At 48.6% G+C, this 139841-nt stretch overlaps 1 protein-coding gene across 1 annotated transcript; it reads right to left on the reverse strand.

Moving 5' to 3' along the window:
* Positions 1 to 7549: 7549 nt before the first annotated feature.
* On the reverse strand, positions 7550 to 99115 carry PARD6G (par-6 family cell polarity regulator gamma). Its single transcript, XM_042910484.1, has 3 exons — positions 98968 to 99115; positions 73185 to 73407; positions 7550 to 10273 (listed from the first exon to the last, which is right to left on the reverse strand). Exons 1-3 carry the CDS (start codon positions 99037 to 99039, stop codon positions 9477 to 9479), a joined length of 1092 nt encoding a protein of 363 aa, XP_042766418.1. The 5' UTR covers positions 99040 to 99115; the 3' UTR covers positions 7550 to 9476.
* Between the last annotated feature and the right edge of the window lie 40726 nt (positions 99116 to 139841).

The raw sequence follows: 139841 nt of genomic DNA on the forward strand, positions 1-139841 counted from the left end.
CTGGGTAGAGTAATCTTGATTGGAAGTTCTTGATTGGAAGCGTTTTGAATGTTTTGTGTTACTCCCTTTTGACCTACAGAGTTTCTGCTACAAAATCTGCTGAGTCTTGTGGGCATTCCCTTGTACCGAACAAGTTGTTTTACTTGCTGCTTTGAAGATTCTCTTTAACTTTTGACATTTTAAGTATAATGCATCTCAGTGGGTCTCTTTGGGTTCATCTTATTTGGAACTCTCTAGGCTCTCTTGGATCTGGATGTGCTTCTTTCCCCAGTTAGGAAAGCTTTCAGTCACTATTTCTTCAAATAATTTTCTGCCCCTTTCTCTCTCTCTTCTCCTTCTGGGAGTCCTATCATGTGGGTGTTAGTCCATTTGATGTTGTCCTATAACCCCTTAAGCTATCTTTACCTTTTTTTTTTTTTTTCATTCTTTTTTCTTTTTGCTGCTCTGATTGGGTGAGTTCCACTGCCCTGTACTTGAGTTCATCAATTCTTTCTTTGCTTCATTTAGTCTATTGTTGAACCCCTCTAATGTATTTTTTGTGTTTATTTATTTATTTTGAGAGAGAGAGGGAGAGAGAGAGAGGGAGAGAGAGAGAGAGAATGAGCATGAGTAGGGGAGAGGCATACAGAGAAGGAGAGAGAGAATCCCAAGCAAGCTTGGTGCTATTAGTGTGGAGCCTGATGCGGGCTTGATCTCATGAATTGTGAGATCATGACCTGAGCTGAAATCAAGAGTCAGACGCTTAACCAACTGAGCCACCCAAATACCCCACCTCTAATGTATTTTTAAGTTCAGTTATTGTATTCTTCATCCAGTGACTTCTGTTTGGTACTTATATTTTCTGTCTCTTTATTGAACTTCTCACTGTATTCATCCATGCTTCTCTCAAGTTTGGAGAGCATCTTTGTGACCATTACTTTGAATTCTTCATGAGGTAAACTACTTATCTCCATTTCACTGAGGTTATTTTCTGAGGTTTTATGTTGTTCTTTTGTTTGGAATATATTCCTCTGTTTCCTCATTTTGCTTGTTTCTCTCTTTGTGTTTCTATGGATTAGCTGAAACAGCCATCTTTTCCAGTTTTGAAGGAATCGTCTTGTGTAGATGAACCTTACTGCTTAAACTTACTGTAGCTCTTGGTTGTCTCTCAAACTTTTGTGATCGTCCAAGCAGCCCATTTTAATAGCTCCCAGTTGTTGAGTGTGCAAGGCCTGTTAGTGTCCCAGTGGGTGGAGTCTCAGTCAGCATGTAGATTCAGGCTGATTGGAAGCTATACACTCAGGTAGCAGATTTTAAAGTATGCAAATATATACAGTCCTGAGGGACCACGAGCATAAGCCCTTTTGGCCACAGAACAGGTGATCTGGAGGTCCCCAGGCCTGTGTTCCCTGAGAGCATCTCTGTAGCTTCTAGATGTGTGCCAACTCTGAAGCTTGCCCATGAGGCTGAAGTTCCAGGACAAGCAAATAGGCCTCTTTTACAGGGAGACTAGGGATGTGTTCCAGTCTGCGGTGCCATGGGGGTGGCAGCCTACCAAGAACTAGCTGCCTTTTATAGTCCCATGGGACCCAGGAACGCAAGCCTCCTGGCCACCAGAGTCATTCAAGGAGGTGTTCTGGGGTGGCAGCCACAAAGACTAGGACACCCGATGTGAGAACTAGGGCACCAGGCATGTGTAAGAGCTCCCCTCTGAGGGATGCTGGCAGCCTGGAGCATGGCAGAGGGATGAAGGTAAAACCACCTTCCAAGGGCTCTGGAAGGCTTTCCAGTCAAGCCTTAGATGTGTGTTTAATCAGAAGCCTGCTCCTCGGGCTGCAGCATCGGTGACAGCTTACAGCCCTCTTTCTCCAAAGAACTGAACTCCTGGCTCTGTTGTCTCTTGCTCTAGCCTGGGAGTGGTGGCTGTTTGAGAACTCTTTCTGCACTGGTTACAGGTCTAGGGGACCCATGAGCACAAAGCCCCACTACTTAGCACAAAGCCAGGTGATGTAGAGGTGGTCCCTGGCAGCAAGTGCAAAACTTGGGGTGCCAGAAAGGTGTAAGCTCATTCCCGGGAGACCCCAGTGAGGGAGAGAGGTAGAGGGGGAGCAAAAGGGTGGTGTCCCCTGGCCTGTGCTCTCTGAGAGCACCTCCATGGCCTCTAGGTGTGTGCCACGCTGGTCTGCCACTTTCTCAGAGATGGACGTATGTTTCAGGCTGCTGTCTGTGTGGTGACCTCAGGACAGTATTCTGCCAACAAGTGTCTCTCTGATTGTTACAGTCCCGTGGGACCCAAGAACACAAGCCCCCTGGCCTCCAGAACCAGAATTTTGAGGGGTGTTCCTTGGCTGCAGCTGCAAAAACCGGGGCACCAGATGCCTGTAAAAGCTTTCTGTGGGAGATACTGTTATTGTGGAGAGTGGAAGAGGGAGAGCATAAAAATGGTGCCCGCCAGGGCAGGGCCTCTGTCCTTGGGAAATATGCCAACAGGCCGGGCTCCTGGGGCCGATGCTTTAAGATTAGTCAATGGACCTCTGACATAAAGTCACTTTTCAAACAGCTGCTTCTGCACTGGCCCTGGGTGGGGAGTCTATGCAAGCCTTTTAAGAGGTATTTCTCAGGCTGCTACAGCCCTCTGGGTCTCCCGGTTACCTGCTCCATTGCTTTTCAAAGCCGGATGTTTTGAGGGCTTGTTCCTCAGGTGCAGGTCTTAAAAGTTGGGGTGTCTGATGTGGGGTAGAACCCTTTGCTGCTCCGGGAGAAGGTCTGGGTTTGTGAGTTCCCTCCCGATTGTGGGTTGCTGTGCCGGGGGTGGATTTACAGGGAAACCAAGTCTTAGCCTCTGCCACCCACCATGATGTGGCTCTTTTCTTGTTTCTGGATATGCAGCAGCTGCTCAGCTGGTTGTCAGAGGAGAGGAACCTGGTCCATATGTAGCTGTGGGTCTGGTGTGTCCATGGGAGGGCCGAGTCAGAATCTGGGTTTTGATGGCTGTACTGGGGCAGGAGATGTCCTTGTTTGTAGGACGTTGTCACTGACAGTCCTGGGGCATGCCTTTGGTAGCACACTCAGCTCTTTTTGCTGTACTTGTAACTTTTCTGTGAGATTCTTGGTGTTTTTTTTGAAACTCCGAGGGTATTCATACCCTTTGATACAGTGATTTCATTTCTAGCAATCTGTCCTAGGGAAGTAATCAGAAACCTAAGCTAAGATTTATGTATATAGCTCCCGTACTTTTTTGTAATATGAACTGTAAATAACCCGGTATCTATCAGGAAAATGGCCAACTTAATTTAGATAGATTTCCTATTTTGCAGCAAGTAAAAATACTGTTTTGGAACAATTTATTGCCGTAGGAAAATTCTTGTGCTATGTTACCTGAGAAAGATGCACATCGCTGGGCAGTATCTCAAGTATTTATCCAGCATCTCTTGAGTTATAGCTGATGACTGCCATGGAAGCACTGAAACATCAACACCGTTTGCTGGGATTCCTGTGGGTAGTTTTCTTCTTTATACACATGCTATTTTTCAGAATTTCCAGAATGAGCATATATAATTTTCATAATCAGAACAAAAAGTTTAAAAAAACCAGCACATAATCCCACGGTCTCTCGGGAAACTTTCAGAGGCTTCAAAGGAGTCAGGACACTCGGGGTCCTTTGAGCACGTGGCAGTCCCAGGGCGGGGTCCCAGGTTTATCTCTGTTACCCTCATTTGCTCCGTTTACCTTTTAATTTTTTTAAGTGAGAGAATTTATATATTTTTTGACTTCAGAATGGATTGCTTGCATTTTTCTGAAAAGCTCAAGAAGTCAGAAAGGAACCGTGTGCCACCTCATTCCCAGACAACTGGTTTTGGCTCATAGTATGTGTGCTTTTGTGTGTCCACGCCGGACATTCTGTTTCTGTGCTGACCCGCGTAGGTGTCCTCGCAGCTGTCTTTCCACAGCGGGTGTGTTTCTGTGACTCACACTTTCTGGAGCGCTTTGGGGATGGTTCTGCTCGGTCCACTTGAAGACAGGGGCACAAGAGGAGGCTCTGAGGGTAGAGACTTTGGTTCGGTATATGAAGATAGCTGGTGTGAACCTTCCGTAAAAGCTTCAGAGGTCTCGTGGCATTCCCGGGCTCCCGCCCGAACGCCTAAAGAGGTGCCGGGAAAGTCAGGTGCAGGGGGACTGTGTCTACGGCACTACGTCCGTGCCACTCGGGTGCAGTGCAGGAGCATGAACTTGGCCACATGCGACTGAGTGCCTGGACTTAGCACGAACGAGGGCATGTTTCCCACTTTCCTTGGAGGTGTTATGAGGGTCCGTGTAGGGCCACATGGTCAACTAGGGACTTGTGGCAGTGCACAGCATTATGAATAAAAATTAAGCATCTGTAGAGAGGAAAAAACAACCGCAGCTTGAAAGCAAAGGTCACCATCCTGGGATGACAGACATTTGCTCCCTCCGGCAGTGCTGGCTGCACAGTCCCTCCCTCCCCTGGCAGATTAGCTTGAGGTCAAGAGGGTTCAGGTCAAGAAATAATGTGTTCACTTTCAAAGCTCTCTGGGGAAGGGTTTGGAAGATGGCACTTGTTTCCTGGGCTAGAGAGACCAACGTTGAATCATTTTGTTTTGTATTAACATAATGAGTTTATTCCATTCCTTGGAAACCTGGTTCAGTAATGAAAAGTTCTCAATCCCCAAAAGTGCTCTTTTTATGAAGATAAAGGAGAAGAAAACAAGGTGAGGAAAGGAAAAAGAACTTGCATGTTGACGGGGGTGTCTTCAGGGATAAGGAGCACCCAGGAATCCAACATGAGAGGCAGGAAGAGCAGGCACACAGGTATGGCACCAGAGAGTGGTGGGGAATGGACGGTGACGCACAGGAAGTGGTTCTGCACGTCAGGAAGTATGTGTGCAGGTTACCTGGTGTTACATGAGGGTCTCAGCGCCAGCATGTACCAGAGGAAGATCCTGATGCTTGTTGGATGGGCCTTGGTCCTTAAGGTCATTTGCTTTGAGGCACATCCTATCACTCTCTGGGCAGTAATTTTTTGGGGTATTAGCCAGTGGTTCTCAAGGTGTGACTCCTGGACTGGCAGGTTCCACATTACCTGGGAACTTGTTAGAAATGAAAAATTCCAAGCCCTACCCACAGATCTCCTGAATTCAGGCCTCTGTGGCCGGGGTGGGGGGTGGGGGGTGGGCAGTCAACTCTGGCTGATTCTGACACACCACTGCAATCGATGCCTGAGATGTGGGAGAGCCTTCCAGCCTGCGTCAGATGGGAAGTCCTTAAGTTTACACCACGTACCTTATCTTCCTACAAGCTGGAAATCAGCTAAGCAGGTTCATATTTGCAATAGGAACAATACATATTAAATTTTTTTCAAGTTTTTATTTAAATTGCAGTTACGATAGAGTGTAATATTAGTTTCAGGTGTAGAATTTAGGGATTCATATTAAATATTTTTGTGTTTTGAGGAACTGGCTGCTAGTTCAGCCTTATTATGTACTTTTAAGTTGAACTTTCAGAGCACTGTGACTGATGTTTAGTGTTGCTGCGAAACCTCAGCACACGAATTCCTGTTATGAGTACGTTTTCTCCAGCAGAATAGCCTGGTACCACCCATCCTCGTGCCTATTTCTTTTCATGCGAGGACTACCAGGGATGTTCCCACCATATTTGGCTCATACTTGCATCAGCGCTTTCGTTCATTCATTCGTTTATATATTTTTAAAGGACAATCTCCATTTTACTTTTTTCCAGAGACAGTTTTTCTTCAGTCTTAAGGACTTAGCTCCTGACACAGGCTTTGGTGGGGGTCCTGGGGCAGCACCTGAGGGCCTGAATCAGGGTGGGGGAGTTCTGTCCTCGGTGCCTCAGGAGCTCCCAGGTCCCTTGCCATGAATGGCAAGCTCACAATGTAACGTAGTTTCACATGCGCTCGGAACCATGCAGGCGTCGAAGACTCACTTCCAAAATGTCCCTGGTGGCGGTGGCCTCTACTGTGTTCCAAGTAATGAACTTTTTTTTTTTAAATGTTTATTTATTTTGAGAGAGGGCATGCGCAGAGCCAGGGAGGGACAGAGAGATGCGGGGGTGCGGGGAGAGAATCCCAAGCAGGCTCTGCACTGTCAGGGTGGAGCCCCATGTGGGGCTTGATCTCAAAGTGTGAGATCATGACCTGAACTGAAACCAAGAGTCGGGCGCCTAAGGACTGAGCCACCCAGGCGCCCCTGAGTAATTAACTTCTTAATGGCTTTGTCCCGGGCCTGCGACGGGCACAGCTGGAGCAGCGGATATGCTACGTGCAGCCGTGGCCCTTTCTGCCACGACTGTTACTCCTTTCCTTGGTCATCTTGGAGACGAGGGCCCGAGAGATGCATCAGAACTTCTAAAAACATTTGACGGAGACGTGAGAATAACTTATGGCCTTCTGTTGGAAGACTTACCTCAGATTTTAGCTAAACTGGATTTAAAAAAAATTTTTAATGTTTATTTTTGAGAGAACAAGCACGCATAAGCAGGGGAGGGGCAGAAGGAGACCCTGAATCTGAAGCAGGCTCCAAGGCTCTGAGCTGTCAGCACAGAGCCCAACGTTGGGCTCAAACCCACGGGAGCTGCGAGATTGTGACCTGAGCCCAAGTCAGATGCTTAAGCGACTGAGCCACCCGGGCGCCCCTGGATTTTTTGACTATCAGCATTTTTCAACTTGCCATGACACCCACTCCCCATGTGTGATCACTTTGTATAATACTGCAAAATGCTACATAAGCTCTGATTCACTGGACAGTCTCATACCTGCTGAAAGGCTGACTCTTCTGAGCACCATATGCCCTGGGCTTGGTGTGGATGATCGGTCAGGCAGATGTGCACCAGCCGCACAGCCAGGCGTGTGCACCCGCCTCTCCACCTCCGTGACCAGCTTAGCCCCGTCTCTTCTGACTGTGGGGGTGACCGTCCAGAGTTTCCTCAACTATGAACTGGGACAGGGTTGCCACAGCTCCGTGTCATTGAAAGGGTTATGTTGATGAACGCTTGCAGAGAGCACGTTTCTTCCGGGAATTCTCGGTGCCCGCTGCTGTCACCATGATATCTGTGATGGCTGAGTGCGTAGATCACGTTCCTATGCACGATGCTTAGCAATGTCAGAATGAAGGAGCATTAATGGCAATTTTGCAAACCTGGGTATATTTAAGAAACGCTGTATAGTAAGCATTTGGAAAATCTTTTTTTCAAAAGGACTTAAAAAGAAGTTTCTAGACCCAAAACACATCTGTCTCCCATCAACTACAACTTGGTTATCTGCAATGACCTACAACCTGCTTGAGCTTCAGCCCATTTTGTCATCTGTAAAAGGGATAATGTTACTCGCCTCATGGAACATGTATGAAGATTAATGGAACATGGAACATGTACAGATTCATGGAACATGTATGAAGATTAAGTGAAAAAATATGGCACAAGATATGCACTGGGTACATACTGGAGGTGCTCCATTCTGAGGTAAGCATCTCTCTGCACGGCATTAACTGGTCGTTTCTCCAATATTTAGAACACAAGTGAAAAGTATCATTAATTGCAGAGAAAAAGTTTTTATTCTTTGATATATAAAACCAACAAAACTTTAATGTGTAATACAACATAGTTTTTTTTTTTTTTTTTTTTTTTGTTTAAGAAGAAAATGGCAGAAGTAAAGATCTGGGTACAAAAATACACTCAAGCAGCTGTTCCAAGAAATTCAGAACTCCTAATATTATAAACAACAGCATACAAATCTCGGAGTGGTAGGTTTTTTCTTCTTTCCCTAAAAAATTATTCACATTTGCTTAATTTAAAACATGTTAAGAAATATAACTTTCCTTCTTGGTGACAGACCAGTTACTCAACAAGATATTAAAAAACCAGCAATAACTCAGCAAAAGAACATTTCATTTGTGATAGTAACTAGCATTAGACTTTTGGTTCTATAATACTTATCGTAGTAAAAAAAACCCACTTCTGACTGCTTGGATGCCAGAAAAGATGCTCATACAGCTCACTGGAGCCCATAAATTTGGATGTATTTGGACTCTCACCCTCTACCTCAACGGGAGAGCATCTCTGGTCTTCCCTGTGCTTAGGAACACAACCAACAGTGATCCTGGCACACAAATAACAAAATCAAACATAGCTGCAGGAAACCACAACTGCTCAATAAAAGCTATTTCTGCCTAATAAATAGTTTCCAAAGGAAAAATTATTTGCTTTTACACTTAATGAAGAAAAATGAAGATGTTGAGATACTGTTTTCAATCTGTTAGCAGCCTGACATCCATGAAGTCAGGACAGTTCTGTGGCTGACCAGCAGGGGGTGCTGGACCACAGGAGAAGCAGCTGTATACTCTCCCAAGAAAGGCATCCTAAAAAAATATTTTTACTTGTATTTATATGAAAGCTTTATTTGGTCAAAGTTTAGTTCTCAGAGTATAAGTGTAACATTTTCTCCTCCACATTGGATTCAAACAAAATACACTTCATATAATATTGGATCAAACATGAATAAACCTATAAAATTACTAAATATATAAATATTGCTGGAAGATCAAAGGGAAGTGATAATGAATTTACTCTGTGTTAAAAATCAGTAAGTTCCACGTGACTTGTGAATTTAAAACAAAGATAACAGAAACTACACATCCAAATGGCTGTGAGCTTTCAGAGGCCTGCCAGGGGTGTGTGGTGGGCTTATCCATCATTTCCACTGAAAATATTTCAAAACTTGACCTCAGACTCAAACCCCAGGAAAAGACTAGTTTTTATCTCAGAGTTAATGGTGGCTTTTGGTCACGGAAGTATTGCCGAGACTTACCTTCCAGTACCTTCCAACCCCGCAGGGCTAAGTTCGCCCCGCCCAGAGGCTGAGCCCCCGCAGGTGCCGTGATCCATGTGAGCTTTTCCCTGGGATGTGTGGGGGTCCGGCACCCGCTTGGCTGTCTGAAATTCAGTGTCACTGGTCATACCTGTTACAGGCTTGGGCGCATTGACTCTTCGAAGCCAGGCTCTGGCTGCCACCTTCCTCCCTCATTCCTGCCGGTGAGCAGAGTCTGCAGGGCAGCCGGGGCGCGCACTCACAACAGTGCTGACGTCACAGGTTGTTTTTGCACAGGTCACATTAAAGACACGAATCTATGTTTCAAAAGGAATTTTAAAGCTTCATTTATAAAAGTATTTTCAAAACGAAGTATTTTCTGCACCTGGTCAGACCCTCTCTGCCACGTTATTTACGAAAGTGCTGGGACCTGCCCCCGGCTGAGCACTGACTGCACGCGTGTGCATTTTCTGTTCCGTGGAGAAGTCTATAAAAATAGTATCTGTATTTTCTATCCGTCAGCTGGAACACACGCGGGGTGTGGGCCAAGAGGGTGGGATAAATAAAAACAACAAGGGGCCCGAAGCGCACAGTGCCTGTCCCCACTCGCACCCGGGACCCGCGGTTACCAGCGCCTCCAGGGGGCGCGGCGGCCCTACAGCGTCACGGCCGGGCCGTGCTCCTCCACGGCGCCAGGGGGCAGCGGCAGGGCCAGGCTGTGGCGAGGGTCCGCGCGCAGGGAGCTGAGCAGCCTGTGCGCCGGGCCCGCGCCGTTGACCCGCGCCTGGCTGCCCGGGGGCGGCGGCCTGGGCGCGGGCCGCGGCTCCAGCACGCCCTCGAGCACCACGTCGGGCTCGTCGTCGCTGTCCGCGTCGTCGGGCTGCAGGTGCAGCAGCGCGGGCGCGGCGGGCAGGCTGTGGCGGCTGGCCGCGCTGTCCGAGGAGCGGCCCGAGCTGCCCGACGCGCGGCTGCCGCGCACCACGTTGTTCCTCTGGTTGGCCGGCTTGACCGTGACGATGAGGTTGTGGCTGTTGGCGATCATCATGTCCGTGACCTGGTCCAGCGTCTTCCCGGCCACCTCGATGCCGTTCACCTCCAGGACCTCGTCGTCCACGGCCAGCAGCCCGGTGCTCTCGGCCAGGCCGCCGGGCACCATGCGCGAGATGAAGATGCCCGGCACCTTCTCCAGGCCCTGCGGGGCCACGCGCACGCTCGTGCCGTCGCGGATGTAGAAGCCCAGCGGCTTCTGGCAGCCGTGCCTGTACAGCCTCACGCGGCGGTGCGTCTCGGGCAGGATGTCCACGTCGATGATGGAGGACACGGGGCGGAAGTCGTGCGGCAGGCCGATGTGCAGGTGTGCGCGCCGGCGGGGGCCGTCCTCGCGCAGCGCCAGCGCCTTCCTCCGGCGGGATAGAGAGCCACCGGCCCCGAAGCTGCAGTGCTCGGCCTCCTCTGAAACAGCCGAGGGGGTGGCGGTCAGGATGGGGGGAGGTACTGGTCAGGACAGGGGGCGGCACCGGGAGGGGGAGGCGGTCAGGACGGGGGTGGGGGAAGGGGGGCACCGGGAGGGGGAGGCGGTCAGGAGGGGGGCGAGGCATCGGAGGGGGAGGCACCGGAGAGCACGGCGACGCCTGAGGGCTGGGGCTGCCCGTGGGGTCTGGCTCTCTGCCGCTTACCTGTGGGCTGCTCCTCGGATGTGCCCCGGGACCCCACAGAACTCTGAGGCAGTGGGCACCACCATCACATCACATCTTTCAGCTAATTCCCTACAAGTCTCGCCCAAATGTGTAGCACTTCACTTTTCTGGAAAGTCTCAACCTCTAGGATGATACTCTGGAGTAACTTTCAGAGCCCACAGCCATCTGGCATCAGTTGGGCTGGCCATATAGTTAAGTCCAATCGCGTCCCTACAGTTAGCTCTCTGGAACTCTCCAAAACCACCCCCACACAACCAACATGACTGCAAGGTGAAGAGGCAGGAATGAGACTACAATAAAGAGAATTAACAATGGATGGAAGGCTTAAAAGTGCCTGATTACATTCTGGGAAGACGGCAGAGCAGGGGCCCCGGGAATCTCTCCCCCCCAGATGACAACAGCAGGGGCGGAACCTGTGTGATGGGGCTGCTTTGGAACTGTGGACTCTGCCCGAGGCCTGCCACGTGTCCGGGAGAAGTAGTCGATTTTGGTCCATTCCAGCTCGCAGCACAGCAGCACCTGCCCGTCCCGCGCCCCAGCCATGTGGCAGGCAGCCGGGCACGTGTTTCTGGAGCAGCCCGCAGAAGCCAGGTGGACGAAAAGGACCCTGTCCCCCAAACGCCAGGAGGCCACGCTCTGACCACACAGGTGCGGACTCAGAGGCTGGCGGCCATTGCTGTCACCCCTCCAGCTCCAGCTCGAGTGACTTCAAGGGGATAAGTGCCCTCCTATCCCCCTTTTGTTTTCCACTTTTCCCCTTTTGGGAGCCACACGTTAAAGACTAGGACATTGAAAAACAGCTGCCTATTTGGGGGAAATTAGGAAGTGATGGTACATGTCCAAGGAAAGGCTCAGGAAAGACCGGGGAAGACATTAAATGGACACCTCAGGCTGACCCCCGGCACAGAGCCTGCAACCATGAAAAGAACGATGACAACAAAACAGCAAACCCTGGGGAAGGGGGAGAATCTGATTTCCAGAGTAATCCCATCATGAGATTCGAATGTCCAGCGCTCAGCAAATCACAAGGCACACAAAGAAACAGGGGACTTCGGCCCATTGAAAGGAAAAAGATAATTCAACAGAATCTGTCCCTAAAAAGGACCCGGTGTCAGATCTACTGGAGAGACTTTAACACAATTGCCTTGAGACCATGGGGAAGATGGTGGAATAGGAGGATTCTGAGCTCACCTCCTCCCACAGACACACTGAATACACCCAGGCATCCCCTACATATAATGCAACTCAATCTGAGAACAACCTGAAGCTAGTACAGTGGCTCTTCCACAGCCAAGGACAGAAAGAAAAAGCCACACCAAGAAGGACAGGAGGGGCAAAGACTGAGTCAGGAAACAAACCCCTGGCACGTGAGAAGGGAATCACAGAGGCAGAGAGGATATCACACTCCCTGAGGAGTAAGGGGATCAAGCCCAATGGGCACCCGTGGTCCCGGGAACCTGCACCAGGAAGATGGGTCCCCATAATATCTAGCCTTAAAAATCAGCAAGGCTTAACCCTGGAAGCTTTGAAAACCAGTAAAGCCTAATTCCAGGAGAGTGACAAAGAAATCAACGAGGAAATAAAAAAAATTTCCTGGAGACAAATGAAAATGGAAACACAATAGTTTTTTTAGGATGCAGCAAAAACAGTTCTAAGAGGGAAGTTTATAGCAATATAGGCCTACCTCAAGAAACAAAAAAAGTCTCAAACAATCTGACCTTACACCTGAAAAAGACTATAATAAGAATAAAGCCCAAAGTTAGCACAAGGAAGGAAATAAAAAAGACCAGGGCAAAAATAAATAGAGACCAAAACACAATATAAACGACCAATGAAACGAAGAGCTGTTCTTTGATAAGGTAAGCAAAACTGATAAACCTTTAGCCAGACTCATCAAGAAAAAAAGAACTCAAGTAAATAAAATTATAAATGAGAGAATTTAAAACTGACATCACAGAAATCCAAAGGATTATAAGAAATTACCATGAAAAATTATACACCAACAAATTGGACAACCTAGAAGCAATAGATAAATTCCTAGAAACATACAATCTTCCAAGACTGAATCAGGAAGAAATAGAAAATCTGAACAGATTACTAGTAACAAAATTGAATTGGTAATCAGAAAACTCTGGCACAGGTGAATTCTACCAAATATTTTATATTTAATTTAATATTTTATCTTATTATTTTATGTTAGAGAGAAAGACAGTATGAGCAAGGAAGAGGGGAGAGAGAAAATCCCAGGCTCCAAGCTGAGCATGGAGCCCAATGTGGGGCTCGATCCCATGACCCTGGGACCATGACGTGAGACAAGATCCAGAGGTGGAAGCTCAACCGATTGAGCCACCTGGGCACCCCTCCACTAAACATTTAAAGAAGAGTTAATGCCTGTGCTTCTCAAGCTATTTCAAAAAATAGAAGAGGAAGGAAAATTTTAGAATTCATTCTTCAAGGCCAGCATTACCATGACACCAAAACCAAGGACACTCCAAAAAAAGAAAACGAGGCCAATGTCTCTGATGAACATAGATGTGAAAATCCTCAACAACATATTAGCAAACCAAATTCAATGCTACATTAGAAGGATCAGGTGGGATATATTTCAGGGATGCATGGAAGGTTCAATATCTGCAAATCAATCAGTGTGATGACCACATTAACAAAATGTGATCATCTTAATGGATGAAGAAAAAGCATTTGACAAAATTCAACATCTGCTTATGATAAAAACTCTCAACAAAGTGGGTGTAGAGGAAACATACCTCAACATAATAAAGGCCATGTATGATAACCTATAGCTTACATCATAGTCAATAGTGAAACGCTGGCATCTTTTCCCCTGAGATCAGAAACAAGTCAATGATGTTTACTCACCAGTTTTATTCAAAATGGTATTAGAAGTTGCAGGTGGAACAGTCAGACAAGAGAAACAAACAAGGGACATCCAAACTGGGAAGGAAGAAGTAAAACTGTCACTACTTGCAGATGATAAGATTACATATAGAAAACCCTAAAGACTCCACCAAAAAACTATTAGAATAAATGAATTCAGTAAAGTTGTAAGATACAAAATCAATATACAGAAATCTATTGTGTATAATAACTAATAACACACTAGCAGAAAGGAAAATTAAGAAAACAATCCCATTTACAATTGCAACAAAAATAATAAAACACCTAGGAATAAACCTAACCAAGGAAGTGAAAGATCTATGAACTGAAAACTCTAAGACACTTACAAAAGAAATTGAAGAAGACACAAGTAAATGGAAAGATATTCCATGCTCACTGACTGGAAGAATTAATATTGTTAAAATGTCCATATTACCTAAAGCAATCTACAGATTCACTGAAATCCCTATCAAAATGCCAATGGCATTTTTCACAGAAATAGAACAAACAACCCTAAAATTTGTATGGAACCACAAAAGACCCCAAACAGCCAAAGCAATCTTGAGAAACAACAAAGCTGGAGGTATCATGCTCCCTGATTTCAAACTAGATTACAAAGCTGTAGTAAACAAAACTGTACGGTATTGACATAAGAACAGACAATAGACCGGGGCACCTGGGTGGCTCAGTCGGTCCAGCGTCCAACTCTTGATTTCAGCTCGGGTCCTGATCTCATGGTTCGTGAGATTGAGCCCCACATTGGGTTCTTCTCTGACAGAGCAGAGCCTGCTTGGGATATTTATTTCTCTCTCTCTCTCTCTCTCTCTCTCTCTCTCTCTCTCTCTCTCTCTCTCCCCTCTGTCCCTCCTCCGCTCACACTTTCTCTCTCTCTCAAATAAGTAAACATTAAAAAAATTAAAAAGTGGGGTGCCTGGGTGGCTCAGTTGGATAGGCATCTGACTTCGGCTCAGGTCATGATCTCATGGTTCGTGGGTTTGAGCCCCACCTCGGGCTCTGTGCTGACAGCTCAGAGCCTGGATCCTGCTTCGGATTCTGTGTCTCCCTCTCTCTCTCTCTCTGCCCCCGTCTCTCAAAAAGAAATAAACATTAAAAAATTAAAAAAAAATTAAAAAGAATAGATGACAGGCCAATAGAACAGCATAGACAGCCTAGAAATAAACTCACACATATATGGTCAATTAACTTATGACAAAAGAGACAAGAATATACACTGGGGGAAGGACACTCTTGAATAAATAGGCCATGAAAACTGGACAACCATATGGAAAAGAATGAAACTAGACTATTATCTTATACCATATACAAAAATTAGCAAAAACAGTAATTTGAAAAGATATAGGCACTCATATGTTTATTGCAGCATTGATTACAATAGCCAAGATATGGAAGCAACCCAAGTGTCCACTGTTGGATAAAGAAGATGTGGTACATACATGTACAATATACGTACATATATATGTACATATATGTACATTATTCAACCATAAAGAGTGAAGTCTTGCCATTTGTAACAATGTGGATGGACCTTGACTGCATTATGCTAAGTGAAATTGTGTCAGAGAGACACAAATATTGGATGATTTCACTTGCGTGCAGAATCTAAAAAAACAAAATAAACAAATAAAAATAACAACAGCAAAACCAGAAACAGACTCCTAAATACAGAGAAAAAACTGGTGGCTGCCAGAGGGAGGAGGGTTAGGGGACAGAATGAAACAGGTGAAGCGGATAAGAGGTACAAACCTCCAGTTGTAAAATAAGTCAGTGATGAAAAGTACAGCATAGGGAATATAGTCAATAATACTGGTAACTTTTTTGGTAACAGATGGTAATTACACTTACTGTAGTGACCATTTAATAATGTATATAATTGTTGAACCACTACCATACACCTGAAAATATTACAATGCAACTTACTAAAATTAGAAAAAAAAAACCAGCCTTAAAAATGCTCAAGAAACTAAAGGAAGATTTGGAGGAAGTAAGAAGATGATATATCAACAAAATGGAAATATTGATAGAGAGGCAGAAAACCTAAAATGTTACCAAATAGAAATTCTGCAGCTGAAGAGTATAATAATCAAAATGAAAAAAAAATCATTGTCAGCTATGAATAGGCAGAAGGAATCAGTGAACTTGAATATAAGACAATGAAAGTTAGCATGTCTAAGGAACAGAAAGAAAAAATGCTTGAAGAATAGTGAATAGAGCCTAAAGAAACTTTGGGACACCATTTAGGGAACCAACACATGCATCATGGGAGTCTTGGAAGAAGAGAACGTGGCCCAGGGAACAGCTGAAGAAATAATGCCTGAAAACTTCCACATTTGATGAAATGCATGAATATAAACATCTAATAAACGCAATGAACTCTAAGATGAACTCAAACAGACCCACATGTAGACACATTATAATCCACTTTATAAAGACAGAGAGACTCTTGAAAGCAGCAAGAAATGAGTCACCAGGGACCCTTATCAGATTATCAGTCTATCATTAACATTTCTCATCAGGAACTGGAGGCCAGGAGGCAGGGGGCTGATACATTCAAAGTACTAGAAGAAAATAACTGTCAATCAAGAATCCTATATCCAGCAAACTGTCTTTGCAAAGTGAGGGAGAAATTCACACTCCCAGATATATGAAAGCTGAGAAAGTTTGTATCACTAGACCTGCCTGGCAAGACATGTTCAAGGGAGTCTTTCAGGTGAAGTGAAGGACAACTAGACAGTAACTTGAAGCTGTGTGAGAAATAAAGATCTGAATGAAGGTAAATACAAGGACTATTATAAAAGCTAGCATTATAACAATATATAACTTGTATAATAGACTATTATCACAATAGTCTGTAGGTGCTCTTTTTGTTTCTACATGATTTAAGAAACTAATATATTTAAAGGATAAGAAATATTTGCCTAAAAGCTGGTATTATTGTAACTTTGGTTTGTAACGTCAAATTTTGTCGTCTACACAACATAGACGACTTACGTGTTTACAAGGATTATCAGTTTGTGTTTTTGGGCACGCATGTGTAATGTAATTTCGTGACACCAACAACAGAGCATTGTGTTTGGAGCTGCCGTGCTGTTACCGAACGTCTGCTTCTATCAGTTACATTAGATCCTTCGGAAGTTAGCTGTAACCACCAAGAAAATTACTATAGAATTGACACAAAGGACATTAAGAAGGGATTTAAACATTTCACTACAAAAAAATTAACACAAAAGAAGAGAGGAATGCAAGCCATGAGGGACAAAAAAAGCTAAGGGGCATATAGAAAACCAAGAGCACAGGGACAGAAGTAAGTCCCTTCTTATCAGCAGTTCCTTTATATGCAAATGAATTAGGCCCTCAAATGAAAACGCAGGCTGGCAGAATAAATAAAAACACATGATCCAACAATATGCTGTCTTGACAAGAGACTCTCTTGTGACCCAGTGACACAAACAGGAAAGTGAAAGGAAAACGTTTCCATGAAAAAGCAGGCGTGGTTCTACTAATATCAGACAAAACAGACTTTAAATAAAAAAGGTTACACAAGGGGCGCCTGGGTGGCTCAGTCGGTTAAGCGTCCGACTTCGGCTCAGGTCCGTGAGTTCGAGCCCCGCGTCCGGCTCTGTGCTGACCGCGCAGAGCCTGGAGCCTGTTTCAGATTCTGTGTCTCCCTCTCTCTCTGACCCTCCCCCGTTCATGCTCTGTCTCTCTCTGTCTCAAAAATAAATAAACATTAAAAAAAAAAAGTTACACAAGACAAAGGATATTACATATTAATAAAGGGATCAATAGAGCAAGAAGATATAACAATTACAAACATTTACACACCTAGTAACAGACCATCAAAAGATAGGCAGCAAAGCCTGACACAACTGAAGGTGGAAACAGTTCTAAGATAACAGCTGGTGACTCCAATACCCCTCTCATAATAAGGGACACAAAAACCAGACAAGATAAGTGGGCAGAGGACATAACACAATAAGCCAACTAGACCTGAGAGATACATACAGAACATTCCACCCAACAAGAAGACGATACTTGATTTCCTCAAGTGCACCTGGGACATTTTCCAAAATAGACCAAATGTTAAGCCACAAATTAAGTTTCAATAGATTTTAAAAGATAGATATCATACAAAGTATCTTCCCTGACCACAGCATGAGGAGGCAGAAATCAGTAACATAAAGAAAACTAGAAAATTCACTACAAAGTAAAAACTAAACAACACTTTGTAACAACCAATGGCTCAAAGAACAAATCACAGGGAAATGAGAAAATACTTAGGGATGAATGAAAACAAAAACACAACCAAAACTCAAGGAATGTAGCAAAGGCAATCCTGAGAAAGAAATTTATACCTATAAATGCTTATGTTAATATCAGGAAAGATCTCAAATCAACAACCTAACTTTACAACTTAAAGCACTAGAAAAATAAGAACAAATTACGCTCAAAGCAGAAGGAAGGAAATAATAATGATTAGAGATATTATGCAGTACAGGATATAAAAACAATAGAGAAAATCAATGACAGAAAAGGTTAGTTCTTCAAAAAGACCAATAATATTGACAAAACGTTAAATGGACTAAGAAAAAGAGAAGACTTGGGGCGCCTGGGTGGCTCAGTCAGTTAAGCATCCAACTTTAGCTCAAATCATGACCTTGCCAAAGGTTTGAGCTCTGCATAAGGGCTCTGTGCTGACAGCTTGGAGCCTGGAGGCTGCGTTAGGTTCTGTGTCTCCCTCACTCTCTGCCCCTCTCCCACTTGCACACGCACGTGTGCACGCTCTCTCTCTCTCTCTCTCTCTCTCTCTCTCTCAAAAATAAACTTAAAAAAAGACTAATTACTAAAATCAGAAATTAAAGTGGGGACACCGCTACCATTTCTACAGAAATGAAATAGATTTTAAGAAAGTACTAGGAGGAATTGCATGCCAACAAGTTGGGTCACCTAGATGGACAAACTTCTAGAATCATAAAACCTACCAAGGCTGAATCATGAAGAAATACAAAATCGGAATAGATCTATAAATAGTAAGGAGATTGAATCAGTGATCAATGCTCTCTCAACAAAGAACAGTCCTGGACCTGATGGCTTTACTGATGAATTCTGCCAAACATTAAAGAGGAAATAATACCAATCTTTCTCCAACTTTTCCAAAAATTTGAAGAAGAGAGAATAGTTCCAAACTAATTCTAAGGCTAGCATTACCCTGATACCAAAGCCAGACAAAGCACAATGGAAAAAAGCCCACAGACCAATATTCCTTATGCTCACTGATGCAAAAATACTCAACAAAATACTTGCAAACAAAGTGTAGCAGTATATTAAGAGGATTATACACCATGACAAGTGGGATTCTCCCCTGGAATGCAAGGGTGAGTCAACATACAAAAATCAATGTGACGTGCCATATCAACAAAACGAAGGGAAAGACACATGATCATCTTGATGCAGAAAAAGCATTTGACAAAATACAACACCCTTTCATTATAAAAACACTCAGCAAAATAGGACTAAAAGCAAACCGCCTCCACGTAAGAAAATCTACATATGAAAAAATCATAGCAAACATAATACTCAATGGTGGAAAAAAAAAGCTTGTCCTCTAAGAGCAGGAAGAAGGCATAGACTGCTGCTTCCATGACTTCTGTTCAACACAGTAGCTGTTCAACACTAGCCAGAGCAGTTAGGCAAGAAAAAGAAATAAAACACATTCAAATTGGAAAGGAAGAAGTAAAACCATCTCTCTTTGCAGATGATCTGATCTTAAATGTGGAAAATGCTAAAGACTCCATGAAAAAGCTGTTAGCTCCAATAAGCTAATTCTGCAAAGTAGCAGGATACAAATCAAGACACAAAAGAGCATCTTCCATAAACGAGCAGTGAATGATCTGAAAAGGAGATTACAAACACAATCCCATTTGACAGCCTCAAAAAGAATAAAATACTTAGGAATTAGCTTAGCCAAGGAGGTGAAGCCTTGTACAATGAAAACTACAGAACACTGCTGAAAGAAATTAAGACATAAATAAACGGGCGAGGGGGCGCCTGGGTGGCTCAGTCGGTTGGGCGTCTGACTCTTGATTTCAGCTCAGGTCATTATCTCAGGATCACGGGATCAAGTCCCATGTCAGGCTCTCTGCTGAGCATGGAGCCTGCTTAAGATTCTCTTTCTCTCCCTCTGCCCCTCTCCCCTCCTCAAAAATATTTTTAAAAAGACCTAAATAAATGGAAACACATCCCATAATCATGGACTGGGAGACTTATTGTTAAATGTCAATATTACCCTAAGTGCTCTATAGATGCATTGGAATTCTTATTAAAACCGAATGGCTTTTTTTTTTTTCAGAAACATTAAAACCCATTCTAAAATTCATATTGAATCTCAAGAAATCCCAAACAGCCAAAATAATCCTGAAAATGAAGAACAAGACTGGAAGAGTTACACTTCCTGATTTTAAAACTAACCACAGAGCTATAGTAATCAAAAAAGTGTAGCACTGGGATAAAGACAGACCAATGGAATAGAATAGAGAGACCGTAAGTAAGCCCCCCAGATACGGTCAGTGGAGAAAGAAGTGTCTTCTCAACAAACGGGGCTGGGAAAACTGGATAGCCACACGCAAAAGAATGCAGCTGGACGCCTACTTAATGCCATACACAAAAATTAACTAAAAAAAGGATCAAAGACCTCAATGTAAGGCCTCGCACTATAAAATTTAGGAGAAAACACAGGAGAAAAGCTTCATAATACCTGATGATTTATTGGATTTGACACCAAAGGCAGAGGCAACAGAAGAAAAAAGTCAAACTGGACTTCATGCCAATTTTAAAAACTTTGTGCATCACAAGTGTGGACAACAGTGAAAAAAAGGTAACCCACAGAATGGGAGACAGTGTTTGCAAATTGTGTATCTTATCGGGATTAATATTCAGAATATAGAAAACTAAAACTCAGTAACAAGGTCCCAATTCAGAAATGGGAAGAGTTCACAATATATGCAAATATCAAACAACCTCTGCATACCTAGCATATCACTCTATACACCAGCTGCACACCTGAACGGCTACAATGTGAAATGCTGACTCTGCCTCACTTTCCAAAATCCAGTTGTGGTAATGGCAACAACAACAACAACAGGCAAAGGACTCGGACACATACTCTCCAAAGAAGACACACAAACGTTCACAGAACACAGAAAGATGTTGAACGTCACTAATAGAGAAATGTTCATAGCACCCTTATTTAATAGCCCCAAAGCAGAAGCAACCCAAAATGTGGTTTATCCACACAGGGGAATATCATTCAGCATTTAAAAGGAAGGCAGTCCCGACGCCTGTGGGACATGAGCCACACGGAGAACATGATGCTCGGGGGTGTGAGCCAGCCACAAGAAGACAAATCCTGCGTCGTCCCACTCACGTGAAGTCCTTAGCAGAGTCACAGTCACACAGAAAGCAGGGTGGTGGCACTGGAGCAGGGGGAGTTGGTGTTGAATGCGGATTGCGCTTCAGTTTTGCGAGCTGACAGAGCAGACGCACGGTAGTGACGGGGACACCGAGTCCTACACCAAAAAATCGTTAAGATGGCAAATTTTATGAGCATTTTACCACAATAAAAAACGGGAACAAAATCCAAAAATTTATTCTAGGTGGCAGCATTTGCACGTTCCCTTCTTTGCCTTCAAAGGCAGCATTCCAGCCTGGTCACCAGGTGTCACCTGGGTAGGCTGAGGGTGGGAGCAGCCAGTGACCATCACTCCCTTTCATCGTCCGCGGTATGGATGTTCATGGTTGCACATGGCCAGGGACAGACGTGCGCTGTATTATACGAAAACACGAAAACAATCCGTGCTGGGAAGGGGAAGCCCTGGGCCTGCTAGTGAGTGAGATGTGTGCTCTGGCTGCCCTGGCTCCAGGGGCACCCTCACGGGAGCGCCCCTCTGTAGTGCAGGGCTTCCCCCACCGGCCAAGGTCATGCCTTTGTGTTCCCACCGCCAACCTGGGGTGGGGGGTGCTCCAGGTGCCAGGAACTTTCCTGGGGACAGGAAGCTGGCCACAAGGACTCCTTGAACTCCTGTTGAGTTCCTAAAAATGTTCTATGTATTTCCTCTTTTGCACTTGTAAATTAAAAAAAATTTTTTTAACATTTATTCATTTATGAGAGACAGCTGGAGCAGGGTAGGGTCAGAGAGAGAGGGAGACACAGAATTGAAGCAGGATCCAGGATCCAGGCTCCGAGCTGTCAGCACAGAGCCCAACATGGGGCTCGAACTCAAGAGCTGTGAGATCATGACCCCAGCCGAAGTCGGACGCTTACCTGCCTGAGCCCCCCAGTCACCCCTCTCTTGCACTTCTAAATCAGAGACTCCGTTCCTTTCCTAGCTTAATCAGAAATGAGCACCCAGGAATGAAGTGTTTGCCAACCAGCAGTGTAACTGAAGATGTGTTTAGTACTCGGTAGAGAAACGGAGTCATTCTGCCTTATTTTTGGTTAGTAGATGACAGGACGAGACAAGCAGGGAGTGCGGGAGGCAGCGCCTTAAGTAGGAAGAGGCTGTTCCTTCGGACAGTCCTGCAGGTGTTTGCGGAGGTGGAGGAAGCCTCGGGCACGGCCGTGCACCCTCCACACTCCTTCCTGGTGTCCCAGGGGCCTCAGGTGAAGTCAGGACGCTCGGGCCCGCGACGTGGCCCGGGTGCGTGGGATGCTCTACCCTACACGGGCCGTGGTGGCACGTGACTGAGGCCAAACACATTCGTTCATCAACCAGGGAGACCCTGTCAGGAGCTTGACTTAAAGTAACATTTTCAAAAGTTGAAAGCAGAGGAAGGAAACAGGCAGGTGGCCTTTGGGAGCCCTGAAGGAAGCGTCTCCTCTCATCAGAATGACATCGTCTTGTTGTTCTTTCCTCTCTTTTCGATAAACACACACTTGCACGCACACATCCAGCCTCTGCGGCTCCCCAAGGAAAGTGCTTCTGGGACCAGATGAAAGGGGTTGGCGGAGCAGTTGGCCCCACGCGTGTGTCCGTGTTTCCCGCGCCTGATCCCAGGGAGTCGGCTGCATCTCGGACATCTTCACACCTGCCCGAGGCCCCTGCAGCGGTGGCAGTGAGAACACTCACGGGCACCCACGAGACAGTCTGCGTGTCAACACTGGCCCTTCCTCATTCGCGGGACCGAAGACTGATTGATTAGACGGAGATGAGCGCCAGGAAGCGCGAGTGGGAGCGCTGGGGGGAGACAGGAGGACAGTGGTCCACAGCCGTCGTGGGAGCCGCTGGCAGAGCACCTGTGAGTGCCCATCGCCACTCTCTCTCCATTTCGTAACTCCAAAACGTGCAATTCTTCTCTTAGCTCCAGGAGCCCCTGCCCAGGTGTGAGCCTATCAGTCACTCGATCACACCTCAGCGAGTTCTTGTCATTTCTTATCCGCAGGATATCGCAAGGATCCCAGGATTTTTGAGAAAAGGCAACTTTTAAAATTGTGTTTGTGACACCTGAATACGTCCCGCACTCCTCTGCAGACGTGACCACCGCTTGTCTGTGCTTTTGCGATTTCATCGAAATGGATCTTGCGATTCTCACCCGCGGCTGCTTTTGTTCCCTTATCGTGCGGAAGGGTTCCTGCTTCCCGCTGCTGCTGGAGGCTCGGAACCTCCCGTGCCAGCAAGTGCTCCCTGAAGTCCTTCCAGGGTCAGGAGCCCCTGCCCTGAGGAAACCAGGGACTGGTAGGAGAGAGACACAGACGGCACTTGGGATAAAACTGTTTGGGAGACGCCTTGGGCAGAGCACCGGCCGGGCATCCTCTGGCGTAGCAGGGTGGGACGGTGAGTCTGCCGCTGGGAGGGAGCCGTGTCTGCGGGCCCACGGGGTGCGAAGCTGCCGCTGGGATGCGGCCCAGCGTCGGGGACGGAGTGGGCCCCCCAGACGAAAAGCTGAACCCCAACAAAGGCATCTGCTCCTATGAGCAGCTCCCCCTCAGGGTAGGCCGACTCCAGGTGGAGCCCACACCGGAAACGGCAGTTCCCTGGACCGGGGCCTTGGAGTGTCTCCATGGGTAACAGATCCGAACACTGTCCTGAGGGCATCGTTCCCGACAAACCCCTGTGGCAGGTCCTGGCTGCAGGTGGCCATGGCCCACACCCCTTCCTGAAGGTGGGCCCCTCCCGAGGCTGTTTATTCAGGGAGGGGTGGGACAGGGCTGGGTGCTCCGGAGGCCAAGCCCTCAACTGGACACTGGCCAGCCTGATGTGGGGGGAGGTGGGAACCAGGCCAGTTCTGGGCCACACATGCGTCTCCCTGTGTGAAGGACTTACGCACAAACATGGGGGGGGGGGTGGGAAGGTGGGGGCCGAGTGGGAGGACAGACGTGGCCCGAGTCCCTCTCTGTTCACACCACTGGCCCACAGACCTAGAGCTGCAGCAGACCCCCCCCCCCCTTCCCCCCAAGCTGGCTTGTCTTCAAGCCTCAGTTTACCCGACTCTAATGGCACATTCCCTCTCGCAGGCCTGGACGTGGCTCAGCCTCTGTGTCACCAGGGCCGGGCCCACGGGTGAGCAGGCACTCTGGGCGTGTGCACGACTGACCAGACTGAGGCTCCAGGGTAAGCCCAGACATTTGGGGACAGAGGAGGAGGATGAAACGGGGCCACGAAGGCAGACGAGGCCTCCAGACAGCAGCAGAAGCAGGTGTATAGACTTCTGCTCCTAGAAGATGGGGGTGCGTCTCCCACCCTCCTGCTGAGTCCAACCGAAACCCTGGGCTCGGCACTCGATAGCCACGTGAGGAGACACTGAGGGACAAGAAGGCAGACGGGGCGGGGCGCAGGGAGGCTTGAGCCCCAGCTGTTCTGTGCTGTTCCTTTCAGATATCCCAACCGTCCCAGATGAGAACCAACATGAGCCAGAAAGGGGCAGCTTGAAAGAGAAGCTTTTGGACCCTGACCGCCCCACCCCATCCAAACACAACAGACAAACGCAGCCACAATACGAGGGGCCTGGATATCTGGCCTGTGCCCGAGTGCTAAGGTGGACAGTCCCCTGGGGTCAGTGGAGCCCACGCCCTCCAGCCAGTAGTAAGGAGCTGCACGTGGGTACCGATGTGCGTGGCAGGCAGGCTAAAAGTCAGAGTGCACACGAACGCGGAGCGCGACCACGTGCGTGAGATAAAGAAGAATCGGGCCGCGGGGTAGAACGGCCGCCCAATGACAAAATGGTGACCCCTGAGACACTCTCGCGCATACGCAGCACCACGGAGCAGCAGCGCGTGTGAGCCAACCTCTGCGCGTGGAACCAACCGGGTGGGATCCACACACGGTCCGCAGAACAGGAGACCCCATGGCACCGTGACCGGCAGGGCCCAGGTGGCATTTCCAGAACAGCCACCCACAGCAGAGCACACGCTCTGTTCAAGTGCCCACGGGACGCACGTGGGACAGACCACCTTCTGCCACCGCAGGCCTCAACGTGTGCTCACAGCCTGAAATCCTGCCGTGTGTCTTCTGATGGTGTTTCTGGTGCCTGAGGTCAAAGTAGAGATTGGTACAGAGAACCCAGGAAAACCTCCAAACACTCGGAGGTAACACCCTTCTAAATAATCTCCAAGGGACAAAACCAACCCCGACCAGGGTGAAAATAAAGCACAGTCCAGGACAGCACTTGGGGTGGGGTGGGATGGGGTGCCGGGTGCGCCTCGGTCAGTCCTCTGGGCCCCATGCCTTGCAGCCCAGGACAGACAGAAAGAAGGAAATAATCCAGACAGGAAGGGAGTCCATGAAGCTGGAACAACAGAGAAAAATCAATGAAATTAAGAGCATGGTCTTCCTGTCACAGCCTGCTGGGGACTCAGTCATCCTGTGGCCCTCCCCCACCAGGTCCTGGGCCCACCCCCAGCGGCGCCTGGCCCTTCTCCACTGAGTCTTGGTCCGTGGCTCTTCTCTCCCGGGTCCCGGGCCCCTGGCACCTCACGTGTCCCCATCTGTGCTCCGGGCCTGTCGGGGCTCTGCGGATCATCTCCGGTTCTCCGTGGCCCAGCCTGCTAAGCATGTCTTCCCGCTTTGCTGGGGCTTCTCCTCCCCATCTGTCTTACGTGCTCACCGGGCCATCTCCACGCCCCCATGCCAAGTCTAAGCGACGGTCAACACATGTTCTCTCTTCCTTGGACTTGAAATCTGTCAAACTTCAAGGGGCATCCCCTCCGTGATATTCTCTCTTCTTGTCTAAAGGGCTACTTGGCTTGTAGCTTTCATGTTTAAGTGCTTTTTGTAGGGTCCATATTGTTCTCCACGAGCATCCTGCCTGAGCACGGGTCCACAGTGAGGGCATGAACCCACTGGGTCCTGGGGTGCTAGATGCTAACAGAGGAGCCTCATTTACCCAGCTGACAACAATGTGAAGTACAGTACCGGCCAACTTCTCATCTTAACGAATATGCTTTTTCTAATGGTGTTGAATCGCCAACCTCTGTGAAGCGGCCAGAAAGCATTATCATCTATCACTTCCACTTATTTCCTGAGTGACAAAGCTACCACTTTGTCACCATCTGGACTCGTAAACAAACGCCGACTCTTCCCGTGTGCTCCTCCTCGGAAACGAAGCCGGTCCTGCCAACAGTGCTCCCCATACCGCACCACCCGGCCCCCGCAGCCATACGGTCGGGCTGGCACTGGTCATTAACTACCGTGTTCCCGCTATCAGCTGCACCCACCCCAAACAACACGCGCCCGGCAGTGCCGGCTGGGAAACCCCGCTTCATCCTGCCAATGAGGTGGTGCGGTCTGGGGGGAGTGGTGTGTGTCGGGTGCCGCCGACCCGACCCCCCTCCACAGCCTGCGGGGCAGCGGGAAGACTCTTGGTGGAAAGGTCTGGACTTAGGTTTGTTTAAAAAAAATTTCTTTTAACATTTATTTATTTTTGAGAGCCGGAGAGAGATAGAGAATGAACAGGGGAGGGTGAGAGAGAGAGGGAGACACAGAATCCGAAGCAGCTCCAGGCTCTGAGCTGTCAGCACAGAGCCCGACACGGGGCTCGAACCCCTGAACCCTGAGATCATGACCTGGGCTGAAGTTGGACACCCAACCGACTGAGCCACCCATGTGCCCATGGACTTAGTTTTTTTTGAGATGGGCAGAAACTGGCAGGAAGGCTAGGGAGCAGTGTGGTCTCAGCACAGGTGAATTATTAGTGTGTTTAAGGTTTTGATCTGTGCTGGTGTTCTCAGTCAATTCACTAGAGTTGTTCTTTCTACCAATTCATGTACCGAAATACCAGCTATTTTTCAAATTTACATGACTCGGGGCGCCTGGCTGGCTCTGTCGGTTGAGAGTCCGACTTCGGCTCAGGTCGTGATCTCACACGCCCTCCGTGAGTTCGAGCCCCGCGTCGGGCTCTGTGCTGACAGCTCAGAGCCTGGAGCCCGCTTTTGATTCTGTGTCTCCCTCTCTCTCTGCCCCTCCCCTGCTCACGCTCTGTCTCTCTCTCAAAAGTAAATAAAAATGTGTAAAACAACAACAACAACAAAAAATCTACATGACTACAAGTCAGAAAGTTGTTCTAATAAAAGCCAGCCCATACTTCCAAATAATGCAAATTTTTCGTTCGAAACACTATCCGTTCCTGCAAAAAGCGTATCAGTGTGAAGGTGGTGGTTTCTGGGTTCCTTAATCACCTGACTTTTTTTGTGCACAATTTTGGTCTTCACACTTTTCCTTGAACAACATATAGTACATTGTTGTGTTTCAACATGAAGATTGTTAATCTGTTTTAAATGATAGGATATTCTATCTGTACCAGATAAGTATTTGAAACTGAACACTGGTATTAATTATCAAATTGAATGCATGTACTTACACATACCTCTCCCCCATTTGAATCTAAAGACCAACAAGTTTCTATGGTAAACAATTACTCACAACCTCCCTGTCCGGGGCGCGACCCTGGAACCACCCTTCCATCATGAGGGTTTTAATTAGTTGCCAGATAAGGAAACACAACTTCTCAGGGGCAGTTTCTTATTTGACAACAAAATAATGTTTTCGGTTTTTTGTTAAATGTCTTCAGTAGAGATTACACAAGTGGCCCTTTTCAGCCAATTCTTGCTTCTTACAGCCACCACACATGTGCCGATTTACAAAATGCATCTCTGTCCTCAGTGACCTCTGGAGGAGCAGGGCTGTGCAGGCCCGGACCATGGGCACAAGGCTTGAAAATCCACAGCCAGAAGGACCTGACCAGTCTGTGGCCAGAGTGGGTCCTCGGGATTTGCTCTCTTCATCACAGATCCAGAGGGGCTGACTTGGGTCCTTTCTCGACACCAGTCCTTTCTTTAGGGACCCCACAACACCAGGGCCTCTAACATCTGGCCCCCATCATGCTGGCAAGACTCAACATCCAACACTGACCCTAACCCTGAATGTTCAGCTACCCTTGTTTATTTAGCAGCACCTTCAAGCAAGTTTTAGCAAATCTAAAGGTGGCCTGAAGTGTCGACACACTGGATGCTTATTGCTTTTCAGCAGAAGCTGGGCAGTTGAAACAAAGGAAGTAAACTGCTACCACTAGGGGCCTCTGAGGCCTCATGGGGTGTCAGGGAGCAGAGGACCTCCCCCGTTCTGGGTTTTCCTCTGTGGTTCCATCCCAGGAACGCCTCATCCACTGGGAAACTCACGTGTAGGCATAACATGTGGGCAGCGAGCATAGGCTCAGAGACCTGACAGGTGCTCCTCGGGGAGGTGGGACAGGATCCCAAGAGGGGCTTCTACAATGGGCAGCAGCCACGATGGTACCCAGAGAATCTGGCAGGTGCGGCCTCCCACCCTTGCACACGCCGCTCAGCCCAGGAACAGACTGACAGGATGTGTGTGTGTGCATGGGGGGTATGGGTGTATAGAGAGAGGTTTATTATACACCGGCTCACACAGAAATCCCACGGTCTGCATCCGTAAGCTGGGGGCCCTGGAGAGCCAATGGTGGACCAAGCCCCAAAGCCCGAGAACCAGAGCACTGCTGTCCCGGGGCAGGAGAAGGTGCAAAAAGAGAATCTGCCTTCTTCCACCTTCCTGTTCTAGTCAGGTCCCCAACGGACTGGGGACTGGATGAGGGCCATCGACACTGGAGAGGGTGGTCTGCTGTACTCCGTCTTCCAGAAACGCCCTGGCAAACACACCCAGAAAGATGTTTTACGAGCTGCCGGTATCTGTGGCCAGTCGGGCTGACACATAGTCAGACATAGTGTCTGTCATCACAAGGCTCCCTGGGCTCAGAGGCTCCTGCCTTCTTCCTCAGGGTGCGGCTGGGACTTGTAGCTGGAGGTGAGGACGACCAGAACGTGGCCCAGGATGAGGGTGTTCAGGGCATTTTCGAGGAACTGCTTTGTAAATGGGCGGACGAAGTGTTTTCCAGTGACCCCGGACTTGTGCAAGTCTCACCCTGAGGTTTGGGGTGCAGCCCCACAGCCCTTGGGAGGCTGATGCCCTTGGATCATTGGCTGATTCCGAATAACAAGGAAACTGATGAGCTAAGGAATACCAGAGATGAAGGAGTCTCTGGGCATTGGTCAAAGAGTGGGTGGTTCGAACGTGGAAAAGTGCAGATGGCCTCGTGAGGAAGAGGGAGAGCGAGCGTGGGATTCCTGGGGAGTGGGCCGGCCACGGCTTTGCTCCAAACCCCTATCCCAGCAGCCACGGGCCCAGGGCAGGTACGGCTAGAAACCTTTCTTCCACTTTCCGACGAGCCACGGCATAGGCAGCAAAGCACACAGCTCCCTCCGTGTCCGGGAAGGACGTGTCCCCGGGCGCCCCCACCTCTGCATCCAGCTCCACACAGCACTCGGATGTTCCCTGTCGCTTGTACGGATAAACCATCGCATATGCACTTTATTAGTCAAAAACTCTCAACTATCTTAAAGACAAAATTTGTTACAAAGAATATCCCATTCCTAAGATTCCAAGTCTGGTTCCTAAAATAACTTTTACAAGACAAAAATTGTCACAGCTTCTTTGTATCGAGTACTATGTTAAATCTCATATTTTCTCCAAAGTGAACAACTAAGGGGGGGTGGGACACAGATTCGGGCAAAAGTCCACCTCCCCCCTCCTATTACACATTTTTACTCAAATTAAGTTATATGTTTTTTCTCTGCTTCTATTTTCAGAGATCTCCAACAGAAGGGGAAGGAGGTGCTGGCCTCGCTTCCCTGAGGATGCCAGAGCACAAAAGTGGGCGCAGGCGTCTTGCCTCCCCACCGCCGTCTCTCTCCCTCTGCCCAGGTCCAGTTAGACGGGTTCTGTCGGGAAGACGGCACTAAAAACTTGGCAAGGGGCAGGTTTTTACCAGCCTCCCCAGCCTCCCTCCGGGTGAGAAGGCCGGATCAGAGTCAGGAACTGTTTTAGCCCATGTCAGACACATATATGACCGTGGGGACAACTCTGTGAGAAAATGCTTCTTAGAATCCTCTCTAGTTTGAAAATGTACGACGTCACAGCTTTTTAGGGCCCGATGCAGATGAAGGTGGGTGATGGGCACGGGGGGGGGGGGGGGGGGGCTTCCTACCGGGGACCGACTCCCGGAAGGCACACCCAGCAGGCGAGCCCTCCAGGCCAGGCCAAGAGAGTCAAGCACAATCCCAGAAACATGCAAGGCCGACAGGACCCCTGTGACCTAATGGCACCACTGGGACACAAGCTGGAGCCGCTGGGCTAATGGCCGACCTCTGGGCAGGAGCTTCACCCTCTGCATACAGTTGTCGAAGAATTCTGATGAAACAATTAGAAATATTCTTGTTTTAACCGGCAGACTAGCAGACTATTTCTTAATTTGCTGTTGCTATTACAGAAAGATCATGACAAAAATAGCTGTTACTAAGGTAGCACTACACCATGGCTCCTTCACTTCTGCGGACCCCTGGGGCCGTGACAAGGGGGACGCAGGTGGGATTAGGGCCAGGCCTAGTGGGCAGCACCTGACGAGGTGGTGTCCTCAGACCAGCGTGTTACAGGTGGGGGTCCTCTCCCACTCGACCACAGAGTGTTCTGACGTGGTGCTAGGTGAGGGACGGACCCTCGTGGGGAGGAGGGGGAAGTGAGGGGCAGGGGTGGAGTCCCTTAGAGCAATGAGAGCAGAAGAGAAAGGCCAAGGAATGCAGAACGGTACAACCAGCTGTGGAAGACGGTGTGCCTGTTTCTAAAGAAACGAAACATTCTCACCACACAATCCAGCAAACACACTCTTTGGTTTTATCTAAATAACTGAAAACTTGTTTCCACACAAAATCCTGCACAAGGATATGTATAGCAGCTTCATCTGAACTGCCAAAACTTGGAAGCAACCATGATGTCCTGCAGAGGGGGATGGATTAATAAGCTGTGGTTCATGTAGACAATATTGTTCAGCACCGAAAGGAAACACAGTAGCAAGCCATGAACAGACGCGGATGAGCCTTGAATGCACATCACTAAGTGGAAGAAGCCAGTCTGGATGATTCCGGCCATCGGACACTCTGGAAAAGGCAGAACCGTGGAGACAGGAGACGACGACCAGGGGCTGAGCGGCTGGGGGAGGGAGGGACGAACAGGCAGAGCACAGGGTTCCAGGGCAGCAAGACTCCTCTGGCTGTAGGGTTACGTTGGATACGTGACATTGTGCGTTTGGGAAACCCCACAGAACAGCACTGAGAGCGAACCCTACTGGAAATTAGGGGCTTTGGTTAAAGATGGTTTCAGCTCATCAACCCTAACAAATGCACCACATTAATACGAGATGTTCTGGTAGGAAAAACAGTGTGTGGGGGGTGGGGGTATATGGGAATTTGCGCTATTTTCTGCTCAAGTTTCCTGTGAACCTAAAACTGCTCTGAAAAAATGAAGTCTATCAATTTTTAAAACATCTGAAAACATAAAAGGCTAAAAATCATTCTAGGACTCAGACACAAAGCAAACCATTCCCTTGGTGTAACCAACCGTTTTCTTTAAAATAAACTATGCATTAATAATTAAATGCTGCAGACCAGCTACAGGAAGTGCCTGGAAGTCTCTACAAGGTGTGGGTGTCACTCTCGCAGCCCCTAGACAGTTATCCCTGGCCAGCTGGGCTGGTGGGCACCCCAACACAAGAGCCGGGAAGCAGCAGGGCTGTGTCGGGGCTCTCAGCCTCGGGCATCCGTCAGGACACCCTGGTTTGCTCTGGAGCCAGGGGGTGGTCACTCCCGCACTAGCACCTGCCCGCTCTGTGCCCACAGCCTCTGTCTGCCTCACAGAGCCCACAGCCTGCATCGAGGCCAGAGAAGCCAGCAGTCGGCAGCAATTGTCAATCAATGTACGACCAGGGGTGGGAAAGGGTCCAGACTTTCCACTCACCAGGAGCGGCCCTGGTGTGACGAGGGAGAGTCCACAGCCGACGCAGCACTGAGAAACCGAAAACACTTCTTCTGTAAACTGGGGCGAAGTTTAAGACCTGTCTTCCTGTTTTAAAAAATGTTTGTTTGTTTTGAGAGAGAGGATAAGAGCGAGCGAGTGGGGAAGGGGCAGAGAGAGGGAGAGAGGATCCCAAGCAGGCTTTGCAGTCAGCAGAGAGCCTCATGCGGGGCTCAAACTCATGAACCATGAGATCATGACTTGAGCCGAGATCAAGAGTCGGGCGCTCAACCGAATGGGTCACCCAGGCGCCCCTTCCTTCTAAAACAAGGCACAGCAGCCCTCCAGGATACAGGAGGGGAGGGGACGGACAGATCTAGAAGTCACCACATGTTCTGCCTGTCTCCTGTCCTGCAACGGAACCACTTTTGGAGCTGGCTCCCCTTTTAGAGCCAGTCTGGGCCCCCAGAGGCCACCAGGGCCCCATGTCCCTATAGCCCCAAGGAGCACGGATGCCTGCCACCTGTGCGTCTCACCTGGATGAGGAGCCAAAGGGACAAAGCACAAGACGCAGTTTGTCGGCCTGAAAAAGAGGCAAGACCCTCTTCTCACCCCATGCCTGTGGTTTCCCTGACCTGGGACGGACCTGGCTGGGACATTGGCAAGCCGGCCAGCACTAGGCTCCCGGAGCCCAGACCCTCCCCCACGAAGGGGAGAAGCTGCAAACACAGTCTCTTCTGCGGGGCCTCCGTCCCTGGTGCCCTGGAAAGTTCCCAGCTGCCCCCTGCCACTCCCTGTTTCCTGCTGCCCAGCACTTGGGACACACCGCACGCCTCTTCTACCTGATGGCCGGGGGGTGACGCCCAAGGAAAGCGCCTTGCTCCCCTCACCCGTCACACTGAGCAGCTACCTTGGGGCCAAGGAAGGAGCTGCCTCGAGCCCCCCCACATGGTGCAGCTGTCTGCCAGAGGCCCTCAGTAAATACTTCTGCAAGCACAGAACCCGTACACCCTTCCTCACCAGCATCAGTCCTGAAGCACCTTTGGGCATGCTTCAATATTTATGGCATAATTTGCAAAGACAGGAGCTAACAGGAAAGTCAAAGCTTGACATTTACAAAACAGAGTAACCGCTTATTGAATTAATGTGATCAAATGCATGAGCTTTTAACTGTAAAATAGTTGCCATTGACTCCCGGCCACCCATCTGCTCAGCTCACAGCTACTTTGGAGTCTGCAGGAGGCACACTGGCTAAGTGGTACCTGCTCTCAGGAGCTCACGGTCCCACACGCAGTTCCTGGCCCAGTCAACTCCAGGACTAGAAGTGTCTACAGGGACAGACAGGCCACAGCAGCGGTGCGACGGGGGACAGCCCCTGGGGAAGCAGACCAGGAGGGCAGACCGGCCCAGGGGCCAGCCGGACAGCTTCCTAGCTTCAGCTTCCCCCCATTCGACGACAGGCCACAGCAGCGGTGCGACGGGGGACAGCCCCTGGGGAAGCAGACCAGGAGGGCAGACCGGCCCAGGGGCCAGCCGGACAGCTTCCTAGCTTCAGCTTCCCCCCCACTCGCCGGGACGTCAGGGCCTGTCTACTTGCCCACCAGCTCCGGGCGATGGCAGAGCAGCGGCCACGGCTCCTGGTGCGTTCCTACCTGGGAACACGCACACCCGTGGCACACGGTCTCCTGTCGGTCATCGGGACGGGGCAGCGGGTAAGGGGGAAAGTGAATGTTGTCAGTCTTGCTGCTTATCTGGCAAAAATAAAACAAAGCTCTACCCAACCAGCACGTGTGTCCCAGGCAGCCTCGGTTATTCTGGAACCAGGAACACCGACAATCTGTATCAAGGACAGAACAGGGAAGAGGGGTTTTGTTTGGTGGCCTCGGAGCCGGGCTCCCCTTCACTTTAGGAGAGAGGGCTTCGTGCCCCCGAGATGGTGGAAGGTGCCTGGGCCACCCCACAGGAGGGACACGTGGCCCCCAAGAGCCCAAAGGCGGGGCCGGTGCGTCAGCACCAAGACTGGCCTCCGCGTGGCTGTGCTCCCTTTGCGGGGCTGGCGTCCGAGGGCCTGGGAGCGGTCGATGCAGCAGGTGCTCTGGGGTGGGACTCACATGCCTGTCTGTGCGCCGCCCCCACAGCCCGCTGACCCCGTGCAGCTGGAGTGTGAACTACCCATCACAGCCCCCTCCCCCATGTAGAAGACACCTCCTCGGGGCAGCCGCACAGGTCACACCCGGGGCTCCAGCCCCAGAGTGCGAAGCATTCTTGTCGCAAAGGGCACCTGTGTCCCGTACGGCTGCTCTTTTGCTGGTGGCTGTGCTTTAATCAATGCCTTTTCTTCTCATTTCAGAAATAATACACGCTCACTGCTGTATTTTCTAATACACACTATACTGCTGTATAGTGTGATGCTTTTCCCATTAATGCCATGGTTTGGAAACATTTGGTCGGTAAATATTCTGCTTCGAGACACTTTTAAAAACTCCGAAAGATTCCGCTGTATAAATTTGCTTGAATTTATTTAACCCAACCTTTGAGGTCTTACAAACAAGAGTCAGGTGGCTGTGCACATTGCTGATCGTTTTTGTTTTTAATGTTTGTTTATATTTGAGAGAGACAGAGAGCATGTGCGCAAGCGGGGGAGGGGCAGAGACAGAGGGAGGGAGACACAGAATCTGAAGCAGCTCCAGGCTCTGAGCTGTCAGCCCAACGCGGGGCTCGGACTCACGAAACACGACATCATGACCCGAGCCCAAGTCTCACTCTTAACCCACTGAGCCGCCCAGGTGCCCCTCTGATCTTTTCGTTAAGGCGAATTCCCAGAACCAGATTTGCCAGGTCAGACAGTGAGCACATCTAAGGGCTCTCGGTGCGAGTGTAACAGGAGGTCCAGGCTGTCCCTCCAACTGGAAAGCGTGCCCTGCCCTGTACATCCCCAGGCAACCAGGCTCTCCCAGTGACAGCACAAATGCACAAATGTGAGAAAACACCACCTACGCTACGTTTGATTTGCAACGATGGTAGTGGCCTTGTGCACATGCTTGCTCTACTCTGCAAAGAGGCAGCCGCAGTGATGCCTGACAGATGCTGTGGACACGCAGGGGCTGGCCAGGGTGAGGGCTGCGGGGTGTCCATGGGGTGCTCCACGCATACGCTCAGGCAGATGCAGAAACCATGGCTTCTCCTTCAGAACCAGAAGACGAGCTTCGCCCACCTGCCTCACTGCCGCAGACTGCGCTTCTCATCCCAGGAGTTGAGCGTCTCTTTCTCTCCCTCAACTTTAAGGCATCATGAAGAGAAGAGCCACCGATCAGCCCAATTTGATATCAGGATCACAAGATGAGCCACTGAGTCTGTCCCACCTCGGTCATCTAGGAGAGTCACCTGGGGACAAAACCCTACAGGAAGTGCTGCAAGGAAGTGGCTGCTGGCTTCAGGGTGAAGGAAATCTAGAAATGAAAAAGAGAAAGGAGGGAGCGTGGAGGGGGAGGGGAAAGAGGGGGAAGGGGAAGAAGAGAGGGAAGGAGGGGAGGGGGAGGGGACAGGAGGGAGACTGAGGGGAGAGCAGGGGAGAGTGAAGGGGACAGCAGGGGAGGGGACAGAGTAGTTTCACCGCGTAAAAATGCCTCCTCCAGTCCCAGCTTGTCCAAGGGTCGTTAAGACCGAGAAGCTCTCGCTTCCATAATTGGACAGACACACAGAACACTCTGGAGGAACCACACTACTGGATCGGAAACAGGTCAGAACAAGAGTTTACTCTTAAAGATACCGGAAATGTCAACATTTTAAACGTCTGCCACCTAGGTTGCAAAACCAACTGTGCCACGTGTTACAAAGGCGTCCACGGCTTCGGAGGCATCAGGTGGTCCCCGAGCCCACCTTCGTGCTGCCCCGCACCGCAGCTCGGGACAGAGGGGGGTGCTCCTGGGACCACAGGTCTCGCTGTCAGAGGCTCCGCCTGGCCCACCAGCTGACTCCCTCCCCACACTCTCCTTCCTCCTCCCCACTTGCTGGGAGCACCAGAGGTGCAGGCGGGAGGGCACCTGGGAGCATGCATTTATGTGCTCCAACATCTGTCCTGGCGTTGCGGTTGCTTCTGTCGGGGCTGGTCCCACGTTCAAAGCAAGTTTAATAAGCGTTTTTACAAAAGGACTCCAGGCGAATGCACAGTAAGAAGACTGGCAGAGTCTACTGGACTCTGCTGTCAAGCAGCTCAGAGGACGCAGGGGACGTGTGGCTTCGGCAGCTGTAAACTGCAGGGCTGGGTGGTCACAGGTCAGCCTGTCTTCCTCCTCCTTGCTGGGGGCTCCCTGCAGACCTCTCAACCCACTCCTCAGTCAAGGGCTTGGGCGTCCCATGGCTTAGGCCGATCAGGGCCCCTCCTGTAGCTGTGGTCCCAGGACCCCTTTCCAGAGCAACTGAGATGATCTCTGAAGGCAAACGCGCGTTTCGGTCCTTTACAGGCACGATATCACACTACCAACACAAAGGGCTCCCACCCCGAGGCGCCTGCGGTTCTTGGCTGCACACTCACAGGGTTCTGTGCGGACACTCAGCACCCGTCAAAGTTCATCTACTAATGACCCTATCAGGGAAAGACCTGGAAGTTCCAGGTCACCGAGGACCACCTGTGGGACGAGGGCAGGCGGACCCACACTGAGGACAGGGCGGACGGTGCTGGCCCTGGCAGGGCCCCGGCAGATGCTGTCAGGAGGCTCTGAGGGAGAGGCCGGGAAGAGGCCGGGGCCTGAGGTCACCCACAGAGCTCCCTGGAGGCGGGGCCCCCCTCTCGGTGAGCTGCAATGTCCCATGGCAGGGAGGGTGCCTCTGTCCCTGAACAGTGGTCCCTGATCTAGAGTTGGCTTTTGGGGACTCTCACTTCTCAAGTTACAGGATCTGTTTCTGAGTAGCACAGTGGTATCTTCTAAACTTGGTTGTTGTCACTTTTCTTTTTTTTTTTTTTCCTCTTTCTCTCTCTCTCTCTCCTCCGTCCCTCCCTTCCTTCCTTCTTGCCTCCCTCCCCCTAGGCCTGCTGGACTGCCTGTCCTGCCTCCCTGGCACCTTCCAGATAGGCTCTCTGTGGTCCTGTCAGCACATCTCGCCCCAGGGACTGGTTCTGGGTCGACAAAGGAGCACTGGGTGCTCGGCGGGGCTTGGTCCTGAGCAATCACCTTCTCTAGCACCAGGGCACACCCCTCAGCCTAGGAGGGGGTGGTGCTGGGCAGGCAGGGCAGGCGACTGACCAGATTGGGAGCCTCGCCGTCCCCCAACCCAGCAGCCTCAGGGCAGCTGACCCCCTCCCCAGAAGTCGGCAGAGAGCAAGCGAGTGCTTATGATAATCGTATCTGTGGATCCGCTCTTCTGTGTAAACTGTGTCATTAGAAATCTTCAGTTCTTTATTATTAGCAGTGACAATGTGCTCGAGACCCACCTCGCGGTGGGCGGAGCCCTGCATCCTCCATCCGCTAGTGCGCGGCAGGGTAGGAGGATGCCCAGGTCAGGAGTGGCCCTGGCAGGTGGGCTGAGACACACCTGTCTGCCCAGAGAAGCTGAAAGAACCTGACGACAGGTGGGGATGCAGGTGTGCCCTTCAGGCACTCAGGGCTGAGGGGGAGGGAGGCTGATCCTGCTGTCACAAGACCCAAACCCACCACCGAGATGGCCAGTCCTGAGCCCTCCTTCCGCTCACTTTAGAACACATTTTTTCCAAAATAAACTCTCCTCACGTGAGATTTCAGAGAGGCTAGAAACTGACAACAAGCTTTTCTTTTGACGAAAAACACAATGCTAGTTTTCACCTAGGTAGTATTTTCGGTAACATTTAAAGAACATTTTATTTCTACCACTACAGGAAGAAAGGAAGCCTAGGGCATAAAATTCCTCACTTACTTTGGGGTCCTGTTTCTGGAATGTTCCCCCCACCCTCCAAGCCCAAGGCAAGGAGATACAGGGAAGGGAGTAGCAGAAGAGGGTTTAAACTTCCTTGGAGAGCATTTAAGAAGCCTCTTGTTTGAGTTAGGGCTGTTACTTCCCTCTACTAAAAGAATTAACTCAAATGACCCATATTCACTATGGGAAAAGATGGAAGCAAATATAAATTTAAAAATCTATAGAGCTGTACCCCCTCTACTGGGTCTTCACTGTCAGTACTTTACTATGTTTTCTTCTCACACCTGGAATCCCCTGGGGAAGACCTGCCACACCCCTTGCCCCAGTCATGGGGGGGGGGGAGGTCAGCATGGGGCACCAAGTGCTCCAGGACACAGGCACCTGTCCAGCTGTTTACTTGGTGTCACCGGCCCGTGTGCAGCATTCCTGTGCATTTGCCTTGAAGTTTCATTTTATCGAGATACAATTCATACAACATAAAATTCACCATTTACACTACTTTAAAGTGTTCAATCCAGTGGTTTTTAGAATATTAACAATGTTGTGGGACCATCATAACTATCTAATTCCAAAGCATGTCCATCATACCCCAAAGAAACGCACATCCGGGGCCCTCCTCCCTCTATCCTTAACAAGTACTATTCTCCTTTCTGTGTCGGTCGAGTGTTCTGAGTGTCCACGCAAGTGGACTCACGCAACACGTGGCCTTTTGTGTCTGACTTCGTTGACTCTGCGTGGTGTTCCCAAGGTTCATCCACATTGCAGTGGGCGCCAGTGTTTCACTTCTTTTCATGGTTGATCATCTATCCTGTGGTACGGACGGACCACATTTGGTTTATCCTTGTATCCCTGGCAGACACTTGGGTTGTTCCTACTTCTTGGCTGTTGTGAATAATGCTGCTGTGGACACGGGTGTCCAAGTTTCCGCGTGGACGTGTTCATTTCTCTTGGTGTATCCCTAGGAGTGGAATCGCTGGGCCAGACGGTAGCTCTATGTCCAGCTTTCTGAAAACCCCCAAACTGTTCTCCACATTCTCCACAATGGCTGCACCATTTTATATTCCCACCAACCAGCACCGTCTAAAGATTTTGCCACATCTGTTTTTATCCATCTTTCACCTTTTCCTGTGCTCACTGGCCACTTGTGTGTCGTCTCTGGAGACAAGTGCGTCCAGATGCTTTGCCCACTTTCATCTGGGCTGTCTTTTTATTATCATTATTTTTTATTTTTACTTTTTTTAAAACGTTTACTTATTTTTGAGAGAGAGAGAGACAGACAGAGAGCGAGAGGGGGAAGGCAGAGAGAGAGAGAGAGGGAGACACAGAATCCGAAGTGGCTCCAGGCTCCGAGCTGTCAGCACAGACACGGGGCTCGAACTCATGAACCTCGAGATCATGACCTGAGCCGAAGTCAGACACTCAACCGACTGGGCCATCCAGGTGCCCTGTGCTGTCTTTTTATACTGATGTGAGTGTTCTTTCGATATTCTAGATAGAAGTCTCTGAAAAATGACTTGAAAATACCTTCCTTCTATTCTGTTGGTTCTTTTCATTTTCTTGATAGTATCTTTTGACACAAAAGCTTAAAATTCTGATGAAGTCCAGTTTATCTGTCTTTTCTTTTGTTGTTTTTGGTGTCATATTTAGGAAACCATCACCTCATCCAAAGTCATGTCCCTGTTTGACCCCAAGGTCATTTCTTTTTTTTTTTTAATTAAAAAAAATTTTTTTTAACGTTTATTTATTTTTGAGAGAGAGACAGAGCATGAACAGGGGAGGAGCAGAGAGAGAGGGAGACACAGAATCTGAAACAGGCTCCAGGCTCTGAGCTGTCAGCACAGAGCCCGACGCGGGGCTCAAACTCACGGACCATGAGATCATGACCTGAGCCCAAGTCGGACGCTTAACCGACCAAGCCACCCAGGCGCCCCCCCCAAGGTCATTTCTAAGTAAGGCTGCTGTGGCCCAGGTTCAAAAAAACAGGAACACAAATAACGCCCTGCGCTTGGGGTCTGGTCTGTGAGCTCTGTCTGTCTGTCCTGGAAAGGACGTCCGACCCCAAATGCCAGGCGTGTACAGAAGTCGTCTGGAACCAGCATGATGTAAAAACGAACAAACCCACTATGCAGTGTGGAAAGTTCTGAGTTAAGGGATTAAGTACAGACGAGTACAGCTACGAGTTTCCCCAAATTCACATGAGTGTGATGTGTGCTAGGAAATGCGTCGTTCTGGGTTGCTGGAAAAGCCTATCGTGGAGGAGAATGCGAGACGCAGGCCAAGACAACAAGAACTGGTCCCTGACCCGCCTGCAAAAGGGGGAGAGAGCACAAACCAACGTTCGTTCTTTTCCGTTAGAAGTTTCCTCAAACAACAGATCTTTCTGGAAAGCACCTCAAAGTACAAATAAAGTTAGTTCTGAAATACCTTGCCACGGCTTTTGGACTTTCAAAGCACACCATGAAGGATGCTGGGGCTCCTGTGTCCTCAGTCCTGGGCAGCTCCCAACACTCTGCTGATTTCAGGGTCCCAGTTACTGATGTGAACACTGAGGTCAGTGATAAGTGTGTCCCTGAACCTGATCTTCTTAGTTTTGTGGTTTCAGGACACAGGAAGAAGCCCGGCCCACGGTCCAGCCCTGTCGGCCCAGGGTGAGTTATCTGCCATTCCTGAGCCGGTGCCCACATCTCCCAGGGATCCTGAGCACGAAACACAAAGAGGCCTGCTGGAAGTTCACCACCTGACCCGTCCTCCGACCTGCTGCGGCTGTGCAGCCGTGCTATGGGGCCCAGCCCTCAAGCCCGGCATCCCTGAGGTCCATAGACTAGGGGCAGACGCAGTGGGCCAGACAGCCACTCCCAGGGGACTTTCCTGAGGCCCCGAGAAGCCAAGTTGGCTGAGAATACCCCTTCCTGGAAGCGGGGCCCAGACAAGAGCTTCCCACCCGTCTCCTCCTTGGTCCTCTGGCCCTCGGGGCCAATGACAGCTTCCTTCAACAGCGCCAAGTAATGGGGCCACCCAGGTGCTCCCGTGGCTGCACCACGTGGGACGCAGAGGAAGACCTGGGGGCACTGCTCCTCTGCTGAAGTGAAGGTGTCACTGCAAAGCCCCCGTTACCCTCTGCTCACTTGTTTCTCACGCATTCATTCCTCTAAACAATATGCAGACAGCACATTCAACTCCATGTGTTGGGGGCAGACTGCCTCGAGTGGATTAAATACACACAACAGAAGGAAAACGCCCGGGGAATCCTGCCCCTCCCGATCACGGTCTGGCACACGCTTCCCCAGACCATTTCGTGCAAGGAAACATGTGTGCACTAGTCAGGGCTCTCAGAACCGATGGGGCGTGCACAGCACGTGTGGAAGAAGAGCTTTGCTACAGGAACTGGCTCAGGACGTTATGGAGGGCCAGCCAGAGAGCCAGGAGCTCGGCCGGCTGAAGGCAGGAGAAGTCGCTCCAGCTCAAGGAGAGAGAGAGTCGGCTGGTCTGCTCTGGAGATGCCCTCACAGATGCACCAGAAGTGATGTTTTACCGGCTACCCTGGCATCCCTCAGGCTCAAGCTGACACATAAAATCAACCATCACAGTATGGCATACAGATAATACATAAAGTAACACCTTAATAACTGTTTTGTTGCAGAATTGGAAACACATTGTTAGTAAGCTCCAGCTGCGGTAACAAAACATGGCGTGCTGGGTGGTTTATGCCATTCCTTGTGGACCTGCTGCCCAGCAGAGGAGCTCTGGTGGGGAAGACCGTGCTCCTCCTCTTCTGTGATGACCAGGCCCCGCCCATGACCTCATTTAACCCTAATTGCCTCACATTGGGGTTGAGGCTTCACTGTGCAGATCTGCAGTCAACGATGCGGTCCACAGCACGTGCACTCGGCTCACAGCCTGTTCCTGCAATCTGCTGTCTCTAAGTTCGAGGGCTCTCAGGAAGGATGTGCCCCTATTTTAACATCTGATCCCCCAAAACCGCTCTCCAGTGAACACCCACGTGTACCTGGAAGTGAGGGTGCTGAGCTTTGAGCCAACACACACGACGAGCTCCTCGTCGGCCTGTTTCTACGAAGGCTCCACAGGCAGCATCTCTGAATCCCGTGGCCCCACTGCCCAGCAGCCCCAGCAACCTACTGTGTCCTCTGACTAGAGAACAGTAAATCCTGACAGGCTTCCTGGAGGAGATGCTTTGGAAGGGCAGGCTTATGGTTTTACTCTGAGGGTGGTGGGGAGGAGTGGCCCAGAAAATGGAGAAGAGTCACGATGAAGACAGAGGTTGGGACAGGTCAGGAGGGATGTGTGGGACCCAAGGGACACCTTCTTAAAGCTGGTGGAACTCATGTTTTACCTGGAAAGCATCAGTAACAGAAGTACGGCCAACAGGAGGGAGCAGTGCTGCAGGGACGGGAAAGACAGTACATCAGAGCAGGTGCTCGACCAGACTTCAAGTGTGTGTGCAAGGAGGAGACATTTTTCCTGATGTCTCCACCTGGAAAAGTCCAGCACAGTGAGAAGAGACTCCTGGACACATGCTAACCCTAAGTCTGGATTTAGAAAATGTGTTTTTTAGAACCAGTTGTCTTACTTTTAAAGTATGTTTCCTACTCGCATCAAAACCGAAAACAAAACCCCCCAAAGCCCCAGACCATAGAGGAAGCGGCTGCTCTGGGACTCAGGGAAGGGCCTGTTACAGCGGGAGAAGGGAGTGGAGACAGACGTAAAAACGGGAACAAATAAAAACACAAGTCAGCCTTGCAGGCTTCCCCTGGGGCCCACTTGCCTTGGGAATGCAGATCTCATACACTGCCCAGCCCTAAGGGCCTGGCCACAAGGCAAGGGCAAGTATTGACAGGTGTCAGACACAGGCCGCAGGTGAGCCACTGTTTGAGTAAGGAGCCCTTCACTGAGCCCTAAAAAACACAGGAAACAAGCACAGGAGAAATCAGTCCCATGAAACAGCACATATTGCCACAGACAGTAAATACGGACTTTTCCTTGTGTGTTTGATTTTACCAGATATTGCAGTGCTGAGATTTGCCCTTAAAAACTGCATGAGTGCACACAAGTGACCGCGTGTGGGAAGCTGGGGAGACCTGAACAGGATGGGCTGATCATGTCAACGTGTGACATTTTGCCACACAGTGTAAAGTGTCGCCATTGGGGAATGCGGGCCGCGTACACAGGATCTCTGCGTGATCTCCAGCAACTGCGGCCATCTCAACAAAACCCCACCCAGCAGAGCATGCCGGGCCAGCCCAGGGCTAAGGACCAGCACTCCCGCCTCTCAAGCCACTCTGGTCCTCTGTGAGCTCTGTGGTCACCGCGGCTGTGGCCTGAGGGCTGCACTCAAGGCAGGAAGACTTCTCCAGAGCCTCTGTCTTCTGGGAAACTGACAAGCCAACAGCCTGATTCCTCATGTGTCCTAGTGGCCAGCCCTCACCCTGCCCACGACAGGCACACAGACTCCTGGGCTGTCTCTGCTCTGGGGCCGCCCCAGGGAGGGGGGGTGGGCAGCAGATCTGTGGGGGTGGGAGGTGTGGGGGGAGGGCATTCAGAGTCTGAAGGAGCAACGCCTTCAGCACAGCTCTGGTCATGACCACCTGGAAAACCAAAGGGAGTCTGCATCTGCAGAACACGCATGGCAGAGAGCAAAGGTCAGTCACGGACAAGGGTCTGTGGGACGATGCCGGGGGCTAACTTTTCTGTGCTGCTCAAACAGGATGTGGATCTATGACAAAAGGGGTGAGGGGGTGAGGAGGGCACTGTGTCCGGGCCTCTGGGCACTCAACGTGATTTCCTTAGGTGTCTTTCCCTGAGCCTGGCCGGTCACTGGGCAGCGAATTCTCCCCCTGACCTTGGCCCTGACCCTGCCTAACTCCCAAACAGCCTTAAGGGTTTATGCCACTTACCCCTCCTGCTGGGAAGGAGGGGAAGAACGAGAAGGGAGAAGGAAAATCCAATCTGGGCCGACCACTCATCAAGAACGTGCAGAGTCAAGGGAAAGAATCAACCACCCGATTTCCTACATTTTTGCGGAAGCCACAGAGACGGCGGGGGGGGGGGGGGGGGGGGGCGAGGGGGGGGCGCTGATTACAAAGCCCCAGTTGGGACTTGCCGTTCCTGCCTCAAGCCCACAGGAGCCGGAGGAGGACTCCTCGCCAAACCTCCCGGCACCAAGCCCACGAGCCTCTAAAGGGAGGGCCTGGAAGCATGACCGCGGCCATATTTGTGTAACTAGAGGGGAACATTTTTACTGGGTAATCGCTGGGAGCTGAAATCACTCAGGTGTGTCTCAGAGGGCAGCCTCAGACACACAGCTAGGCCAGGGCAAGATGACATCATCCCTCACAATGAGGCCACATGCCTCGAACTGCAGCAACACGCCCCTGCCCACTCAGCCGGTGCAGGGAAATTCCTTCCCCCGCCAGGGCTGTCTCCTGGCCCCCCCCAACACCACTGCAGCGGGCGGATGGGAGTGGAGTCCCCCAACGAAGCCACGCTTCCCCTCCCCTGCCCTGGAGCCTCCTCCTGCCCCTGAGCCTCCCTGCATGCAGTCTCAGCTGCTGGGCTGGCCGCGCTTCTGGCGTCCCCAGATCCAAGGGGGAAAGGCCAGCCAGCAGCTGGGAGTGGGGCCTGTGCCGGCCGTGGGACAGCCAGCAGACGGGCACGGGTGCCCCCAGGGCTTGGGGCTTGGCACAGCCGCTTCACCCCCAAGGCTGCACCTTCTCATTGGATAAGTGAGTGCCGGGGCAGAGAACAATGCTAGGGCTTACCCCGAATAGTCCACGGCTACCCCTGAAGCCTGGTGGTCATCGCTACCATGGGGAGTGCCGTCCCATGAGAGCAAATGATTGGGGCAACACAGATCCCAAACGATCCTACTGACCGCACGCGTCGGTTAGGGGTGAGGCTCTAACACGGATGCTCCCATGGTCTGCGACCTGTGAGGCTGTGCCAAAGCCTCCGATGTGCAGGCGGGTTTCCTGGCAGCCAGCTAAGGACTCTGGGAGAGACTGATGAGACAGCAGCAGTAGGTGGGGGCCTGGCTGGCAGAGCTGCGCCCACCGGGCCCCCTCCCTGTGGACGGAGGCAGAAGTCTGACCAGACTGCGCGCTGTGACTCTGGCAGGGTCCAAAGTCGTGTTCAAGACAAGGGAGAGTCAAGTTTGGTGGCCCCAGAGTCAAGGCTCTGAGCCTGCTCTGCTCTGGGAGGTACAGTCCTGGGCAGACCTGCTGACCTGCTCCTGTGCAGGGAGGTTCCCGGTAGGGTGTGGGACAGGACAGTAGGCAGGGACGCTGGGCCCTCCTGACTGATCATGAACACGATCGTGGGCATCAGCCAGCCCCTGGTTGGGCCCAGGACTTGGTGTCCTTATCTCCTAAAGTTCCCCTGTGATGCTAACCTGCAGCAGAGCTGGAAACCACCCCAGGGGCTGGGGCATGCAAATGGCCCCTGGAAGTTTCCGGAAGGACCGGCTCATTTTTAAAACTCCTTGTCTTGGGGCGCCTGGGTGGCTCAGTCGGTTAAGTGTCTGACTTTGGCTCAGGTCATGATCTCACAGCTCGTGAGTTCGAGCCCCGCGTCGGGCTCTGCGCTGACAGCTCGGAGCCTGGAGCCTGCTTCCGATTCTGTGTCCCCCTCTCTCTCTGCCCCTCCCCATTCCCCCACTCATGCTATCTCTATCTCTGTCTCTCTCTCTCTCAAAAATAAGTAAACGTTAAGAAAAACAACAACTATTTGTCTCTATGATGCCAGAGTGATGGGGTAGTCAGCATGGTGGGAACTCTTGATCTCTGTAAGAAGCAAGACTGGTCTAGCTCCAGCCTATTACGTCAGCACATGCTCCACATGCCTGAGAGCCAGGGGGGGCGGGGGCGGGGGGCTGGCCTTTCCTGGGGAAGCAAGACCCTCAGCCTGTAAGCCCAGCCCCTTCCTCATCACAGCACCGAAAAGGACACCCAGGGAACAGTCATGACTTACCCCAGAGGTTCCTGACCCCAAGGGACACGTGGTGTCATAACTGGGGGTGCTACTGGCATCACGTGGGAGGGGGCTGGGGTGCTGATAAGCACCCCACACACGCAGGATGCCCCCACAGCAGAGTTAGGCGGCGGGGGGGTCGGCAGTGCCGAGGTACAACCCCCGATGTGCACACATGTCCAGCACGTGGCAGGTGGCCCCCTGCAGAGTCTGGCTGCCCAGAGGCCTGAAACTGAGTAACAGTCACTGTGTGAAAACATGGGTCGAACGACAGAACCAGTGTGGCCCTGTGGTGTCTGTGTGTGGTTGGGCCACTGTGAGGGTGCAGTGCAGGTGGGCCCCTGACCTAAACCACATCTGGACAGCCCCCCTCCCTTACTCCCTGCAGCCACCTGTGCTCCTGTCTCCTGGCTGCAGCCTCAGGAGGGCTTGTCTGTCCACTGCCCAAGAGCCTGGCACTTGGGAGCCTTTCTCAGGCTTGGAAGGGATTGTGGGCCACACACAGGGAATGGGCCAGAAGACCAGGCTATGGTCAGCAGGAGAAACCAGGTCCTGGGGCGGGAGCAGGCATGACATCCCCACAATGGAGGAGCCCCGGGAGGGCAGGTGACGGGCATGTGGCTGTCCTTGCCCCAGCCGGGTCTCCGGGAGCCGCAGTGTGTACATGGGAGCACATGGGGTGGTGTAGGAAGCAGCCTTCAGAACACCTGAGTCTGGGCCTCCGTAGGAACTCACCCCCAGCCATCCTGGGTTCTGACTCGGGACACGGAGCACCCACACAGCTGCCTGCAGAAGTGACCCTTCTCTTACCCCAGCGTCCACACAAGGCGTGTAGTCTGGGTCCGGGCCTATGGCAGGCTGGGACGGGAGGCCGGCAGGGGAGGGCTGGGCCATTCTCATGACAGTGTGGCCCCTACTGGGACCCGTCTTCTACTCCTGGCCCGACGGGGTCTGGTGTCGCCCCTCCCGGTGGAACCAAGCCAGCCCTGTGTGAGCCACTGCAGGGTCTCGCTGTGCAGGCTGGTCTGTGAAGCTGCCCAGGGAGCGAGACGAGCAAAATCAGAGCTGGCCTGGCTCGATGGAACCTGCACCCTAACAAGATCCTGGGACCACGTGCGTATCGCCGGTGGGAAGCCCCCGTGAGCCAGAGCTCTCGCACACCTGTATCTGCCTCTCTGCTCCTCGCCTGTGCTAGGAGGGAAACTGAGGCTGGGTGTCCTGCCATCTGCTGGCCATGTCACCCAAAGTACTCGAGGTCCTCCTGCATCCACAGTGTGACATTGCCTTTGACCCTGAACCGCTGAGTCCCTCTCCCAAAACGCCTGGCCACTCTGCTGGGTGGCTCAGACAAGTAGCAGCCCTGCTTTCCGTTCCCAGTCGCACTCAAGGAAGGGCTGAAGGAGCCAGGACAGGTGCTGCGTGTGGCTCTGGGCTCTGGAACCATCTTAGAGAACTCAGCTTCTACTGACAATAAACACGTTTATTTGTTAACGGCCGAGGGATCAATCTTGACACGTTTTGATACCTCAACTCTAAACTTATTTCTAATAATACCTGAAAATACATACTAAAAGTTAATTCACACTCTAAGGTATTAATGTTTTTGGCCAATGTGTTCTCAGAACGAACACAAACTGCATAAAGACAGCTTTCACTGGAAAAACGGGCGCTAATCCAACACTTTTCTCAATTACCCTGAAATCACCTGGGAGGTGATAAACAGCCTTAGTCTATTGTGCAGTAGTCGAGGGCACCACATGCCAGAAAGCTGGAGCAGCACGCCAGCCACGGGTCAGAGATCCCCCGAGCCTGGGGGCCAGCCAGCGGCCATCAGCGCAGAGGGGAGGCTCAGAGGTCCTCCCTGGAGACCGGCCCACATGCCCGCATCCTCCCGCAAGTTCACCGTCGGAAGGAGGCATCGAAGAAATGAGAACCTCCAGACCCGAGGAGCTTCCGTGAAACTAGCCATGACTGAGCACTGGGCAAAGACACAAACAGCACAGGGGGGAAAATATGCTGGTCTTCCCAATGGTTCTTGTAAAAACTAAAACAACCAACTGACAGACTGCCAGCACCCTTGAGACAATTCTCACTGGTCCCAAGGGCATACGCTGCAGGCCTGGCTCCCGCAGGGCCTCCAGTGTGGCCTTGAATGGTTTCATCCTTTGTTTCCATCCCTGTGCTATGAATAACGGGGAAAAACCTCCTTCCTTCTACAGACATTCCTTTGGCTTTAGCTCCCCACCAGCCCCCAGGCCACAAAAGCTGAATTTAGTAAACCAGTCAGCACGATTTTCCATATCAAAACCAGCCTCAATGACTTCTTACACTTCTTTTAAGAAAGAAGGAAAAAAAAAAAAAGTGGGGTGGGGAGAAAAGAGTATCTTGTACACAAGGCTGTGGCATGAAGTTAAAATTCTCCAAGTCAGGAGATCCACTCACACATCCTCGTCTGCGCCGAGCAGTTAAAGAAGCCACATGTACAGACACAGACCTAAACTCTAACCCCAGGGATGCATGTTCAGTGAAGGCTGACGCTACAGAAAGAGCTTCAAACCCTGATTTTATAGATTTTTTTTTTTTTTTTTTTGTAAATACGTTAGTGCTCAGTAGCTCTGTTTTCCTTGGTCCGTTTTATTTCTCAAACAAGATGAAATTAAGAACCCTCCCCCAGATGCATTTAACCCCTGATGTAAGAAACAAACATTAGACCTTCAACCCAATAGAAAGCATTCATGAAGAGCCCACGGCAAAAGTCATGGGGATGGTGAAAGGTGAAGCCTCCATCAGGAAGGTCAGGAGCAGGGCGAGGACGTCCGCTCCTGGACGGGATGCTGCACTGGAGGTTCTAGTCAGGGCAGTTAGCTGAGAAAAGGATGTGGGAGGTGCCCAGGTGGGAGACGACGAAGTAACAGTGACCCCCAAGGCGAGCTGCTGGGTCACGCGGTGACTCCCTGTTTACGCTTTCGAGGAACCCCCAGACTGAATGGAACCCCGTGTGCAGAGACTTGTACACAAATGTTCACAGCAGCCAAAAGGGGAAACAACTCAAGTGTCCATCAGTGAAGGAATGGAACAGACCGTGGCCCATCCACACGATGGAGTGTCATTCACGGTTACCCTTGAGGAACACGGTGTGGAGTGAAAGACGCCAGTCACGGACCACCACGTACTGCACGAGTTCACTTACGTGAAATGTCCAGGACAGGCAGATCCACAGAGATGGAGACCAGCCCAGTGGCTGGGGGAGAAAGAACTTAACAGGTGCAGACTTTCTTTTTGGGGTGACGAAAAGACTCCAAAGCTGATTTTGTTCATGGTGGCACAATTTTGTGAACACCCTAAAAACCACTGAACTGCACATTCGAAATGGGTGAATTATGTGATATATAAATTGTATCTCAATAAAGTCTTTGTTCAAAAAACTTTATTACAAAATAAAATGGTTCCTTCCAGGTTTGGAGGAAACAAGAAGTACTCAGTCTCACCGGCCAACAGCACACGCTTCCCTGGTGCTGCAGTCTCAGAACGCCTCCTAAGGGTAAGCGTTGTGAGAGATCCTAACCGTCTCCTGACTTTTAATCTATTCTCCTTCCCAACTGGGCTAAAATCACTGCTAGGGAATTAAACTTGCCTCGCTTTCTTGGATATGTTCGCATCTCCGTTTCCACGCCTGTCCCCAGGCTGCGGGTCTCATGGTGGGGGACAGGGGCTGCCACACCTGGGAAGCCCTGGCCGACTGCAGACCTCTCCCACCCACCCCCACTCCTCTGAGGTGCCGTGATCACAGCCGTGCTGGTTTGTAGTGCATCTCTGACCACGGCGGCCATCCACTGTGCGGAAGGCTCTTTTCCTCCTACTTTGTACAAACTTGGAACTTTTGGCCATTCCAGACAGTTCTATCCCAGCTTCTGTGAAGTTCTCGGAGGCGACAGCAGTGAAGTCTCGGGCTTTGCAGAAGAGGCAGCAGCATTCCCAGGGTGGTGACAAACATCTGCCGTTGGTTTCAGTCCGTGGAAGGGAGGAGAGTGGTGAAACAAAGCCCGTGTTCGCGTGGCTTCAGTGATGCTTCACACGAACCAAGGAGCCTCAGCACTTCACCAACATTGTTTCATTAGCTGTAACGGCACCTTTACCAGATAAGCAACTGAGAGGCAGGATGGAGGCAGAGATTCAGGTGCCACGGTGACAGATGACACCAGTCTGGAACGAGGAAAGCACCTCCTTCACCCTCAAGCCACCACTTTAGTGACGGCCACCACCTCGGGCAGCCCTGAGAGCCTGTGCCTTCCTCACTCGGCTGACGAGACCCTCCCTCCCTGCGACCTGTGGACAGGGGGCCTCGCTCCCCTGGGTGGGGAAGACCCCCGTCCAGTCCTCTGAGTTGGCAAGGGCACAACCAAGACCTCAGCAGACAAGCCATCTCCAGCACGGTGAGGAGAGAGGCTAAGCCCGGAGATAAACCTGGAGCAGGTGTCTGGGCTTGTTTTCTGGGGCTTCCCCTCATCATCTGTGCTTGGATCCGGTGCCTCCCAGTGCCCTGCGACACTCAGGATCCAACACAGGGCTGAGCATGCATCTACATCAGGCCCTCTTATCCTCCCAGGTCCTGCTCTGGACTCAAGGAAACTGTTCTTTCTGGAGTACTATTAGAAAATCGTAGGGGCGCCTGGGGGGGCTCAGTTGGTTGAGCGTCCGACTTCGGCTCAGGTCATGATCTCACGGTTCGTGAGTTCAAGCCCCATGTCAGGCTCTGTGCTGACAGCTCCAAGCCTGGAGCCTGCTTCAGATTCTGTATCTCCTCCTCTCTCTGCTCCTCCCCCGCTTGCGCGTGCTCTCTCTCTCTCTCAAAAATAAATAAACATTAAAAAAAAATTTTTTTTAAATGAAAGAAAAGAAAATCGTAGTCTATGATGATCTGGAAGGTCCTGTACACTTTAGGTGGGCAGCCTGGATATTTGCCAGTAATTTACCTCAACTAGTAAAAGTCTAGTGAGTGCTGATTCACTTGGCTGCTATGAGCAATGAATTCCCTGGTGCACACAGTTGCCTAAGCCACTGGGTATCTACTTACAAATCCATTTTGAATGGCCAATTATGTCCTCAGAAGGTGTTTTAACTTTTAACACATTAGGAAGAAGGGATTAAAAACTAACATTAATGAAAGTAAATTAACTTTGTCTTTCCTATCTCCCTAAATTTGGAGCCAAAGTTACCTGAACGTCATGCCATCCCGAAGCAAAATCACTCCAGGCACATAACCAAAGACTCTGGGTTATAGTAGGACACACACACTCATGCACACTCACCCTCTAACCCCAGGTAGCTGCTCAGTCTCATCTGTAATTGAGTGCTAACAAGCATTTCACCCCCAGTCCCTAAAATCTACCTCATGGTCAATGTCTTCTCATCTTTTCTGGTCTTAGAACCAACGTAAGAAATTGAGCAGGAATCCAATTAAGAGTTGTGCTCTAAACCTAAAGGAGCTAGAGAAGGAGCAGCAAATAATGCCTAAAGCCAGCAGAAGAAGGGAAATAATAAAGATTAGAGCAGAAATAAATGATATAGAAACAAAACACACAAACAAACAAAACCCAGTAGAACAGATCAATGAAACTGCGAGCTGGTTCTTTGAAAGAATTAACAAAATTAATAAACGCCTGGCCAGACTTATCAAAAAGAAAAGAGAAAGGACTCAAATAGATAAAATCATGAATGAAAGAAGAGAGATTATAACTACAGAAATACAATTACAAGAATATACTATGTAAAATTATGTGTCAACAAATTTGGCAATCAGGAAGAAATGGACAAATTCCTAGAAACATATAAACTACCAAAACTGAAACAGGAAGAAATAGAAAATTTGAACAGGCCCATAAGCAGCAAAGAAATGGAATCAGTTATCAAAAATCTCCCAAAAAACGGGAGTCCTGGGCCAGACCGCTTCCCAGGGGAATTCTACCAAACATTTAAAGAAGAGTTAATACCTATTCTTCTCAAACTGTCCCAAAAAAAGAAATGGAAGGAAAACTTCCAAACTCATTCTATGAGGCCAGCATTACCGTGATTCCAAAACCAGACAAATACCCCACTCAAAAGGAGAACTATAGGCCAATACCCCTGGACGTGGATGCAAAATTTCTCAATGAGATTGGAGCAAATCGAATTGAACAGCACGTTAAAATAATAATTCTCCATGATTCAGTGGGATTTATTCCTGGGCTGCAGGGCTGGTTCACTATTCACAAATCAATCAATGTGATACACCACATTAATACAAGAAAGGATAAGACCCATCTGATCCTGTCAATAGATGAAGAAAAAGCATTTGGCAAAATACAGCATCGTTTCTTGATAAAAACCCTCAACAAAGCAGGGATAGATGGGACATACCTCAACATCATAAAGGTCATATCTGAAAGATCAACAGCTAGTATCATCCTTGATGGGGAAAAACTAAGAGCCTTTCCCTTATGGTCAGGAATAAGACAAGGATGTCCATTCTTACCATTACTATTTAACACAGTACTGGAAGGCTTAGCTTTAGCAATCAGACAACAAAAAGAAGTAAAAGGCATCCAAACTGGCTAGGAAGAAGTCAATCTTTCACCATTTGCAGGTGACATGATGCTCTATGTAGAAAACCTGAAAGACACCACCAAAAAATTGCTAGACCTAATACATGAATTCAGCAAAGTTGCAGGATATAAAATCAACCTGCAAAAATCTTGCGTTTCTATACACTAATAACGAAGCAGCAGAAAAAGATATTAAGGAATCAATCCTATTTGCAGTTGCACCAAAACCAGTAAGATACCTAGGAATAAATAAGCCTAACTAAAGAGGTAAAAGATCTATACTCTGAAAACTATAGAACACTTATACAAGAAATTGAAGAAGACACAAAGACATGGGAAAGCATTCTATACTTCAATACTATAAATTCTGTACATTCAATACTACCCAAAGCAATACACACATTTAATGCAATCCCTATCAAAATAGCACCAGCATTTTTTGCAGAGCTAGAACAATCTTAAACTTTGTATAGAACCACAAAAAACCTTGAATAGCCAGAGCAATCTTCAAAAGAAAAACAACACTGGAGGCATCATGATTCCGGATTTCAAGCTATATTACAAGCTGTAGTCATCAAGACAGTATGGTACCTGCACAAAAACAGACACATAGATCAATGGAACAGAATAGAAAACCCAGAAATGGACCCACAACTGGATGGTCAACTAATTTTTGACAAAGCAAGAAAGAATATTCAATGGAAAAAAGTCTCTTCAATAAATGGTGTTGGGAAGACTGGATAGTGACGTGCAGAAGAATGACACCGGACCACTTTCTTACACCATACACAAAAATAAATTCAAAATGGATGAATTTTGTCTTAAAAGTGGGACAGGAAACCATCAAAATCCTAGAGGAGAACACAGGCAAAAACCTGTTTGACCTCAGCCTGAGCAACTTCTTACTACACACATCGACAGAGGCAGGAGAAACCAAAGCAAAAATGAACTATTGGGACCTCACCAAGATAAAAAACTTCTGCACAGGAGCCTTTTATCTCCATGATGGAGACATTAACGCAACTAATAGGCAGCCTAAGAATGGGAGAAGATATTTGCAAATGACATATCTGACAAAGGGTTAGTATCCAAAACCTATAAAAACTTATTATACTCAACACCCAAAGAGCAAGTAACCCATTTAAGAAATGGGCAGAAGACACAAATAGACTTTTTTTCCAAAGAAGACATCCAGATGGCTAACAGACACATGAAAAGATGCTCAACATTACTCATCATCTGGGAAATACAAATCAAAACCACATTGAGATACCACCTCACACCTGTCAGAATGGCTAAAATTAACGACACAAGGAACAACAGATGTTGGTGGGGATGAGGAGAAAGGGGAAACTTCTTCACTGTTGGTAGGAATGCAAACTGGGGCAGCCCCTCTGGAGAACAGCATGGAGGTTCCTCAAGAAACTAAAAATAGGACTACCCTATGATCCTGCAATTGCACTATAGGTATTTACCCAAAGGATACAAAAATACAGACTTAAAGGGATATATGCACCCCAATGTGTATAGCAGCATTATCAACAATAGCCAAACTACGGGGAGAGCCCAAATGTCCATTGACTGATGAACGGATAATGAAGATGTGGTGTGTACACACACACACAGACACACACACTGGAATACTACTCAGCCATAAAAAAAGAATGAAATCTTGCTATTTGCAATGCCATGGATGGAGTTAGAATGTATTATACTATGTGAAATAAGTCAATCAGAGAAAGACCAATACCATATGATTTCACTCATGTGTGGAATTTAAGAAAGAAAAGAGATGAACATATGGGAAGGGAGGAAACAAGAGGAGAGAGAAACAAATTACAAGAGACTGCTAATGATAGAGAACAAACTGAGAGCTGATGGAGGGAGGTGGGTGGGGGATGGGCTAGATAGGTGACGGGTATTAAGGAGGGTACTTGTGATGAGCACTGGGTGCTGTATGCAAGTGATTAATCACTAAATTCTACTCCTGAAACCAATATTGCACTGTATGTTAGCTAACTTGAATTTAAATAATAATAAAAAAAGAGTTCTCATGGTATCCCCCATGGACGTAGGGCAGTCCCCACAGCTCTGCACAGCAGGTGTCTCCCACTGAGAGCTCAATATGGAACCGTTCTGTCTGCAGGACAACGTTCCTTCCATTCCGGAGCGAAACTTAAGAACAGTGAAGCCTGGTTCTTAAGTTTCGCTCCGGAGTGGAAGGAACGTTGTCCTGCAGACAGAACACATGTGATGGGCAGTGTGAGGACCATGCACACTGGGGGCCCAAAGACCAGCTTTGATGAGGGGTGCAGCTCATTCTCAGGGAGGTCCTGGGGCACCTGTGCCCCACCTCCTGCACCCAGAGCTCCGCGCACCTGCTCCAGGGGCCACAGGAAGGGGAAGGAGGGTGGCAGCAGCTGGAGCTGATATGCCAGGAACATTTCTGAGTCTGACAGGAAGGACGCTGGGTTACAAGAGAGATGAAGGGGACTGCCCAGGGTGGCGTGGCCGGTGAGCTGAGAAGCTGGGGCTCACTCTCCTTGTGGTTCCCTTGAAGGGCAAAGGCTAACCCAGGAAGTGGAGGACAGGGGTGGTTCCAAGGGAGCGAGACTAACAGAAACACAGAGCTGATCTCAGACAATAGACTTCACAAGCCAGAAGTGGACTCAGTCAACCCTTTGCACTCTAGAGGGTTCCTGCTCCTCCCAAGTCTTTGCTGTAGAGCAGTCAGACGCCGCTTCGTCCTGTGTCCCCGAACTGGACTGAGGAACCACTGGGAAGTGGGCACGAGTGCTCCCATGGCTCCAGGGGCCCAGCTATTACCGGCACAGTGAGGGGGCACCAGGACATGGAGCTGGTGTCCCCCAGGCCTCTGGGGCCACCTTCTGAGACCCAGAAGTGATGGTCTGTGCACCCTCCGTTCCAACCAGGGACAAAGAACACTGGCCTGTCTTGCTGGCCCGCGGTCTGCACTTGGCATCCCCAGGGGTGACTAACAACCAGGAGCAGGTCTCGCCTCAGCAGGCCCACCCAACCTTGCTGGTGGCCAAAGTGACTCGGGTCCTGTCCCCTCCCCTCCCCTTCCCAAGGAGAAGCGCCCTCTGTCTTCCACACCGGACACTGAAGCCTTGTTCGTGGCGTAGGAGAAAGGAGATGGAAAAGCAGAAACGAGAACCCCTCCCAATTCCCAACAAAATCGTCGACTGACTTCCTGTAGCTTCTCGGGAGCCTGTCTCAGAAGCAGGACGGCATCCATGCCAGTTGCTCTGTGCTGCAGTTGCCAGGGCACAATGGACAGTGGGTATTTCGGGAAAGCCAGCTTGCCTAACCTACGGTCGAGCCTGGTGGGGCCCGGAGAGCCTGGGCTGGGTGATCGGCTGCAGCTGCGCGTCCCCAGCTCACAGAGCAGTTTTAGGTGCCCACAGAGGGTGCATCGGTGACAGCATCCACCGAGTCAGAGGCCATGGCTGCCACTCACCGGCTCAATCTCTGAGTCTCTACTTGAAGCCTCACAGGGTCGCTGTCACCTCCAGGAGGAGCAGGACCATCCACGTGTCTGCCCGCCCAGCCCTGGCCCTGCAGCCACGTTGTGCTTCAGCCTGTGTTTATGGGACATCATGGCAGTTACCGGAGAGGACAACTGTAATCGAAACAGCCGAAAATAACCGCTGGCAGGAAAGCCTGTACTTAGAGCAGACCTCCTTCAGTGGTTCTCATGCCGGCGTTAACAGCCCAGGCCTGGCCGGCGCGCTGGACTGACCACCCTCCTTCCTCTCCGAGGGGATGGCAGAAGCCCCAGAGAGGCCGTTCCTGACTCCACCAAGGCCCAGTCCCGCGGGAGCAGCCCGTCCTAAGGGGAGGGCCACTGGGCCAACGGCTCTGTTCCTCCGAGCCCACCAAGGAGACCGCCAACTTCTGCCGTCTTCTGCTCCTGCACTAACATCTCCTGAGCACGGACACCAGCGAGAGCTGTGGCAGCACACGCGAGGTGCCTCCTCAGCATGCTCAGGGTGCAGCCCCTGCCCCCAGTCCTTCCTGGGGCCACGAGGGTTCACGGGAGCCCCTCCCCACTCCATCTCCTTCTGGAGCGAAGGGGCGAAACGCCAAGAATTCAGCTAGTGGATGGAGGCTCCGAGCCAAACGCGGTGCTGCTTCAGGAAGATGTTTTAAGCAGCTGGACCGAGACATCACACGGTATGTGATCTATCTACCAGGGTTCACTGCTGAATGTGTGCAAATCAAGTTTCTGGTGCTTCACAGAGCCATGGAACTGATTCCGGAACATTTCCTCACCCAAACAGAACCCCCAAACCCAGAGCCACTCTTCACCCCCACCCAACGTTGTGATTTTTTGCCAGTTTATTTAGCTTATTTATCTGCAGTCTATTTATGCAAATGTAAGCAAATATGAACAGAGATTCTTACCGTCGCCTTCCATTACGGAGGGCAATGTAGCACACACAGTTTTGAACTCTGTGTTGTCCACTTAATATGTCTTGAAGCCCCTGGAATGCGTCATCTTCCTGGCATTTCTAAGAAGCTGCCCAGTGCGGCAACAACCATCTGGGCCAGGAAAGTCCTGGCTGGGGTCACGCCTGGTGGGCAGACAGAGAGCCACAATGCACGCTGGCTCACCCTCCAGATGCTGTCGTCCAAGGAATTTGCCATCCTAGGCCATTTCCTGACGTTCCCCCTCAGGCAAACGGAGACTCTAACCCATGTGCCAGGCAGTACGTGTGCCCAGGGCATGCTTTCTTCGCAACTACAGCCGTGGGAGGAGACACCAGAGCACAGGCTTTGGACAGGCAGATCCAGGCACAGGTTGGACCCTGGCAGCTCTCTGGGGCTCAGGTTCTCCTTTGTGAAAGAGACAGCCCAGCCCCACGTTATGGGCTGGGGAGTGGTGGGCAGGGGGAAGGGTGCTGTGGGGTCTGTGGGCGAGGGTGCCCCGATTCGTCCGTGACAGCCGCACAGCCCCTGGACCCTCACTGGCCCCTGCAGCCCACACAAGAAAATCACTGCCTGCGTGCAGAAAATAGGGCTCACGAGTGCCTGTCTGTAACACAGACTCAGAAACGCCTGTGAAACACACACCATGTGTGCAGCCTGTCACTCCCCTCCGCCCCACCCACACCCGTCCTAGGAATGCTCAGCAGTCACTGGCCAGGCCAGGCAAAGCATCTGGAGAACAACCCTGGCAGCAGGGGGGCACGGGAGCATTAGCTGGGTCTCAGCACCGGGCATGAAGACTGAAAAGCAGTGAGGGTTTAGGGCAGATTTAACTTCAGAGGCGCCTGGCAGTCAGCAGGAACCCCAGCAACGCCTCCTGTGGAATCGGCAGCCCCTTAGATCTGCAGCACCACGTGCAGGGCCTGTGTCCTCACCTGTAGGTCATGGGGCTGGACTACACAACCCCTTAGCGTTACAGCAACCTCAAATTCCTGTGATCCCGACGGAGCAGGAGGCTCTGTTAGCGTTTGCTACCCTTCGTGCCTGCGCACTGGGCAATGGGGGGGGGGCGCCCCGAAGACTCGTTCCTTAGAGACACAGTCCAGGTTACACTTTCCCCATGTGGGGGTTCCCCTCTTCACGCGACAACTTGTCTCCCAGACCCCGAATCTTCTGACTCCGCCCACTGGCGATCCTGAACATCGAAAATGTGTGCTTTATATTCTCCGTGTTAACCACACAAAGAACCTCTGTGCAACCACCGAGGGAAGCTGGAAAACCCTGGGTGGTGCTCAGGTCAAAGGTGAGAGGGCACTCTACAGGAGACCCCGACACACAAAGTACCCTGTGGCAGGGCACGTGCTCCTGCAGATAAGCGGCATCGATAATTATTCTCTTGGGGTCACTGAGGCCGACCTCTCCACTGAAGTCACATGGGGATGGGCAGGGACGCCCCCCCCCACCGAGAGGCCTCAACCAAATGTCCACCCCAACTGCAGCCCAGGGCAGGCCAAGGCTGAGGGGAGACTGCTCTGAGGGCCGGCTGTTGGGATGCCCTGAAGGGTAGGCTGTGCCAGGGGCCCTGCATGCGGTCCAGCGACGCTGGGGGGGGGGGGGGGGTGCCGCACGCAGTCTGGCAACACCCGGGGGCCTGCATGCGTTCCGGCGACACCGGGGGCCCCGCACGAGGTCCAGCGACACCCGGGGAGGGGGCCCCGCACGCAGCCTGGCGACACCTGGGGGCCCTGCACACAGTCCAGCGACACCCAGGGAGGGGGTGCCGCATGCGGTCCAGTGACGCCAGGGGCCCCGCACGCGGTCCAGCGACACCCAGGGAGGGGGTGCCACAGGTGGTCTGGTGACGCCGGGGAAGGCAGGGCGGAGGCAGGATGGTTAGAGCAGCAGCACTTGGGTCTGGAAAAGCAGCAGCTCTGCCCCAAACCTCACCATCTTCCTGCTCTTAGGTCTGTCAGTGGAGCCTCCAGGCTTATCAGCCACAGGGAGGGAGGGAGCTGTGTAGCTGGGCTGTCACGATGCCCCCCCCCCCCCCCCCCCCCCCCCAGTGTCTGGGACACGGAATGAGAGATGTCCAGGAGAAAGCACATCCGCAGCTCTTTGTTGCTGGACTGACAGAGAAGCCCCAGGCCATCGGTGGTCTCCTGTCCCAGCACATAAAGGCAGCACAGAGGCTGCCATCGCGGGATGACTTCCCAACCTGGACTCCCCATAGGTCAGAGGGTCCCCAGCAAGCGGAAGACAGGGATGGGGTGACCGACCCTTCTGAGTCATGGCTCATGCCCTGCTATGTCCAGAGTGTCTGGAAGGCGCTTCCTCCTGGGGTAATTTAACTTGAGACTTATGACATGCACGGCCGTCCCTGCCAGCCCCGGGTCCCAGTGCGGTCACCAGCAGCCAGAGGGAGAAGGGTTGGGCCACAGACACAGCCCCAGGGAAGGCCTGGTTCTCTGCAGGGATGTGGTGACTCCCATCAGCAAGTGACAATGTGCTTTTGGAAAAAGTATAATTCCTTACCCTCTGATTTGAAATTTCTAACAAGATGACAGACGTACACCAGATATACGTAGATATGTTCTGGGAAAGTACCCGACCAGAGCTTGACCTGAACTCACCCAGCACGGCAGGCTTTAATGGGTACAATTTCAGTGTGGAGGATGTGAAAGTTCAGGAGATGGCTGGTGGCTGTGCACCAGTGGGAATGCACTTGACCCTACCGAACTGTACACTTAAAATTGTTAAAATGGTAAGTTTTATGTTACGGAGGTTTTTCCACTATCAGTGGTTAATACACACTGTAGTGACGCTCCCCTGCACAGTCTCCCAGCCTAGTGGTGGGCAGGGGTGGGGCTGGCAGGCCAGGGGCCGCATCCTGCCTGCGTTCCCCAGGCCAGCTGTCAGCCTCGTCCCAGTTCTGTCTGCATGTGTTGGCTGCTACGAAACGGCTCGGGAGAAGACCTGGGGTGCCAGGGGATGTGCTGTGGCCGGTGGCCTCCGTGCTGAATCATTTTCCCACAGGACAGGGTGGAAAATAGAGATACCGGCAAAAACAGGAAGACAGACCACTGTGCAGGAGGAAATCCAAATCTTGCTTACGCTTCTGGGAGAGAAAAGTTCACAGTGGAAATTTTTATATCTCTGGACTCCAAGCTAGTGCAGGTAAATCATCTGTGTTCTCTCCAGCACAGCCACCCAGTGGAGTCACACAGACACAGAGAAGGGGGTGAGGCTGGCATAACAGTGCTGGAAGTTTGGGAAGTGATGGAGAAAGAAAAGTAAAAAAGGAACAAATGAACAGGCAAACATCTCCAGAGCTGTGGGTCCAAGGGCCTGGGACGGAGGGGCACCACAGTAATTTCACACAGGGCTTTGGAAACCATTTTTCTAAAACAGACCATCCCCTTTCCTGTCCAGCTGCCCATGTGGGATGACTCCCTTCTGTTCCCTGTGAATTCTGCTGAGGCCAGATTCAGCTGGAGCGTGGGCTTTTGAGAGCCCACCTGGACTTCCACCGGCTCCTGGCCTCCCACACCTGCCCTCTGGAACAAGAAAACCTTTTAAACAGACATGGCTACACAGAGCGGGTAGAGCCTGTCCCAGGGGCGTCCTTGCCTCTTGGGGCCCTCCAGGGTCGAAGGTAACTGTAGGCTCTCTTAAGTAACTTCACTCCTTCCTAAAAAGATTTTCCTCCAGATGGAATGACATTCGATGGGTTCAACATGGGCATAAATAGCGCCCCCAGCTTTGTTACACTAAGACCACAACTTAGGTGTAGACTCAGTGGGCTAGCCTGTGGCTAAGAGGAAGAATTTCAATGTGTTCAGATCCTGGTGCCCTTTTCCAGCAAAGATGGTTTGAACGCGAGATGCTTAAGAGAGCACAATTTAAGATTAATACCTATCAACTACCCCTTACCTACGGCAGATGTTTTAATCAGCCACATGCTAAGACCCATCTCAACTTGAGGTCATCTGAGAACAGATTCCCACGAGACGTGCAACTGGTCACAGAGCTTGTACATCACTCTAGGCGTTTTCCCCACGTGTCTTCTCCTGTCTGCCGGTCCTGTGGGGTCTCTCAGCCGACGGCGTCCTCTGCCAGGGGCTTCCTACTCTAGTCCCAGCTCATCGGTGCACACCCACTGTTGGCAGGCAAGGGAACAATCACCAGACCGTCTTGGTGCTCGCTGGGCCCCGGTCGTCTCCTACCATCTCTTCCCAGGCTCACTTCAGCCTGGTGCTTCGAGACTGAGCCCCACAACCTGTTGCTTCTCCCATGAACTCACACACGCTTTTCAGTCTGCTCATTGTGCTTAGCCTGGTGCCATCTCCTCATGAAAAACCTCCGGGACCTTCCGTTCTGGCTCCCACAGCACGCTCACCTGGGTGGTCACTGTTTTCCCCGGTCCCTCGAGGGCAGGAGCCCGTATGTGAGGTGAGCCTGTAACTGTCCAACCTGTGGGTGCTCAGTAACGGGGTGCTAAATGGAGGAGCAGAAGCACAACCACAAACTGGGATGAGGCCTATTGAGACATCATCTTAGCTGAACGAGGAAACTAGCAAAGAGCTGGTAATTCTGTAGCCATTATGAGCGAATCCTCAGGGGAGGGCTCCATAATTTATGGTGCCAAGTTAGGGCTGGCTGACCTCCCCAGGTACCATCAATAGGGTCAAAAGGGACTGGCAAGGACCTGACTTTCAGAAGGTACTAGAAGCTAGATCATCCCTCTAAAATCCCCATGCTGACACCTGTGTCTGCCCATCCCCAACAAGGGCCAGAAAGCTCAACCCCAAAGGGGGCTGGCATTTCTCATTCTGCCTGCCTTTGGCAATGTTGAACAAAACAGTAGCATCCACTCCAGACAACCAGGTCCTGACTGAACCTGGGTCCTGACTGTGGGAGACGCTTCCAAAGATGAACAGGTGGGGCCCTGCCTCCCAGAGCACGTGGTCCAGGACACGCAGGAGTGCGTGGTTCCAGCCAGGCTTCAGTGAAGGCAGCGCGGCGGGCTTCCCATGAACTGACCCCTGCAGCGACACTTCCGTCAGGTCCCACAGAGACCCTGCTAACCCTGCCCGTGGCTCTCCATCACCCAACTCCACCTGCACGGCCCTGCGGGGCCAGGCCCGTCTCTGGGGCTCTGCTACGTACCCCCACACGCCCCCAGGAGACACCGGACTCAAATGGCAGGAACGGTGTCCAGTTTGCTCGCCGCAGTGCTTGAGGAAGGCGTGGGGTTCAGAGAATCCAGGGAGGAATGACCAGTCTGCAGGCCTGTGTGGTCAGGTGGGCACCAGGGCTCCACCTCCCACGGGAAGTACCTGATCGCCCAGCTCTGAGCAGCTTTTAAACAGTCAGGCACTCGCAGGAGGCTCAGGCTGTAGGGTGTGGGGCTTACCAGGCAGGCCATCCAAAGGGCCGACGAATCCCTTTCTTCTAAAAATAGGCGAAGGTACACAACCTAACCCACCCTGGAAACAGAAACACAGCCCTGTTACATTATCTGAGGAGTATGCTGCTTTTTGTTTAAAAAGATTTGTTTCAAAGAGAAATCCTGCTAACACAGGCAGCCTGACAACCAATCACTTGGCTCAGGACTGTTGGCTTCAATGTTGAAAGAAAGCCCCACGCTGTGCCTCCATGCTTGGCCTTATTTCCCATCAAACTGGAATCCTTGACCTCGTCCTCTTTGAGAACTGGCTTAAATAAACATGTTACTCATCATATGACCAGCCACTCTGCCCTGACAGAAAAGGATCAGTGAGATGGTCACCTCCAGACAAACAGTACTCTGTGGCCTCTGTGGAAGCTTCGGCAGGAACCATGTCCCCATGCAAAAACCACGGCCTCTACTCTAAACTTTAGCCCTGGGGTCTGCAGCTTGCACCCAGCAAGGCCAGGCTGAGAGGAGCTCCCTACACACAGGACGTAAGATATCAGCTGTTTAGAGCAGGATAAGACGCCCATAAGGCGGCAGCTGAGGTCCCAGACTTGCAGGGTCCAAAGCTGGCTGCTGTCCTAACAGGAGAGCAGCCCACAGCCCACTTCTGGGGAAACCCTCACCGGCCTTCACTGCAGCATTCAGGAGGGCAAATTCAAGGCTCATGAGTCTTCCTGCCACACAAGGACAGTCTTCAAAGATGTGTTTAAGAAGATTCCATTCAAATGTCATTCTAATGCCCTCCTAAAAAGAATTCCACTGGCAGTGTCTTAGCTCAAAATACACATGCTTTTTAACCTAGCAAGACATTTCGGCTAATTTACCCAGAAGAGACAGATGGACACATAAGTAAAAACGCATAACACAGTTTGTAAGAATGAAAATTTGGAAAAGTTTTAAATATAAAATAAGTGGTTGGTTACATTTTGTTACATTGATATAACATTTATATATACATTTATATATCTCCATTAAAAGATAGTTTGCGTCTACATACATCTACAAAAAGTAAAAAAATACAATACTAGCTTAAAACAATGTCTGTGAGTTAAAACTAATTTAAAAGTGTATGTTCATTATGATCCTATTTATGTAAAACTATGTCCAACTTATTTACCTATACCACGTGATCTGGGAGGGGTCACCAAAATGCTAATGGTGGTTACCTTGGGGGTGGTGGAGTTGTTTATTTCTACATTGTTTGAATTTTCTTTTACAAATATGTTATAAGCAGAAAAGACTTTTAAAAACAGTCTTACACGGGTGCCCGGGCGGCTCAGTCCGACTCTTGATTATGGTTCAGGTCATGATCTCACGGTTTCATGAGATTGAACCCCACATCGGGCTCCGCACAGTCAGCACAGAGCCTGCTCGGGATTCTCCCTTTCCCTGTCTCTCTCAAAGTAAATAAAAAGAAAAGGGAAAAAATAAATTAAAAAAATAAATAAAAACAAAAAGTCTTGCAAAGAGTTTAATGACAGGATATATTTATGATATATTAGGACTTTAAACAGCACGAGTCCAAATTATAAACACACCCTGGGCTTGAATATGTAAAAAAACATGTGACCAGGAAACAAACAAGAAAAGGGTCAAACCCACCTCCATGTCACCACCATGTACAAGGTGCTACTGGGCTGGGGCACTTTCCCGCCCTCCCACAGGCTCAGCTGGGGGGCAGGGGCAGCCCCGGGGCACAGGTGCACCAAGCTGTGTCCAGGAGATGCCGATGACCTCGTGGTTTCTGACTGCCTGCACAGATGGCTAGTTTGCCCAGGACCAGCCCCTGGATTCTTCTGGATGGTGGGTGGCTCTGGCTTTGTTTTCTTTTTAATGAGCTACATCAGCACATTCTCTCCCCCCTTCCACTCCCACTCCAGGGGTGAATGCGGGCTTCAGGCATTTTGTTTTCTGAATGTTCCCACGGTGGAGCCACGGGAGAGTGTTTGCCTTTTCTTTCAATTAAAAAAAAAAAACAAAAAAGGAAATTCTCCAAATATGCAAACTTCCAGGAATCAGTGGCAGTTAAAGAAGCAAATATGTCTCATGAAAAAGCTCCCACAGCAGAGGGTGTTACATCTGTTCCTACAAGCACAGGGACACAGACAAGGTTACTTCAGCACAACTAGGCTTTTCCCTGCCCTCAACACACACAGCCTCCAACCCGGGGCAGTGTCTCAGGAAAGAGAATTGTAGCACCCTAAAACGTCAGAGACCCTGAGTGCTTCCTGCTAAGCAGTGAACCCCCAACCTAAAAACCGAACACAACTTCTGGGACTTAATGAAGTATCTGAGAAAAGCAATTATAAGCAGGATTTACACAGCCTGACACTTTAAGATTCTTCCAGTGCATGTAACCAAATTGTCAGCGATTCTATATGTTTTACTTTGAAGAACATCCCGTAATTACTTTTTCTGGTAACTCCCTCCCTCCCCCTCCCCAATCATGCAACTTGTGATAAATCAGACATATGTCTCTTGTTCATTCGAGGCACTGAGAAGGACACCACGACACCAAGAACAGCGAAAAGATACGGGGAAGCGCACAGTATTTATGTTTCTTTTACAAGTAAACACTTCAGAGCATTCTAATTGTGCTGAAAATCTTGTGGTATAATTAAGTCTTCTCAAGCCCCCTGTGACACCCTGAGGCCACCCACCCTGGGGACAGAAGAGCCACGGATACTCAATCAGGATTCCACCTCCAGTTCTGGGCTGGGGCCTGGGAGGCAAAAAGGCCCATCTCTTAAATAACAAGAGGGCTGGGAAGCTGGTGTTGGAGGGATTTATTGAAGGATATGTGGTGAAAAGTTAGTGTTTGCATTTCCTGTTTATTCTGCTAAAAATAGAAAGAGATACTTTGAGTATCTTTGCTGGTCTTGTCCTGCATTCTCTCTGGTTTGGGCCAGCTTTCTGAAATGTTCCTGCATCCTTGGGGATGACCAGGGGAGTGAGCAGGAGACAGGGAAGATTGGCTCCCCAGCACTGGCTGGGTGTGTGGCCCACTTACGCAAATCCTGGGACAATTCGATTCCAGCAACTTACTTAAGTGGGCACAGCATTCAAGTGAAAGGCACGATGATGTCTGTTGTGCATACATGGGGAGACCCCGCAGTGTTTAGCAGGGGTCCGGCGCTGGACAGAGGACTACAGAAGTCTACTAAATGTGGAAGGAGAGAAGCCTGTATGTGTGAAGGCCAAAGGCGTGGTCCTTTGTCCCCCTGGGCAGAAATGCCATCTAACATCCTAAGGAAGATGTCCCTGGCTGGGTCCCAGGAGGACAAAATCCAAGTCATTCCTGGCCTGTCATCTGAGCTCTCAAATGCAGACTCTCCATAACTGGCTTCCTAACCCTGCACGCTCCCAGGGCCCTCGGCGAGATGGTGTTGGGAAATGGCTGCTCAGAATAATGTTCTTAAAGGCATCAAGTAAAATACGTGTATTTATAAAGGAAATCAGTTACTTTGAAGACAGTGATCAAAATACTACAGCCAATATGTGATATAACACTGTATGTGCTTTCTTACTAACACAATGAATAACAATCCATACCAGTGTTTTCAAATAACGATTACAAGGGCACCTGGGTAGCTCAGTCAGTTGAGTGCCCAACTCTTGGTTTTGGCTCAGATCATGATCTCGAGGTTTGTGGGATCGAGCCCTGCCTTGGACTCTGTGGTGACAGCCCAGAGCCTGCTTGGGATTCTCTCTTTCTCTCTCTCTCTCTCTCTCTCTCTGCTACTCCCTCTCTCTCTCTCTCTCAAAATGAGTGAATAAACTTAAAAAAAAAATAATAAAATAGTGCTTACAGTAAATAGCATTCAAAATATCTGGCCACAATAAGCACATGAACATACAATATGAGAATATCCATGATTTCTATTGTAACAAAGTTGCAGGCCCTGCTACCCCTGCTGTGCAGGACCAGTTATATACCTCATAAGTTTACCAATGGACCCCAAATAGAGGCCAGCTGCAGGTTCCTGAGCACTGCCTGGAGTTTTGATGCTAAATAAATTAATTAAAAACTCCAAGTTTTTACACATATTGAAAATGGCTGAATTTTGGAAATAAAGCCTAAAGATGAGCCCAGATGACGTCACCCAAGGTCAAGGCTCAGACTCAGGAGACTCTGGTTTGAATCTCATACTTTTTAATTTTGTAAGAGAGATACTGAGATATACTTTATTGAAAAATAACTTACATACCATAATGCTCACCCATTTAAGGAGTACAATTCAATGGTTATGAGTATATTTACAAAGGCCTGCAATCAACACCACTATTGAATTACAGAATATTTCAGTGCCCAGTTAAGAAACCCTAACCTCCCAATACTCCCTCTCCCTAGCAACCACAAATCTGTTTCTGTCTCTTTGGACTTCTCATACACAGTTGACTCTCATTATACATGGTAGTTATATTCTATAAAGTCTCCGTGAACATTGAATTATTGAATACTGAAACATGGCTATTTGGAAAATACACGGTTAGGTTCCTGTGAGCCTCTGACCAACGTTTTCATCCACTGAGCAACATAAAACCTTCTGCTATATGTGTTTCTATTTAAAGATATATATTTAGTGGGGTGCTTGAGGGGCTCAGTCAGTTAAGCATCTGACTTTGGCTCAGGTCATGATCTCATGGCTCATGACTCAGTCCCACAGAGACTGTCAGTAGAGGGCCCACTTCAGATCCCGACTCCCTCTCTCTCTGTCCCCCCCGCCCCACCCTCTCTCTCAAAAATAAATAAACATTAAAAAAAAACATGTATTTAGTATATATTATTGATTCTTAATGTTGAACTCATAGCTAAGAGCACTTTCTATGTACAGCACATCACATCCCTCTTGCACTTAGGAAAACTCAGTAGCACTCCTGCACTAGGCATGGAGTCATTTTCAACAGTGAAATCACAAGAAAAGCACAGGAGGATTCTGGGAAGACGGCAGAGCAGGGGCCCCGGGAATCTCTCCCCCACAGATGACAACAGCAGGGGCGGAACCTGTGTGATGGGACTGCTTTGGAACTGTGGACTCTGCCCGAGGCCTGCCACGTGTCCGGGAGAAGTAGTCGATTTTGGTCCATTCCAGCTCGCAGCACAGCAGCACCTACCCGTCCCGCGCCCCAGCCATGTGGCAGGCAGCCGGGCACGTGTTTCTGGAGCAGCCCGCAGAAGCCAGGTGGACGAAAAGGACCCTGTCCCCCAAACGCCAGGAGGCCACGCTCTGACCACACAGGTGCGGACTCAGAGGCTGGCGGCCATTGCTGTCACCCCTCCAGCTCGAGTGACTTCAAGGGGATAAGTGCCCTCTTATCCCCCTTTTGTTTTCCACTTTTCCCCTTTCGGGAGCCACACGTTAAAGACTAGGACATTGAAAAACAGCTGCCTATTTGGGGGAAATTAGGAAGTGATGGCACATGTCCAAGGAAAGGCTCAGAAAAGGCCGAGGAAGACATTAAATGGACACCTCAGGTTGACCCCCGGCACAGAGCCTGCAACCATGAAAAGAACGATGACAACAAAACAGCAAACCCTGGGGAAGGGGGAGAATCTGATTTCTAGAGTAACCGCATCATGAGATTTGAATGTCCAGCGCTCAGCAAATCACAAGGCACACAAAGAAACAGGGGACTTCGGCCCATTGAAAGGAAAAAGATAATTCAACAAAATCTGTCCCTAAAAAGGACCCAGTGTCAGATCTACTGGAGAGACTTTAAAGCAACTGTCTTAAAGATGCTGAAAGAACTAGAAGATGTGGATAAAATCATGAAAAAAAAGTATGAACAAAATGGAAATATCAGTAAAGAAGGAGAAAACCAGCAAAGAAACCCCAAAGAAATTCTGGAGCTGAAAAGTACAATAACTGAAATGAAAAATTGACTAGAGGGATTCAAAACAGATTTGAACAAACAGAGAAATACCAGTGAACCTGAAGACACGACAGTGGAAATCATCAACACTGTGGAATAGAAAGTAAATGAAGAAAACGGAGACTGAGGGACCCATAGGACATCGTCAAGAGGACCGACACACACACTGTGGGAGTCTCAAAAGGAAAAGAGAGGGGCAGAGAGAATATCTGAAGAAACAATGGTTATAAATCTTCCTAACTTTAAGAAAGACATGAATACAAAATCCAAGATGCTCAGCAAATTCCAAATAAGATGAACTCAGACAGACCCACTCTGAGACAAGTTGTAACCAAACTTCCAGAAGACCAAGAATCTTGAAAGCACCAAGAGAGAGGGGAATCATCACACCCAAGGGGCCCTCAGTAAGCTTATCTGCAGATTTTTCACCAGGAACTTTGGGTTTCAGAGAAAGTGCACAACACATTCAAAACAGTGTACGAAGACAGGCCCGTCACGTGTGACTCCTATATCCGGCAAGACTGTGCTGCAAAGCGAGAGGGAGATCAAGACGTTCCCAGACAGACAAACGCTGTGGGAGGTGGGGACCACCGACCTTTTCTGCAAGAACTGCTTGTTCCCGGGAGTAGGGCAGACGCAAGGACAGGACAGGAGACAGTCACTAGAGGCTGTGCGAGAACTAAGGTCTCGGGGCAGGCCAGCACACGGCCAGTTATAAAAGGCACAGTTCACAAAAGAAAAAATAGACAAATTTGACTTTGTTCCAAATTAGAAATTTTGTACATCAAAAGACAATGTGCAGAGTATAAAGGCAACCTACAGAACGAGAGAAAATATTTGCGAGTCCATATCTGACAAGGGATTAACATCCACAACAAAAAGAGCCCCTGAAACTCAACAACCAAAGGCAACCTTGTGCAAAAATGGGCAAAGGACCTGAACAGATGTCTCTCCAAAGAAGACGTACAAGTGCCCATGAAGCACTGCAAACACCAACATCCCTAAGGATTAGGGACTTGCAAATCAAGAGTAGGAGATCCCACCTCACACCCATTGTGATGGCTACTTTTAAAGAACCAGAAAACAGGTGCTGGTGAGGGTGTGGAAAAACTGGGACCCTGTGCGCTGTTGGTGGGAATGCAAAATGGTGCGGCTGCTGTGGAAAACAGTATGACGGTTTCTCAAACACTTAAGAGTAGAACTACCATGTGAAGCAGCAATATTTACACTACAGAGTCTATACCCAAAAGAATTGAAAACAGGGTCTCAAAGAGATGTTTGTCTCATGTTCACAGCAGCTAAAACATGGAAGAAACCCAGATGTCCACTGGTGGGTGAATGATGAACAAAATGTGGCCTATTCAAATGGAATATCATTCAACCTGGAAAAGGAAGGAAATGCTGGCAGTCTCTCCCCTGAGAAGAACCTTGAGGACATAACGCTCAGTGAAACGAACCAGTCACAAATACTGCAGGAATCCACTTCCAGGAGGCTCCTAGAGGGGTCACAATCACACAGGTAGAAAGTAGGGTGGTGGGCACCAGGGGCTGGAGGGAGGGCAGAACGGGGAGATAGGGTTTAAAAGACAGAATGACTCGGTTTTTCAGGATGAGAAGCATCGTGGAGACGGATGGGTATACAGCGGTGGCAAGCTTCGTTGTATGTATTTTGCCACAATTATTAAAAAAGAATAAGCACAAAAAAGTGGGAAACATGGCAGTAAATAGACTGTGGCAAGGAAACGTGTGTGCCGGAAGACCTGATGCGAGAAGGCGGACCCCGCTGCACTGGCGGCCGACCCTCCACTGCCCCACGCGTCTGCAAGTGGCCGCCGAGCGTTGAGCATTGCTTTGGGGCAACGAATAAGTTTTAGCGACTCCGCAGACACAGACTCTGCACCTCAGAGCACAGACTGAACGCACCCCTCCGACAGCGGCCCGCACACCCGGCTACTCTCACCTGCCCCTCCTTCCAGGGTTCCCGCGAGCTGCGTCCCCTCAGTCCCGTCTACGACTGAGCCCTGTCCCACCGCACGTCTTGTGTGCACTCGCCGGTCTGCGCACACTGGGGCGTTTCCACCTTTTGGCCATCATGGACACCGCGGCAGTCAACAGTCACGCATAAGTTCCTGTGTGGGAATAGGATTCCCACATCCTGGTATTTTGTCGAAGGGTTTCCACATCTGTATTCACAAGGGAGGTTGGCCTGAAGTTTCATTGTGATGTGCATGTGTGGTTTGGGGTAAGAGATTAATGAGTGGCAGACAAAGTATGTTTCCTAAACATAACTGTGGGTTTACTTCAACATCTGTTAGAAGGCTGATGGCTCTTCACTTGTGATAGGAGTACAGTTTTCTCCTAAAATATACACCACGGTATAGAAAGTTATTAGGTAAGTGACTGAGTGAGGGTGGCTGCAGTAAAATCATGAAAACAGTATTACTGTGACCGACATCTTGGAACACCTGCTGTAGGAAAAGAACGTGGGACCTGAGTGTCACCTCCCAGGGTAGCCTCAGCGATGGCCTGCCTGCAGATGGGCACTGCCTTTCTCACAGTTAGCAAGTCTGTCCTGAACATGGAGGGTGTCAGGACGGCTCCTGCTTCCTACCATCCACAGCAACACAGTTGTCCCGCCTCTCCCACCTGGACACAGTATTTACAGCAAGAGTCCACTGAGCATGGCAAGAGCAGAGCCCGTTTCCCCGGAGATGGAATCGAGGCGCTGAGCTTTGTGAATATTACGAGTACCTTTTTTCTTTTACTTATTTTCAGAGAGAGAGAGAGAGCACACAGCAGGGACAGAGAGAGAGGGAGAGAGAATGAGTCCCAGGCAGGCTCTGAGCTGTCAGCACAGAGCCCACCGTGGGGCTCGAACTCACAAACTGTGAGATCATGACCTGAGCTGAAATAGAGTTGGATGCTTAGCTGACTGAGCCACCCAGGCACCCCAGGAGCCCTTTCCTATTTAAGTATGGCAACTATTGTTTGTTTTTTTTTAATTTTTTATGTTTATTTATTTTTGAAAGAGAGAGAGACAGACAGACAGAGTGTGAGTTGGGGAGGGGCAGAGAGAGAGGGAGACACAGGATCCGAAGCAGGCTCCAGGCTCCGAGCTGTCAGCACAGAGCCGGACGCAGGGCTCGAACCCATGAACTGTGAGATGTCGATCCGAGCTGAAGTCAAATGCTTAACCGACGGAGCCATCCGGGTGCCCCAAGTATGACAACTATCTGAGGTAGGCGCTGCTCTCCCATTTTATAGACCAGAACATTAGGGATCAGCTGGTCAGAGTCAGCGAGAAGGTGCTAGAGGCAGGGTCTGAACTGGGGTCCCTGACAGAGGTCTCTGCCATGTGACAGAGAAAGGCACGGGTTGCAGGTGACACACTACGGGGCGGGGGAAGAAACCCTGAGCCGGCCAATTAAACTTTGAGCTATTTCTCTCAGGGCAGTGCCAGAGGGAAAGTAAACAATGAAGACAGGACACAGGGCCTCAGCCAGCAAGCTGAAAAGAGGCAGAGCCGCCAGAGTCGCCCCTGGGAAGTGGACACACTCGTGAGCACACGGACCTCGGAGCTTCCTGTGTCACCTCAGCTTCAGAGGGTCCACAGCACGGGGTGCCAGGTGTCAGCAGCACTTTGAGGGAAAGGCACGCCCTCGGTGGCACCTCCAGTTCAGCTCCACACAGACACCACTCGTTCCCTCTGTGACCGATGGATGACAAAGCCCGCGTGCAGATCTCCGGTTTACACGGTGCTCCGCACCCACTGCTCACCCTCCCGCACCCTGAGAGCAAGCACTGTGACCCGGGATGGCCAGGGCGGAGCGGCGGGATGTGGCCCCGATGGCCAGCAAGGAGCCCTGAGAACGGCCGCTAAGTAAGGCACAGAGAAGCAGAGTGACAGGACAGAGAACGGGCCGAGGGGACACGAAGTGACTGGGTAGCCCGGTCTGAGAGAGGACGGGCCTCTCTCAGAGGGCGGCTCCAGGCGGGGGGCAGCCGGGTGCAGGTGCGGCCAGAGCAGCCGGCAGGAGGACGCGGCAGAGCCCGGGGTCACGTGGAGGCAGCGGAGCAACGCTGCAGGGCTGGGGACGAAGCAAAAGCCACTGCGCGGCAGTGATGGTGCCATCAGCGGGACGGCCAGGCTCAGCAGGGACTGAAGACGCAGAGCTGTCTGATCTCGTGCCAGAGACCCAGGCAGAAGGTGAGGTCAGCGGGTCTCCCGCTGTTCCCTTCCAGCAGCACAAACAAGAAGAGAGAATGTTCGCGGAGCCGCGGCCAGCACGCCCTGAGCTCTCCGCACGTGCGCCTTCTCCCCTTGGGACAACGTGATGCCGCAGCAGGGACTGAGGCACCGCCTGCCCTCAGAACCAGGCGCCCGGCTATACGCCTCGGCCTCCAGCGTCCCGGCCTCCTTCTGTTCCGAACACTGTGGCTGCTGCTCCCGGTCTCTGCTCAGCTCTCCTGCCCCCACTGAGGCCACTGCAGCCAACACGGCGAGCCACGGCGGTCACCCTGCAAGTGTCCCCTGCGGGCGGTCTGTGCGCTCGCTGTGGGCACAGAAGTTCCAGTCACGACCAAGTCAGCCGGGAAACGCCTCCCTGCAGGCGGCTCTTTCCTTCAGTATTTTATTTGGAAATGGGAAGTTTCTCCCAAGTGTAGAGATGAGACCAGCACGAGGCCCAGCTTCGACTCAACAGCGGGGCACACGCCCTCCCAACCATTAACCTACGTTAGCAGCCGGTTTTCCCATAAAATGATACTGTTACAGCAAAGCTAGACCCTCAGAGCTAAAAGTTAGCCAAAGTTATAATTTAAAGCTAGCATAAGTTTCCAATCCTAAAAAGACAGTGGAAAACACACACTAGCAACCACAAGTTTCATTCCTGGGTTACTGGCTAATGCCGTTTTGTTAGCGAACTCGCATCCAGTTAAAATATGAAAGCATCAATAGTATTTCTTCCTCAGTCTTTAAAAATCAGAAATCAACACTCTTTAAGATTGAAAATGCATTTAAAATTTTGAAGACTTTCTAATAAACTGGTGTTGACCAAACACACGTTACCTTCTTTTCTACCACAGGCTAGAAAAGAGAACGCATGGCTCTGTAGCAACAGACAAAACCGAAAACTGCATGTTTGAAATGGGTGCAGTGGCCCCCGGTACCTCGTTTCTGGATGAAGACCCTGAGCAGGGGGTTGGCGCTCGAGACCGCCTTGCAGAAGTTGTCATCGTTGTTGATGGGCAGCAGGTCGCCGTGCACATCTGCATAGCCAATGGTCACGTCTGTGTTGGAGATGTGGTGCGTGTGAACCACCAGGTTGTAGAAGTCTTCAAACTTCCCTGGCTTTTGACGGTCTAAGGAAAATCTCCGGAACTCAGCCCCAAACTACAATGCAAGAGACAGGGGGGACATAAGTAGCAGGGAAAGGACGGGAAATAAGGCTTGTTCACGTCATGCCAAGCGCGTCCTGAGCCTCCGTGAGGCCCGGACACAGCGGCGAACTGTGTCCCTGTCCTCATAGAGCTTCTGCAAACACACAAGGAAAGGGGAGACAGGAGTGTGGGGGATCAGTTCACTCAACGCTGACCTGTGTCCTGGACAGGACAGGTGCTGGAGCTGAGGCTACTGAAGAAAAAGCAAGGTCAAAAAGTATTAGGAGTATGGTGGACGAGATTGAAACAGGAGCCTGTGCTTAGTGAGGGCCTTCACCTGGGGTGGCTGTCCAGGCTCAGCTTGCGGTGTCCGCACAGCCCCGAGATAGGGGCAAACACTCATGGGCAGGAGGGAAGCAAGGCCAGCTGAACGCTCTGTATTTTTCCTGAGGGCAATGGGTGGTCCTGGAACAATTTCAATTTTAAGCAAGGAACTGATTTGATATGATTTGCATTTGATTTTTAAAAAAATTTTATGTATTTACTGAGAGACAGAGGGAATGAGAGAAAGCAAACGTAGGAGCGACAGGGGGGCAGACAGAGAGAGCGCAAGAGAGAGGGAATCCCAGGCAGGCTCTGTGCTGTCAGTGCAGAGCCCCACGCGAGATCATGACCTGAGCAAATATCAAGAGTCAGATGCTTAACGGACTGAGCCACCTAGGGGCCTCTGATTTGTATTTTTAAAAGACCGAAGGATCAAAAGTGGAAGCAAAAGTGAAAGAAGGAAGGACTGTGGTAAAAAGAAGGCTTCACAAATCTCAGGGAGACACGAACGTGGGCCCTGGTCCCGCCCAAAACACAGAGCAGGTTCCTCTCTCAACAGACGGTACTCACTCTGCCTGCTCTGGGAGATACCCAGGGCCCAACTTTCCTGACAGTCCCTGGCCCTGGCTCAGGTGCCCACACAGTTCTCTGCCAGGAAAGGACCCTAGGTCACCTCCCACGGGCTGAACCATCCTGGGATCCGAGGACACCACCTCTGTTTGGCCTGAGGGTTTCTGGATTAGGACATGCTGTTGTCCCTCGCTTGGCAATACAGACCTTTATTCATCAGGCAGCACAGATTCAGTGCTCTTCAACACAACTGAAAACTAATTATAGTGGTTCCAAAATACACAAAAATGAAATGTCTAATGTTTACACAATACGAGTCATTACATCATCTAGACATTATGTCAACTAGTCAAGGGCAAATCAACTCAAACCATATGGGTTTGTGTGGTTCTCAAAGTGGGCAGGCATCAGAATCACCTGGAGGCCCCTAGAGGTCTGGACTGGGCTGATCTGGAGAGCGGGCCCCATAATTTGCATTTTTAACAAGTTCCCAGGAGAAGCTGATGCCCTTGGGCTGGGGACCACACCATAAAACCACTGGTTTTAAGGGAATCAGTCTCCAAATCTCCGTGGCCACAGATCTCTGAGAACCAGAGTCTGCTGTTCCATTTCCCTTTTTAAAAAACAAAACAAACCTCTCACCCATCCCGCATTGCCCCAGGAATAAAATACTTCAGCACGCAGGACAGTGGGACTTTCCGAAATACTGGTTCAAGAAAAGCCACCTTCGATGGGCAAGCACAACCCCTAAGGCCTCCTCCCACGTACTGGGTCAGGGGAGGAGGGGCTCCGGGCTCAGCACAGAGGGCCACGCGGCAAGGCTCTCCCCCGCCGCTCTGCCGCTGTCAGAGGTGCCCACCTTGAGATGGGGCCTGTGAACACAGCACAGCAAACCGAGAAATCCTTCCCGCATTGCTGAAAGGTCAGCATTCCTCCTCTTCTCCATATTTATCCCAGCATGCACCATTGGCTGGCCCAGGGTGAGCAGCACACAATCTCTCACACACATCCTGGGGCCACAAAACTTTTGAAGACACAAGAGTTCAAGCCTACATTAGTTTAATGTGATCTTTTTTCAGATTCGGTTATGTCGTCACATCATGAATATTTATTTCAACAATAGCCGTCATCTCTCCCATCTCAGATCTAATACAAGCTAACTTCCAGAGCAATTAGTTCTTATCAGTATGCACCCTCTTTTCATTAAGCACATAAGGAGAGTTCAATGGTGTCCAATGAAATCAGCGTATGCCTCTGAGTTTCATGTGCGGTTCTTGATTCTTCCCCCAAACCGGACACCACGCACTCACTCTGATTTAAGGGACACCGGCTGCCTCTCCTGACTCACTCCCCCTGGATTAGGCCACATCCTAGGTGAGCAGTGAGAAACAGCCCATGCTGGGCCAAGTCCCTCCTGCATTTGGCAGTCAATCTAAGGTTAATCTAATTTGTTTCTCCAATCTTTTAGTGGTTTTCTTCAAAATACGTCTTTATAATTTTTTTTAAACTTTTTTTTAGAGAGAGAGAAAGAGTGAGTGAGCAGAGGAGAGGGCAGAGGGAGACTGAGAGAGAATCTTAAGCAGGCTCCACATGGAGCCCGACACGGGGCTCACGAAGAGGACCCTGGGATCATGACCTGAGCCACCCAGGTGCCCCTTCTTCAAAATACGTCTTAACGTGTGGATTGGAAATGAAAATGAATGCAGACTGCTTCCTGACAGAAAGCAAGTCTGATTTGTATTTGATAATGAGGCTGACTTTGTTAATCCATCCAGCAGTATGGTGAACAATGCTTCTTACGTTGAATGAGTCCCAAAGTTTGGCAAAAAGAGGTATGAAATGGGATATTAGCATTTTTCCTAATTTTTTTTATTATGCAAAATACACATAACATAAAGTTTACCATTAAAACATTTTAAATTTTTTTTATTTTTGAGAGAGAGAGAGACAGAGTGCAAGCAGGGGAAGGGCAGACAACAAGAGAGACACAGAATCCGAAGCAGACTCCAGGCTCTGAGCCGCCAGCACAGAGCTGGATGTGGGGCTCCACCTCACAAACCGTGAGATCGTGACCTGAGTCGAAGTCAGATGCTTGACGGACTCAGCCACCCAGGTGCCCCTAAAGTTTACCATCTTCACCATTACTTAAGTGCAGAGTTCAGTGGCAGTAATACGTTCACACTGCTGAGCAGCTGTCCCCATCCATGTGTCTTCGTATCTTGTGCAACTGAGTCCGTCCCCATTAAACACGGACTCCCAGCCCCTCCCCCAGACCCTGGTGACACCACCTACCTGCCGGTCTGTATGAATATGACTCCTCTAAGTACTTCATATGAGTGGAATCATCCGTTTTTGTCTTTCTGTAACTGGCTCATTCCCCGATCAAATATATAATTTGAAACACTCTCATTCTGTGGGTTGCTTTACTCTGTGGATCTGGGTCCTTCTAAGGGGAAATGTTACGGCTGTGAGCAGGGCACAGGAGGAAAAGGTAGATTGAGGCCGCTGTCTAACTTGCCTGCCAACCTAGGGCAGGTGCCATAATGTCAGTTTTTCTTAAAACTTTCCTTAGTGAGCACTTAGCTTTGAAGTTGTACCTGTTCTGGACTGAGGAGACAGCCTCCCAAACAGACACCTTCCTTTGTGGAGTTCTGCAGGTTTGAATGTGGGACAGCAGGCGAGTGTCTGACGCTCAGCCGTCACTACCTTGTCATGAGCCTTGCCGCGGGAACAAACTCCTATAGCGAGGCTCGGCATTTCAGGGTGGTCTCCAGAAAACTTTAAAGTTGGTTCAGGCATTTGCATAGGGATCCCTATGTACTAATGCAGTGGTCTTCAAATGTCACATACCTCCTAAGGAATTCTGAAAAACTACCACTATAAAAAGGATAACATATTTTTAAGTTAGCATCTAAATTTTTCATAACAAAAATAAATGGTTGCAAGGGATATAATTTCCAGCATACTGTATTTCTTTTAAAAATAAATATTTTATCAGATGATCTTTTAAATACAGTCAATGAAAGCTAAATGCCATAGTGATATGATGTTACCATCATGCATTTTAAAATAGAATAACCAACTCTTTTGTAACAATCAGAAATTCCACATGGGCTTTTTTTGTTTGGTCCCTTGTTTCTATCACACTGCTCCAAGAGGACTGAAGCCTAGTATTTTATCATAATAATTTATGCTGGAGTACCCTACCACTCTTCTATGCAAGAAAATCAGATAAATTGAATTAAACATTCTTTTTCACATGGCCACAAGGCTCTATTTGTGGAGAATATTTCTGTATTTGTGTCAGTGGTATGGAGTTTTAATTTTGCAAGATGGAAAGAGTACTGGACGGTATGCACAACGGTGAATGTAAACTGTATACTGTGAACTGTGTGCTCAGAAACTGGCTATGATGGTGAACTTAATGTCTGGGTTATGGACCAAAACTATACAGTAACATAAAATAAATAGATTTTTTACAGTAAAAAGTTTGTAGCCTAAGTCATTACAATGATTAAATCATGATTGAAACAGAGTTACACATTTTCATAAATAATTATTAACCATCCAAAGTAAACACCTAAAAAATCTTTCACGAGGAGTGTTTTTGCTAAATGAGGTCAGAGTAACATTGGCTCTTTTGCTCCTTCTCCTCCCTGTGAATGTAAATTGATGGGACTGAGGGCTCAGAAGGCATGCCAGACCTCAGCTCTGTGACTCTTACCAAGTAGTGTGCCAAAAATAAATAATCATAGAGTGGTCTATCATTAACAATATTTTTAATAATCTATTAGCTGACAATTAGGACAACTTTCAACGCTGTTGAAAGCAAAGTCTTGGAAACCACTGGACTTGCAAGATTTACTGCCCAATCCTTGGAACCACTTTTTCAATTTCTGGTAAGTACACCAAGAATTATATGCCAACGAATCGTGTCTACATTTAGAGGAAACTTGTTTAATCTGATATAAAGGGAAGTAAAAATATAAAGTCAGTACCCCATGCTAATATATATATTTAAATAAAATGCTTTTATCATACTGAAGTTGGATTCTTACGTAACAACACCATTACCAAAAGTCACTCAAAATGGATAAATGACCTAAATGTAAAACCTGAAACTACAGAATTCTTAAATAAAAACATAGTGCAAAAGCTTCAGGACACTGGGTTTGGTAGTGATTTACTGGATATGACACCAAAGGCACAGGTAACAAAAGAAAAAACAGACATCGGACTTAATGAAAACTACCTTTTGTGCATCAGAAGACACTATCCACAGAGTACGACAGCCTGCAAAAAGGGATAATACTCAGAATATACAGAGAACTCCTAAGTACAACTGGTATATATCCATACAATGGAGTGTCATTCAGCCTTAAAACAGAAGGGTGTTCTTTCACCTGCTGCAACATGCACGAAGCTGGAGCACCGTGCTGTGTGAAACGAGGCAGCAGCAGAAGGGTGAACGCTGTGTGGTTCCACGTGTAGGAGGTCCCGGGAGCCATCAGATCATGGAGACAGAAAGCAGGCGGTAGTTGCAAGGAACTGGGAAGTTATTGCTTAACTGACAGACTTTTGGTTTTACAAGACGAAAAGAGTTCTGGATATGGGGGGGGGGGGCGGCAGCTGCACAACCGTGTGAATGTACTTAGTGACACTGAACAGCACGCGTAAAATGGTTAAGTGGCAAATTTTACGTCATGTGTATTTTACCACAGTGAAAGAAATGGAGGGGAATAAGATACCCACAGGAGGCTGGGAAAAGCTCTGAAATTCCTACAAACACAGGCCACACACACATGCAGTGCTGTGTGCGTGATCAGGAGAGACCCAAGAAGGCTATATAATCTCTATCTGGTTGACCTGGGATTCTGTGAGTCAGGAAGTGAAGGCTAAAGTGGAGCCTAAGCAGCTGGAACTGACACACACATAGAGCCTCGAGCAGAGGCTGGGGGACCTACTGGTTGAGCTCACGAAAGGAAATCTCTGTGCAATTACCAGATGACCATGAAGTTAACAGTGGTCGCACATAACAAATAATACACTTTACAGAATTTGTCCAGGAAAGTCACTAAACAAACAAAAAGCAGCAAAGAAATAAACATTAAAAAAAAAATGTCTAGTTTTCAGCAAATTTATGAGATATATCAAGAAACAGAAAAAAAATGGCCTCCATGCAGAGGAAAATAAGCAGCCAATGAAGGGCCCAGATGCTGCACTTACGAGACAAAGATTTTAGATCAGCTATTATAATTATGTTCAAATAAGTGAAGGAAACCAAGTCTAAAGATCTGAAGGAAATCATGAAAGCAATGTCTAACCAAACACAGAATAAAAACAAAGAGATGGAAATTAAAAAAATTTTTTTTAATGTTTACTTATTTTTGAGAGAGAGAGGGAGATAGAGCGTGAGTGGGGGAGGGGCAGAGAGAGAGGGAGACACAGAATCCGAAGCAGGTTTTAGGCTCCGAGCTGTTAGCACAGAGCCTGATGTGGGGCTCGAACCCAGGAACCGTGAGATCGTGACCTGAGCTGAAGTCGGACACTCAACTGACTGAGCCACCCAGGCGCCCTGGAAATCATTTTTAAAAAAAGAATCAGATTGAGATTCTAGAGTTGAAGAATATAATAACTACAGTAAAAATGTCCTAGAGGGACTCAACAGAAAATCAGAGGTGGTCAAAGAAAGAATCGGAAAATACAAGGATAGGTCAATTGAGACTGTATAGTCTAAGCAGCAGAAAGAAAAAAGAATGAAGAAAAATGAGCAGAGCCTCAGAGACCTGTGGCGTATTACCATGCATCCAAAGAAACACAGCTGGAAGTCCCAGAGCAGGAGAGAGAAAAAAGCAGAAAGAATATTTGGAGAAACAATGTGTATAAACTTCCCAAATGTAATGAATTTAACTACATATCCAAAAGTTCAACAAACTACAATTAACATAAACTCAATGAGATACACAACTAGATGCATCCTAGTCAAACTGTAAAACCCAAAGCCAAAGAGAGAATCTTAAAAGAAGAAAAACAATTCATCCTATATAAAAGATCTGCAATGATATGAAAAACTGACTTCTTATCTGAAATCACGGAGGCTAAAATGCTGTGGGGTAACATGTTTGGGGGCACAATGTCAACTGAAAATTCTATATCCAGCACAACTATCCTTCAAAAAATGGAGAAACAAGACAGTCCAAAATAAACAAAAACTGGGAGAACTGTTACCAGCAGGCCTGCCTTACAAGAAATATTAAAGCTATCCTTGAGGCTGAAATAAAAGACCACTATATATTAACTGGAATAAATAGTACTGTTAAATGTAACTACAGAGGTATATGTAAATGGCAGAAAAGTATACTTTTGCCTGTTTGTAATTTGTTTCTTCTGATTAAGAGACAACTACAGAGGCAGCTTATTTTCCTGCTTCCAACATTTGTAGTTGCTGGCAGCGTGTACTTGGTCTCCATCAGGCACACTGACCCCATAGCCAGACTAAGGTCCAAAGTGGCAACACTGTGTGTGGGGCCTCTGGCTTTCCCTGGATAGTGCCAAGCTCTTGTGAGTGGAACGGGCCTGTGTTGTCCCCCAGAATGAAGTATTGATACATGCTACAACAAAGATGAACCTTGAAAACATGCTAAGTGAAGGATGCCAGATACACAAGACCACGTACTGTATGATGTATTTGTATGAAATGTATGGAATAGGCAGATTCACAGAGAAAACAGACTAGTGGTTACCAGGGACTGGGGACAGGAAGGAATTGAGAACGGCTGCTAAGAGGTAGGAGGTTTATTTTTGGGGTGAAGAAAATACTTTAAAATTAGGTAGTGGTAATGATTGCACAAGTCTGTGAATATACTAAAAACCACTGAATGTGTACTTTAAAGTTGTGAATTTTATTTCACATGAATTATAGCTTACAGAGCTGTTATTTTTTAAAAAGGTTTCACCTCAAAGAATAATTTTCTAAAATAGCCGACTGAAGACTGATTGGAAGCTGTATTCAGAAACTTGGAAACCCCAGAGAGTGACACTGGCCAAATACAATGGAGGCTCTGCTTTTGCTCTAGGCATACGGGAAATGCTGAAGGACCAAGTGTCCAAGCATCTGTTGTCAGCACACATCAATTTATAAGATAAAGACTTAAGAACTCAGGGAACCCCCCAGGGACCCCCCCCCCCCCCCCCCGCCCCCGTGCCTGTCATTACTGCTGGGTCGTGAGACTTAGTCCAAGCTGGTAGGGCAAGCTTTTCCAGTTCAAGTTGGTCCACAGTGTTGAACTGGTAAGGACAGAGGGCAGGCACTCTGAGCAGGGTAGAACTTGCCTTCCCTCACACCCATCTCCACCCTGGCCCCAAACTGCAAAAGGCTCTCAGTCCCTCTTGTCCAATTCAGAAACTAAAACTTTATATGAATGATATTTCTGGAGTCCCAAGGCTCTGGCAATACAAATCTATTTTCATCAATCAATGTCATGTGACTCCAAGGATAATCTGTTACCACTAACATGATTATTTCTTATTTTCCAGGTTAAAAATATTAAAAATGTAAAAAATTTTTTCTTGATACATAATGAGGTCTTTCTACACTTACCCATATGTTTAAAAAAAAAATCTATTTTGTGTAGGACACTGCAGGGCACAAAAGGCTTGTTTGGGTTAGCTGTCTTCATGCACACAATTAAGTCCTAAGCTTCCCCATGGGAAGTGCCCTTCCAAGAGTTCACACTGAGGGTCTCAGAGAAGGTGAGAGATTTGCCCAAGGCCACACAAATCCTTGATTCCACGTTGGAAATAAGACTCCATTTCTTGACTCTGATCCTTTTCTACATGGGCAGCGCTAAGCTGCTGCCACTCCAAGCTAACCGAAAAAACCATTCTTCCTACCACTGAAAACATGGTTCCCAGATTTCCTCTTACACTCACTCAGGTAACATTTACTTAAAAACTCTAAAATGTCACATTAAAAAAATGTTTTTTAAGTTTATTTATTTATTTTCAGAGAGAGAGAGGAAGAGAGAGGAGACTGTGAGCAGGGGAGAGGCAGAGACAGAGGGAAAGAGAGAGAACCCTAAGTAGGCTCTGCACTCTCAGTGCACTTGAACTCACAAAGGCGTGAGAACATGACCTGAGCTGAAACCCAAGAGTCTGACACTTAACCGACTGAGCCCCCCAGGTGCCCCTAAGATGGCACATTTCTGATGATTAAGAAGCAGCTCTGGCACAAGGTGGCACAAGGTCATCCCCTCTGTGAGGGCTAAAGTCAAAGAGAAGAGAAGGAAATCAAACCTAGCACTTTCTTCTCATCTAGGCCGCTTCACACAGTGTCTTTCTAGCTAGAGAGGGAACTCAGGGCTTGAACCCCACGTGATGTCCCCACATGCTGCGAAGATTGTCGGGGAGGCAATTAATCACTGTTTCTATCACTTGAGGATTAAAAGCTCACACGTTTGTATTTCTAACAGTTTTGTGGGGGCAGGAGATGCACATACACCATTTTTAATCTCAAGCCTAGAAAAGAGGAAAATCGAGGTCTAGTATCTGGTATGACAGTTGAGGTGCCATGTGGAGCCCAGAGTTCTGGGGTCAGTTCAGTACCTGGGCTGGCTCACGAGGGTCACATGCAGGGACATTGCACTGAGACATCTGTGCAGTGTGTGACAGGATGTTCGTGGAGGCCTCTCCAACATGTATGCTTAAAAAAAAAAACCAAAACAAAACTGGAACTACACACTGTTTGGTGTGTTTTTCTTTATGGTTTGAATAGGGGTAGAATCACACAGCTGAAAAGTCAAAAGGTATTCAGTAAAAACCTGCCCCTTCCCCACTGGAGCTGGTGATTTCAGTTGTATGCACCCTTCAAAAGGTGTTTTCTGCATGTGAAGGCACATGTGAACTGTATCTATATTCCTTCTTTTCTAAATAAATGGTAGCATGCTATCCACACTGGTCAACTCTGGAGGGCTTTTTTTTTTTTTTTTCCCACTTATCTTCTATATTTTGAAAACATTCTTTTTCTGGATGCTCATGGTCTTGTAAGGGAGGAATCTCTAACTCTCAGATGCCCCTGAACTGAGAAAGGTTAAGTCACTTGGCTCCTGGTTTGTAAGGTACCCATAGACAGGGACGTGACAGGGTATCGTCAGACTCACCAGGGAAGGTCACAGGAGCCAGGTGTTAAGGTAGAGTTTTTACCAGTTAAAATTTGCTTAGTAACTGGGTCACTTTTAAGGCACCTCCCAAACCTCAGGGAGCCACAAATTTGGTTCTTTATTTATTTTACAAATTTGCAATTACCATATGAGTTAGGGCAGCAAACTGCCATAGCTCTCACTAGAGTGCGAGCCCAGGAGCATGGGGTCTGCTTGTTCTAGACTAGTAGAGTCCCTAATATACAGTAGACACACAAATTTTCGTTGAATTAATGAATTAAACTTCTGTCAACTGGTTTTAAAATAAAATTCTAGAATTTTAATTAAGTGGACATTGACTGACAGTCTCAAAACAGGAACGCAGTAGGAGATATAAGCATGAAGTCACAAACCATGTCCCATGTCACACATCAGCCCTGTCCCATGTATGTTAGATTTGAAGATAAATGCCAGTCCCCTCCACCCCCCCAACACAAGGGTGAGGTTTTCACCGTCAAAACCGAGGAGACAATGTCCCAGTGACTATTTGCAAACAGGTGAGTAAACAGGCAAACCGAGGGGTCTTTAGCCACGTAAAACACACTCTCTGTGGTAATCAGGTTGTGACCCTGCTTCAGATGGCTCAATGATAACGTCCAGTTTTAAAGGCAGGAAAGGTCATGGGGTCTCAATCACACCCAAGGGCTGCCTGAAGCTGTTTCTTAAAGAAAGGCCTGGTTTCCAAATTACTTTCCCAGGAAGGAAGGGTAGTCAGTTTCTCTGACCACATGCCCTCTGCTCTGGATAAACCTGGGTGGGAGCCCTTGGTTCACGGACACCAGGCTGTGCCTTCCGCTAGTGACCATGCATCACCCACCACACACTTGCTGCAGGCAGACGCACTCTCCCAAGAGCCTCTGCGGCCATGTCCCACCTGCTTCCCAGCTCATATCCCTTCCTTGGGCAGAACTGACTCTAAAAGAGAAGTACGTCTGAGAAGCATCATTAGCTTTCACTGCTTCCTGTCACCAGACAGCGACCCCAAGAACCACCAAATCACCAGGATACTTCTCCAAAAGTGTCATACTAAGGGACATGTGTCTTTTATTTGAACTCACTCCTCCAAAATACCAAATAGGAACTTATTCACCAAGCAAATATTTTCCTGTGCTGGTCTTTACAGTTGTAAAAGAAAAATATGGTCTCCATTTCATCCCCTGCCCCACCCCCCATCCTGGCATACAGTAGTCGTACAAAATACATTTACTGAATAACTAGTGTAATGTATGGCCCCTGCTTTTATCATCCAGTGAAAATGTGTGGAGTGGTTCTACGCAACAGGCACTTCTACACACTGGGGAAGGGAGTGAACCAAACAGAAAAAATGCCTGTCCTTATGAAACTTAAATTCCAGCAGGGAAGACAGGTAGCAAACTAAAAATAACGAGCGCCTAAGTCATAGAATATGTTAGAAGTTGGTAAGTGCCACGGGCAAAAGGCCAGAACATGTCAAGGAGGCCACATGTGCTCTCCAATTTGCTGGGAGTTATGTAGGAGTGCAGACCATCAGGGCACAAGGGCCACCTGGGTCTCTTCCCCAAGTCCAGGATGGGTTGGCCCCTGCCCCTCCTGCCCTGGACTAGAGGACTTGGGACAAGCCCCCCATCCTCTCTGAGCTCCAGCCCCACCTGCAGGTATTACGAAAGGGTGCGGGTGAAGGCTCCAGCACAGAGCAGGTTCCCTCCTGCCGCTGCCGCTTCTACTCCTGGTCACTGTATTAATACAACTACCACAGAGCAGTATTTTACTTAAAAAAAATTCTTCAGGGCTAGACTCCTCAGTTATCTCGAAGCTGCCCTAATCTTGAGGGGCCAAGGAGGGTCCTAGCCACTAAATCTCATTCGGACACGCACGGACCGGGGCGTGGGGCCGACCCACCCGGGACTCCTAGCGTAAGATGTTACTTATCTTGGATAAAAGATACTCCCGAGGGGCATCCAGGGGGGCTACTCTGTCCTTTCACGCACGACAAACCCAGACCTAAAATGCCACACTCACTTTACCCTGGTTATCGCTGCAGCTCCCGGAGCCTCCCCGACCCCGCTGGGCACCACCCGGCCCAGCGTCCCAGGCCCGCTCCCTCCGAGGCGTCACTGCAGGGCTCCGCCGAGGCCCCGCCTCCAGCTCGGGTCCCGCCCACCCAGGCTCTGAGACCGCACCCCCTGAACACCTCCCAGTGAGACCCCGCCTCCAGGCCTCTCAGGTGAGAGCAATCGCGGGAAGTCATCAGAAACAGAGATTTTCAAGGAAAACGTTCATCAAAATACAGTAGTTTTGGGGCACCTGGGTGGCTCAGTCGGTTGGGCATCCGACTTGGGCTCAGGTCATGATCTCACGGCTCGTGGGTTCGAGCCCCACTGGGGCTCTGTGCTGACAGCTCTGAGCATGGAACCTACTTCAGATTCTGTCTCTGTCTCTCCCTCTCTCTCTCCCTGTTCGCACTCTGTCTCTCAAAAATAAATAAACATTTAAAAATATTTACAGTAGTATAAAATGTTAACTGTAAAAGTTCACCAAACAAAGTACATCCCCAGGATGAAATATAATGAAGCCAACAGATACACGCTGTATTAGTGGGTTTAATGACTCAAGGAAGCCTTTACCACGTGGGCAGTGACAGAAAACGATGCAAAGCCGAATCCAGCGTGATCCTTGGGGCGCAGCACAAACAAGGCAGCAAGGCCCAGCCCAGGGCTGTGAACAGAAGAGCCTAGGGAGCTGTGCACGTCTGGCACACCTGAGGCCAGGAAGCCAGCACCTCTGCGGCTGGACCCAGGGATCCGCAGCTCAGAAACTCCTCAAAGTGTGTTCCTTGAAGGAGCAGCATCACTGTCACCTGGGACCTTCAACTCAGGCCCCAGGCTTAGGGAGTCACAACCTGAATTCTAACTAGACCCCCAGTGACTCCTGTGCACACGAGTGTGAAAAGCACGGTTGTAAACATCCCAGTAACCATCTTGCTGGTCACTGCTATGTGCTGGGTTTTGGTATCTGTTTACATATTCGTTCACTGAACAAAATTTTGCTGAATGCCGGACGTGGGTGGCGCCCCGTGCTGGTGTTGAGCATCTTCATTGGGTTGATGGCTGTTTGAAAGCCTGATGTTGGACAGTAATCACACATGCAAATGTGTAATTACAAACTGGGAAATGCAAACAAAGAAACTGTAGGACACAGGCCCTGATTTAAACTCTGTGTTTGAGGAAAGGAAATATTCAGGTAAAGAGAGGATGGGAACAGGTCACCTGCAGCACAGACTGAAGGCGCCAGGCAGCCCAGGTGTGAAAGATCTCAGCAGCATACTTTCATAAGGTAATGCCAACACCTTGGACCATTTGGGGACAGGGCCAAGGAGCACGAACGCACGTGCAGGCCATATGGAAATCTGTGGGAAGACCCCCCTTTTGGAAATGATCAGGAAGCACGGGTCATTATGCTCATGTGGCATCTGTCAGAATGTGGGACCCCACCATGGGATGACTTCCTGGGCTGGCATGTTAGGGCAGTTTAAAATCAGGCCACAGACCTGTGAGTCAGACGGGGTGGAGCCGGCAGCGGAGCAAGGCCCCTTCCTGTGCCCCATGCACCCATCTTGATCCAGAGCAATGACGTCCCAGCCACCAGTAGCTGCAGAACTGCTCAGACAGGCACCACATCCTGTGTGAGGCTGCTGGGGACCAAGAGCCCAGTGCACCTGGGTCACCTCAGTGAGTGAGTGTGTGTGTGTGTGTGTGTGTGTGTGTGTGCGTGTGCGCGCTGCAGGTGTTGCGTGCACTCCTCTGCTCACATACATACTCTCCAGGTCACACGTGCCATCTGCATCCGGGGGTCCGGCACTGGTAAATGTAGGTGTAGGGTGGGCCTGGGAGTGGAGAACACAGAAATTTAGGAACGTGGTCTACGGTTTCTGTCTGGCAGGGATTTCCAGTACGGTAGACGAGGTATGATCAGTGCCACGCTTTGTGTGCAAGCTCTTTTTAACCCTAACAGAAATCCAGAGGTGTCACTAGTCCCATTTTAAAGGCCAGGACACTGAGACCTGGAAGGACTCAATCCCTGCCCTTAGTCATGAGCCCAGTAAATGGAGAAACTGAGGCTGATACCAGAGGGAAGGCAGAAAAGAGCCAGAGAGCTCCAGTGGCATGGTGAGAACCCCATGTGGAAGCTCGGGCACTGGGAGCAGACCCCCAAGTGGGAAGGGATGCCTGAACCACTGAGTGTGTGGATGAGGCGGGGCTCTTGCAGGCGGAGCAGCACGATAGAGAGCCGGGCTGCCCCGGCTGCTATGGGAGGGGGAGCCCGCCGACTGGAAGGTCTGCCTAGGCCACAGCATGCAGGATGTGGAGGCCATCTGACCCTGCCTTTCTGGGACCAGAAGCAGAGAGCCACCCAGGCAGAGACCTGGGTCCCTGGCCCCCTAGGGAAGCAGAGTCATAGCCCAACATGAACTCACGATGTACAAAAAAGGGGCAGTTTCCAGGGACGGGGATGGGTTGCGATGGCACCAGATCTGGGCCATGGTGTCCAACAACAGACAGGAGGGCAGAGTCATTAACTTCAAGGCTCTGCAGGTTCAAATTCCCAACTCACCTTTCCTGGCTGTGTGACTCTGGATAATTTAAACTTCCCTGAGCATATTTCCTCCTTTGTAAAAAAGGGACAAAAATATCTTCTTCATAGGGTTTTCGTGAGACTCAAATACAAATACATGGGCTGTCCTGAGAGTGTGATCCCAGCCAACAGCCGCTATTGGCCAGGTTGCCTGGAGAAGGTGCACAGCGTTCCCGCACAGCTGATCCTGGGAGCCCTTCTCAGAGACCCAAACATGCTGTGGGCCACTGAAAGCAATACATCCTTCCTCAGCTGAGCCACCTTCCCGGTTCCTGAGGAGCCACCTTCCTCAGCCCCGTCCCTTCCATCCCTGGCTGGCACTTATCTCTCAGGTCCATGTTTCAGATGAAACACCCTCCTTATAATTCTGTATGAGAAAAGCTGTGCTCATGAGCATGACCCGAACCCCGCAGCTCCAGGTGGAGGCTCAGAGCCCAGTGGGCACTGTGCACCCTTAGCCATGCAATTCAAGGGGCATCCGCTTTGTGGCACTTCAAGTGCGCCAGGGACAGGGGTGGTCACCAACTACTCTGACCACAGCTGCGAAGATCCCATGGGGTACCAGAGGAGGAAGTGGGATCAGGTTCATCCCTGCACCAAACAGACGATGCACAGGCTGGAGCTCATGGGGCTGTTGGGAAAGGGGGTTTCACAGGACCCGTGAGGGACACACAGGAAGCAGTACAGCCCTGAGCCAGGGTCCAGGAGGTGCTGGGGGGGGGGGGGGAGGAGGTGGAGAGATAGAGGATGTGACTGCAGACCACATCCAGGCAGGTAGCTGTTGTCTATTTTCCAGCAGGTAGAATCAGGAAACAACGTGAAACAGATGGGAAGCAACTGAGGGTTTAGGATCTGGTTTTGCCACTTATACCTGGGCCTTGCTTAGTTGACTTAATAGGTTGGTCAAGCCCCAAGGGTGCTTCCCACCACAGTTCATGCACACTGTGTCACGAGCTTTGAGGAAAACATCTATGTCGAAGACCTGGCGGGAGCCCTGGCAGAAAGCACAGCACACAGCTGATGCTTCAAGAAAGGAAGCCACAACTGAACAGAGAGGGTCATAGCCACCTAGACTCTCCAGGTGATGTGACCTGAGCAGCAGATGCTCCCACCAGGCTGGCCAGGCTCCTGGTGCAGGGAGGGGGCCCAGAGACTGTGTGCCTCCCAGAAACCCAGTTGAGGGGACATGCACGGCACCCTCAACGGCACAGCCTTGGCCACTCTCATGGCCACGTGCTCATCTCTGGCAACGCCATGATGAGAGTCCTCGGCCACCTTGGCTGGGAAGAGGCACCACTGACAGACTGGCAATGGGGCCACGCCCCTGGGAGATGGGGGATGGGACAGGTGCCTCCAAGCATGGTGAGGGGGAACCCAGGGCAGCTCACCGCACCTCGTGAACAGCGAAGGGTGTTCCTCAACACGCTGTTTCACCCGGGAGTGTCTCCCTGACAGTGCTGCCAACATCTGCCCAGAGAAGCAGAGCCCCTGCCTCACCTGCCGTCAACAGGAGCATGTTCCTATGAGGTTTGGGCCTGTGCCCCTGGGTCTGGACAGCTGCTGATGGGCCTGAGGCTGGGGCCACCTGCGGCCCCACGTGAGGGAACATCCTATAGGCACAGAAGTTTGTTTTGTCCCATAGCAACACCCCATCATTATCTCAGGCCAACAGGGGAAGTCAGGTCAGGACTTGTGGGTGGGGAGCCAGTGGCTCAGGCCCCCGTGCCGTGGAAAACAGGATATGGATGTTACTTTATTCTCCACATCCTTCCAGCATGGCACCTTTCTCAGCTGTCCCTCACAATTCTCTCTTCCACAGCCCTTACCCAGGGACCTTGGGGTCCTTCCACAAAGCACACGTCCCCCAAAAGGGGTGCCCTGTCTGTCCTCGCCTTGTCTCAGAAGCAAAGATACCAAGAGAGGTCTGCCTGGTAGACTGATGCCTAACCCAGCTTTCGGCAAGCACACCGATGTGATAACATGGAGAACAGATACACCTGCTCACTGGGCTTTAAGGAGGAGCAGACAAAGCCCCACCGGTGGCTGCACTGTGATCTGTCGACATCCACAGGTGTGTATCAGGGAGAGCTTCCGGGTAACACAGCAAACCTCCCAGGGTGAAGGTGGCTGAAAGCTCTGACCTGCACAGGTGTCCACAGCCCACCAAGCTGAGGCTGCTTGTGGGGTTTTCATTCTACACATGAAGATCAGACACTATTCAAAAAGGAGACAACGCATCTCACTCAACGCATGAGATGCCCTGTGACCTGTCGAGCAGCCCGCAGGCCCATCCTTGTTTGTCCAGGGTCTCAGCTTCTTGCACAACGCCAGGTCCACCAGAGGGGCCCATGGAAGCTGGTGTGGACTGAAGGAAAGGAACCACAGAATCACATGGAGAAGTATCAGAGTCCCTTCACCCGTCAGCGGTGGAAACAAATTCTGCGACAAAGAATCTCTTCCTGATTTAATTTATTAATCAACACACACTTAATAAGTTGTGGTTCAAGGCCTTTGGGACTCTCAAATGCTCAGACGTCCCACAGCAGCCACTCCCCTAAATCCAGTCTAGTCCAGGGCCAGAGCTGAGAACAGTCGCACTGCGTGGTGGGTTAGACTCAGCAGGACCACCAGGGCAGCTCAGTGTCCCACCGCACCGAGCACAGCAGTATCACGAAGGCCAGTGGAGAGCACGAGTGCACTGAAGAGGCACTCATGCACACAGCCACCAAAGGACATGCACGCGGCTCTGGGCACCATCAACACAGGCAGAAGCACAACACGTGGCACCCATAAAAAATCTCCACTGATGCACACAACGTGTGCATGGACACAGGAGTGTATCGTTACATCACATCCGAGGACCAGAACACTCATCTTTAGTGACCGCGCCCCTGATGGTGGTTACACTGGGGGTGGGTGCTGACTAGACAGGGTATGAGGGAAGCTTCCTGGATACTGGAATGTTCCACATTGTGATCTGCATAGTGGTCACCTGGGTGTGTAAGCATGCAAGCTTTCATTAAGCTGCACGCCTGAGATTAGTGTACTTTAGTGTCACAAGGAGAGAGCCTGCCGCATTAAGTAGGTCCGGAACAGCCAACTGAAAAGGCAGCTATTGCAGCCTCAAGCCTGGGCAAGAGTGGGAAGGGATCGGGTTGTAAGAAGGTCAGCCTGTGGAGCAGGGGGAGGAGACAAACCAAGAATTTAACAAGGCTGGGCCATGCATGAGGCTCTGGGTGGTTTTCAAACTCTGTGAGCAGCAAAAGCTTTTTTTCTACCCCCAAGTAAAATGCAACACACATACCCCAAAATACAGAGCAGGTGCTCTGGTTGGGGATATGGCGAGCATCTGCTCAGAGCCCCAATGAGGAACACGGCCTTGGGAGGAGATAGAGCGATGGGTGATGGGGTGTGGGACACACATCCCTGGACCCTGAGAACCTGGGAAGAACTGAAATGAGGGGACAGGGAAAAAAGGCATCAAAGGTAACTGATGTCACAGCTGTAACAGTGAGTGTCCTGGGCCTGTTACCCCTACCTGTAGGTAACTCGGGGCTGCCTGCGGCAGCTCCGGAGGAGGAAGCATGTAGGGCCAATGGAGCTTGCAAGGAAGGGCTATGAGCTTGGCTCCTGGAGACGCACACAGAGCTGGCTCTGAAAAGGGGCCCATGGGCTGCACCCCCTGGGGCTCTCGGCCTGTGATCAAACACTAAGGAAATTAGCAGACACCAACACAGCAGAAATATCAACATGGACTTTTAAAACAATTTCCTTTCAACTCTCAAAGTTTCTCTTTTCTGTTTAGCTCATCCTCTCCCCGCTTCTGTCCATGCTGTCCCCTGCAGCACTGGCAGGGAGGGGACAAGGCTCCTCTCAGAGGTGCCCGGAGAATAATCCCATCAGTGAGCCAAGTTTTGGTCACCTTCCTCAAAAAGTAGTTCTTTTCTAAAGTATCCTAACAACTTCTGGACTAGTAGCCAACAGGAAAATCCAGCTGTTCCTTATCTGAATTCAACTCAGCCAACATTTTTTGGGCACCTCCTGTGTGCAAAACACTGCTTTTCACACTTTAGATGCCGAGTTTCTCCTTGGAGCAGATCACTGAGAAATGTAGCTAGTTTTCGGAGCTGGCCTCCTGGTCTAGTGCAGAGGAGAGCCCCCAGATGAGGAAAAGTGGAGGCCAGAGCCCAGCTGCTTCTGGAAGCAATGAAGGGAGAAGGTGGTCTGACTTATCTCAAAGCAACCATAGCAGACTTTGACTCTGCTGCTGCTAGAAAGCAGGCGGGTGGTTCCTGGAGGCTGACCACCATGACTGGTCTTGCTGGGCTGACAGGCCAGCTGGGATGTGCCAGAAGCCTCTGAGCTCAAGGAAGTGGGAAGTGGTGATTTGGTGACACTTGGGATATCAGAATGAAGGACCTCCACCCCATCCCCACCCCCACCCTAATCTTCCCACGTGCCAGACCAAACCTTCATTGGACCATAGTTTTCTTTCTTTCTTTCTTTTTTAATCTTTATTTTTGGGAGAGACAGAGTGCAAGTGGGGGAGGAACAGAGAGAGAGGGAGACAGAATCTGAAGCAGGCTCCAGGCTCTGAGCTGTCAGCACAGAGCCCAACGCAGGGCTCGAACTCCCGAACTGTGAGATCATGACCTGAGCCGAAGTCGGACGCTCAACCTACTGAGCCACCCAGGCGTCCCTGGACCATAGTTTTATAAGGAGGAGATAACATTTGTCTTAGCTATCTTTGTACGCCCACCATGAGCCCTATGCTTGGCACATAGTGGTTGCTCAGTAAATACAATACAATACAATACAATACATCAACGCATTGTGGAATCAGACTTTCCAGAACAACTACTGAGTAGAAAACTTCCCTTGAGACCATCCCATAAGAACCTGTAATGGTGATGTAAGAAAAATAGAACTTCTTGCCCCAAAAGCACAAGAGCTTACCCTTACAAGCTCTAGATCCAGACAGCCGAAGGGGGTCTGTCTCATTCTACACAGGGCACGCTAAGAACACCTGCATCAATACCCAGACCTGGATTTCAGGGCTTGTCAGAGGAAGAGAAATCAGGAGCCCTCTTCCCCCAGTGGCCACTGACAGTTCATGGCAAAGAGCATGCACTCTGGAGCCAGACTGCTGGGGGTCTCTGACCTTGGGCAGCTTCGTGGAACTCCCTGGGCCTCAGTGTTCTCTCTTATATACTGGTGGTGATAACGGAACCCATCTTGCAGGGCTGTGATGGGACTTAAGGAACTATTATTTGCAATTGCTGTGTATTTAGAACAGTGTCTGGCGTGTGTATCTGCAGTTAAACAAATTTGAAGAAATACTTCTGAGTGCACCCTGTACACAGAGGGGAGTGTCCAGCCTGGACCATCTGTATAGCCCTACTGTGTCCAGGGGTAGCTTCAGAGGAAAGCTGCAGGGTCTAAAAAGGCTCACAGTATCTCCCATCACTCCCCAGGTTCACAGAAGACTAGAGATTTGCCAAGAGGAAGTGGTGAGCCAGTAAACACGTACTTAGCCAGCTGAACAAGTCTTACACTAACTCTTGATGCTCCCTTGTTAAATGACTACTGTCATGGTGGCTTCTGCTGCCATCGTTCCTAGCTCATTCCTTGCTTGCCTCTAAAGGTCCGGGAGGCACCTTCATGGGAAAGGGTCGGGGTGCCTCTCCTTTTTCACTGATTTTAAACATGACCCAGAAAACTTTGAGCTTCTGATACCCTGAATAGCTGCACCTTCCAATTCTTGACACTCCTTCCCTGAAACTGGGAGAACCCTCCATCTGAAATGCCATGGGTCCTAGAAAAAGGCTCGAACTCCTGACTAGTTGGAGTACCCTCTGGGAGAGTTCACAGGGCTCTGAGACCCACAAAAGGTTGGCATGGACACCACTGGCACCCACTAGACTGACATTTGCTACCTGGGTTCCTGGTGAGAGTCTCCTCCAGATGCAGCTTCCCACATCAAGTCACCGAACCTGTTTGAACACAGACGTGCACACATACAAAGCTGGAATCTTAAAAGGGTGTAGCTGACACACACAGGTGAGTCAAACTGTGTCAGGCAGTTCTTAACTGGCTCGCTGCAGGCAAGTGCCCAATCACCCCATGGGGAGGGCCTGGCCCAGCCCCCAGCCCACCAGATGGAAAGACATGTTCCTGCAGCACCAGGCAGCCAACAACCTCAGCCAGAGATAAGGTCTGGGGACCAGGGAACATGTGGGCCGAAACACTGTTACCTCAGCACAGGTGGGAAAATCTGTTGTCAAGCAGCTCCCATAATTCAATAAAAAATAAGGACTAACAGGGGAAAAAAAAAAAAAAAGCATGTAGGAAAGAAAGAGGCAGCTAAAAATAGGCAAATAGCCCACAAATATAAAACCGTTCAATTCACCAATAATTCAAAGATACCAATTAAAACAATGGGATGGGGTTCCACTTATCTACCTGGGAAAGAATAATGCCCAGTGCTAGGGGCAGGGGCACCTGGGTGGCTTAGTCGGTTAAGTATCCAACTCTGGATTTCAGCTCTCTGTCTCCCTCTCCCACTCGTGCTCTCTCTCTCTCTCAAAATAAATAAATCAACTAAAAGAAAGAAAGAAAGAAAGAAAGAAAGAAAGAAAGAAAGAAAGAAATACCAGTGCTAGAGGGAGGGAGGGGTGACAGAGATGGATGGGCAGATGTGAAACAGTATATAAATCTGCAGAAGAGACTTTCTGCAAGAAAATTTAGCAATATATACATATATATATATTCAAAGTCTTATAAATGTGCATATTTTTAACATAGCAGCTGCACTCTAGGAATCTTCCTGAAGAAACAATAAGACTTAATAAATCAGCAGTTCTTTATACCTTTTATGTAGCATATCTATACATACTCTGTAGGTAATGTTTATTTAGACTTTAAATATAAATGTTATTCACGGCATTGTTTATTACAGAAAACAACTGGAAATGACCCAAATAGGATACTGGTTAAATTAATTATGGTTTACACATAAAATAAATACTAAGTAGTAATTTTAAAATATGTTTTAAGAATGTTTTTAAGGAAGTTCTAATGACACGAGAAAACACACTGTTAAACTGATGGGGGAAAGCAGGCTATAGAATAACATGCCTGTAAAATATGATCCTGATTCTGTAGCATAAAGATGCTACATATGCTTATAAAGGGTCAAGAAGACACATGGCAACACTGAACAGTGGTCATTTCTGGATGGGAGACTGATCCCATTTTGTGCCTGATACAGTTTTTAAATTTTCTATAATGACAACATATTTGTTTACAATCCAGAAAAGCCTCCAACATGATTTTTTTTTTAATTTTTTATTTGTTAAAAAAAATTTTTTTTTAACGTTTATTTATTTTTGAGACAGAGAGAGACAGAGCATGAACGGGAGAGGGGCAGAGAGAGAGGGAGACACAGAATCGGAAGCAGGCTCCAGGCTCTGAGCCATCAGCCCAGAGCCCGATGCGGGGCTCAAACTCACAGACCGCAAGATCGTGACCTGAGCTGAAGTCGGACGCTTAACCGACTGAGCCACCCAGGCACCCCATCTCCAACATGATTTAAACAAAGCAGCAAACACTGGATTAAAACACTTAGCAGTGAATCTCCGCCAAACACAATGGACATGACATGCCCCTGAGTTGTAAACACAGTCTTTGTCTCTGTTGTGAACAACCGCCTTGTGCCACACTGTGACAAGGGCCATAAGATGAGAAGGGGTCAGGAGTTGGAGGGGGCTTGGCCCGGTGAAGGCATCGGATGGGCTTTGTAGGAGAGGGCTGGTGCACAGGGTGGATTCTCAGAGAGCACTTCAGGTGGGGGAAAGCTACATAACCATGGCAGACAGGCCACCAGGTTAAGAGAATGTGAATGAGGCCCGACTGGGACTGGGTATCTGGACAATGACGGGCCTCCTTTAGCACCAGGGTCTTCAACTAGAAGGTAGGGGCTTGTGCGGGGGGAGCACACTGCTGACAGAGGGTGACTGTGCTCCTTCAGACATCCTCTAACTCCTCTGCCCCTTGCAGACACCTCCCCTAGACACTGGCCTTCTTGCTACCCCTACGAGGCTCCAAGATGTGCTCCCTTGGGCCTGAACATGCTCCCCCAGACCTGTGCACAGTTCCTCCCTCCACTCTGCAGGTCTCATAGGAGGAGAGGCAAAAGTCAAAGCAAGTGGCAAAAAGGCAGTCCCACTCCCAGGGCTGGGGAGTAAGAAGTACATTCTGTTGGTTTGGGGAGGAACAGATCAATCACAAGTATGTGGAAATGTTTGTGATGGGGGAGAGCCACCAGGTCAAGGCTTTGGGAATTGACTAGCTGTAGCACATGGCCCAAAATTCTGAGAGGGTGAGAGGTGAATTTCAGACCCAATATCCTGAAATGCCACACGATTTCAGACCCAATATTCTGAACTGCAGGAACTGACATTTACAACTGCAGGAACTCCTCAAGTCTTCAAAGTGCTTTCACATTCATTACCTCATTTTTGTCCTGGGAAGTAAGCAGAACAGGAACAATGCCCATTTTACAGATGAAATAACCAAGGCTCTGAAAGTTTAAATGACTTTCCTGAAAGTTCAAAAGAGAAGTACGTAGCAGACCTAGCTGGACTCAGGCCCCGGCACCATTTTCCCCACACGCAAACCGAGATGCTATGGCGCTACGTTTAACCTGAATAAGGACATCATTGTCATCAAGTTTTGCTTCCTGTATTTTGACAAGAGCAGCTGGAGTAAAGGCTCCCTGCGGAGATGGGCGCCATGGTATCAAGTATTAACCACTAAGGGGGGCAGTGGGAGGGTGTATGCGGAAGGAAGAGCCAGGTGTACTCTCTGGACAGACAAGAAGGCAAGCCCCGTCATCCAAAATGGAACGTGTGTGTGTCCAACAGCCAGCTCAGCAGGCACTCCCTGCACCCAGGTTGGTGTGGCCCTTTCAGGGGTGCTCCCAAATCCAACCCAAACTCCAGCTCTGCCACTCACCACCAGGGGAACATGCACTGCATCTGAGCCTGAACCCAAGCTTGGAGCACGGGCCAGCAACTGGGGAGCTAGAAGGGGTAGGGCAGTCTGACACAGCTGGCTGGGCAGCCAGAACCCCCACAGCCTCTCACTCCTGTCCTGGAGGAGAGGCAAAGGCAGGCCCCCAGTAGCCTGCCCTGTACCAGCAGTCCAGAACTGTGTGATAAGGCCTGGTGAGGGCCTCTCCTCCAGATCTGTCCTTCTAGATCGGTCCTCTGGAGCTGTGCTTGTCATCAGGCAGCTGTGAGGCGCACATGGCTACTGAGCATGAGAAATGGGGCTCGTGCGATTTAGGAAAAGCGTTTAGTGTTAGTCAGTTTACACCTGAAATCAAACACCCTAAAAGGGCAGCCGGAGGGACCCTTGATGGAGGTGTTCTGTGGCTTGTCTGTGCTTGCTGGTAATCCCAGGGACGTGCACACAGCAGAGGTACATGACCAGGTCCTGGATAAGACACTGTGCCACTACAAGTGACCTTCTTGGGAGTCTGTATTCTCTCCCACAACTGCCTGTGAATCCAAAATAATCTCAAAATAAAAAGTTAAAAAAAAAAAAAGGAACCACTACATGTGCTCAATGCCTATGGTAGTGGTCCAGGAGCTCCAATCAGCTGTCTCCACCCAGTTAAAGAAACCCACAACTGTTTGGAGCTCCCACTCATGCCTGTGGGTTCTTCCCTCACACAACCCGCAGCGGGCACACTTGATTTGGGAGGCTGGGGGCACTCCTGGGCTAAAGAGGGGATGAGTTCCGGGCGAGGGTCACAGAGTTAGCATTCGGGGGAAGGGTGCGACCTCAACAGAAGTGAGGGGTTCATAAAAAGACGGTCTCCTCAAGATGAAAACGAAATCCCGAAACTCCATTGGCTCACTGCGGAGAAGCCGCCCCCCATCCTCGGCGGACGCCCTGTAAACCCTTTACCAAAGGACCCCCTCCGCCCTTGGCGGGCAGGGGCGGCCTGGACAGTGGGGGCACTGGACTCGGCTCCTTAGACACGAACGCCCGGCGCCCAAGTGCGTGTGGAGATGGGGGTCCGAGCCCACCCTCTGGCCCTGCCCCTCTCCCACCGGTCAAGCTGCTCCGCCTCGCTTTACAGGACGGGGGAGGCGTGGAGGAAGGGCGAGAGGGCCAACCCCCAGGCGGCGGCAGCTTAGGACCCGAGGAGCCCCCTCCTCCGGGACCCTGAGCAACTGCAACAGGACCCTCGCAGACAAAAGCGTCAGCCGCGAATGAGCCGCCCCCGCAGAGGGCAGAAGCGCCAGATCCTATCAGCCAATTACCCGAACGCGCACAGCAGCTCTCAAGTTGGGGCACGCTCGGGCCGGGGCGCGGACAGCGGGAGGGGCCACCGGCCGGGCGCGCCCAGAGAGCCTGGGCCAGGGGCGGGGGGTGGGGGGTGGTCCCGGCCCGCTGCCGCTCTCCCCTCGCTAGACCCGAGCCTCCTCCGCAGCGAAGGAGGCGGCGCGGCCAGGCCCTCCCCCGGCCCGGGCCCCCCAGCACCTCCCCCCCCCCCCACGACCCCACTCCGAGCAGCCCCCGGGTCGCCCCGGAAACGCCGCCCCTCCACCGTGTGGCGCGCCGGGTCGCCTCCCGCTCGTGGAACAAAAGAGCCGCTCCCGCGGGGGTCCGGAGCCCGCGCGGCCCTCCTACCGCCGGGCTCCAGCTGCACCAGCCGGGCGGCCGGGCTTTGTGTCCTTGCAGCGGCGGGAAAGGCGGCTGGACCCCCGCACTCCAAAGTTGTCGCCTGCCCCGGTACCTCCCGCAGCGTCCAGTCCCCCCCGGGGGCGCCCATTCATTCGCAGGGGGGCCCGGCTTACCTTGCTCTTGACTTCCACGGCGCTGCAGTCGTAGAAGCGCAGGGTCTGAGACTTGTGGAAGCTCCGGTTCATGGTTCCGGCCCCACTCAGCCTCGTCCTCGCCTCGGCTCCTCGCTCCCGGGGCTGCAGAGGACGCTGGGGGCGGCGCCCCCCGCCCCGGCCCCGGCCCCGGCCCCGGCCCGCGCGCGCTCGGCCGCCCCGCCGCTCTCAGTGCGGCGGCCGGAGCTGGGCTGGCCGCGCGCCTCGGGACTCCAGGGGCCGCGCGCGGGAGGAGCGGGGGGACGCCGGCGCGCGCCGCCCCGAGGACCCGCCCCCAATCTCCGCCCCGCGAGCCCCGAGGGCCCGCCCCGCTTCCCGTGGAGCCGCCAACTCCCCCCCACCCCACGCCCACCCAGGGCCCGCCCCCAAAGCTCCGGGGGCCCCAGTCTCACCCGCGCCCAGAGGACCCGCCTCCGAGGGCCCGTTCCGCGAGTCCCGAGGACCCACGTCCCGCCACGCGCCGCGAGGACCCGCCCCCCCCGTGCCCACCCCGCGCCCCGAAGACCCGCCCCACGACTCTCAAGGACCCTAGTGCCGCCCCGAGCCCCGAGGGCCCGCCCCCCAATCCCCGCCCCATTCCCCGAGGACCCGCCCCACGAGTCCGGAGGAACCTGGTCCCGCCCGGCGCCCCGAGAACCTGCCCCCGCGGCCAGCCCCCAAAGCCGCTGCTCCGCGGGAGGTGGCAGCGACCGGAGGCAGGGAAAAGAAGCTTGGACCAACTCGGGGCGCCTCACTCCCACCTGGGCGCCCGCAACTTCTCCCTCATCTCCCCTCCACCATGATTCTGTTTACCTCCACTGGGCGGCCAGGGAAAGGGGCTGATTTGGGTTGGTTTTTGTCATTTTCTTGGGTGATGCGCGAACCAGTGGAGGCTTGACTGACTCCCTCGGGCCACACCTGTCGGTACTAGCTGCCAGGTAGTAGATGGGTCCAGGCGAAAGTTCTGCAAGGAGGCAAACTCCTAAGGCGTACTTAGCACAGGTAGAAGCAAGGAGAGCGTCAGAAGCACCTCTAGGCCTATCCGACGGAAAGGAAGTCTTCCGTAAGGCCAGTGGAAAAAAGGGTATCTTAGGAGAAAGACGGAATCGGTTGTTAGCACCGTCACTGTGTACTTATTTTCTAGAGGGCTCTGGAAGAGGAGCTGGAATCTTCCCTCTGGAAGCGGGAAACCAAAATCCTCATCCTTCAGGAATTTGTGATGGAGCTAAGAAGACGGGACAAGTAAGGTTAAATATTATTATATTATGGTATACCATAAATAATCGTAATTTATAAGTTATGCAATTATGAAATTACTATAAATTACTATAAAAGAAATCTGGAGAATACAAAGAATTGAAAGAAAAAAAAATACGGTCACCTACAATTATACTGGTCAGCAATCAATTCTATTAACCTTTTGGTATATATTATTTATGGGTTTTTTTCTGAATATATATTTATATATTTTATAAAATTGTGATCATGCTGTTTAACCAGTTTTGCAACCTATTTTTTTCACCTCATGTTATGTAAGAAACACATTTATTAAATGTTCTTAAATAAGGTTTTTAAGAGCTGCGTGTATAAATATAGACATAATTTTTTAAAAATGTTTATTTCTTTTGAGAGAGAGAGAGAGCTCGAGCAGGGGAGGGACAGAGCGAGGGGGAGAGAGAGAATCCCAAGCAAGCTCAGTGCTGCCAACACAGAGCCCGAAGTGGGGCTCGATCCCATAAACTGGGAGATAATACCTGAGCCGAAATCAAGATTCAGATGCTTAACCAACTGAGCCTTCCAGGCGCCCCTATAGACATAATTTTTAATCATTGCATTATTGGATATTCAAGATGTTCTCAATGTTTAGCTTTTATAACATACTGTGTTTCTTGAATTCACTTACTTCTAATTATTTCATTAGAATTGACTACAAAAAAATGGAATGAGTATGTCACGGAGCACACATATATCTAAATCCTTTAACACAGATTGGCAAACTGTATCACTTAGAATTTAATTTTTACTTCCTTTCACTAAGATCTCCTGTTACATACATGCCAGGGGCATTGCAGAGGCATAGAGTTATAGTTCCTGCTTTTTAAAAAAGACACCAATCTGGCCAGGGGTCCAGTCATGTAGACAGGATTCCAAATCAAGGCAGAAATGACAAGAGGAAAAGACTATTCCAGAAAAAAGTTTGAGGATGTCCACTGGTGTGAAAACTACAAAGGACCTGATACAATGGTTTGTTATCAATTCAAATTTTAATAAATTCCAAGTTGAATTCCAAAGAGATACACACTCTGCCAGCTGAGAGAGCAAACTGTGCGCAGAGGTGCTGACTTTAGAGGAGAAATCCCCTAAATGGCAATGTGGGTCTGTGGCTATTGCTGATTGTTGAGAATGGTCATCACTGTCAGCAAACAGTGATCATGCTGGGGGGAGAGCACCCCGTAGATTTCTTAAGAAGTGGGGACAAGGGGTGAAGGAGTTGGGCAGCATTCTAGGTGATGTGGGCAGGTGCAGGGCACCAACTGGCTTACTCAGGGCTCGGAGATGGGGAGAGGGCTGGAAGCTACAAAATTCCATCCTTGATGGAAGTGAGATCATTTCTGTCATGCCTGTGGCCCAGCTACATTTGTCCCATCTGGTGCTTCTCATCAATACCCCCCTCAGCCCCACTGAAGCAGAATCTGCACTTGAACAAGATCCCCTGCTGGTTTGTGTGTCCTTGTTTGTAGTTTTCTATTGCTCTGTCAGTTCTTGAGGGGCATGGTCAGCAGGAGGACATGTATGTGGACGGAGCCTGAGTCTCCAGGGGGGACTTGAAGGTGATTCTTTTGGGCTTCAAGCCTGTGTGTGGGTCGGGTATAGTCAAAACCAAGTGGCTGGGCCGAACCTTCAGATGGAAAAGCTTCTTAATCCAGCAGCATGATTGCAAATCTCCCCACAGGTCCTGGCCTGACACACAACCACAGGAGCCCAGGAGCAGCGGGCAGCCCTATTGTTGGGCTCTCTCTAGCTGGGGCAGGTGGGCTCCAAACGGTTCGTGCTATGCCCCAGTCACAGGCCGGATGCACACTCCTAATTGCTGTTCTGTTTGTGATCATGGAGCCAGCTGCCTCAGTAAAGTGTTCAGAGAGTTAGGTGAAGTTAATTGAGACTCTCAGCAAAGGTGTTGGAAATTTCGGTAGGCCTTGTCTTTATGCTGTGTGTTGTGCAGGCATCTCACAAAGGACCTGAACTTGAGCATGTCACTTTCCTGGGCCTCAGGTTTCTTTATATGTGAAGCAGGTGCCTTGGCAGCTTCCTGGCAGTATCCTGGTATCATAATGGGGCAGATGGGTCCCACTGTGAAATCTCGAAAAGTGCTCTGCCAATAGAAGTGCTCCGAGGGGTCTCCCGCCTGGCCTGGAGCAGAGTCGGTGCCAGGAGTGAGTGTATCAGCCTTGAGAGAAGCTCATGGCCGAGGCAGAGGCCTGGATCACAGAGATACACTCTTACCATTTGTACAGGGTGAGCAGCTGGTTTCAGACAGAGGCTGAGAAAGAAAAGTGGGAGAGCTAGGGGCCTAATCCTCCTCATGTGTTTGGCTTCAGACAATCCATCCAAAATGGTGACCAAGTCCCCCAGTATCAAAAAGGAAACATTGTAGACCCAGGAAAATATGTTCCCCAAAGCCCTAGGCCTGACCTTGCAGGCATTAGCATCCACAATGGAATGAGTAATAAAGTTAAAAAATCTCAAATTTCTTCCTTTTTTTTTTTTAGAGAGAGAGAGGGAGACACCAGCCAGGGAGAAGGGGGGGCAGAGAGAAAAATTTTTTTTTCTTAAGATTTATTTATTTTTGAGAGAGAGAGTGCAAGCAGGGGAGGGGCAGAGTGAGAGAGGGGGACAGAAGATCCGAAGCGGGCTCTGTACTGACAGCAGCGACCTCGATGTGGGGCTTAAACTCAGGGGCTGTGAGATCATGACCTGAACTGAAGTTGGACACCTAACCCACTGAGCCACCCAGGTGCCCCAGGAGAGAGAGAATCTTAAGTAGACTCTACACTCAGCACAGAGCCTGATGCGGGGCTCGATCTCACAACCCTGAGATCATGACCTGAGCCGAAATCAAGAGTTGGATGCTCAAACAACTGAGCCTCTCAGGTGGCCCTCAAATCTCAAACTTCTAAATAGTTGAGGACTAAAGGTACCATCATCAGAAAAATCATCAGTATTTAATAGTGGAACACACAGTGATAAATTATTTTTAAGGCCCTGATAACAAAGAGAGAAATGTCAACCTTGTGTGAGTCACTGAATCAGCTGTCCACACATCTTGTCAATTCCAAGTGTGATGGAGAAGAGTCTGTGAAGCAGTAGAGAACCAGCCAGGGCCACCCACCCTGCTTTACCTCCTGGAGTGCCAGGCTAGGAGGGGAGTCCTGCATGCATGGCTGGCGTAAGAGCTGCCCAGAGCCTGCGTTTGTGCAGCAGGATAAGTTCAGGGGTTTCTAAACAGAATTCCTACCCTCTCTCTCTGCAAGGGTACTTGGCAATGTCTGGAGGGTGTGCTGATGGCAGGTAGAGGCCAGGATGCAGCTAAACACCCTACAACGCATAGAACAGCCCCCACTGCAAATCTCTCACTGTGATCCTGTGATCCTTCCCAGAATGTCAATGGTGCTGAAGTGACAAACATGGGTGTGTGGTAATGCTGGCCTCCAGGAGAAGGTCAGGATCCTGGACCATCCCTTATCTATTCCCCAACCCAGGCCATCCTCTCCTTTAGCTTGGTCAAGTTTGAGGACCTTCTGTTGTCCACCAATGATGAGTGATCTGGTGCCCATCCTTAGAAGTCAGGAATAGAGGGCTCATTAGTTCCCTAACTCTCTGAGTGACCACCCCAGTACCTCCACCCCACCCCTTCCTTCTCTGCCCTGGGGCAGGGTCTAAAAAGCTGGGGCAGGTGGCTGTTGACTTTAGTGTTGGTAGCTTTGGTGTCAGTCCCACTGGTAATGCGGGCTGTGGTGTTTGGGCTAGAAAGAGACAAATCAGGCCAATTAGCGGTGAGGCAGCAGCTGCTCTGTGGACCATCCTTGAGCAGCGAGGCTGATGAGTAGCAGAGGTCTGATGAAGACACACACACCCATGCTCCAAGCCCAGGACCTTTCCCAGTCAACACCCTCAGAAGGCTCTCCCAGCCACAGGCACCCACCCTTAGGCTCTCAGCGTGTTGTTCAGCTGTGCACCGAGAGATCCAGGAATAGTGTGTGGTGTGTGGCATCCACTCCAGACCAAACTCCAGGTCAGAGCAGCTCAGCCTGAGGCTGAAGGAGGCCCATCAGTAGATTAATGGTGGGGTATATCTTGGGATGGAATCACAGGGGAGTTTTATTTTCTCTCTTTTGCACTTTTGAAGCGTCTGCCATGAGTATGCATATCTGTAATAAGTCACCTAATAGAGTGGCAGCCCAGTGCAGGTTCGCAGCTTTGCAAAAGGATCCTGTCTGGCTCTTGACCAGCATGTTCAGCCATGGCTCCATCACTAATGGGGACCTCCCAGAACACTGGTGTTTCCCACCTTCTGTCTGCAGACTGCATGTGATCCTGGTCCAGAGACTTGAGTTCTGTGAGTCTCAGTTTCCTCGGCTTGGGGAAGAGCAGATACTGTCCACAAATCTCTGAAATGACTTGTGGAGAACCTACCTCTGGGCATGTGCATGTGCTGGACAGAGTGCAGGTGATGCTTGTGTCTGCCTCTCATAGCTCAGTCTCAGTGACTCACAACAGAACTATGCATTTTGTTGCTTTTCTTACGCAGACATTTGTTGAGAGTCCTGATGCAGCCTTGGACTTGGTAAGAGTCTGTGCTTGAGTGGAGGCAGGGCAGCGAGAGGGTCCACAAGCTCTTCCTTCCTGGCTACATGTGTCCCACTTCCCCAAGCCCTCCCCCTTCTCCAGCTGGGTGGCTGCTTCCTCCTCTTCTGTGTCCTGGGCTCTCCCAATCTGTCTTCAGTGTTTCAGATTTGTAGCCTGAGGTTGAAGTAACTTGGCAGCGTAGATTATTTGAGAGCCTGTTGATCTTGAGGGGATTTAAGACGAGGATCCGGCAGTGTCTCCTAAAACCTGAGGTGGGATGTGGCTACATTTCATGGGGGGCTGGAACCAGAACCTTCCTTTTAGGTGAGGCCCAGGTTAAAAACATCTGGGTTGTATTGCATCTCTGACCACTCATCGTGTGTGGGGCTGGGTACTTTAGTCCAGCACTCTGCCTCGGCTCTCTCATGTGTGAAATGAAGGCAATAGCGACCCTTGCTTACCTGAGGTTGTTGTGAGGAATAAATAAATGTGTGAAGTAGTAAGCACTCTCAACAGCCCTCCTTGAAGCAGGAGGCCCCACATGTGTGTCGTTGTTAGCATAGCCTGACTTCACCTTTTCTCCACCAGCTCTTTCTTTCTTTCTAAATTTAATTAATTAAATAATTTTAAATAATTTATTGTCAAGTTAGCTAACATACCGTGTGTACAGTGTAGTCTTGGCTTCAGGAGTAGATTCCTGTCATTCATCACTGACATACAACACTCAGTGCTCATCCCAACAGGTGCCCTCCTCAATGCCCATCTCCTATTTTCCCTACCTCCCCGCCCCCATCCCACCAACCCTCAGTTTGTTCTCTGTATTTAGGAGTCTCTTACGGTTTGCCTCCCTCTCTGTAATTTATGTTTCCTTCCCTTCCCCTATGGTCTTCTGTTAAGTATCTCAAATTCCACATACTAGTGAAAACATATGATATATGTCTTCTTCTGACTGACTTAGTTCACTTAGCATAATACCCTCCAGTTCCATCCACGTTGTTGCAAATCGTAACATTTCATTCTTTTTCATCACCAAGTAGTATTCTGTTGTGTGTGTGTGTGTGTGTACACATACACATATACCACATCTTCTTGATCCATTAATCAGTTGATGGACATTTGGGCTGTTTCCATAATTTGGCTATTGTTGATAGCACTGCTATAAACATTGGGGTACATGTGCCCCTACACATCGTCACTCCTGTATCCTTTGGATAGATTCCTAGTAGTGCTATTGCTGGATAGTAGGGTGCTATTTTTAATTTTTTGAGGAACCTCCACACTGTTTTCCAGAGTGGCTGCACCAGTTGCTTTCCCACCAACAGTGCAAGAGGGTTCCCCTTTCTCCACATCCTCACCAACATCTGTTATTCCCTGAGTTGTTAATGGACCCACAAATGTATGGCCAACTAATCTTTGACAAAGCAGGAAAGAGTATCCAGTGGAAAAAAAGACAGTCTCTTTAGCAAATGGTGCTGGGATAACTGGACAGCAACATATAAAAGAATGAAACTGGACCATTTTCTTACACCATACACAAAAATAAATTCAAAATGGATGGAAGACCTAAATATGAGACAGGAAACCATCAAAATCCTTGAGGAGAGCATAGGCAACAAACTCTTTGACTTCAGCTGCAACAACTTCTTACTTGACATGTCTCCAAAGGCAAGGGAAATAAAAGCAAAAATGAACTATTGGGATCTCATCAAGATAAAAAGCTTCTGTATAGCAAAGGAAATAATCAACAAAACTAAAAGGCAACCGACGGAATGGGAGAAGATATTTGCAAATGACATTGGATAAAGCATTAGTATAAAAAATCTGTAAAGAACTTGCCAAACTTAACACCCGAAAAAAAAAATCCAGTGAAGAAACGGGCAAAAGACATGAAGAGACACTTTTCAAAAGAAGACATCCAGATGGCCAACAGACACATGAAAAGATGCTCAACATCACTCATCAACAGGGAAATACAAATCAAAATCACATTGAGATACCACCTCACACTGGTCAGAGTGGCTAAAATTAACAACTCAGGAAACAACAGATGTTGACAAGGATATGGAGAAAGGGGAGCCCAGTACAGTATTGGCACAAAAACAGACACATAGATCAATGAAACAGAATAGAGAACCCAGAAATGGATCCACCAGCTCTTTTTCAGTGGGGAAGCAAGCAGGGTCATTGGAAGAAGGGAGAAGAGAATATGTAGGGTATTCTTAGGTCCATGAAATAAGGTTTTCTGCAACCCATGGGTGGGCCTGGGGGACAGGCTGAGATTTAGGGTGTGTGATCAAGGGGGCGTGGCCAGGTGCAGAGGATCTGTACAGACTAGGAAGACACCAACCCTCTGCTACATCGGAGCTGTAAAGACCTGAAACAGTATTCCCTGCCTCACCCCCAACCCCCAGTCCCCGACTCCCACAGAAAGGGAGAGGTGCCTGTCAAAGTTGTCAGGTGTGCAAGATGAATGAGTTCTGGAGATCTGTACCGCATGGTTGCTGTAGTTAACGAGGATGCGTTGCAAAATTAAAATTTTCTCAGAGGATGGATCATATGTTAAGTGTTCGTACCACATACACAAATGATGAAGATGATGGTGGAGACGATGATGATAAATAAATAGTGCAAGAGGAAACTTTTGGAGGTGATGGATATGTTTATGGTATTTGTCTATTGCATACATTTGTTACGTAGCGCTTTTTGTATGTCAGTCATACCTCCATAAAGTGGCTTAGAAAATCAAATAAGAGAGAATATAATCAAAGCACTGAGCACACGACTGGTCACAGTAAAAACACAAATAATTGTAACTATTGTTAAACCACAGGTGAGGGCTGGGAGTTGGTCCCACAGGTACTTGGCAGGTGTTGCCCATGGCTGGCTGCTCCCTCTCCCCTTGACTCAGTACTGGCTCAGCACTGCTTCTGCTATGCCTAAGCACAGCCCAAAGAGAGGAGCCAGGCTCACTGTGTCTTCCTCCTATCAGCTGTGGCTCACTCTGAACAGGTAGAGAAGGTTGCAGACACCGTGACACTTTGTTTTGGTTACTTGCTATCTTCCCCCCATTTTGGTCACCCAGGTCCCTAAACTTTATTTAGCTCACTTCTGTGGGAACCTGGGTTTTCAGATTCCTGCAGACATTTCAAAGTGTGCAGATTCATCCGGCCTTTTTTCGCTCCTTGGGTCTGGAGATAAAGGCGGGAAAACTCAGCATTCTGTGAAAGCAACAATAATAACTATCAGGCGTGCTCTGCCCTTGGTGCCTCAAACTTGAAAGAAATGGCAAACTACACACCTCGTTTTATGCACAACCTGCTTTAAGGACTCATCTAAGGAGTCATGTAAAAGGAAATTGTGCTGAAAGAAGTCTCATTACTGAACTTTTGACTTACTGAAGACACCTTGGGATAAAAGTCTCTAGGAAAATGTTTCTTAAAGAGTATAAATCTAAGTGTGCATCGCGGGTAGAGCCCTTCTCAGTGAAGGTGAGATGAACAGACTCTACAGCTCAGACACCAGCTGCATCTCTGTCAATACCATCAGGGGTGTGTTGGGGGGCCCCAGAGGGCTGGCCAGCTCTGGGAGCAGATTGTAGCCTTTGGTCTCCTGACTGCAAAGACTTCTCTGGGCTTCTCTGGTGCTCTGGGTCCAGCAAGGTCTGAGGTGGGTGAGGTGAGGAGGAGGGTTAGATGAGGAGACAGTTTTCCCAGAGCCATCACGGCAGATGGTAGGACGGGGGAACAGAGGGCCAGTACAGGCCTGGGTGAGCCTGAGGTGCTGGCTGAATGTCTTGGGCTGGGACAGCACCTGCTTTTTCCTGGTGCCTGGTCATCCCCTCAGCCCACCACCCCAGCCTGGTCATCTTCTGGTGAATGCGCAGTCACAGTGCCACATGTAGCCATGCATTGCCCATCCTCCTGGAACATTCCCAATCTCCACCCCTGGTCTGGCCGACCCTGCACACCCTGGTCCTCCTGAGTGTCCCCTGTAGTAACACATGCCACACCATGCTGTCATTTGTTGTCTCTCTGTTCTTTCTGGTACAGGTAGATATCCTTCATGGCTGCCTGGCTGGATGATGGGTGGATGAATGGATTCTGGATCTGTTGTTCCTGAATAGCAGGTGTACTTGGAAACCCTGCTGGGCAGGGTGAGCCTCTGTCCCTCTGTGTGTCCTCAGCCTCAGTGCCCTGGACACTGGGTCTTGGATTTGGGAGTTCTTCCAGATGAAGTTTGTTCTGTGAAAGTGGATTCCTTCTGATGTTCATTATGTAGCCACATAACGTGGCCATTACTGTGAGACAGAAGTTGTTCTATTGTGTTGTATTCTATGTGAATACTGTGGCTAACAAAGAGTAAACACATGTTCACACTCACACATTCACATTTACGGCTCCATTTCTAAGCATCATCGCTGTGTAAGCAAGTGAATTCCCATTGGGTTGCAGACATGTGGACGTGCCATTACAAGGCAAGTCAGAGTTGAAATACCACTAAAAACCCTTTCCTTGAGAACTGTCAGGAGAATCTGGGAGTAGCATTTTTCCTTTGCACTGCACAGAGCGCGCCTTCACAGGGCTCTTGTTCAGAGGAACCTTTGCCGGTGGGGATGGCATTTCCCATTGCCATGGTGATAATGGCTTGGGGATACATCACAGTTGATGAAATGCATATTAATTTGTGGTATTGAGTAGGTCCAAGGTGCTGGCTTAGTATTAACTATTCTATAGAGATAATGGCTGAGAATGAAAAAGTGGAAACCCGTCTGGAACACACAGGTAGAGGGTTGTGCAGAATAGGGGGTGGGGTTCACAGCCCTGGCCAACCTGGATCTCTAATTTACCTAGATTCAGAAGGTGTGAGGGGTCGGTGGTGTTTCACTGTCAACAATTTCACGGATGATGGATAAATAAAATGTGATACACACACACACACACACACACACACACACACACACACACTGGAGTATTACTCAGCAATCGAAAAGAATGAAGTCTTGCCATTTGCAACAGCATGGCTGTAACTAGAACATATAGAACATATTATGCTAAATGAAATTAGTCAGAGAAGGACAAATACCATATGACTTCACTCATGAGGAATTTAAGATACAAAACAAATGAACAGAAGGAAGGGAAGCGAAAATTATATAAAAAGAGGGAGGGGGACCAACATAAGAGACTCTTAAACATAGAGAACAAGCTGAGGGTTGCTGGAGGGTTTGTAGGTGGAGGGATGAGCTAAATAGGGCATTAAGGAAGACACTTGTTGGGATGAGCCCTGGGTGTTATATGTAGGGGATGAATCCCTGGATTCTACTCCTGAAATCATGATTGCACTGTATGCTAACCAACTTGGATGTAAATTTAAAAAAATAAATAAATATATTATAAAAAATAATTTCACAGATGAAGAATATGCCTCTTGAGTGGAGTATGGCCAGATTTGTTCCAAGTATTTTGTTGCTGGTAGAGAAGTCAGGGAGAGGGCACCGTCCATCTGAAAGGATCTGCGAACCTCAATAGACATGACAGGCTGAGTGCTCTCAGGAAGGTGCCTGGCTTTTGCAGGGCTCACTTTTTGAGCCTGCAGGCAGGACTGACTAGGACAATAAAAGGAATTGTTCTAAGGATGGAGTATTGGACTATGGTGTACCTTGCAACCTTGGGAAGAGGACAGATCTAGTGTCCACTGTTTGAGTTACTTCTTGAGAGTGGTAGTTATCTGCAGCATCTGACTGATGAGATGTCTGCCCGTTTTATTAAGCATGGGCATGGTTTCTGTGACTTTGTTTTAAGGGTTGTTAATTTCCTAGGATCCTGATTGTAAGACATAGGTCCCTGTTCAGCCCTGGGGAGTGGGCAAATCCCTTTCTGTTTCTGGGAAGTGTGTCTCTAGCGGTTGGAATGTGTATTACAAGCCTCTAGGTAAGAGATAGGGTGGTTACAGGGGCCAGCAGACTGTTGTCACTGATGATTTTAAAATTTTAAAGTTTATTTCTTTATTTTAAGAGAGAGAAAAGGGGAGAGCATGAGCAGGGGAGGGGCAGAGAGAGAGGGAGAGAGAATCCTAAGCAGGCTTCAAGCTGTCTGCACAGAGCCAGATGTGGGGTTTGATCCCATCAACTATGGGATCATGACCTGAGCTGAGATCAAGAGTGGGATCCTCAACCAACTGAGCCACCCAGGTGCCCTGTCACTGAAGATTTTAATGGGTAGATTCCTTATGGTGAGATGTTAGGTCTTACGGATAGGTATCCTCATAAAGTGCCCATAAAGGGTGCTTTGTTGAGTTTAATAGTAGATATATTATTATTACTTCTATTAGCCTTCCTTGTAGTTGGTGTTCCAATGAGAGGTATTCCAAAGTGTTACAATGTTGCCTGCATTTTATCAGCATATTAATGAGTATTTGCATATGAAGAAGGTTGGCAACTCCCCCACAAACTGTACATTGGCATATGCAATTAATTATCAATGAAATTTTATCCTTGACAACAAAATAAAAGTGATCATTTAAACCAGGGGAGGGGGCCCTCTTTTGCTACCTGTAGTGAGTTCCATAGTCCTTCCTGGGGAACATTACCAGATTCTATTGGGAGACAGACTTAGTTTTGTTACTGTGGAAGAATATGGAGTCCATGAATTGTCTCTTGTTTCATATTTCATGAGTCCTGGTTTTTGTTTCACACCTTCATGAATCACACAATGATCCTGAATTTGCCACTGGTTCATCCCTCTCTGCAAAGGGTGTGTTTGAGACAAAGGGTAGCCTCTGTGCAGCTGACTGACTCTAGCATCAGAACACTGTCAGGGGGGCAGTTATTGGGACCCTAACTCTGAACCAGTTCATGGCACACAGAGTAAACAGATTTCAGATTTAGACCCTAACCTGAACCCTGGATCCAGAACCCAAACCCCAATCTGAACCCCTAGCCCTGAACCTTGAACCAGAAACCAGAACCCCCAATGCCACCCTTGAACCCAAGCCTCAAGCTTTGAGCACTTAACAATGTTAATAACAGCCAAAATGTAGAAACTGTGTAAAATCCCATCAATGGTGAATGCATAAACAAAATGTGGTTAAGGGTTAGGGATAGGGAATCCTAGCTTTCTTCTAAGAGACACCTGGGGTCCTTGATTGCTGTAGCAGCTGGGAACCCCATCAGGCAGCCAGTCCAAATTGGGTCTGACTGTTGTCTAAAGTTGCTGCCTGAGAAAAATATTCTGGGGTGTATACCTTTAGCCAGGAGGCTCTGCAGGTGGTTCAAGACTAGCCTTGGTTCCACACACCTACAGGGTTATGACTGCCCTTAGTGGGCTGAGACAGTTTATAGTGTGCATATGAAAGGTGGGCAGATCCAAAGAGCTAGGGACCTGGGACAGGGCAGCTGTAGGGAGAGGCTGTGTTCCAGTAGTCTATTTGGGGCACCTGCTATCTGCCCAGTTCCTAGACTTATCCTACTCAAATGCACATATTCTCCCTGAAGGCAGAGCTGGAGGAAGCTACACTGCCTTGTGAGTGTCAGGCTCCACAGACTTGCTGGGGTTTCTGATAAAACACTGGGAGCACTGATTGCTGTGGAAGTCAGAATCCCCAGCATGCAGTCAGTCTGGATATGGACTGACTGATGTCAGTTTAAATCTGCCACTGTGGAATGATTTTGGGGGGTGAACTCCCTCCTTTCAAATGTTTATACACTTTGTTGGGGACAGCCTGAACTCCACTGGCTTGTTGGGCCCTGGATGCACAAGGCTGGCTGATCAGTGTGTACTGTGCACGCACGCCCCACACAGTTGGATTTACCCAGGGAATCCGTACAGAGAAAAGTTCAGGAGAAGACTGGTCTCAGGAGAAGGCTGTTGTGGATACATGGAATCTACCCATTTCCAAGCCTGAACCAACACAAATATATACATGTTTCCCTTAAAGGCTGAGTTGGAGGACAGAGGAGAGCCTTGCCAGGATACAGCTTGATTGACTGGCCTTATGATCCTTTTATAAGAGACACTTGGGAGCCTTGAGGATTGAAGAAGTGTGATGTAGGTTTAGGGCAAGGGTTAGGGCGAGGGATTAGGGTTTAAGGTTAGAGTTAGACTAAGAGGTGAGGGGTTAAGATTAAAGATTCGATTGGGGTTAGGAATAGAGTTGGGGTTAGGTAGGGTTTAGGGGTTAGGAGTTAGGGGTTAGGGTTAGCGTTCAGGGTGATGGTGTGTTCCAGGGTGAGGTTTTGACTCAGGATCCCCTTCAGCAGCTCCAGTCCAAACCTGGAAATGTCATGTCAACCTCCTGGCTTCCTTGCTGAATAAGGCAGGGTTGGCCACCGGCTCCACATCCATTCTTTTCTCAGACCTAGGAGGTGGGTCCCGTTAGGGCCAGAGCCAAGGTGAGGATTAGGGCTAGGTTCTAGAAGGTGTCAGCGGTGGAACAACCAGTACTGCAGTGATCTCCTTGGAGTGCTGAGTTGAGGTAGGTTTCAGTGTGCAGGTCAAGCTTATGGTTTGGGTTCAGGAGCCAGATAATCCTGTGGGCTAGGGTTGGGTTTTGGCTCAGAATTCACTACTGTAGCTCCATCCTGGCCTTCAAAGTGTCATGGTTAAATCCTGCGTTCCTTGCTGAAGTATTCTGTGCCTGTAATTGGCCCCAAATCACTTCTTAGATCTATAAGATGGGCCTCTGTAGGACAAGAGCCATGGCTAGGGTTAGGGCTAGTTCCCAGGAGGTGGCAAGGGCCTAACCACCAGTAGTGCCATGATCTCCCTGGAGGGTTAAGTTTAGAACTTGGTGTTAAGGTGGGGGTCGGGCTTAGGCATTGGGTTCAGGGGCCGGTCTCTTCTGTGGACCAGGGTTTGGTTTTGGCTCAGGATGCCCTTCTGCACCTCCATTTTGGCCATTAAAATGATATGTTAAAGTTCTGAGTTCCTCACTGAATAATTTTGTGCAGGTCATGGTCCCCAAATCTATTCTTTCCCCAGACCTAGGAGGTGGAACTCCCTTAGGGCCAAGCCTTGGCTGGGGTTAGGGTTAGGTCCCAGAAGGCAGCAGGGGCCAATGGCCAAGTGTGCCGTGATCTCCTCAAAGGGTTGTGTTGAGGGCGCCTGTTAGGGTGCAGGTCATGCTTAGGCTTTGGGTTCAAGGGCCGGCTGATGGTGTGGGCCTGGATTAGGTTTTGGCTCAGGATCCCCTTGTGCATCTCCATCCCTGCTGTGGAAATGCATGGCGATTTTCTGGGTTGCTTGCTGAATACTTCTGTACCAGTCATGGACCACAAATCTGGTCCTTCCTCAGATCTAGGAGGTGGGCTCTCTTAGGGCCAGGATCATGGCTAGGGTTAAGGGTAAGTCCCGGGCGGTGGCAGGAACAGAACCACCAGCAGTGCAGTGATCTCCCTGGAGAGCTGAGTTGTGGGCACATGGTAGGGTACAGGTCATGCTTAGGGTTTGGGTTCAGGGGCCAGATGACTGTGTGGGCCAGGGTTAGGTTCATCCTCAGGATCCACTTCTGCAGGACCATCCCAGCCCTGAAAATATCACGGTGAACTTCTGAGTTCCTCATAAATTATTCTGCACAGGTCATGGGCCCCAAATCCATTCTTTCCTCAGACCTAAGAGGTGGAAAAGTCCTAAATAAGGAGACAGGTTCTGCCTCTTGGTGGGGGGTTCAGATGGGACAGCAGCCCCAGCTCACGTCTTTGTCTCAAGGTACCCAGCTCAGCCTCACCAGGACTCCCACCCACGGACACTGTGAGATAGTAAAGGTGCCTTTTTCCCAGCTGCTCAGTCCCCTTAATGTTGTCATGTGCCAGGATCACTGACGCCAGCGTCTTCCTGTGTCTGGGCACATTTGCACTGTTCTCCTTGAAAGGCTTGTGTGCCCCTGGGAGGTGGTGCCACACTGCGGACTGGTCCCTGTGGACCACATGAAGATGTCCACTGTTATTTATTTCTCCGCGGCTCACGGTGGCTGTGCACATTCTGTGAGGATCCTTGCATGTTCAGGGATGATTCAACACAGGCTCAGTCACGGGCCTGCACCTGCACAATTCAGGTACACAAACTGCCACACTGCCTTCCCAAAGGGGCATCATGGTGGGCAGAGTGTCAACAGTGAAGATGCCAAGAAGAACAGAGAGGATTTTATTGCCTCCACTCTGACTGGGGTCTGTACTCTAATTGACTCATTGTTTGTCCCAGCCACCTCTGAACTCTGGCAAGAGACCCCACAGGCAAAGCATCCCCTGCTGGAACCCATACTACACCCTCAAGCAGCAAGGACTGCCCTGAGCCAGCAAGACCCCACCTGGGACAGACCCCAGGACAATGATGGGCCTGACCTCAGTGCCCCCCTACACACACCCACCAGGCTTCACTCCCCAATACATGCACCCACCAGCCTCACTGGCCCCCTGCACGCACCTGGTGCCCCCTGTACACACACACACATCTTCCCGTGCATGCACCCACTGATGCCCTGCATGCACCTCCCTATCCCCCTGCACATACCCACCTGACCCTGTGCATGTACTCACCTGCCTTCACTCCACCTGCACGCACACCCCTGCCCCCTGCCCCCCTGCATGCACCTAAATGCCCCTCTGCACACACCCACGGGCCCCCTGCCTCCCTGCATTCACCCACTTGCCCCCCACCGTACACCCACCTGTCTCCCAGCACACACCCATCCACCTTCACTCTTCATGTAGGAACCCACCTTCCCTCATTCCCCCTGCATGCACTCACCTGCCTTCACTCCACCTGCACACAGCCACATGCCCCTGCACCCCTGCACACAATCATCTGCCCCCTGCCTCCCTATACATGTCCACTGGCCCCCTGCATGAACTGACTTGCCCCCTGCCCCTCTGCCTTCATCCACCTGCCCCCTGAATGCACCCACTTGACCCCTGCCCACCTGCACACACCCACCTGTTCCCCTGACCCTATGTACACACCCACCTGCCACCTGCGCGCAGCCCCCTGACTTTCTGCATGCACCTACTTGTCCCCCTGCATGCATCCATTTGCTCCACGGTCCCTTTGCATGTACATACTCACCCCTCTGCCTGCATCCCCCAGCCAGCCCCCTTGCCACCCTGCATGCCTTCACCTGCCCTCTTGCATGCACCCCCTGCCCCCTTGCATGGACCCACCCACCCCCTGTCTTCCTGATGCCCCCCTTACTCCATGCATGCACTCTGCTGCCTTTACTCCACCTACATGCACCCCCCTGTCCTCCTGCATGCACCCAACTGCCCCACTGCACACACCCCCCTGCCCTCCTGCACACACCCATGGGTTTCCCTGCACGCACTCACTTGTCCCTCTGCATGTTCCCACTGCTTCCTTGCACATACCCACCTGCCTTCACTACCCCCTGCGTGCACCCTGGGGCCTCTGTTTCATATTTTCCTTACATCAACCTGGATGTGCTTTCAGCTCTTGGGAAATAGTCTCTGAGATGTTGGTCTGCTATCTTCCTGGTGTTGTCATCACTGAAATGGATTACTTTCTTGTGTCACTTCCACTCTTCTCTCTGCCTTTGGATTCTGTCATCATTGAGTGGCCCCACCCGGTCTGTTGGGGGCCCTTAGAGATGGGTGGTCTTGCACCCCCTTGTCCTCGGTCACAGGGTGCTGCAGTTGGAGGGAAGAGACAAGCCTAGTGCTCATGGGGAGACACAGTGCTCTTTCAGGGAAGGACCCCAGGCACCCCCTCCCAGGGAGGAAGAAGGGGCACCCAGGCCTGCAGCAGGTGCGGCTGCGGTCCTGACGTGCCTGAGAGGTTGCATTGCACGACAGAAGCCAGGGAAGCTCTCATCCAAGTTGAACATGAAGAGGAGAGTTTCCCTTGGGATCTTTCTGGATTCGGATCCAACGTTGCTGGAGGTTTATCTCAGGGAAGAGCCCATGAGTGGAACTTCTGACTTGTCCCTTAATGTCCCTGGAGGAACGGTCTGCATAGGTGACAAGATGATTCTTCCACATGGCTGTATGCAGCTGTGGGGCTCCAGGCAGGCGCTGCTCTGCCCTCAGTGGTGTCCCTGATCTGATCCCCTCCTCCTTTCTCCTGGTGTCCATGGAACAAGCAGAGGGCTGCATCCCCTTATGTGCTCGGGACTGTCAGACCTGATGGACACGTGATTGCTACTGTGCATGTGGCCAGAGGAAATGCCAATGGACACCAAAAGGCTGTTGGCATGAATCATTACTAACAATCACAGTGTCTGCAGTTTCAGGGCCTGGAGCGGATCCTCCTGAGACACTCCAACATGTCAGATGGCCCCACTGCCCATAAAGGTTCACAGTGATTGGGAAGGTGCTGCTCTTACCCAATGCACTGTGATAGCATGTCTCTGACCCACTTTCTGGGGGCAGCCTAGCTTGCAGGGACCTATTTCCAGCCTGATTGTCCCCCCCTCCGCACAGCACCTGGACTCCAGCAACTTCCTTGTCTCTGTGTCTCTCTTCCCTTTCCGTTGGCCTTTCCATCCCCTGTCCCTAACTTCCTGCTGAGTATTCCTACAAGCCAGCTCTTCAGTTCTGGGGAAAGCAGGTGGCCAAGAGAGGCTTGCCACACTCAATGAATTTCAGGACATTCTGGCTCCCCCCCCCCAGGCCTAAACACTACCCAGCTCCCTGGGTGCATCCTGACTCTTTGCTGGCAATGAGGGCACTGTTTAAATCTCCACTGTTTTAAAATAGCAAGTATTGGTGAGAATGTGGAGAAAAAGGAACGCTGCTGCGCTCTTGGCGGAAATGCAAACTGGTGCAGCCACTGTCGAAAACAGTATGGAGTTTCCTCAAAAAAGTTAAAAGTAGAACCACCCTATGGTCCAGTAATCCCACTCCTGGGGATTTACCTAAAGGAAAGGAAATCACTGTCTGGAAGAGATCTCTGCACATCCATGTTCATGGCAGCATTGTTCACAATGGCCAGTCATCGAAGCAGGTTAAGTGTCCATCCAATGAGTGATGCATATACAAAGGAATATTGCTCAGCTGTAAAAAAGAACGGGCAGATCTGGAGGATGTTATGCTGAGTGAAATAAGCCAGACACACAAAGAAAAGGCCGTGTGGTGTCACGTAAGTGTGGAATCTGAAGAACAGGCAGAAGCCAAGCACAGAATGGTGTGGGGTGGGGACATGTGGATCTCAGGGTACACGGTGACAGTGATGTAGGAGGAAGCCCAAACACCTGGCACCTGGTATGGTAACCAGCTGACAGCCATATCCTGAGTGTGCGTGACCTCAGGTGCTGTCACCCCACACAAAAGGTAGCCAAGTAGAGAGAAGGTAGGTCTGGAGCTTGACTCCAGCCATCACGTCACTGGTATGTGTGCCTCACATCACTGTGCCAGCACCCTAAATAAATGCATTTCTAACTAAAATGTTTTAGGTTTTAAAAGTAAAATAAGACAGGGGTGCCTGGGTGGCTCAGTCAGTTAAACGTCTGACTTTGGCTCAGGTCATGATCTCTTAGTTTGTGGTTTTGAGCCCTGCATGGGGCTCTGTGCTGACAGCTCAGAGCCTGGAGCCTGCTTCAGATTCTGTGTCTTCCTCTCTCTCTGCCCCTCTTCTGCTTGCATTCTCTCTCTCTCTCTCTCAAAAATAAGTAAACATTAAAAAAATTAAAAACAAGTAAAATAAAACAACCATCTCTGTGGAGATTTTAGGGGCACAGGTGCCAAGTCCAAACATCAGGCCCATGAGAATGTGTCTCTGTGCTCACTTCTATACTTAAGATGTCCTGTACAGAATGTGCTATTGCCTGCCCTCCAGGGACTTCAAGCCAGGTAGATGTTGGTCAACAGAAGGGGCAGGACTGTCACCTCCTAGGACTGAAGCCACCTGTGAGCCTCTGTCTGCTAAGCTGTGGGTGATGGGAAGGAAGGGGTACCCCCATCGCATCCATCCAGGGGATCTGCCTGTGGTAAACAAGATGTGAACCAGATGTGTTGCAGATTCTGCCTCAGCAGGTTCATCATTTGTGCTGGTCTCTACACTGACCTCCTCAGATGGGCTCCCAGGGGAACCTGCCTGAGACCCCAGTGGGTGGAGAAGCTTGGAATTCAAGACCCCTTGCAGGGAGAGCCCGGGGACATCCTGACATGTTCTGAGCCCCTGACATCCCCACTCAGGCCTGCTGGGGCCCAGGGAAATAAGCAGATCCCACTTACCACATATAAAATTATGCAAAACAATACATGCCTGTTGCTTTCATCTGGGCATTTTGGTGGTTTGGATGCAGCGGTGGGTGATTCCAGCCGAGTCCAGTTCAGTGGTTGAGCTCAGCTGCCCTTGGCAGCATCCATCCCTCTGGCTCTCTTGCCAGCCCTGCCCTCCCTAGAGAAGCTTCTAGATGCTGGGAAGTCAGACTGAGGGTGGAGGGCTGGGCAATGGGTCTGCTCTCTTTGCTGCACCAGCCCCTGGACCCCCAGCAATCTGAGATGATTCTCTGTGCAGCCACCCCAACAGACCCCCGAGACACAACACAATGTCCCTGGTCAACAGGGGCAGCCACCCTACTCTGCGGGGATTCAGCTCAAGGCCCCTCAGCCCATAGGCCAAGACCAGGCTGCAGAGACTGGAACGTGGCCTCTGAATAACCTGCTGCACTCAGGTCAGGCCCTATCTCTGTTTCTCTCTCTCAGTCTCAGTCTCTGTCTCTATCTCCATCTCCCTGTGTGGTCCCTCTGCTGGGTGCCTTCAGAATCCAGCTTGTCACATGGACACTACCTGAGCAGGTGTCCCAAGAGAAGTGGGCACAGCTGCATGGCCTCCTCCATGGGAGCCTTAGGAGTCCCATGGACCATAGAGTCCATCTGGGGAGCTGTGGGGGACCCAAGAAGAGGTTGGCCGTGTCAAAGCCCCACCCCTGTCCCAGGACACAGCTGCCTGGCCAGATCCTCTCCTGCTTGCAGGAAGCCTCCACAATCTGCAGGGCCCTTCATTTTTCTGCTGCTGAGTAGTATTCCACCATGTGAATGCACTGGGATTCCTTTGTCTTTCTACTGTTGTCCACTTGGATGGTTCTTAATTTGAGGTTACAATAAAGCTGCTACGAGCATTCTTGCACACGCCTTTTGGTGAACATGTGCCCTCAGTTTTGTGGGTAAACACCTGGAAGAGGGACTTCCAGGTTAGAGGGCATGGGCCTGTCTGCCTCGAATGGTGCTGCTGAAATGATTTCCAAAGCAGCCGTGCCGTTTCACGCCCCCACCAGCTGCTCCACATCCTCGCCAGCATGGGGTATTGTCAACTCTAGAATTCTAGTGGGCGATAGTTTTCCATGTACGTTTATTACAGCACTAATTACACTAAAGTGTGTATGGGGCAGTTCCTAATTGTGCACTCGGATCTATTTCCCCTTCCTTAGTGTCGTTACTTGTAGCTGGGCTCCCGGTCACTCAGCTAATGACTGAATGTCCCAGCTTCCCTGGCAGCTGCAAGTGGCCCCATGACTAACTTCTGGTCAATGGTATGTGGCAGAGCTGATGCGTGCCACTTCCTGTCCCACTGAATCTGTGAGCATGCCTTTATTCCCTGCAGATGCCATGCTTCCAACGGTCTGCCTGTCCACCTCTGGCAACGTTGTATTAGAAATAAATAGACGTCCAGCTTCATTAAGCCACTGTATTTCAGGTCTCTTTATTACCATGTCATTAAAGGAATGCACTGTGATTAAACATTCATCCTCTGGCTTTAACACAGTGGGACCTGTACTGGTTCTGTCAGCCTGGAACCATCTGTTCGCCAGGGTGCTGCTCCTACACCTTGCCACAGGCTTAGTTAGGTGGCCCAGTTCTGACTGTTTGTGGCTCCCCATCTTGTTCAGGGTTATAATTTCAAGGGTTGGGCATGAGACCCAACCGTGGTCCTTCCATGAGACTCTCAGCATGGTGAGAGAGAGTTTTTGTCATTATTGTGGATTGTGGCAGGAGTGGGAGACCAACACCCCAGCAGAACCAGAGGCAATCAGAGAGAGAGGGGAGGAAGAAGCCTGACAATGGCATCTCGCCCCTGGATCTAGCTGTACCTGCAGCACCTTTAGATGTAAGTGATCCAAGATTGTGAGCTGAACTTCTGTCACCTGCAACTAAGAGTCCCATCTTCTTCAATAATAATAAAGCAAACATGTTTGGGAGTGATTTTGTATAAGCATTGTGCTAAGTGGGTATATAAGGGCTGGAGATACCCTTTAAAATGGTAATTCCTTTTTTAAAAATGTGTATTTATTTATTTTGAGAAAGAGAGAGTGTGAGCCAGAGAGAGGTTCAGAGGGAGGGAAAGAATCCAAGCAGTTTCCATGCTCAGCACAGAGCTTGATGTGGGGCTTGATCCCATGATAAAGAGCCAATCTTGAGGCAAAATCAGGATTCAGATGCTTAACTGACTGAGCCACCAAGGCATCCCTAAAATAGTAATTCTTAATTTGGAGAGATTTTGGAGTGTCTATCCAGATATAATGGATGGGGGAGAAAGAGCTATATATTACCCTCCCTCCCCCACTAACCTCTAACTGAAATTAAGCATTTCCTTCAAGTGTCAGTGCAGGCAACAGAACCCAGTGACATTAGTAGGACCTGTGGCCTGCCCCTGACAGGAATCACAGATGTCTTCATGTTGCATCTAAAAACACCGGGCAGCTCATTCCCACTGCACAATTTCTGGTTATCACAACCACTCACTGCTAGGGTGTGTTACTGAATGTGTAAAAATTGTGTATTCAATGGTGTACTCACTGTAAAAATTGTGGGTCTTGATCTCTCAAGCATTAGATCATGCCCTGAACCAAAATCGAGAATCACATATTTAACTGACTGAGCCACCCAGGCATCCCTGCATATTCTAATTCTAATCTATGATCCCCTGTGAGCCCATTTCTATTGTTGGTTCTTTCTACTGGTTCTTGTTAATGTTATCTGGTCTCCTCCCATGTCAGGCTAGATCTGAATGTCAGGCTACACATTGCCTTAAAAATTACCTCTAGAAATAATTTGAAGCTCCTTGCTGACTAACAATGGAAATTACCTAATTCTATCTTCAGAAACTGTGAATCTCTAAGCCCCCAGATGTCTCAGCACCAGCTGCAGTCTGCTCGGTTGTCTTTGCTTTTCCCCCCCATTTACCTCTAATTCATGTTACTCCCAGGGTTCCAATCCAAATGCAGGAGATCACCATGGGTGCCCCTGGGTGATGGCACCCCACATTCTCCTCCCATATCCCCCAGGACGTCAAAGGCACTGCTAACCCACTTAGCATGTACGGGCCACAAGTGCCCCAATCCAAGCTCACGTACCTGCCAGTCTGTTTCCTCTTGAATCTGTCTCATAATTGCTCACTTCTCTGATACCTTCAGACAACCTTTAAAAATAATTGGCCCTGCTTTTCCACTTGTCTTCAGCAGAAAGATTGGATCGAATTTCCTAGTCTATTTCAAGTCCACAAATCAGATGTTACTATTTTGAATACTGGGAGTATGTCATGAGGGTTTAAAACACCAACGTGAAGAGATAATAAGGTTTGGGTAGTAATTTTTAATTAACAAATATGTTTAATTAGTAAATATAAATGGAAATTAGTAAATTTATGTCATCTGAGCTGATGACCCAGGTAAATTGATCTAATAATTCATTCACCTATTCGACAAAATTCTTTAAGCCTTCACTGTGAGCCTGGTACTGCTCAAGGGGTTAGAAATTGCCAGGAAGCAAAAACAGTGGAGGACCCTGCCCACTTAGGGGTGTACCCTGCACCCTGCATTGTCTCCTTAACAATACTGACTGCCTCTGACATGAGGCACAGACTTGACTGGCCATACATTCTGTGCATGCCAGGGCAAGAGCCAGTACAGGTGTTACAGAGAGGGACTGAGAGATGGGACTGGGATGGAGGGAGAAGGAAGCAGGAAGGGCAGGGGTCGTTGGAGGGAGAAGGAAGCAGGAAGGGCAGGCTGTGGCACCTGCTCCTGCATTGGCAAGGAGGGTCCCCCACCTCTTCTTCCCAGTAGTTAATATAGTAATGTGTCCTAGGTACTGTGAGCCTGGCTGACACTGGGCACAGCCTCAGTCCTGTCCCACAGCTCTAGAGACAGCTCACAGTGTGGTCAGCAGGAACTGACCACACTCACATGTGAGGTGTTTGCTCATCAATACACTGTCTTGAGGATTTGTAGGAACACAGCTATTGTTCTCACTGTAACCCTTGACTTTTCTCATCCTGAAGATGCTAATGCATTAGTGGACTAAAGTGGTTTCCTCTGGTCACCTGTACAGATGAAAGCAAGGGGCACGTGATTGACTAGGAGTTGGGAAGGAGGTTTTCCAGTCATTGGGAAGCTCTGGGCCAGCTAACCACCCTACATGACCCCCCACACTCCACAGCCCAGCGTGGAGAGTGTTCTCCTGTGAGTCCAGTGGGCACACAGCCTCACCTGGTGCTACAGCCCTTGCCCATTCCTTTGGGGACTTTCCTCCCTCCCCCTGATGCCTACTGAGCCTGTGGCCTGAATTGTTCATTTGGAAACTCTATTTCCAACAAACTCAAAGAGAATGACACCAGTTTCCTGCAGAGAGGATGTATCTACTACTACTACGGGTGTAATTTCAGTTCCAGGGATCGGGATGATCTGTGGGGCTCTGAGATGTACTGGGAGCTGGGCTACAGGTGTAGAGGGGCACCAGACAGGCCAGGAGGGTCCCATCCAAAATTTGGGCTATGCCGCTCCCCATCCATATTTGCCGACCTGGGATATGTTGCCTCCGGGGGCCACAGAGCCTAGTGGAAAAGCTGAGCCCAGCGCTGCAGGCAGTTTTCTAGAGGCCTAGCTCCATCCAGATGCTCCCCAACCTGTTTGTTTGTGCTGCCCGAGCCTACCTTTTATGTTTTCTCATCCTTTCTAGCTGTCCTCAGGAGGACAAGCAATCTAAATACCTAGGCTTCGGACATCAGAGAAAAAGCGATATTCTTCATTTGAAAAAGCATTCAGATGATACAAAGCATACACAGTAAAATTAAAAGCAACAAGCTCACACCTGCTGTTGCCAAAACCCACTTCCACAGGTAATGACAGCTAATCAGTGCACCTTCTCTCAGAACATGTCCTCGTGTGTTAGGGTAAGGGTTAGGGTTAGGGTTAGGGTTAGGGTTAGGGTTAGGGTTAGGGTTAGGGGTTAGGGTTAGGGTTAGGGATGGGTCCCAGGAGGCTCCAGGAGCTGATCCCACAGCAGTGCAGTTGTATCCCCGAGGGGCTGAGTGACATGCACAAGGGAGTGTGCTGGTCTGGATTAGTCTTTGGGTTCCAAGGCAAGAGAAGTGTATGGGCCACTTTTTGTGTAGGCCTCAGGAATCCTCTCGTTCATTTGCAGCTGGAGTTGGAAATGACATGGTGATGTTCCAGGTTCTATGCTTAGTGATTCTGCATTGCTTCTGGACCTCATGTCCTTGGAGCTGTCAGATTTTAGTATTGGGTTTCCATGTGGAGACAGCTTTAGCTATGGTTGGGGTTCTGTCCAGTGCCATCACCAGGGCCAAAGCAACTCTAGTCTCACGATCTACCTCGAGGCCCGAAGTGAGGGCCCATGTGAGAGTGCTAGTCAAGTGTTAGTTTAGAGTTAGAGATAGGTTTAGGATTCAGTGGAATTTTATGGTTAGGGTTACGATTGGGGTAAGGGTTGGGGTTAGGGTTAGAGGTTAGGGTTAGGGTCAGGGTCAGGGTCAGGGTCAGATTTAGGGGTTGGGGTTAGGGTTAGGGGTCAAGGTTAAGGTTAGGTTTAGGTTTAGGGTTAGGGTTAGTTTGAGTGTTAGGGTTAGGGTTACGTCCAAGGAGGCTCCTGGCGTTGAACCCACAGCAGGGCGGTGGTCTCCTGGAAGGGCTGAGTTGAGCGCATAGGACGGTGCCAATTAGGATTAGTCTTTTGGTTCCATGGAAGACAAGTGTATGGGCAACTGACACATACATGTCCTCATACTTAGGATTTTGGTCCCCATTAGGAGAAAGCTTTAGCCAAGGTTAAGTTTCAGTCCAGGGACGTTGCCTGGGCTGAAGCGACACCTTTGCCGTGATCACCTGGGAGGGCTGTATGAGGGTCCATGCATGGGTGTGGGTCATGTGTAGGGTTAGGTTTAGAGTTGGGGTGAGGTTTAGTTTGAGTGGTATGTGAGTGTTGCAGTTAAGGTGAGGGATTAGGTCCCAGGAACCTCCAAGCACTGAAAATCTTGCAGGGTAGTGGTCTCCTCAGAGGATTGAGTGTAGGCCTCATTGGAGCAGGCTGTTCAGGCTTAATCTTTGTGAGCCAGGGCCAACCTTGTGTGTGTGCCATCTTCAGCTGGGCCTCATCAACCCCCTTGTGCAGCTCCATGCGGGCATTGGAAATGTCATAATGATGTTCCGTGTTCTATGCCGAGTAATCCTGCATTGCTTTGGGCCCGTTGTTTGTGGTGTTCTCAGAGATAGGAATTGCGTCCCCATCCAGAGAGATCCTTAACTAGGGTTAATGCTCTGCCCAGGGACTTCACCAGTGCCGAGGTGACACCGTTCCTGTGTGTTGTGTGCGTTGGGTTAGGGTTTGGAATTGGGTTTGGTGTTGGTGGTTAGGTTTATGGTTAGGGTTGGTGTTAGGGGTTAGTGTTAGGGGTTAGAGTTAGGTTTATGCATTAGGGTTGGGTTTAGGGTTATGGTTAGTGTTTAGGGTTATGGTTAGGGGTTAGGGTCTGGAGTTAGAGTTAGGTTTAGACGTCAGGTTTGGGCTTGGGTTAGGCTTAGGTTTAGGGTTATGGTTTGGGTTTGAGAGTTAGGGTTATGGTTAGATGGTAGGGTTAGGGTTAGTTGTTAGCGTTAGTGTTAGGGTTTGCATTAGGTTTAGGCATAAGGTGAGGTCTAGGTATAGTACTTTGGTAGTATTATGGGTTAATGGATTGGATTAGCGGTTAGCGTTAGGGTTAGTGTGAGAGTTTTATGGTTATGGGTAGAGTTAGTTTTAGGTTTATAATTTTAGGGTTAGCGGGTAGAGTTAGAGTATTAGGGTTCGGGTTTTAGGGATAAAGTTATAGGGTTAGGGTTAGAGGGTTAGGGTCAAGGTAGTGTTAGTTCGGGTTATGTTTACTATTATGGTTCGGTAGGGTTAGGGTTGGGTTTAGATGTAGGGATAGGGGCAGGGTTTAGTGTCAGGGTTATGGTTAGCATTAGCTGTTAAGTTTAAGTGTTGGGATTCGGCTTAGTGTTAGGGTTAGGGCTAGGGTACGAAGTAGGTCATGTTTGCACTTCCACTTGGAGCAGGAGGAGATTCATGCGTGGACACCGCCATCTATATCGGAAGGATTGCGTTCATTTTATTGCTCCTGTCTCTCTGCTCTGGGGGGTGTTTTCGCCTAGCCCCATTCCAGCTTGACTCTAGAGTGTTTCATACCCTCACCCTGCTTCTTTCGGTGTGGTAGGATTTCACGTACAGCCTTATCCATTTTTGGTCCATTGAATGCATGGTGTTAATCTTTATATAATTTATTTCTCCTCTGATTTTATTTATTTTCTTCATTATGCTGTTTGGAGGTTTTGTTTGTTGTCCATTGTTTGGCTTTTATAGTTATAAGGTTATGGAGTTTACTTCAGGGTTTTATTTTTTCCCCTGAGGCAGACCTGTATTGCTATAAGCTTCACTGTTAAAACCAGTTTTCCTGCTTTACAGAAGTTTGGATTGTTGTGTTTTCATTTTCATTTGTTTCCATGTCATTTTGGATTTTGTCTTTGATTTCTTGGTTGAGCCATGATTGTTTAGTAGCATGTTATTTACCTTCCATGTTTTTGTGCCTTTTCCAGATTTTTTTTCTTGTTGTAGTGTTCTACTTTCATAGCAGTGTGGTCTGAAAAGACACATGGTATGACGTCAATCGGTTTGATTTTGTTTTGGCTTGTTTTATGACCTAATATTTTATCAAGTGTGGGGGAATGTTCCATGTGCACGTGAAAAGAATGTGTATTGTTCTGTTTTATGATGGAATGTCTAAAATATATCGGTTGAGTCCATCTGATCTACTCTATCATTCAAAGTCACTACTTCCTTGTTGATTTTCTGATGGAATGATCTCTCCATTGATGTCATTGGGGTGTTAAAGTGCCCTACTATGATTGTATGACTATCAATTCTTTACTTTAGTTTTGGACTGTTTTGTGTATTAGGATGCTCTCAGGTTGAGCATATATATGTTTACAATTGTTCTATCTTTTTGTTCGATTGTACCTTTTATTAGTATAGTGTCCTTCTTTGTCTCCTGTTACAGTTTTATTTTTAAATCTATTTTGTCTGATATAGGTATGGCTACTGCAGTTTTCTTTTGATACTTTAGTTCTATAACTAGTCTTTTGTAGGTAGGAAATAGATGGGTCCTATATTGTATTCATTCTATCACCCAGTGCCTTTTATTATGAAGAGAGAGAGCACAGGAATGGGAGGGCGGGGTGGGGAGAATGGGGGAAGAGAGAGACAAAGAGAGAGAGAGGGAGAGAGAGAATGAAAATGAGAATGAATCCTCACAAGTTCCATGCTCAGTGCAGAGCCCAGTTGGGGCTAAATCCCATGATCCTGGGATCATAGCCCGAGCTGAAATCAAGAGTTGAAATCTCAAGCGATTGAGCCATCCAGTTGCCCCTATCTGTCACCCAGTGCCTTTGATTTGAGCATTTATTATGTTACCATTCAAAGTAATGGATAGACATGTACTTGTCCTATTATTACTTGAGGTTGGTTGTTTCTGAATTTTTCTGATCCTTTCTTCTCTTTCTCTTTTTTTGGTTTGATGGGTTTCATCACAATTTCACAGTTGAAATTGCTTGTCTTTATACTCTGCATATGTATTTGTGGTGTTTGGTTTGTGGTTATTATGAGGTTTGTACCTAACCACTTCTGCATATAGAAGTCTATATTAAGTTGATAGTTGTTTAAGTTTGAACCAGTTCTTTACTCCTCTTCTCCCCGTGTTGTAGCTATGTAGTGTTCCTATTTCAAAACCTTTCATATCATGAATACCTGGACTGATGTTTTACAGATACACTCATTTTTATTGCTTTTGCGTTTCACACTTTAATATTGTCACTTTAGGTGTTTCTTTTCCACTTAAAGAGTCCCCTTTAACATTTCTTGCAGGGATTGTTTGTTGGTTGTGAACTCGCTGAGTATTTATTTGGGAACCTCTTGATCTCTCCTCCCATCTGAATGATAGTTTGTTGGATAGACTCTCTTTGGCTGCAGATGTTTTCCATTCAGCACCTTTACCATACCATGCTGGTCACTTACGGTTTCAAAGTTTCTTCTGAAAAACATCCAGTGATAACCTTATGGGGTTTCCCTTGTAGGTAAATGTCATCTTTTGTTTTCCTACTGTGAAAATTTTTCTTTATCACGACATTTTGCGTTTTAATTACTATATGACTTGGTGTGGATCTGCTTCTGTTGAATATATTGGGGGTTCTTTGTGCCTCCTGCTTCTGGATCTGTTTCCTTCCCCGCATTAGGGAAGTTTTCATCTATCGTGTCTTCAAATAAATTTTCTGGTTCTATTTCTCAGAGTTCTGAGAATGAGAAATAGGACAGAAAAGACCTATTGAAGGTTCTCTAATGAGCCACTGGATTTGCATGCGTGGAGGATAGATTTTGGACTCAAATGAGCAACCTACCTTTAACTTCAAAGAACTAGAAAAAAAAACAACAATCCATGTCCAATGTTCTCAAAAAGGAGAAAGTAATCCATATGAGAGTGCAAACCAATGAAACTGAGACCATGAAGTCAATAGAAAATATGAAGAAGACCAACAGGGGTTTTCAGAAGAGTGAAACAAAATTGTCAAGACTATACATAGACTACGCTAAGACAGAGAGAGGACCCAACTCAAAAGAATTATAAATAAAAGAGAAGACATTACACCTTATATCAAAGAAACATAAAGGAGACAAAGTGGCGACTATGGCCAAATTAGATGCCAGCAAACCGCCTACCTAGAAGAAATGGAGAGGTTCTTAGAAACACACAACCTACCAAGACTGTATCAGGAAGAAGTAGAAGGTTTTCACAGACCCATTAAAGGAAGACTGTATCAATACAAGAAGATAACCAATGCAAGTCATTTGCATCAGTAATTGAAGTTCTCCCAGGGAAGAAAAGCTCAGGACCAGGTGGATTCACTGGTGAATTTGACCAAAAGTTTGTAGAACTAATAGCAGTCATCTCACTGATTCAAAAGGAATGAACACCACAAAACTCATTTCATGAGACTGGAATTATCCTGGTAGGAAGCCGGGAAAGGATACTACCTGAACAGAAATCTATAGGCCAGTATCCCCATTATGAATGTAGTTGAATAATTCCCAATAATGTACAGGCAAACCAAATTCAGCAGCACATTAAAAGGATCATTGACTGTGATGAAGGGTTTTTTCCCTGCAAAGGAAGGATGTTTCAGAAATGCAAATCAATCAATGTGACCCCTCACATAATTGAATGAAAGAAAAATCAACCAGAAACAAGACTCTTAACTATAAATAGCAAACAGAGGGTTACTAGAAGGGAGGTGGGTAGGGGGATGGGTTAAATGGGTGATGGGCTAAGGAGGGCGCTAGTAGTGAGGATCACTTGGTGTTGTATGTAAGTGATGGGTGACTACATTCTATACCTGAAACTAACATTACACTGTATGTTAACCAACTGGTATTTATAAGAAAGTTGAAAAAATAAATACTAAAAAATTCATAAATAAATTTAAACTAAACTAATAAATACATTTTAAAAAATAAAAAGAAAGCTCATGTGACGATGTCAATAGACACAGAAAAAAAGTTTTGAGAAAATTTGGTATCCATTTGTGCTAAAAAATTCTTTAAAATTCAGTGTAGAAGGAATATATCTCACCATAAGAAAGGCCATGTATGTGAAGCCCACAGCTAATATCATACTCAATAGTGAAATTGTGAAAGATTTTCCACTAAAATCAGGCACAAGACAAGGATGCCCTAGATATGTGAAGGGGATTGGGTGAAGCAGGCTTCTGGTTATGCAATGAATAAATCACAGATAGAAGATATAGCATAGGGAACATAGAGAGTGGTACTGGAATAGTGATGCATGGTGACAGATGATTAGCTACACCTGTGTTATCGTAGCAGAATGTATACACTTGTCTAATCACTGTGTTGTTCATCTGAAACTAATGTAACATAGTGTGTCAGCTATTCCCAAATAACATGTTTTTTTTTTTTTAAATAAGGTAAAGGACTGAAATAAAAAGTTTAATGTAAAAGAAACTGTTAATATCTAATCAAGAAATGCAGTAAAGTTCCAAAATAGAAAGTCACCATATCAAATTCTGTAGCCTTCCTAAACACTAACCAAATTATCCAAGAAGAAGTAAAGAAAACAATCCCATTTACAATAGCATCAAAAACAATAAAATATATAGGAATAACGCCAAGGAAGTGAAAAATCTCCCTACAGAAAACTATGAAACCTGTGTGCAGGAATGGAAGAAATTTAATTTGGAGAAAGAAACAGGAGAACACACAAGTCAGTGAAAAGCCATCCCATGTCCATCTTTCGGAGGAATTAATATAGATACAATGTCCATAATACCCAAAGCCATTTAGAGATTCAGTGCAATCTCTATCAAGACTCCGATGCAATTTTTATCCAATTAGAAAATCATATCCTAAAATGTATTTGGAACCACAAAAAGAACCCAAGTAGCCAACGCAAGAAAGAACAAAACAGGAGGCATCACACTTCTTGATTTCAAGCTTCATTCTAACACAAAGAAATCAGTTATGTCACTGGCATAAGCACACACACAAGACAATAGAACAGAAATTGAGAGCCCAAACTAAACCAATGCATGCACAGTCAACTAGTATTTGACAAGGGAGTCAAGAATACACAGTGGAGAAGAGTAGTCTCTTGAATAACTGGTGCTGGGAAAATTGGATATTCACATGTATAAGAATAAAGCTTAGCACCGTATGTTACACCACTCCCTAGAGAGTGAAAGGAAGAAACAGAGAGAGATGTGGTTAGAGAGAAACAGAGACAAAGAGGAAGTACAAGGAGGAAAGTAGAGACCTGGTCCAGGTATGTGGACAGGGTTAGATGGGCCAGGGGAGAGGGGATGTATGAAGTGGCTCTGAGTGCTGGGGCAGAAAGGGCTTGTATCATGGGCATCGGAGTTCCATGACCCCAAGACTCCAACATCCCTGGGTCCAAGCCCTGCAGAGGCCATTGCAATTGAAAAGATGGGTATCCCTTATTTCTTCTAGAATTGTGAGGCTCAGCCTCATGTTCTGTCATGCAGAGGGATGTCTTGAGGGAGAGTGTGTTGCTCTTTGGCAGGTAAACTCCAGAGCCTGCCCTGTGGGGAGGTGTCCCGGGGCCATCTCCCTCACTGACCCAGGCCCTGTTGGATTTGCCCCCTCCCCCCACCAGCTGGCCTTCCTCAAGTTCTGAACCCAGGCATCAGGCATTGTGTTGCCCCCAGGTCTTGCAGTCTGGACCTGGCAGAGGTGGACTAGTGATATTGATAGAAAAATATTTGACAATAAGGTCCATATCCTCCCTCTGGGCCTAGTGGTGTGCATCCAAATCGTGGGTTGCTATCCTCCTGTCCACAACCAATCTGAGGATTCCAGAAGGTAGGTGAACCCTTTAAAACACCATAGTCTTCTCTTACATCAAATTCAAAGACATTTGCTTGTTCCAGCTTTCTTTTAATTCTGAAGAGATGGCAATTACTAATTGAAGGCATAATGGTCCAATAGGAAATTGACCTATATGACTGATGGACATTATTTCATCCATCCATATCCACAAAGCACATTTCGTTGGAAATATTAGCCAAGGATACATACTGTAAATTCACAACAGATGTGTAGCTCCCTGTAAGTTGCATTCTGACCTTGTCACATATATGTCATCAAAGATATTATTAGTGACTTTTCAGATAAGCTCTCAACATCAAGATGGTCATGTTAGAGAATCTGGTATAAATGGAATTTCACAGATTCTAAATGAGGAACGATTTTTCATTTTTAATGTTTCTTTTTTTCTTTTTTGAGAGAGCCCAAGCTGGGGAGGAGGGAGAGAGTGGGAGACACCAAATCTGAGGCAGGCTCTAGGCTCTGAGCTCTCAGGACAGAGCCTGATGCGGGGCTCAGACTCATGGACTGCAAGATCATGACTTGAGTCAAAGTCGGACGCTTAACCGACTAAGCCACCCAAGCACCCCAGGAATGATAGTTTATTGGCAAAGGAGAAACTAAAGATAGTGTAAAGGATGTCTATTTTTAATTGAGATATTGTTCACACATTTGTTGTATTAGTTTTAGGCATCTATTGTAGTCATTCCATACGTCTATACATTATGTTGTACTTAACCACAAGTGTAGCTATCATGTGAAAGCATGCAACAGTATTATTACAGGATTGACTCCATTTCATTGGCTGTTCCTTGTATCCCTAGGACCCATTCATTCCATAGCTGGACGCCAGTATCTCTCTCTCAAAGGTGTCCGTTCTTTATCTAACCTAAGTATTTTGGTGGTAAACACAATTACCTCTTGTTCAGCATGTGTAAATTGGCAGTCTATTTTTCTGTGAACATTGCTTAAAACATTACAAATGATGTCATTACGTTAATAAATTCGGTTTCATTCTTCACTCACAAGAAAGGAGAAGGAAAAGATTTCTTTGTGTCCCAGGCCCTGTCACTAAAACCTTTCCCAATGTGGAGAACAGTCTTAGTTGCCCAGAGCACCTTCGGTCTCTCAGCTGAGTGACCAGGGCCTTCAACATTGCAGGAATTCCCATGGTGGCCAGCATAGAGATCTCCAGCACCACAGACCCGGAGGGGCGGGTTCCTGTGCCAGGCAGTGATGGCCAGCAGAGGGCGCACCATCAGCTTTTCTGACCCAGAGCACCTGAGAGCAGGAAGGGCTTCTATTGCTCCCAGAGGACTCAGCACCTCTGACGCTGCCTCAGTACAGAGAGCAGAGCTGCATTTCCAGCAGGTTCTGCCGCCGCTCCAGGGGAGACCTTGGGAGCTTTGCAGGAATTTGGCATCTCCTGAGTCGTCAGAGAGAAGCTGCCTTGTTGTACTGAGTGCTGAGGAGGTGGCGCCGGGTGGCTTCCCTGGTCAAGCTGGTTGCTGAGCTGCACAGGCCTTTGCATTTTCTGGGCTGTTCCCGTGTTTCATTCCTCCCCTTCCCGGACAGTATTTGAACAAGACGTATTTTACTAAAGGACTCGTGGATTGCGGGGTCCCACGACATCACCTCATAGATGCAGTCGATGGTTTGTTCCAGATCCAGGCTTGTTTCCGGGAAGAAACCCTGACAGAAATTCAGAAGAACGGGAGCTGCATTCAGTTAGGACGTGGATACATGAAATGCTCGTCTCACGACCTTCTAGAAGAATGAGCTGGGACCCACTTTCCGAGTCCTGCTGGAACCAGAGACCGAGGTAAGGGCACAAACTGTACCCCACATCGTACATGCTTTTTAAAAAATTTCATGGTTATTTTTCCAACGTAGTGAAGTGATTGAAAACTATAGAAAACCTGGTTCGTACCTGTCATTAACGTTATCTTTTAATTTAAATTCCAGTGAGTAAAGATACAGTGTAATATTAGTTTCAGGTGTGCAATATAGAGCAACCCTTCCACACGTCACCCGGTGCTCATCCCAGGTGCACTTCTTAATCCCCAGCAGCTGTTTCACCCATTTCCCCCACCTCACTGTGGAACTCCTCAGTTTGTTTCCTAGTTAAGAGTCTGTTTGCTTGTCACTGTCTCCTTTCCTCCTCCCCTTTGTTTTGTTTTATTGCCATGTGTTAGTTAAATCATCGGGGATTTGTCTTTCTCTTACAGGCTTATTTCACCCAGCATAACATTCTCTTGCTCTATCCACCTCATGGCAAATGACAAGATTTCATGTTTTTACAGCGAAATAATATTACATTCCATATACTACATCTCAATTTATTCATCAGTTGATGGATGCTTGGGCAGTGTCCGTAATTTGGCTGTTGTAGAAAATGCTTCTGTAAACATCAGGGTGCATGTATCCCTTTGAAGAATTATTTTTGTATTCTTTGTGTAAATACCTCGTAATGAAATTGCTGGATCGTAAGGTAGTTCTATTTCCAGTTTTTTTTTTTTTTTGACAAATCTCCATGATGTTTTCCAGAGTGGCTGCACCAGTTTGCATTCCTCCTCACAGTGCAAGAGGTTTCCTCTTTCCCCACATCCTTGGAAACACCTACTGTTTCATCATTCATTGATTTTAGTCATTCTGACAGATGTGATGTGTTATCTCATTGTACTTTTGAATTGTATTTCCCTGAAGATCAGTATCGTTGAGCATCTTTTCATGTGTCTCTTGGCCATGTGTGTGTCTTCCTTGGGAAAATGTCTATTTGTGTCTTCTACACATTTTTAATCGGATTTCTCATTTTTTGTGTGCAGTATAACTATATATTTTGGACACTAACCCTTTATCAGATGTCATTTGCAAATATCATTCTCTAGGTGTTTTAGATTTGTTGATTATTTCCTTGGTGACAGAAGCTTTTTATTTTTATGATGTCCCATTATTTTTGCTTGTGTTTCCCTTACCTCAGGAGATATATCTATAAAGACGTTTGTACAGGCAATGTCAAATAAGATACTACCCTTGTTATCCTCTGGGATTTTTATGGTTTCAGGTTTCACACATAGGTCTTTATCCATGTTGGATTTATTTTTGTGTATGTTGTAAGAAAGTGGTCCATTGTTGTTTTGTTTTGTTTTGTTTTGTTTTGAAGGTTGCTGTCCAGTTTTTCCAAAACCATATGTTGAGGAGACTTTAAGTTTATGTATTTATTTTGAGAGACAGAGAGAGCATGCAAAAGAGGGGCAGAGAGAAATGGAGAGAGGATCCCACGCATGCTCTGCACTGCCCTGAGATCATGATCAGAGCTGAATTCACAGTCACACGCTTTGGTGACTGAGAAAACCATGTGTCCCAAGACTATCTTTTTTTTTTCCATTGGATATTCTTTCTTGCTTTGTTGGGAATTAATTGACCATATAGGTGTGAGTTCATTTCTGGGTTTCTATTCTATTGATCTCTGCCTCTGTGTGTTGTTGTTGTTGTTGTTGTTGTTGTTGTTTTGCCAGTACCATACTGTTCTGATCAGTACAGCTTTGTAATATAACCTAAAGTCTGGAATTGTGATGTCTCCAGCTTTGCTTTTCTTCTTCAAGTTTGTTTTGGCTGTTTGGGGACTTTTGTCATTCCATACAAATTTTGAGATTATTTGTTCCAGTTCTGTGACAAATGTTTTTGTTAGTGTGATAGGGATTTCATTACATGTGTAGATTGTTTTGAGGAGTGTAGACATTTTAACAATATTTTGTTCTTGCCATCCATGAACATGAAATGTATTTCCATTTCTTTGTGTCCTCTTCCATTTCTTTCATCAGTGTTTCATAGCCTTTAGAGTATAGGTGTTTCACCTCTTTGGTTAGGTATATTCCTGTTATCTTGTGGTATTTGTTAACCTGTCAATGGGATTGATCCCTTACTTTCTCTCTGTGTTAATTCATGATTCGTGTATAGAAATGCAATACATTTATGTACATTGATTTCTGTATATTGTGACTTGTCGAATTCATATATCAATTCTAGCAATTTTTAAGGGAGTCTTTCATGTTTTTTATAGAGCACATCATGTCAGTTCCAAATAGCTAAAGTGCTACTTCTTCCTTGCCGATTTGGATGCCTCTTATTTCTTTTTTATGTCTGATTGCTGTGGCTAGGATTTCCTGTGCTATGTGAATAACAGTGGTGAGAGGGGTCATCCCTGTCTTGTCTCTGACCTTGGAGGAAAAACTTTCAATTTTTCCCCATTGAGGATGAGATTAGCTGTGGGTTTTTTCTAGATGACCTTTATTATGTGCAGGTAGGTTGAGTCTCAATGTACTTTGCTGAGGGTTTTTATCATGAATGGATGTGACATTTTGTCAAATGTTTTTCCTGCATCTGTTGAAACCATCATATTGTTCTTATCCTTTCTTCTATTACTGTGGTGCATCATGTTGATTGATCTGTGAATGTGGAACCACCCTTGCAGCCCAGGGATATATCCCACTTGATTATGGTAAATAGTTCTATTAAAGTATTGTTGACTTTAATTTGAAGGTATTTTAATGAGAACTTCGGCATACATAGTCATCAGGCTATTGGTCTGCAGTTTTATTTAAAAATTTTTAAACATTTTTTTAAATGTTTATTTCTTTACTTAGATAGAGTACATAAAAGCGAGGGAGGGTCAGAGAGACAGGGAGAGAGAGAATCCTGGCCATGCCCCGCACTGTCATGGCAGGGTCCAACGTGGGACTCGAACCCACACACCGCAAGATAATGTCCTAATCCAAAATTAAGAGTTGGACAGTAAACCGACTGAGCCACACAGGCGCCGCTGCAGTTTTCGGTTTTAGTGGAGGCTTTATCTGGTTTTGGTATCAGGGTAATGATGGCCTCATAAGATGAATTTGTAAGTTTTCCTTCTTTATTTTTTGTAATAATTCGAGAAGAATACATATAACCTCTTCCTTAAATGTATGGTAGAATTCATCAATGAAGCCATCTGGTCCTGAACTCTTGTGTTGGGGGGAGATTTTTTAAATTACTGATTTGATTTCTTTCTGTTTTCATATTTTATGTGTCTTCCTGTTTCAGTTTTGGTAGTTTGTGTGTTTCTAGGAATTTGTCCATTTTTCTCAGAGTGTCCAATGTGTTGCATATAGTTTTTCATAATATTATCTTCTAATTGTATTTTTGTGGTGTTGACTGTTGTTTCTCCTTTCTTATTTGTGATTTTATTTATTTGAGTCCTTTCTCTCTTCTTTGTGAAAAGTCTGCCTAGGAGGTTTTCAAGTTGATTACTGCTTTCAAAGAACCAGCCCCTGGTTTCATTGATTTGGTCTAGTGTCTTTTCGGTTTCTATATGCCTTATTTCTGCCTTAATCTCCATTATTTCCTTACTTCTGCTGTTCTTTTTCTCATTCCTTTAGTTGTAAGTTAGGATTGTTTGAGATTTTTCTTGCTCTTTAAGGTAGGCTTGTATTGCTATATACTTCCATCATAGACTGCTTTTGCCACATTCCAAAGGGTTTTACCAGTGTATTTTCATTTTTATTTGTTTCAGTGTATTTTCTCATTGATTTCCTGTTTGACCCATTCATTTAGTAGCATGTTATTTAACCTCCATTTATTTGTGGCCTCCCCCCCCCCTTTTTTTTTGTGGTTGACTTCAAGTTTCCTAGCTTTGTGGTCAGAAAAGATGCTTGGTCTGATCTCTGTCTTTGGGTACCTGTTGAGGCCTGATTTGTGACCTAGAATGTGATCAATTCTGGAGAATGCCCCATGTGTGCCTGAAAAGAATGTGTACTCTGCCATTTTAGTATGGAGTGTTCTGAATATATCTGTTAAACCCATCTGGTCCAGTGTGCCATTTAAAGCCATTGTTTCCTTGTTGATTTTCTGTTTATAGGTTCTGTCCATTGATGTGAGTGATGTGTTAAAGTCCTCTACTATTGTTATGTTATTATAAATGAGTTCCTTTATGTTTGTTGATAAATGTTTTATATACTTGGTGATCGCATGTTGGGTGCATCAAAATTTACAATCATTGGATATTCTTGTTTGGCTGTCCCCTTAGTATGAGATCGTGTCTGTCTTCATCTCTTGTTATAGCTTTATTTATGTATGTATGTGTGTATGTATGTATGTATATATTTATGTATTTTAATTTAAGTCTTAGTTGACATACAGTGCATTCTCGGATTCGGGAATAGAATTCGGTGATTCATCCCTTACATACAACACCCAGTGCTCATCACAACAAGTGCTCTCCTTAATACTCGTCCTCCGTTTAGCCCAGCACTGACCCATCTCCCTCCATCAACCTTCAGGGTTTTTTTTTCTCTAACATTAAGATACTCATGTGGTTTGTTACCACTCTTCTCTTTTCCTGCCCCCTTCCCTAGTTTTCATGTGTTTTGTTTCTTAAATTACACATGAGTGAAATCATATATTTGTCTTTCTCTGATTGACCTATTTCACTTAGCATAATACATTCGAGCTCCATCCACATTGTTGCAAATGGCAAGATTTCATTCTTCTTGAAGCTGAGTTATATTTCATTGTATGTATGTATGTATATATGAAAATACACATATGTACATATGCATATACATATGTACACACACACACACACACACACACACACACACACACACCACAACTTCTTTATACCTTCATCAGTTGATGGATACTTGGGCTTTCTCCGTAGTTTAGCTACTGTTGATAATTCTGCTATAAATATTGGGTACATGCAATGTCACTATTAGGTATTTACCCAAAGGGTACCAAAATAGAGTCTTGGTTTTAAAGTTTATTTTGCCTGATATAAGTATTGCTACTGGCTTTCTTTTGACATTATTGGCATGATAAATGTTTCTTCATTCCCTCACTTTAAATCTGCAGGTGACTTAAGTCCAAATAAGGCTTTGTAGGCAGCATCTAGATAGGTCTTGTTTTTGTTTGTTTGTTCTGTCCATTCTGACACCCTATCCAATGTCTTTTGATTAGAGCATTTATTCCATTTATATTCAGAGTGATTATTAATAGGTATATATTTAGTCCCATTCTACTAGTTGTTTTGTCATTGTTTCTTGATGTTTCTCTGATCCTTTCTTGTCTGTAACACTTTTAGTCTTTCATTTCCACTCAAAGAACCCAATTTAAATATTCTTTTCTTTTGACTGGTCGTACATATCTTTACTTATTTTTAATATTTCTTCTTTTTTTAAATTTAAGCCCAAGTTAGTTACCTTATAGAGGAATACAGTTTCAGCAGTAGAATTTAGTGATCCATCAAGTACAAAATATACCCAATACTCATCCCAGGTGCCGCGACTAATGCCCATCAACCATTTAGCCCATACCCCTATTCAGTAACCCTCCAGGAACCCTGAGCTTCTTCCCTCTATTTAACAGTCTCTTATCATTTGACTGCCTCTCTGTTTGTACCTTATTTTTGCTTTCCTTTCACTATGTTCATCAGTTTTATTAAATTCGACAGATGAGAGAAATCATAGGATGTGTGTCTTTCTCTGACATATTTTGCTTAGCATAATAAAGTCCGGTTCCATTCATGTTGTTGCAAAGAGCAAGATTTCATTCTTTTTGATCGCCGAGTAATAGTCCATTGTATGAATATACATATCTTCTTTATCCATTCATCTGTCAATGGTCATTTGGGCTCTTTGCATAATTTAGCTATTGTTGATAATGCTGCTTTAAACATTGGAGTACATGTGCCACTTCGAGTCAGCGTTAGTGTATCCTTTGGATAAATATCTAGTGCAATGGCTGGGGCCTAGTGTAGTTCTATTTTTAGTTCTTGTGATGAATCTCCATACTATTTTCCAGAGTGGCTACACCACTTTGCATTCCTACCAGCATTGCAAAAACGTTCCCTTTCCATGCATTCTTGCCAACATCTGTCATTTCCTGAGATGTTAATTTTAACCATTCTGATAGGTGTTAGGGGATATCTCATTGTGGTTTCAATTTAAATTTCAGTGATGAGAAGTGAGATTGAGCATCTTTTCATATGTGACCAATCTGGATGTCATCTTTCTTAAAGTGTCTCTTCATGTCTGTTGTCCAATTCGTCACTGGATTATTTGGTTTTTGGGTGTTGAATGTGATAAGTTCTTATAGATTTTGGATACTAACCCTTTATCTGATATGTCACCTGCAAATATCTTCTCCCACTTCATTCAGTTGCCTTTTAGTTTTGCTGATTGTGTCCCCTGCGGTGCAGAAGCTTTTTATCTTCAGGACCCAATAGTTCATTTTGGTTTATATTGCCCTTGCTTCTGGAGACACGAGAAGCGAGAAGTTGCTGTGGCCGGGATCAAGGAGGTAG

The sequence above is a fragment of the Panthera leo genome, chromosome D3 (genome assembly GCF_018350215.1).
Source record: "Panthera leo isolate Ple1 chromosome D3, P.leo_Ple1_pat1.1, whole genome shotgun sequence".
NCBI lineage: Eukaryota > Metazoa > Chordata > Mammalia > Carnivora > Felidae > Panthera > Panthera leo.

Bases quoted from the DNA above. Each gene is read 5' to 3' on its own strand.
- PARD6G (XM_042910484.1), bottom strand. From the start codon at position 99,039: ATGAACCGGAGCTTCCACAAGTCTCAGACCCTGCGCTTCTACGACTGC. The intron at 73,408-98,967 runs GTAAGCCGGGCC...CTTGCATTGTAG, and splicing joins CCGTGGAAGTCAAGAGCAAG to TTTGGGGCTGAGTTCCGGAG. The intron at 10,274-73,184 runs GTACCGGGGGCC...CGGCTGTTTCAG, and splicing joins GGTCTTCATCCAGAAACGAG to AGGAGGCCGAGCACTGCAGC.